At 44.6% G+C, this 144,179-nt stretch overlaps 1 protein-coding gene across 1 annotated transcript; it reads right to left on the bottom strand.

The window, feature by feature from the left end:
• Positions 1 to 22,874: 22,874 nt before the first annotated feature.
• On the bottom strand, positions 22,875 to 96,944 carry SLC29A3 (solute carrier family 29 member 3). Its single transcript, XM_040436383.1, has 6 exons — positions 96,761 to 96,944; positions 93,309 to 93,592; positions 84,035 to 84,117; positions 51,568 to 51,794; positions 38,506 to 38,668; positions 22,875 to 24,734 (listed from the first exon to the last, which is right to left on the bottom strand). Coding segments are annotated over exons 1-6 (1,389 nt in total). The 5' UTR covers positions 96,762 to 96,944; the 3' UTR covers positions 22,875 to 24,103.
• Positions 96,945 to 144,179: the final 47,235 nt, after the last annotated feature.

The following is a 144,179-nucleotide window of genomic DNA, read 5'->3' as shown; positions in this document are numbered from 1 at the left end:
TATTGCTCAACAGGTCCACAGTGAGTTACAGTTCTAGGAAAAAAGGGTGAGCTGAATAATGATGTCCTGATACATTCTCAGCAATACCACTGAATTAGGGTACTTTCACACTTACGGCAGTGGATTCCAGCAGGCAGTTCCGGCATCCGTCAAAACGCATGCAAACTGATGGCATTTGTCAGACGGATAAGGAATTATTTTCAGTTAATTTTTGGTGGAGACTTCCATTAGAAAAGATTTGTTAAACTCAATATTTTCCTTTAGAGTTTTTGGCTGTTTTCTTTCATTTCATCGGCTCTATGCCATTTTAAAATTATTACCGAATATTATCTTTCTGTGTCAACAAAAACGATTAAAGGTCATACTGTAAATAGGCTTGAGCGAATCGAGCTTCGGATCATAGATCCAAAGTCACAAAGCCCAGCTTACAGAAATATAAAATCCAGCTTTTATTGTTCCAAGACGTAAAATCCAAATAACTAAAAAAAAGTCTATGCATTTCGGGTCAGACAGCGACCCTTAATCATGATTATGGGTCGCTGTCTGACCCGAAACGCGTAGACTTTTTTGCTATTTGGATTTTACGTCTTGGAACAATAAAGGCTGGATTTTATATTTCTGTAAGCTGGGCATTGTGAACTTTTTTCTATTGGATCAGTGCTTTGTTCCTGGCACCACCCGTGCTCTCAGTTTGGATTCAGGTGAGCGCAGCCTTCTTCTTTCAGTCTTCAATAGATCCAAAGTCGATCCATTAAGACACTTTGGTTTTAATGTTGTTTGGAGACCTGGCTCCGTGCAGGCAAAATTTGTTTCAGTAGAGCGAAATTTCAGTATTTATTACTGCATCTTTAAAAACATTTAAAATTAGCAATCCAAAGTTGGGTTTGGTACAAAGGTACCAGCCCGTATCAAACCCGAATTGGGATTTCTAATTTTAAATGCTTTTAAAGATGGAGAAACGAATACCGGAACATGGAGTCAATACATTTTAATGCTATACGGACACAGATTTAAAATCGTAGTGTTTGACCGTCAGTTTACTGCTGTTGTGAGATGTTATCTAAAAGTTAATCCTCGTGATAGTAGAAGGTGTAGAATTGGGATGACAGTATGGCAGTCCATTTATTTTCTTGATAGGGCTAGATAGATGCTCACAGTAGAGCAATGACCCGATTAGTATAATGTGTAATGCTACAACATGTAATGAGCTACAACATCCACCACCACCTCACCATCTGCCATGATAGTCTTATGGAGAGAATGTCTACTGTGCTAAAGGTCCAAACAAAGAGGAAGTTAAAGAGTCGGGACAGGAAAGAAAATACATGGAGTGACTTTTCTTTTACATATAATATTCAAATACAGGTTGTTAATATGTGATAAAGTAGGATCATTAAAGGGAACCTGTCACCATGAAAATGCTAAATAATCTGCAGGCAGCATGTGATCTCACACATTGGAGGCATATTGCGAGAATATGCCACCAAACATAAGATAGGTGCGGGTCTCACCATCTCTACAATAGGCCACCCAAAGTGATCGAGGGCTCACTGCGAAAGCACAGCCACCCTCCATTCACTACTATAGGAGTGCTAGCTCAACTATTACCGGAACTCCCATACAGGTGAATAGAGAGGTGGCTGTGCTTGCATGGTGTGCTCTACATTCATTTCTATATGAGTTCCAGAAATAGCTGAGCGTGCTCGCTTGGCTCTTTTCGAAACTCTGATAGAAATGAATGGAGAGCACACTGTGCTCTCCTTCGTTTTGGGGGCCCTGTTATAGAAATAGGAATTTGGGTCCCAAAAGTGGTTTGACACTGGTGGCATATTGCGATCAAGAGGTGCAAGATGGACCAACCCCTTAAATCATAAAACAAAAACAATCTCTTCCCATTATCCCCTCTATCATGTCTTCCATCTGAATTTGCACATCCAGAAACTAGTTAAAGGTCATCAGAAAAAGTCTGTACACATTGTACTGTATACACGTCAACATATAATGGACTTTATACTTACCTCCAGGAGGTAGGTGTATGTGTGTCAAAGTCAACAATCAAGACAAGACTTCACCAGAGTGAATACAGAGGGTTCACCACAAGATGTAAACCATTGGTGAGCCTCAAAAACAGGAAGGCCAGATTAGAGTTTGCCAAACGACATCTAAAAAAAACCTTCACAGTTCTGGAACAACATCCTATGGACAGATGAGACCAAGATCAACTTGCACCAGAGTGATGGGAAGAGAAGAGTATGGAGAAGGAAAGGAACTGCTCATGATCCTAAGCATACCACCTCATCAGTGAAGCGTGGTGGTGGTAGTGTCATGGCGTGGGCATGTATGGCTGCCAATGGAACTGGTTCTCTTGTATTTATTGATGATGTGACTGCTGACAAAAGCAGCAGGATGAATTCTGAAGTGTTTCGGGCAATATTATCTGCTCATATTCAGAAATGCTTCAGAACTCATAGGACGGCACTTCAAAGTGCAGATGGACAATGACCCAAAGCATACTGCAAAAGCAACCAAAGAGTTTTTTAAGGGAAAGAAGTGGAATGTTATGCAATGGCCAAGTCAATCACATGACCTGAATCCGATTGAGCATGCATTTCACTTGCTGAAGACAAAACTGAAGGGAAATGCCCTAAGAACAAGCAGGAACTAAAGACAAACGGAAAATAAAAATGTGATAGCACTCTACATCCAGCATTCCTCCATGCTGGATGAGGCATTGGTGTACATTTTGGCCAAAGCGTAATAAGCCACTCACCACGTCAAGGTCGCCTCTAATGAGTGGTCCCTATTACTAGTTCCTACCTGTTCATGGGCCATGACAGCCACACAAAGTCCAGGGAACGCAGGTCAGCATACACGCCAAGCACACTCTGCTTTTAACCCCGTCCGGTGCCATTACAGCTTTCATCAGATCCAGGGATGCAAGTACCAACATGCATGCTGAGCCCACCATATACATCTCCTGGAGCCAAATGGCTACTGGTAGGTTCTATATAAGCAGACTCAGTTTTATATTGACTTTAAAACCAGCCTCCAGGACAGATTGACTGGTCAGGTGTGCATGACTCCAAGGAGAGATCGCCACGCCTCCAATATATACTACAAAGAAAAAATGTGGGGGATTGGGAACTAAAGACAGTTGCAGTAGAGGCCTGGCAGAGCATCACCAGGGATGAAACCCAGCGTCTGGTGATGTCTATGCGTTCCAGACTTCAGGATGTGATTGACTGCAAAGGAATTGTGTCGATGTCCTAATATTTATGGACCTGGCTGTATGTATATATATATATATATATAAACATATATATATATATATATATATATATATATATATATATACACACACATACATACATATACAGGGAGTGCAGAATTATTAGGCAAGTTGTATTTTTGAGGATTAATTTTATTATTGAACAACAACCATGTTCTCAATGAACCCAAAAAACTCATTAATATCAAAGCTGAATATTTTTGGAAGTAGTTTTTAGTTTGTTTTTAGTTTTAGTTATTTTAGGGGGATATCAGTGTGTGCAGGTGACTATTACTGTGCATAATTATTAGGCAACTTAACAAAAAACAAATATATACCCATTTCAATTATTTATTTTTACCAGTGAAACCAATATAACATCTCAACATTCACAAATATACATTTCTGACATTCAAAAACAAAACAAAAACAAATCAGTGACCAATATAGCCACCTTTCTTTGCAAGGACACTCAAAAGCCTGCCATCCATGGATTCTGTCAGTGTTTTGATCTGTTCACCATCAACATTGCGTGCAGCAGCAACCACAGCCTCCCAGACACTGTTCAGAGAGGTGTACTGTTTTCCCTCCTTGTAAATCTCACATTTAATGATGGACCACAGGTTCTCAATGGGGTTCAGATCAGGTGAACAAGGAGGCCATGTCATTAGATTTTCTTCTTTTATACCCTTTCTTGCCAGCCACGCTGTGGAGTACTTGGACGCGTGTGATGGAGAATTGTCCTGCATGAAAATCATGTTTTTCTTGAAGGGTGCAGACTTCTTCCTGTACCACTGCTTGAAGAAGGTGTCTTCCAGAAACTGGTAGTAGGACTGGGAGTTGAGCTTGACTCCATCCTCAACCCGAAAAGGCCCCACAAGCTCATCTTTGATGATACCAGCCCAAACCAGTACTCCACCTCCACCTTGCTGGCGTCTGAGTCGGACTGGAGCTCTCTGCCCTTTACCAATCCAGCCACGGGCCCATCCATCTGGCCCATCAAGACTCACTCTCATTTCATCAGTCCATAAAACCTTAGAAAAATCAGTCTTGAGATATTTCTTGGCCCAGTCTTGACGTTTCAGCTTGTGTGTCTTGTTCAGTGGTGGTCGTCTTTCAGCCTTTCTTACCTTGGCCATGTCTCTGAGTATTGCACACCTTGTGCTTTTGGGCACTCCAGTGATGTTGCAGCTCTGAAATATGGCCAAACTGGTGGCAAGTGGCATCTTGGCAGCTGCACGCTTGACTTTTCTCAGTTCATGGGCAGTTATTTTGCGCCTTGGTTTTTCCACACGCTTCTTGCGACCCTGTTGACTATTTTGAATGAAAAGCTTGATTGTTCGATGATCACGCTTCAGAAGCTTTGCAATTTTAAGAGTGCTGCATCCCTCTGCAAGATATCTCACTATTTTTGACTTTTCTGAGCCTGTCAAGTCCTTCTTTTCACCCATTTTGCCAAAGGAAAGGAAGTTGCCTAATAATTATGCACACCTAATATAGGGTGTTGATGTCATTAGACCACACCCCTTCTCATTACAGAGATGCACATCACCAAATATGCTTAATTGGTAGTAGGCTTTCGAGCCTATACAGCTTGGAGTAAGACAACATGCATAAAGAGGATGATGTGGTCAAAATACTCATTTGCCTAATAATTCTGCACGCAGTGTATACAGTGGGATGCAAAAGTTTGGGCAACCTTGTTAATCGTCATGATTTTCCTGTATAAATCGTTGGTTGTTACGATAAAAAATGTCAGTTAAATATATCATATAGGAGACACACACAGTGATATCTGAGAAGTGAAATGAAGTTTATTGGATTTACAGAAAGTGTGCTATAATTGTTTAAACAAAATTAGGCAGGTGCATAAATTTGGGCACTGTTGTCATTTTATTGATTCCAAAACCTTTAGAACTAATTATTAGAACTCAAATTGGCTTGGTAAGCTGAGTGACCCCTGACCTACATACACAGGTGAATCCAATCATGAGAAATAGTATTTAAGGGGGTCAATTGTAAGTTTCCCTCCTCTTTTTATTTTCTCTGAAGAGTAGCAACATGGGGGTCTCAAAACAACTCTCAAATGACCTGAAGACAAAGATTGTTCACCATAATGGTTTAGGGGAAGGATACAGAAAGCTGTCTCAGAGATTTCAGCTGTCTGTTTCCACAGTTAGGAACATATTGAGGAAATGGAAGACCACAGGCTCAGTTCAAGTTAAGGCTCGAAGTGGCAGACCTAGAAAAATCTCGGATAGACAGAAGCGACGAATGGTGAGAACAGTCAGTCAACCCACAGACCAGCACCAAAGACCTACAACATCATCTTGCTGCAGATGGAGTCACTGTGCATCGTTCAACCATTCGGCGCACTTTACACGAGGAGATGCTGTATGCGAGAGTGATGCAGAGGAAGCCTTTTCTCCGCCCACAGCACAAAAAGTGCCACTTGAGGTGGGCTAAAGCACATTTGGACAAGCCAGCTTCATTTTGGAATAAGGTGCTGTGGACTGATGAAACTAAAATTGAGTTATTTGGCCATAACAAGGGGCGTTATGCATGGAGGAAAAAGAACACAGCATTCCAAGAAAAACCCTTGCTACCTACAGTAAAATATGGTGGTGGTTCCATCATGCTGTGGGGCTGTGTGGCCAGTGTAGGGACTGGGAATCTTGTCAAAGTTGAGGGACGCATGGATTCCACTCAGTATCAGCAGATTCTGGAGACCAATGTCCAGGAATCATTGACAAAGCTGAAGCTGCGCCGGGGCTGGATCTTTCAACAAGACAACGACCCTAAACACTGCTCAAAATCCACTAAGGCATTTATGCAGAGGAACAAGTACAACGTTCTGGAATGGCCATCTCAGTCCCCAGACCTGAATATAATTGAAAATCTGTGGTGTGACTTAAAGAGGACCTTTCACCGATTCTTACCCTATGAACTAACTATACAGATATGTAGAGCGGCGCCCGGGGATCTCACTGCACTTACTATTATCCCCGGGCGCCGCTCCGTTCTCCCGCTATGCCCTCCGGTATCTCCGCTCACTAAGTTATAGTAGGCGGAGATACCAGTCCCTAAGTTATGGTAGGCGGAGTCTGCCCTAGCGCTGGCCAATCGCAGCGCAGAGCTCACAGCCTGGGAGGTTATTTTCTCCCAGGCTGTGAGCTCTGCAATGCGATTGGCCAGCGCTAGGGCAGACTCCGCCTACCATAACTTAGGGAACGGAGATACCGGAGGGCATAGCAGGAGAACGGAGCGGCGCCCGGGGATAATAGTAAGTGCAGCGAGATCCCCGGGCGCCGCTCCACATGTCTGTATACTTAGTTCATAGGGTAAGAATCGGTGAAAGGTCCTCTTTAAAGAGAGCTGTCCATGCTCGGAAGCCATCAAACCTGAATGAACTAAAATATGTTTTGTAAAGAGGAATGGTCCAAAATACCTTCAACCAGAATCCAGACTCTCATTGGAACCTACAGGAAGCGTTTAGAGGCTGTAATTTCTGCAAAAGGAGGATCTACTAAATATTGATTTAATTTATTTTTTGTGGTGCCCAAATTTATGCACCTGCCTAATTTTGTTTAAACAATTATAGCAAACTTTCTGTAAATCCAATAAACTTCATTTCACTTCTCAAATATCACTGTGTGTGTGTCTTCTATATGATATATTTAACTGACATTTTTTATCGTAACAACCAATGATTTATACAGGAAAATCATGACGTTTAACAAGGTTGCCCAAACTTTCGCATCCCACTGTATGTATATATATATATATATATATATATATATATACACACACACACACACATACATACACACACACACACACACACACACACACATCTATATATATGTCAATTTTAGTTTTGAACCCACGCACAAGCAGTCTGCGTGCGTGGGTCCTGCACCTTCTGAGCACCGGTCAGTATTGTCAATTACTGATAGTCTGCTGAGGTTTAGGTGCATTTTTTTTTTTTAAGCCTTTTTTTCAAAATTTTTATCTTATTCTTTCACTAATCTTTTTCTCTTTTCTTTCTTTCAATTTTTTTTCTTAAAGGGGTTATCCCACTTTGCATTTTTATACTTACCTGCTGCCACCGCGCGTTCACTTCCTGGATTCTGGCTGGGGGCGGGCTTCATCTTGATTGAAGTCTTCTCCCGGCCGGGCCGCGCACTGGACTGAACGCGCACGCCGCTGTGCATGCGCCATCGTGACTTATTTCTGGCCAGTATAGTACAGAGCCGGCGTGCGCGTTCGCAGCTCTGTACTATTCTGGCCGGGAACAAGTCACCGTCGCGCATGCGCGGCAGCGTGCGCGTTCAGGACAGCAAGTGGCCCGGCCGGGAGAAAAGAAGGAGTCTTCTGGGCAAGCGCGACCATCGGGATTTTGCAGAAGAGCGGTGGTCGTAACCAGGGGAGACCGAGTCACAACAATAAGGTAAGTGGGGATGAATTTTATCCTAATCGGTGGGAATTTGTTAATAAAGTATATTTACAAAAATTATCACTGTCAAATCATTAACAGATTTAACAGTGATCATTATGATGGGATAACCCCTTTAATCATAAATTTTATTTTGAATGTTTTCGAACCTACCACTCATCCATGGATTATTGTCATCCTTTATGCTCCCTGTAATATTTCCATATCTCTGATTTAGTCCACCTCGCTTTCATACCCACTTTCCAACAACCACTACATATTATTTTCTGTGAGACAACTGTTAGGTCAAAAGTGCCCTTTCTACCCTTTAAAATGTTCGTATAGGGGTGCACTTTCCAAAATGGGGTCACTTTTTGGGGGTTTTAATTCCTGGAGACCTCAGGAATTTTTAAACCTGCGACATGGCACCTAAAATTCATGTCTGTTTATTCAGGCCTGTAAAATCCATATTTAGCAGTTTGCCTCTAGAGCCCTGCAACGTGCCCATACAGCTGGCTACAAGCATATATGGGGTGTCTCCAGAATAGGGATAAAATGGGTAACACATACTGGGGTGCATTTTCTCCTCTTACCCCTTGTGAAAGTGAAAAATTGGGGTCTGGTTGTATTTTTTTATTTTCACAGCTGAGTGCTTTTAAATACTTTGACAAGTGTTTCTGCCTTCTGTGAGACACCAGTTTGCTGAAAAGTACCCTTTCCACCCCTTAAAATGTTCATACAGGGGTGCACTTTCCAAAATGTGGTCACTTTTTGGGGCTTTTAATTTCTGGAGACCTTAGAAATTTTATGATTGCAACATGGTAACAAAAATCCATGTCTGCCAATTCAGGCCTGCAAAATTCATATTTTGCAGTTTAAATTTAGATCCCTGCTGTGCACCCATACAGCAGGCTACAAGCACATGTGGGGTGTTGCCCTATTCAGGGGGAAATGCTTTGCAAAATGTGGGGTGCATTTTGTCCTGTTCCCCTTTGTGAAAGTGAAAAATGTGGGTGTAAAGCAACTTTTTCTGGAATTTTTTTTTTTCATTTTTCATTTTCACAGCCAAGGGTTTCCAAATTCTGTGAAAGGCCTGATGTGTAAAAGTGCTCACTACACACCTTGAAATATTCCTTGAGGGGTGTAGTTGCCATAATGGGGTCACTTTTTTGGGGTTTCTACTGTAGGGGTACATCAGGGTGTCTTTAATAGTGACATGGCGCCTGAAAATTATTCCAGTAAAATCTGCGCTCCAAAATCCATATGTTGCACCTTGCACCCTGTGCCCTGCCGTGTACCCATACAGCAGATCACGGCCACAAATGAGGAGTTTCTATAAACTGCGGAATCAGGGTAATAGATATTCACTTTTGTTTGGATGTCAACCCTTGTTGTTGTAATGACCGGCGTCACGCAAAGGGAGGGAAATGGGAAGGCCCTGTCCAAGGGCCCCTGACTCACCTTGCGGCTGGCACCTGACTGCCCTGACGTCCCTAGACGGGTTCCTCACCCGTACGCCGATCATGTGCCTAAACCCAGGCTTTCCCTAAGATGAGCCCTATGTAGTGAACGGGGCAGTGGGATCACTAGTCCGCACCACTAACACTAAGAGGAAAACCCCAAGGAAAGGACAGACAATACAGACAAACATATAATCCCAGGTGGGCGACAACAGCAGACCACCAAGGCCCAACAGGGATCCGGAGGGTAACGTTCTGGAACAACAACCAGGGAACACAGCTACACAGCTCCAGTGGGTCAGTATAGAAGTCCAGGCAGGAAGCTGTATATCTGGCAACCAGAGAAGTGAGAGATGGGAATATAAGGAGGTTGGGATTGCTGGACAAGAAACAGCTGAGGAGGAGAAGCTACGGATCCCTGAGTGAGCCAAAAAGGATTGCAAGGCAAACCCAGAAAGCTACCGTTAATAAACAGCACTGTCTTTAGACATAGAGCGCGCAGCCACCCGCTGCGACTTCCTGACCCCGGATATAACGGAGTCAGGCGTGGCTCTTGACACCCTCGTGACAGTTGTGTTACAGGCAAATATATATGAAAATGGAAAATCTGCCTAAAAAAGCAAAATTTAGTTTTTTCATCTACTTTTTATTTCATTCTTGTGAAACACCCAAAGGGTTAACAAAGTTTGTTAAATCAGTTTTGAATAACTTGAGTAGTGTAGTTTTTAAAATGGGATCATTTTTGTCAATTTATATCAACCCCTCAAAGTGACTTAACTGAATTGGTTCTTTAAAAAAATTGGCTTTGGAAAATTTCTGGAAAATCTAAAATTTGCATCTAAATTTCAAAGCCATCAGACATCATAAAAAAATAAAATGACATTTACAAAATGATGCCAACATAAAGTAGACATATGGAGAATGATGATTGATAACTATTTTATTAGGTATTACTATCTATCTATCTTAAATTGTAATCTGTCTTGAATTTTTCTGAATTCTCAGTAAATTTAGATGTTTTTCCCAAATAAAATAAAAAAATATTGACTCAAATTTATCACTTACATAAAGTACAATGTGTCACGAGAACACAATCTCAGAATAGGTTAGATAAGTAAAAGCATTCCAAAGTTATCACCACATAAAGTGACACAGGTCAGATTTGCAAAAATAGGCCAGGGCAGGAAGGTGAAAACAGGCCTAGGGTAGAAGGGGTTAAACCATCCTCCTGTGTGTCTGTGGCTACATCCACACAACATTTTATCCACTGATGCCTTTCTGAGAAACGGATGTTAAAAATGTTCCCCTTCAACTGTATGGGGGCTATTGGTCAGTGAAAATAGACAAAATGGAACATGTTCTATTTTTTGACGTTTGTTATTCACTGGCCATTAAAAAACTGCCATGTGAATAACCCTATAGACTATTATTATTCTTAAACCAGACATGTCAGTTTTTCACTGCTATGTGAGTGTGGCCTAAGATGCAAACCTCAATGCCTTCAAATGAGGTGTAGGTCCATAGCTGAGTCCTGACCACAGGTGTTGGCTCTTCTGTGCTGGGCCATACACTGATGTGGCTGCTGTTTTGTTTCCCCAATGTAAATGTATTGACACTCCTCACTGCACTGAACTGCATATACAATATTGTTCTTTTTGTGTCTTGGCATTTGGTGTTTTTATGTTAAATTGGAGAAAACAAGCTTAAATGGAGGTGGAGAGGTGTGACAGCTATTGTCTGTCACTTACAATGCTGTTCTAACAAATCTCCCAAGGCAGTTTAATCACACCTAATAACTTCAGTCATGCATTAACATCTTACTTCCATGACTGAAGTATGAATCACCAGTATTAAATGCCAGAGATTAAATTAGAAAGCTGGCAGTCAGATGACTAGCAAAAGATCTTATACAGAATATACAACAAGGTCAGCTGCTCAGATTACAAGACCATCAGGTAGTGTAAACTGGTACACTTAGGCAGAGTCCACACACCATATACTTTTTAAACCACGGATCCTGCCACAAACTTGTGTCAAAGTCCACGTTATGTGAGGATGTGCAGCAGATTTCAGCTTATGCATTGGAAAGGATGAAACCTGTGGTGAAAATCTGCAACACATCTGCAATAGGAATGAGTGAATCGACTTCGGATGAAACATCCAAAGTCGATTCGGATAATACTTCGTTCTAATACTGTATGGAGCAGGAGCCCCGTACAGTATTAGAATGTATGGGCTCCGATGAGCCAAAGTTACTGCTTCGCGAAGTCTTGTGAGACTTTGAGTAACAACTTCATAAATTAATTTGTACTGTAAAAAAACATTTCCCAAACTCGGGTTCGATTCCAATTTTTTTTTTTACAGTACAAATTAATTTACGAAGTTATTACGCAAAGTCTCATGAGAATTTGCGAAGCAATAACTTCAGCTCATCGGGGCCAATACATTCTAATACCGTACGGGGCTCCTGCTCCATACAGTATTAGGACAAAGTTATGCGAATCGACTTTGAATGTTTTATCCTAAGTCGATTCGCTCATCCCTAATCTAAAGAACTGACATGCTGCAGATTAAATAAAAAAAATTCAGCTATTTCTGGATTTTTTAAAGCCCAACAACCTTTACTATTGAGAAAAATTCTGCCGTGTGTGAATTTACCCTAACAGTCAAATCACCCCCTCAAAAAAAGAGGTGTAGTGACGCATCTCTGAGAAGGGGGTGCGAACAAGCAAAGGAATCTAAAAGAGAAGTCTTATTACAAACTGGAATCAAACAAAAAAGAAACGAGATATTGTAAAATTTACAGTTGGGGCCAATATAAGATTGACTCTGGTAATACATGTCACAGTGTTATCCCATGCATTATTGTGACAAAAGCCATTGAAATACATTGAAAAAGAGTTAACCTTTTTGTGCCCTTTTCTACTTAACGCCTTAACCATCAAGTTTAGCTCGGCTGCATCTGTATTACCTCCTTTAATTCAGGCCACATTGCAGTGACCAACATTTTACAGGAAAATTAAGACATCTTATGTACGACAATACCTTGAAGACATACCTACCTCCTCATCCGTCTATGAACTACAGACGAGAAAAGAATCTAAGAGATATTCTGGTGCACAGCCACTACCAAGGTATGGGTCCAGAAAAAGCCTTTGGGTCAAAAGGCCTAAGATTGGGTTGTCGCCCCTGTGGTGGCTGTACTGCCGGTCTCAAATTTACTAAAAAACACTTATTTTACAGATGGGAAATGAACAAAGAATATGAAATCACATATTCTATATCATGTGGTACGATAGGAGTAATATGCATAGTCAATTGTCCATGTAATCTACTCTAAGTAGACATGACAACCCGGGAACTAAAGAGACGTACCAGAGAGCATGTGTTAGGCATCATTGGGCTAAGGATGACAAAAACTTGACAGGATTGAAGATGATTACACGCCACTTTAAGACTCACCACAACTGTGACGGATCCCTACTAAAGATGAGGGGTATTGATAGGATTCTGGTTAACAACAGAGGGGAGAACTGAAGAAAATTGTTGGGACAGAGGGAGGCCAAATGCATCTTCAAACCCCATGCGGCCTTAATGAAGGTTTAAGTTTCTCACTGTTCCTATAATGTTTGGGCCCCATCTATTGAATAGCCTGTCCACAAAGTGTTCATGCGCCGTATCTTAGTTTATCATTAATGTATATTATTCTTTTAATCATACTCTCAATGTTTTGATTTTGTACTTACGATATGTGTTTGTTCATTTTTTCTTTCCTCTGTGGTCATGATTAGAAGATTCATCTTTGGTTTCAAGTTACAGATGGAATAGATTTCTCTCCTATAAGGAATCTTTGGACTTGCTTACCAATACCTTCCCCTTGTTTATTCTCTTGATTTGGGTTTTGCTTTTCCATGTTGACATATTTGAACAATTATATGTAGTGTCTGATGTTATGTGGTCTTCACTTACAAATATACGTTTATTCAATTTTCCTTGCTAGTGGAAAACCATTAATTGCATTATGGTGTACTATATGGTATAGCGGATTCGCCATCTTATGCAGATAGCACTTTGCCTTCCCCTGTCATATGCACTGGCACTTTAATATTTACATATTTTACATACATGTGTTTTTCACATATTGTATATGCTTATACATGCATATTTATGAATTAAGGTATATCATGTTTGCAGTGGATATAATGATAACACTTTGCACTTCACTTGGAGCTTGCACTTTTATTTGCACTGCACTTGCACTTTTCCCTTTTGACTTTGGTTTTGTATGCATTATAAGGACTTAAATGTATATCTAAATCCCTACAGGAACCTTTTCATTAGCACTGGATGTTATCTATACTTTCCGCTATGGTTTCTATGGCTACATATACAGATTTGCAAGGGATGTGCGCTCCAGGCTGAGACGCATGTTCGATGTGTCCCACTGAACACATGGTGTGTGCTACTACATCCTGTGTGCACTGAGGGAGGTGCAGTGCGGCATGCTTTCCACGGTGGTACACATGCCGAGGCGCTGCTAAAAAAATAAAATAAAGACTCATTCACGGCTGCCACATGAAAGCAGCAGGTATAGGTTAAGATCACAGGTGTTTAGTCCCATGTGTTTTTACACAGAGGATATGTTTTTACTGATCAAGTGGAAAAACCTGGTGGGTGTGTCTATTGGATTTGGGACGGCATGCGTTCCACTCTGGAAAGCACGCCAGGATAAACTTCCAGTGGCCATATTGGTTCCATATACTGGGCTTAGCCGGTGACACTGCTGTGATGTAAGTTTATCTACTTTATTCAGTAGGGTATATATAGCATGAGAGCACATGTATGTTTTATCCCGTGAGGAAGCGAGATACAAAACTGGACTGGAGTCAGAACTACATTGGTCGGTATAGATTGGTTACTATCTTTTCCACTGATACTGATGGTTTTGCCTATATGGGCAGTGTGACAGAACCATCTGTCTTTGGAATTGTATTGTATGTTATGTGAGGGTAGCCAGATAGCTATGCTATGGAGCCTGTTTGTTAAATTAAAGACTTTGGCTCCATGGCGATTCTATTGTATTCGTGTAGTCTGAGTGCCATTTACCTAATAATATGCACTCAGACCTGAGCTATCTGGGGATATGTTACATGTCTATGTTTACTGTAATGGTTGTGACATTGTATATTGAATAGCGATTTCTGTCCTGTTGTCCCCACGTGTATGGTGGCAAATTCCCTTTGTCCTGAGAGACAATTGAATTACTCCTCGGTTGTCTCCAGGGCAGAGAGGAGGAAACCAGGAGGCATTGTGGGGATGTATTGTCTCTGTGTGTCCTGAATTGCTGCTTATCTGTCCTGTGTCACAGTCTTCCATCTGGGGAATATCCACCAAATGGGGACCTGCATAAATACGGGCGGGTAGCCCTCAGTAAGGAGAGATTCTGATTTACCCTCAACACAGAGCTTGGTCTCGTTTTTTTTTTTTTTTTGGGGGGGGGGGGAGAGTTCTTCGAAACGGCAGTTTCACTCTCTCCTGCCGAGAGGATGGTAACAATTGATGGCAAGCGACAGGATGAGTCCCACCGCCCAGAAGGACAGCTACAAATGCAATATGAGGAACTAAAACGGATTACCCTTAAAAAAATATTACAACGCCGAGGACAGCCAGCAGGTAATCTCAAGAAAAGGGAGATTATTGCTCAACTAGTGGAAATGGATGCAGCGCAAGGAATGGAGAGAGCTAATGTACCCAGCATCCTGGACTTAACACCCGAGGAAATACAATTCAACCGGGCAGTCCAGATAAGGCTGGCACATTTTGGCCCCAACCCTACAGCAGACATTGTGGAACGTGTGCAAGCAGCAGTAGCGGCACACCAGGCACTCCAAGGAAGAGGAGCTGCAGCAGCGGAGGTGCCCAATAACAATATTGGAAGGAAGAAGGTACCCTTCATTTAAAATTATTATTGAAGCCAAGGGAGAGATTGATGGGTTCTTGGCTGATTTTGAAAGGCAGTGTGCCTTGCACAGGTTGCCCACGGACGAATGGGTCACCATCCTCTCTGGGAAACTATCCAGCCGGGCCAGTGAAGCCTTTCATGCCATCCCAGAAGAGGAAATTACTAGTTACCGGGCAGTGAAGGATGCCCTTTTGGCCAGGTATGCGGTGACCCCAGATGTATACCGGCGGAGGTTCAGGGAAACCCCCAAGCAAGCAGGTGACTCCTATGCGGAGTGGGCATGCCGGGTGCACCGCACAGCAGCCCACTGGATGGCAGGGTGCCAAGCCGTATCTGGGGAGGAGAGATTACAGGTGTTCTTGCTGGAACACTGCTTTGACAAGTGTCCTGTAGGAGTCAGAGAATGGGTCCGGGACCGCAAACCCGCAACCCTGCCAGAAGCTGCTCACCTGGCAGACGAGTATATGGATGCCCGTAAACTGGACAATACTATGTCTAGAGCCCCTGCCAGAATGGAGTACAGACCAGCAGCACCCACAGCCACTACCACCTACCAAGCTCCGGCGCACCACACTCCAGCTCTGCCTGCAGCAAATAATTATCCTCAGCAATCCTGGTTCAACTCCCGGCATTATTCGCAACCTATCCGGTGCTTTGGGTGTAAGCAGCTGGGGTACAAGAGACCAGAGTGCCCGCTGAACACCGCTAACCAGGCACAGTCGTGGAGAAGACCAGCCGGCAGAAACCAATGCAGCCCTCAGCCTGCTGCTCACTGTATTGAGCAGGAGGAATTTTGGGGCATCCTACACGAGGCAGACCCCATTCAAGCTGCCCACCAGGACAATCGACAGCAGCACCGACAAACAGTTAAGCTGAATGGGAGAGAAGTCAGCGGTTTGCGATACTGGTGCCACTAGGACTTTGCTCCAAAAGAACTTGGGTGTCCGAGCAGCAACACACCAGAGACACTGTGGCCGTAAGGGTAGCAGGGGGTACTGTGTTCCGCCTGCCTGTTGCCCGGGTACACTTGGATTGCGGAGTGGGGGCTAGACACGATGTGGGGGTCATGAAAGATTTACCCACTGATGTCCTCCTTGGGAATGACTTGGCCCCCCTTGTTTCTGGCTACGCTCCGATGGGTCCCACAGAAGTTAACCTTGTGACTACCCGTGCCCAGACTCGTGCTGCCGGAACTGGTCCACCTGCTGCTGAGACCCAGGTAAGACCTTCTTTCCCGACTTGTACCCTAGATCAGGCCCCCGTAGGTTGGGATACCCCAGAGGAGTTTGGGAGGGAGACCCGGGCGGATCCGACCCTTCAGAAATATAGAGCTAAGGCAGATGCTAGGTAGGAAGGAGTAGATGGGGAACGGTATGAGTAGGTGGGGGACAGGTTATATAGAACCCCTAAACCTTCCCAGAAAATTGTGGCTCCTCCGCAGAATCGCCAACTGGTTGTGGCTGCGAAATAACGCGTGGATAAATGCCACGTGGATAAATGCCACGCGTTATCCAGAGGCAGTAGCGCTGTCTAACATAGAGGCAGAGACGGTTGCTGATGCCCTGGTTAAGATTTTTACCAGAGTGGGGTTCCCTAAGGAGATTCTCTCCAACCAGGGGACCCAATTTACCGCTGTGCTCACCCAGCAGCTGTGGAAGGTGAACGGCATCAAACCGCTACTTAGCTCACCTTATCACCCACAGACTAACGGTCTCTGCGAGCGCTTTAACGGCACCCACAAGCAGATGCTAAGGACCTTTACTGACACTTGCAGACTGGGAGAGATTCCTGCCTCATCTGTTATTTTCGTACAGAGAGGTACCCCAGGCATCTACTGGGTTCTCTCCCTTTGACTTACTCTATGGGAGAAGGGTCCGTGGACCCCTCAATCTCATTAGAGGACACTGGGAGGGAGAGACAGAGCAGGAGGGAACCCCCATAGTGCCATTTGTCCTGGAACTCCAGGACCGCATGGAGAGACTATCTCTGATGGTAAGGGAGAATCTCCAGGCAGCCCAGGGGAGACAGAAGAGGTGGTACGATCGGGGTGCCCGGCAGCGTGTCTTCCAGGTTCGACAAAAAGTTTTGGTGCTCAAACCTGTGAAGACAGATAAGATGCAAGCATCTTGGTAGGGCCCGTATAAAGTGTTAGCTCAGGTATGTGATACTACCTACGTTATAGCCAGCTGTGCAGATGAAAGGATCCAGCAATCCTTTATGTGAACATGCTCAAGGAGTATCAGGAGAAATCGGAGGGTGTCGCTGCAGTGTGTGCCCCTGCTGCAGATGACCCAGAGAATTTACCCCTACCAGACTTGTTAGAAAAGGACCCCCAGACTGATCTTACTGCCCTAGTACAGCTAGGGGACCGGTTAAACCTCACAGAGAAGGTACAGGCCAGACAGCTTCTGTGGGAGAAGCAGGCAACGTTCTCCCAAGAACCCGGTTACACTACCCTAGCTGTACATAAGGTAGAGACCCCCGGACAGAACCCCTTACAACAGCCCCCCTACCGTATCCCTAAGCAGTCCAAGAAGGAATGCGGAAGGAGATACAGGAGATGACCCAGCTTGGGGTCATCAAACACTCCGATAGCCCTTGGGCCTCGCCTGTAGTCCTGGTGCCTAAGAAAGATGGTACTACCCGATTTTGTGTGGACTACAGGCGGCTCTACGAGCGGACAACCACTGACGCCTACCCGATGCCCCGGGTAGACGAATTATTAGACCGTATTGCAGGGGAAGTTATCTCACCACCATAGACCTGTCTAAGGGCTATTGGCAGATTCCCCTGGCCAAGGATGCTATCCCCAAGTCGAGCATTTGTCACCCCGTTTGGCCTGTACTAGTTTAAGGTCATGCCATTCGGGATGAAAAATGCCCCGGCTACCTTCCAGCGTATGGTGGATAGACTCCTCGATGGCTTCCAGAAATTTGCATGTGCATACCTGGACGACATTGCAATCTACAGTGAGTCCTGGGAGGAACACCTGGTCCATGTAGGGGTGGTGCTGGATAAAATTCGGGCCGCTGGCCTGACATTGAAGCCAGAGAATTGCCATCTAGGTATGGCAGAAGTGCAATACCTGGGTCACAGACTGGGGTGTGGGAACCAGAGCCAGCCAAGGTAGAGGCAGTGGCTAACTGGCTCACACCTACCACTAAGACTCAGGTGTTAGCCTTCTTGGGGACAGCAGGGTACTACCTAGCTTTGTCCCTGACTACAACGCTATCGCTAAGCCCCTGACTGACCTGACTAAAAATAATCTTCCTAAGCAGGTCCTGTGGTCTCCAGCGTGTAAAGCCGCGTTTCAGGCACTAAAGCAAGCTCTTGTGAATGCCCCTGTCTTGGCTGCCCCCGTCCCTAAAAAACGCTTTCTTGTTCATACAGATGCTTCCATGTATGGACTGGGGGCTGTGCTGAGCCAAGTCGGGGAGGATGGAGGGGAGCACCCTGTCGGATACCTCAGTAGAAAGTTACTACCTCGGGAAGTGAGCTATGCGGCGGTGGAGAAAGAATGCTTGGCCCTGGTCTGGGCACTAAAGAAGTTGAGTTCCTATTTGTACGGGCAGGAATTTTCCCTTGTAACTGACCACAACCCATTGGTCTGGCTTAACCGGGTCTCTGGGGACAATGGCAGGTTGCTACGCTGGAGCTTAGCCCTGCAACCATACAACTTTACCATCAGTTACAGACCCGGTAAGTACAACGGCAATGCCGATGGGTTGTCGCGACAAACAGACCTCACTCCGGCTTCTTAGTTCCGGTTATCCCCAAGTTGACCCGAAAAGGGTCAAGCCGGGTCTGCCGGAGTGTTCCACAATGAGGGAGCCATGTGCCAGAACCATCTGTCTTTGGAATTGTATTGTATGTTATGTGAGGGTACCCAGATAGCTATGTATTCGTGTAGTCTGAGTGCCATTTACCTAATAATATGCACTCAGACCTGAGCTATCTGGGGATATGTTACATGTCTATGTTTACTGCAATGGTTGTGACACTGTATATTTGAATAGGGATTTCTGTCCTGTTGTCCCCACATGTATGGTGGCGATTTCCCTTTGTCCTGAGAGATAATTGAATTAATCCTCGGTTGTCTCCAGGGCAGAGAGCAGGAAACCAGGATGCATTGTGGGGATGTATTGTGTCTGTGTGTCCTGAATTGCTGCTCATCTGTCCTGTGTCACAGTCTGCCATCTGGTCCCCCTAGGAGAGTGTCCACCAGATGGGGACCTGCATAAATACGGGCGGGTAGCCCTCAGTAAGGAGAGATTCTGATTTACCCTCAACACAAAGCTTGGTCTCGTTTTTTGAAGGGGGGGGGTTCTTCTAAACGGCGGTTTCACTCTCTCCTGCCGAGAGGATCGTAACAGGTAGTATAGTCGCTTGGCAGATAAAGCTGGGCCTTAATGTGTCATATAACGCTTATTGGGGTTACATGTATTGACTGAATATGGTAACACCATCAATAAAGTTCTTTATCTATTTATGGTACATGAATGCTGCTGCTACTGTTCTTTTAACATGATATTTATGTTACTAATAAAGCATTTATTGTTAAGTACTTGTAGTGCTGTGTGTATATTTTTTGGGGGTGGTAGATTCATTCTAATATACACAGCATTGACTCATATTGGAGCAATTTCTATATATTGGTGTGCCTAATAGTCATATGGTGAATGCATTTATGAACAGAACACCATTTGGCCTTTAAATATCAGGTGCCCTTAATTCAGTAATTCATGCAAACTATTCAGAAGAAAAGCCACCTTTACTAACTGAAAATCTGCAGTGTTAACTTCAATTCCAGATGTCCAAGTTTCTCTTAAGGTCACCAGAAGACTAGGTCATCCTTCTGCTGTGGCAGCAGTTCTAGTTAGTGATCTCTATGTTCTGTGCTTATCTAAACTGTTTTTGAACCGTTTTAATGCTGCCAGAGTGTCTGCTACATCTCACCGCAGCCTATTTCACAATTCAATTACCTTCTGTCTAAAGTAATACTTTATCTGACCCAACCAAGCTGAAGAGAACTTGCTACTCTTCAACAGACATTCCAGCAATGAGCAGTGAAATTAAATTCTGGAGTCCAGCATATTGATGCATCTGCTGTTCACCTTGGTCCGAATACAAAAAAAAGTCTTGCTCTATGTGGTGATTTTTAGGAACATTGGAGTTTTAGAATTGACTTACCTCCTGTGAACAGATCTGTGGAGACCAGTAAATATTTTTAGACCATCCACTATATGAAATGTAAGATCAGATAACATTTTTATTGTGGTTTATTGCAAAAGTGGACCATAACCACAAATACTATTTATACATCACATATCCAAATATGAGAGGACGGTGCACAGTGATACATTTTTCTTCTATCAGTCGTATAGATAGTGTTCAGAGATGAAAGTTGTCAGTAAAGGTTACACCAAACCACAATGCAACCCATGTATTACAACAAATATAAATATGGGCGAATACTTGCTGTAACAAGGCGATCACAATGTATATCAAAGCCCTACTATTACAGAAATGATGCAAATATAAGAATTAACTGATGATCCCCATAGATGGTACCAATAAAAAAAGTAGATCAGAGTCTCTAAAAAAATTTATCAAAAAAAAAAGTGGCCTTCTTGAAAAAAGCATGCACAATTAACCGCCATAGAAATATTCCTATTGTTTGGGGAGCCACATCTGGCCAGACACTTTCTGGTTGCTGCAAGGGAAATGTAACATCACATAACGGCAAATCAAATGGATGGCCAACCTTGTAATGCATGGATGGATTGGGTTTGTTGTCATTATTAAGTAGCTCACCATTCTGGGTCATAAAAGGAAGGGGATCACAAACAGGGTGCTCCATCTATGATGGACATTCAAATAGAGCGCTGCATTGTGCTATTCTTTTTTTAAAAGACTTTTATACTGATGACCTATACTCTGGATAGATTATCAGCTTCAGACCAGCGGGGGTCCAGGGTGTCTGATCCCTCCTGGTCATATACTGATAACCTATCCAGAGATCATCAGCTAACTGAGAAGCCACCATAGCGCAGCGGCCTTCTCTCAGAAAATACAAGTTCAGTTGCTCTGACTAATTTCAAGAAAGATTTTAAAAAATAAATTCAGTAATTTAAATAAAACATGATATATTGATAGAATGGTCAAATAAAATGTTTTTATAAGCTTCAAATATACAGTAACTAACTTCACTGTAACTCGAATTCAAAGATCTGTTTCCAACAGGTTTAAGAAAAACACCACATCTTATAGTATAGGGCTACTTTCACACTTGCGTTCGGGGTTCCGCTTGTGAGTTCCGTTTGAAGGCGCTCACAAGCGGCCCCGAACGGATCCGTACAGCCCCAATGCATTCTGAGTGGATGCGGATCCACTCAGAATGCATCAGTTTGGCACCGTTTGGCCTCCGTTCCGCTCAGCAGGCGGACACCCGAACGCAGCTTGCAGTGTTTTGGTGTCCGCCTGGCCGTGCGGAGTCAAACGGATCTGTCCTGACTTACAATGCAAGTCAATGGGGACGGATCCGTTTGACGTTGCCACAATATGGTGCAATTGCAAACGGATCCGTCCCCCATTGACTTTCTATGTAAAGTCAGATATACCATCAGATCGGAGTTTTCTCCAATCCGATGGTATATTTTAACTTGAAGCGTCCCCATCACCATGGGAACGCCTCTATGTTAGAATATACCATCGGATTTGAGTTAGATCGTGAAACTCAGATCCGACAGTATATTCTAACACAGAGGCGTTACCATGGTGATGGGGACGCTTCAAGTTAGAACTGCCAGGCAGCAGGGAGAAGACCCCCCCTCCCCTGTATTTAACTCATTGGTGGCCAGTGCGGCCGCCCCCCACTCCCCCCCTGTTCTTAACTCATTGGTGGCCAGTGCGGCCGGCCCCCCCTCCCCCTTTGTTTTTAACTCATTGGTGTTCAGTGCGGCCGGCCCCCCCTAATTAAAATGACCGACCCCCCATCATTGGTGGCAGCGGAGAGTTCCGATCGGAGTCCCAGTTTAATCGCTGGGGCTCCGATCGGTTACCATGGCAGCCAAGACGCTACTGCAGTCCTGGCTGCCATGGTTACTTAGCAATTTTAGAAGCATTATACTTACCTGCGATGTCTGTGACCGGCCGTGCGCTCCTCCTATTGGTAAGTGAAAGGTCTGTGCGGCGCATTGCTTATAGCACAGACCTTTCACTTACCAGTAGAAGGAGCGCCCGGCCGTTCACAGACATCGCAGGTAAGTATAATGCTTCTAAAATTGCTAAGTAACCATGGCAGCCAGGAATGCAGTAGCGTCCTGGTTGCCATGGTTACCAATCGGAGTCCCAGCGATTAAACTGGGACTCTGATCGGAACTCTCCGCTGCCACCAATGATGGGGGGGGATGTTGGTCATTTTAATTAGGGGGGCCAGCCGCACTGGCCACCAATGAGTTAAAAATAGGGGGGGGGGCAGCCGCACTGGCCACCAATAAGTTAAATACAGGGGAGGGTGGGAGGGAGGGGGGGCAGTCATGTACACAGTTCTTTTAGTATATTCTAACTTGAAGCGTCCCAATCACCATGGGAACACCTCTGTGTTAGAATATCTGAGTTTTCACGAAGTGAAAAATCAGATCTGAAAAAAAGTTATGCAGACGGATCCGTTCTGAACGGATGCAAGCGTTTGCATTATAGGAGCGGATCCTTCTGTACAGACACCAGACGCAGGTGTGAAAGTAGCCTTAGTGAGTAAAATCAATAATCAAGAATATATTGACTGGCCAGCATCAAACAACCCACAGTAGTAGTAAGGAAAATACTTATCTCTAATCCCCTGCTGCTCCATTGCTAAAGCTCTTTTGGCCCCTGATGGTCTATGTTTATATTCCTACAGCAATGGTGGCCATATGTCAACATGACCGCTGCTGCCAATCAGTGGACGGGTGTTGTAGATGCTAGCATCATCAGTGGGTCCAGAGATTGGCTGCAGCAGTCATGTGGGTGTACGGCACATTATCGATATAAGAAAATAAACAAAGATCAGCAGAGACCATCAGAGCATCAGCAGGATGAGCATGCATGCTGCAGCTCCATTTATTCTCTATGGTATACTGCCGGAGATAGCAAGTACAGCACTCAGCCATTTCCAGCAGTCCCACAGAGAATGACTGGAGCGTCAGGATGCATGCTTGACCATCAGCATGATGGAGTGGGGCCCCTGTTCTCTGGGTCAGTGGAGGTCCCAGCTGTCAGGCCCCCACTGAACAGTTAGTTACCCCCTATCCTGTGGATAACTTCAAATCTTGGCACAACCCTTTACAATTTGTTAAAGTCTAAGACAAACTTTTTAAATAAAAATTATATACATTTCAGAGGAAGTATAGCTATGTGTGAAAGAAATACAATAGTACCTTGCAAAAACTAAGTTTAAAGTAGATCTTTCATGAGATTATAGTACCCTGTTTAAAGATAGACTAGTATGGGGACAAGTTCAACTTCCTATTCTTATAGCAGCTATCAAATAATGCAGTGGACTCCTAGTTATGAGTCCTCTGTATTCATGAGGAGAGCTAACCGCCGTCTACCCCAGACTGGCTGCCTTCTATACTGTACATTAATACATAGCAGCCCATTAATCACTAGAAACAGTAACAAGAGGAGGCAGGGATAGGTGGAGGAAAGAGCTCCCCTAATTAATACAGTCAACTGTCTATAATTATGAGTCCACTGTATTCTGTGCTAGTTCCTTGAAGCCAAATTATACTATTTTTGAGCAATTTGGTCTAAGAGAATGGACCTAGCTCCATACTATGCTGCCCTGTCAAGGAACTTTGAGAACATTTTAGATAGTTTTGACTGGTGGAGGTCTCAGCACTCAGACCCCATTGATCAAAACCTTTGGACCCATTTCAAAATCTCTAGATAAAAACAACAGTCTCTAATAAAGTAATTCAATTCTTGTCCATTAAACATCAAATTAAGTGAACGAGTGAGGAGAAAGCAGATCCTATTGCTAACCCCAATCCTAGGAAGAAAGACATTACTATTGCAGTGCCCTCGCTTAAATCCTTGGGGACCACCTTAGGACCATACACCATGGAGAGTGTCCCCAAGTAACCATTGCTAAATCCCATTAGAGTGATAAAAATGACTGGATAGACATCACTCTGGAAGAATACTTGGTATATATGTTTTCTGGGCTGGTAATTACAGAACATAAAGAGGGGGATAAAAAAGGTTCGGAGGAAAACCAGCGTTGGAAGGATCTTGCTGTCGGGCCCTGGGCTCTGTATCCATGTGGTGATCTGCCGTCCACTCCAGTCAGCAAAGTTATATACCAGGAAACATGTCAAGGGAGTGAAATACTTATTGGTCCAGACACTACCTGAATGCTTCTCCACAGACTCAATGCCAGCAGAGATGGTCGGGAAAATGATGATACTAATAAAAAATGTGTAAAACAAGCAGGCGGCCAGCACTTTGACTTTCTTCAGAATAGGAAATATTGGAGGAGAGTTTGTCTTTGACAAAGTTATGACGGTCTCCTCGGCATCTTCAGCTTCAGAAAGGTCTGGTCCCTCTTCATTTCTATTCAAGTAATAGCTTCAAAGAAATACAAAAGAGATACTCATATACGAGGTGTACAGGCATAGCAGAAGCACGCATCTGTAAACAGTCTGCCAAAAAAATTCAACTGCCTATTTATTTTTATTTATCTGGGCAACACAAATAATAAGGGCAGGTAGTCTACAGAAAACATTGTATATATCATTGTTATGTAGATTGCTTTCATACCCATTATTTTTTGAGGGTGGGGAGAAGGTTCGGCTTGTAAAAAATGCCAAGAAACGTGCATCTTTACAAGCACTTTTTAGTCAAAGTTTTAACAATGTTTTCTTCAGAATTTTTTTTTCCTATAGAGAAGTAAAAATTCCCAAAAATAAAATGCCACAGAGCATGTTGAGATTTAAAAACAAAAAACATCATGGAAACTGTCTTAAAGGGAACCTGTCATCAACTTTATGCTGAACGTACTGAGGGCAGCATAAATTAGTGACAGAAATGCTGATTTCAAGGGTGTGTCACTCATGAGCTAAAAGTAAGTGGTTGCCAAGAACCAACATCACAATCATGGCAGACTGGGCCTGGAAAAGAGTCATGGCCACCTGAGAAGAGTCATGGTTATTCATGAATTCCTGCTCTCCTGCCCACCTGCTGATGATGATTGACAGGCTTCTACTTAGTTTTCTCCCTTTCTCTCTAGGAGAGAACTGCCAACCATCAGCAGATGGGTGAGTGCAGGAGATTATGTATAACCATGACTCTTCTCAGGTAGATTTGACTCTTTTCAAGGCCTGGGCTTCAATAATTATGATGCTGGTTCTCGGCAACCACTTACTTTTAGCTGATGAGTAACACACCGCTAAAATCAGCATTTCTGTCACTACTTTATACTGCCCTCAGTACAGTCAGCATAAAGTTGATGACAGGTTCCCTTTAAAATGATGATACAAAAAACACAGCACAGCAATGTTACATCTGGCTATGGCAATTTTTTGCTAAAAAAAAATAATGTGAAACCGCCCATAGGGTGCTACATGATCTGCCTGTATGGAAAAATAGTGATGGTCAGTTCGCAGTGTTCGCCAGCGAACACATGCTGGCTGCCATCTTTAGTAAGGTAGACTCACCCGTCCGGCGATGCACAGGTAAGCCCTTACCTGTTCCTGTGCCGGGAGCCGGTCTGAAATCAAATGCAGTCACCGGGGGCCTTCATCGGGCTGTTCTCGGAACTGCCTGCTCCTGGTGACTGCATTTGATTTCAGACCAGCTCCCGGCACAGGCACAGGCGTACCTGTGCATTGCCGGACGGGTGAGTCTACCTTACTAAAGATGGCAGCCCGCATGTGTTCGCTGGCGAACTCTGCGAACTGACCATCACTGATGGTAAAAGGTTATATGAAAGCATAACAATGTACCTTAGAAACATAAGACCCTAAATCTTAAAGGGGTTGTGCAGGCTGTATATATTGATGACATATCATCAGGATAGGTCATCAATATCTGATTGGCAGGGGTCCGAAACCCTTGCTTATCATCTGTTTGAAGAGGAGGTGATGGTTCATGTGAGTGTCGCCTTCCCTTCAGTACACTGCCCATCGTCTAGAAAGTGCAGTGTAATTAAAAGTACTCCTTTTCAAACAGCTGATTGGTGTGGGTGCTGGAAGTCGGACCCCTGCCGCTCAGATATTGATGACCCATCCTCAGGATTGGTCATCAATATAAAACCCCTGCCTAACCCCTTTAAAGAAGCATTCATACAAAAATGTTTATTCTCTGGCTTGTTCGGAACATGATGTTGTAATTATAATAAAGGCAATCTTCTTACATTTGTGAGTTATCCACTCCCTTCTGGTCCTCAGCTGTGTCTGTCATGATACAGCTGAGGACCAGAAATTAATTCACACATTCAGTCACCGGTAAGAAGAGTACCGACCAGGTCCACAAATAGTGGGCATTATATGAATGATTTTATGCTCAAACAGTGTGGTTTTTAAACAGACAGTGCCAGTCGATTTTCACACGTACACAGCCCATGGCTGTTAACCTCTTCCCACCCCATGATGTATATACATATACATCATTGGCGGGTGAAGTAAAGAATTAGCATAGCTGAGCCATCAGCAGCTCTAAATTACAGCTCACACACTACTTTTATGGCCGGGACTGGAGTTAACTTTGGAAAAAGGACGTATATACCCCAAAATGGTACCAGCAAAAACTACAGCTCTCCCAATAAAAAGTCTTTCCACATCTCTGTGGACGGAAACATAAAAAATGTGGCTCTTAGAATATGGCAAGACAAAAACTAATTGTTTTTAATTGTTTTTATTGTGCAAAAGCGGTTAAAGGGTTTCTATCACTTCGTATGACATAATTAGCTGTCAGACACTAGCGATCCGCTAGTGTCTGCTCTGGCCAACCATCCTAATATAGCAGCTTTTGGGGCAGCCGTTTTGCTAAAAAAAATAACTTTTATAAATATGCTAATGAGCCTCTAGGTGCTATGTGGGCGTCATTAGCACCTAGAGGCTCCGTCTACCTTCATACACAGCCACCGCCCAGCGCGTCCCTCCAGCCCGCCCATCTCCTGCTGAATGCGATCCTCCGTGTGACGCAGCGGACAAATTCTCGCGCATGCGCCGTGCGCGGCTGTATTCGGCGCATGCGCAGTGAATGTCTGACCGCTTCCCTGCTCAGACATCTCCACTGCGCCTGTTCCTTGGAGCACTATGACGTCATCGGCGCAGGCGCAGTGGAGATGTCTGAGCAGGGAAGCAGTCAGACATTCACTGCGCATGCGCCGAATACAGCCGCGCACGGCGCATGCGCGAGAATTCGTCCGCTGCGTCACACGGAGGATCGCATTCAGCAGGAGATGAGCGGGCTGGAGGGACGCGCTGGGCGGTGGCTGTGTATGAAGGTAGACGGAGCCTCTAGGTGCTAATGACGCCCACATAGCACCTAGAGGCTCATTAGCATATTTATAAAAGTTTTTTCTTTAGCAAAACGGCTGCCCCAAAAGCTGCTATATTAGGATGGTTTGCCAGAGCAGACACTAGCGGATCGCTAGTGTCTGACAGTTAATTATGTCATACGAAGTGATAGAAACCCTTTAAACAGAAAAATACAAATTTCCTGGAGTTGTTCCGATTGCCATCGGGAAGGAGTTTTTTCCCCTTAAAATGCAGAAAATTGGCTTCTATCCTCAAAGAGTTTTTTCTGCCTTCCTCTGGATTAACTTGCAGCATAACAGGCTGAACTGGATGGACAGATGTCTTTTTTTAGCCTTATAAACTTTGGGGCACATTTATTAAGACCGGCGTTTTAGACGGCGGTCTTATTGAAGCCCTAAGCTGGTGGAGGATCCGCTGAAGTTATGTAGAGGCGTCGGCCTCTTTATAACTTCGGCGGATCCTCTGCGAGTTCTATATGTAAGACAGCTTCTTAGCTGACTGACATTTAAACCCTTTTCTATGCCTAAAACAGATGTAGAAAGTGGTAATGAGACGAGCCTGCTGTCCGCTCCCTTTTGTAGGCCTGGAGTGAGCGGGGAGAAGTCACAGATTGTGGCGCAACTAGCGTATTTCAGCTTAATAAATTACCCCTATGTTACTATGTAAATTTATTACACGTAAATGTTCTGAACTAAAGAATAATGTTAACGCCTTATATGTGCCACATTGTAAACGGCACAAAATGTAAAACATTTGAACAGTTTTTCCATTCCCCAATGAAAAAGCCCAAAATTTTAATTGTCCAGGAATATCTAAGTTTGATCATCCTCCGGTCCGCGGCTCGTTTACTTCCTCCCAGGCATAGTCACCTGGTTTGCTGCAGCCAATGACTTAGCTTCAGCACTGACATGTCCACAGGAGAAACGTCACTGCTGAAGCCAGGAGCTGGTTGCAACACAGCACGTGACCGTGGCAGGGAGGAAGTAAACGATTCGAGGACTGGAAGTTAGGAGCAGGTAAATATAAAATTTTTCAAAAGAAGAGGCAGGCTACCTGCATAATTTAAAATTTAGGCATTTCCAGACAACCCCTTTAAGGAGTTACCAACAAATTTTAAAGGTGTGCCAATTTTTGGTAAAACTGTATGATAGTGCCATTTTAAATCACATGGCGCCTGCCATGTGTGAATTCAGCCTCATTATTGAGAATTGCATATACGAAGTCTATAATACATGATTAACAATTAGGAGGGCTCAGAAGATAATCATCATGCCACAACATACTGCAGCCAGACACCACGCGTGAACCTGGCCTAAAACTGCAAGCAACAATGAGCTTGAATTTCGTTGAATTTCACATTTTCAGAAGGGAAGCAGTACAATGCCACCTACTGACAACAAGCTGAACTGCAGTATACCCCATAATAATTTAATAGAATGACTCAAATAAGGGAGTTTCCTTTAATAAAAAAAATCTAGATGAGTGGGAATTTCATAATGTGAATATTTTCTTGAAATTCATCTAATTCCTGCATGCCTGAAAGACTGCCAAGCCGTTCCATGAAAAGTATACTATTGGGACTATACATTTTTACATGCAAAACGCACACCTCCTTCTTAATACTGGAGATGTGAGAGAAAGCAAGTAAAACAACACTAGTAGAAGATCTCCAGGAGATGGAAGGCAAGCTGCTCATAGGACCTATGTCATGGTTTTATTAGATAGGTTATAGCTGGTTAAAAAAAAATGACAGACCCACTAAAGGTCTGCAAAACAGATCTGTCATATTCATCATGGATCCTGTAAAAATACAGTCCATAGTGTGCGTGTTAATAGACCCTTACCAACACAAAAGAGAACCTGTTACCAGAACCATTAGGCTCTGTTCACATCAAATGGAAACCATGGTGCAGTTCCATACAATGGAGTCCGACCAGCCTTGTCATTTTGCCAGGAAAAAAAATAAAAATAGTACTATTCAACTGTGATGTAATCAGCAACGGAGGCCCGACAAGGATGTGAACTCCTAAGAAACTCGAAGAACATCCTTGCTGACACCTTGGAGGTCGAGATAATAGGTGAAATTGCACCTACTAGCTAAAGCGGTTACCTAACCAAGACAGCCCCTATAAAGTCATTGTAGTCGGGGGCCTCCTTCACTGAGCCAGTCAGGAGAGACTCTGCAAAGAATGGTTCTTGCTCAGGAAGCTCCTGAATTCAGCCGCTCAATCTTAAAGGGGATGTCCAACTTCATATAGGTTTTAAATACCCCCCCATGGGATGGACTGGGAGCTTAAAGTAGCCCTGGAAAAAAGCTTAAAAGTGGCCCCATGTTGTAATGGAACCAAATTGACAGAAGGTGGGACAATACAATCCTATAGGGCCAGCATAGGTAGGCAGGGACACGAGATGTAGGCATGGCCAGCAATACCGTAGTGCTGCACAAAATACTGTCACCATCGCCACAGTATTCCACTGTATGACTCATGAAGGTCACCTGTGGCAGTTGGTCAGGTGCATAAGTACCTGATGCTCCTACATTAATTAATGCTTAGAGCATCAGATTGCTATTTACCTGGCCAGCAGCCATGAGGAGGGCTTGGGCAGTCCCATGGGCGTAAGCCCACTAAGAAATTTCCATGTAGGATCTATGGCCAGTCCACCCCTGGGTCCACCTGTCTTCACTGTGCTTCGGTCCAAGCATGTAAACACCTAGAGTGGGCAGCAGAGATGTGTCCCCAAATGGCAAATCACTGCTGCCTCCTAGGACAGTCTATAGACAGTCTTTGACTGCAGCGCCACATATCACCCTATCCATACCGGAAGTTTACATGCAGGGACCGATGCATTGTTAAAACTGTTTTAGACCCAAGGAGCCGGAACTAAGTGATCAGAAGCAGGTAAGTATGCTTTCCTTGAGAGGTCCTAGTAGGGGGAGGGGTATTAAAAAAAAAAAAAACACATTTAAAAACTGGGAAATCTCTATGTATAATCATCAAATTGCAAATGTACAGTCAGGTCCATAAATATTGGGACATCAACGCAATTCTAACCTTTCTGGCTCTATACACCACCACAATGGATTTGAAATGAAACAAACTAGATGTGCTTTAACTGCAGACCGTCAGCTTTAATTTGAGGGTATTTACATCCAAATCAGGTGAACAGTGTAGGAATTAAGATAGTTTGCACATGTGCCTCCCACTTGTTAAGGGACCAAAAGTAATGGGACAATTGGCTTCTCAGCTGTTCCATGGCCAGGTGTGTGTTATTCCCTCATTATCCCAATTACAATGAGCAGATAATGCCTCATTTACACGTCAGTGTTTTGGTCAGTGATTTCCATCAGTGATTGTGAGCCAAAACGAGGATTGGAGCCTCCACAGACATGAGGAATAAGGGAAAGATCTGCTCCTGTTCTATGTTTAGAGCCGCACCCGGTTCTGGCTCACAATCACTGATGGAAATTACTGACCAAAACACTGACATGTGAATGAGGCATAAAATGTCCAGAGTTCATTTCAAGTGTGCTATTTGCATTTGGAATCTGTTGCTGTCAACTCTCAAGATGAGATCCAAAGAGCTGTCACTATCAGTGAAGCAAGCCATCATTAGGCTGAAAAAACAAAAAACAAACCCACCAGAGAGATAGCAAAAACATTAGGTGTGGCCAAAACAACTGTTTGGAATGCACCGGTGAGCTCAGCAACACCAAAAGACCCGGAAGACCACGGCAAACAACTGTGGTGGATGACCGAAGAATTATTTCCCTGGTGAAGAAAACACCCTTCACAACAGTTGGCCAGATCAAGAACACTCTCCAGGAGGTAGGTGTATGTGTGTCAAAGTCAACAATCAAGAGAAGACTTCACCAGAGTGAATACAGAGGGTTCACCACAAGATGTAAACCATTGGTGAGCCTCAAAAACAGGAAGGCCAGATTAGAGTTTGCCAAACGACATCTAAAAGAGCCTTCACAGTTCTGGAACAACATCCTATGGACAGATGGGACCAAGATCAACTTATACCAGAGTGATGGGAAGAGAAGAGTATGGAGAAGGAAAGGAACTGCTCATGATCCTAAGCATACCACCTCATCAGTGAAGCATGGTGGTGGTAGTGTGATGGCGTGGGCATGTATGGCTGCCAATAGAACTGGTTCTCTTGTATTTATTGATGATGTGACTGCTGACAAAAGCAGCAGGATGAATTCTGAACTGTTTCGGGCAATATTATCTGCTCATATTCATACAAATGCTTCAGAACTCATTGGACGGCGCTTCATAGTGCAGATGGACAATGACCCAAAGCATACTGCAAAAGCAACCAAAGAGATTTTTAAGGGAAAGAAGTGCAATGGCCAAGTCAATCACCTGACCTGAATCCGATTGAGCATGCATTCACTTGCTGAAGACAAAACTGAAGGGAAAATGCCCCAAGAACAAGCAGGAACTGAAGATAGTTGCAGTAGAGGCCTGGCAGAGCATCACCAGGGATGAAACCCAGCGTCTGGTGATGTCTATGCGTTCCAGACTTCAGGCTGTAATTGACTGCAAAGGATTTTCAACCAAGTATTAAAAAGTGAATGTTTTATTTATGATTATTATTCTGTCCCATTACTTTTGGTCACTTAACAAGTGGGAGGCACATATGCAAACTGTTGTAATTCTTACACCGTTCACCTGATTTGGATGTAAATACCCTCAAATTAAAGCTGACAGTCTGCAGTTAAAGCACATCATGTTCGTTCGATTTCAAATCCATTGTGTCGATCAGAGGTCGCGCTACATTTTTTCTGGAACAGTAAAAATACTCCTCTTACCATTTTTGAGGAGTATTTTCAGCCGATGAGGAGTACGAAAGTTACAGTAATTCAAATGGTTAATACGAAGGCCTACATAACATTAAGGGGTTGCTATTTATGCATGAAAACCATTACTAGTACTCTAGAACTGTCTTCCATGCATAAATGGCAAATTTAGACCATTATACATTTAGCTGAGGTCCCTGTTGCTCTGAGGGGGTCGGCACCACTGAGGTCCCTGTTGCTCTGAGGGTGTCGGCACCACTGAGGTCACTGTTGCAGTGATTTTATGAGGTTTAAAGGGTTTTTCCTAAGATAGATATTTATCACCTGTCGTTAAAAAAGGACCTCTCACCTCTCCTGATTTGTCTGTTTTGGTAACTACTTGCACCCCCACATGTAATAACAATCCTGGAGGATCTATTCTTATGACTTTATGTTGCACCATTCCTCTGTTTTCCTGCTATTAGTTATGAATGACTTGCTGGTAGTTTGCAGTGAAGGTCCAGATGGGGTGTCACCGCACAGCCTGATATTATTCAATCAGTGCTGTCAACTGGTAACATCCAGCTGGATCTTTATTGCAGACTACTAGCAATTAGTTCATAAGTTCTAGTAGGAATAATAGAGTAATGGTACAATATAGAGTCACAAGAATTGACTCCCCAGAATTGTTATTGCATGGGAAATGCAAGTCGTTACTAAAACAGACATGTCCCCTTCAAGTACATGATTGCTGGGGGTCCCACCTTGGTTACCATGTTCTAGTGTTCTCTGGGTCAAGTATGGATAGGTAAATAGTGTTGATCTTGGGACAATCCCTTTAATTTTTGCTGCTGTTTCTGTGCCGGAGGTTGCTTATCCCTGATCTAGAGGCTGTCATTTTGTGTTATGCTTGATCTTGCTATAAAGGGGAGTTTGTCTTCCATGACCCATTGCCCTATCTAATTCCACAAAAAAAGCCACCACCGCTGTGGTTATTGGATTATACAGTTTTACAGTGAAGTACTTCATGTGCTTGGCAGAGGGACTATGTCCTGGAGGCTGTAAATGGCCACATGCAGCACCGCATTACAGAAGAAATCCTTATAAGCATCTGATGGAACATGCTGCAAAGAATCCTTGATGGATTCATAAGAAAGCTGACAGGCGACAGAGGTCTACGGGTGACAGGTCTGTCGTTATGGAGGTCTCCTGTTGGCGTGTCCAGCGCTGGGACCCGCTGACTTCTATAAGCAGGAGTCTGAAGCGCTCAGCCACTTGTCCTCACTGCTGACTGCGGTAGTGAAGACGGTCTCCTAGACCTTCTATTGAGGCCGTCTTCACTACCGCGCTCAGCAGGGAGGAGCGCTCGGCTGAGCACTTCATACTCATCACTATAGGGTAAAAACAAGGCGCTCAGACCACCACTTACCCCGCCAGTAAGGATCACGCGCCTCCTTCCTCCCTCTTCAGAGCGGTGTGTCCTAAGCTCCGGCAGCCCGCTCAAACTGACCAATAACAAAGCTCCTTACTGTAAGGAGCCTTGTTATTGGTTGTCTCAGGCAGCAGCAGCATCGCTGCGCATCCTGCGCCGTTCACAGCATTCACTACACTTATGAATGGCAGGGAAAAGTCGAAGGCGTATCGGTACGCCTTAGACTTTTTCCAGGGAGTAAAATGGCCTGAACAGGAGTCTATGACGCTTGTACAGGCGTTATTGCGACCTCTGGTGTCGATGTCCCAATATTTATGGACCTGACTGTATATGTAATTCTAGAAGATATGATTGCTCAAGGACTTTTTACTAGCATCACAAGGTGGTCATGCATATCCAATATAAAGGAGGCTGCATTATTTTATCTGGGTCATGGTGTGATGACCACAAACATAACATCTTCTTTCTTTTTTGCTGAAGTTGTACTTCACTCGTGGCATGTAGTGCTGTGTATTGAGAAACAATCCTTAGTCATGTGCCTGACAAGACTCTTGTTCTTGTCTGAGAATTATACTTCTCTTTCATATGTCATAAGTCATCTAAGCCGAAACTCTCAAGTTTCGGTCTGTGGTTTTCTGTTATTTATGACTAAATCCAGAAATTCTAGCTACATGGCACAAAACAGTGAATGAAAGAAAATTCTGCATTGTATTTCTTTTATATTTGATCACACAAGGAAGAGTATGTGATGTACAACATATAACTTTAAAACACTGCTCACATACATCTCTTATGCTCGTGAAGTAGAGCTGTCTCCCACAATAGAATGGTACAGTCCATAGAGGTGTCCTGTAGAGTTCATGACGTCAGTCACATAACCTGAAAGTCATCTGAACCCTACTATTCAGTTGGCAGCAGTGTTATATGAAGTAGGACCTACACTGGGTGAGTTTATGGGGTGCTTCCATGGTATACTTTACCATATGTGTGTATGCACTGTGTCTAGCATGGCTACCTGTCTCTAGGTGATGTTGTCTTGTTATCTGTATTGTTAGGGTTTGGTTCTAAACACCAAAGCACACCATTGATCCAGAGAACGAGTGTCTGAGCCCTCTGTGCGAATGAAGTGACCACTGCACTCGTTGTGGTCCTACATGCACGCTACCACTCCATTCACTCAGGGAACTTGTGACTGTGAAAGTCCCCGCAGTCAGAAACACTCAGCAACCATACCTGTGCATAGGTGATGAATGTCATTTGTAGGCCAATCCCTTAGAATGTCATGTGCTGAGATGTGTCAGATACTTGAACACATCTCATGTGATAACCAAGATGCTAATGTAATGAGGCGATCATATAATGCTTTTCAGAGTCTAGTGACAGACATCATGCTTAGTCCTATTTAGTTACCCATGCTATACATGACTAAGGCATAGACTGAACAGCCCTGGCTTAGTCTCTCTCTGATGGGGTCCCAGCCCTCATCACTGGTCACAATTAGAGATGAGCGAACTTCTGTTTTAAGTTCGGCATCTAAAGTTCGGCTTCCGGTTAGCGGAGAATCCCGATATGGATTCCGAATTCCATTGTGGTCCGTGGTAGCGGAATCAATCATGGCCATTATTGATTCCGCTACCACGGAACACAACGGAATTCGGAATCCATATCGGGATCCTCCGCTAACCGGAAGCCGAACTTTAGACGCCGAACTTAAAACAGAAGTTCGCTCATCTCTAGTCACAATGTCTGCCGAAATGTGGTCTCCTAAACTCAATAGAAGTTTAAAATAAGCACAACAGGAGTCATGTTCCTATACCAGAAACTGGTGCAATCAAAAAAAGGTCTAAGCTTAAAATCACATATACCATACTGCTCTCTACTTGTTAGGCTACTTTCACATTAGCGTCTTCAATTCCGCTATTGAGATCAGTCATAGGATCTCAATACCGGAAGAAAACGCTTCAGTTTTGTCCCCATTCATTGTCAATAGGGACAAAACTGTACTAAACGAAACGGAGTGCACCAAAATGTATTCCGTACCGTTTGGTTGCGATCCCATCGCGGACAAAATAACGTTGCAAGCAGCGTTTTTCTGTCCGCGATGTGATCCGTCCTGACACACCAAGTCAAGGGGGACAGATCTCTGACAAAATAGAAAACTGATCCGTCCCCCATTGACTTTCAATGGTGTTCAGGACGGATTCGTCATGGCTATAGAAGACATAATACAACCAGATCCGTTCATGATGGATGCATGCGGTTGTATTATGGTTACAGAAGAGTTATGGATCTGCAAAAAACGCTAATGTGAAAGTAGCCTTAAATGCGCTAACTGCTCTTGACCTACTACAAGCACTGAACTGCCCTCTACCTGTGCTACATGTACTGTACTGCTCTCTGTGCTAAAATGTATTATACTGCTCTCTACCTGTGCTACATGTACTGTACTGCTCTCTGTGCTAAATGTATTATACTGCTCTCTACCTGTGCTACATGTACTGTACTGGTCTGTGCTAAATGTATTATACTGCTCTCTACCTGTGCTACATGTACTGTACTGGTCTGTGCTAAATGTATTATACTGATCTTTACCTGTGCTACATGTACTGTACTGCTCTCTACCAGTGCTAAATGTATTATACTGCTCTCTACCTGTGCTACATGTACTGTACTGCTCTGTGCTAAATGTATTATACTGCTTTCTACCTGTGCTACATGAACTGTACTGCTCTCTGTGCTAAATGTATTATACTGCTCTCTACCTGTGCCACATGTACTGTACTGCTCTCTGTGCTAAATATATTATACTGCTCTCTACCTGTGCTACATGTACTGTACTGCTCTGTGCTAAATGTATTATACTGCTCTCTACCTGTGCTACATGTACTGTACTGCTCTCTGTGCTAAATGTATTATACTGCTCTCTACCTGTGCTACATGTACTGTACTGCTCTGTGCTAAATGTATTATACTGCTCTCTACCTGTGCTACATGTACTGTACTGCTCTCTACCAGTGCTAAATGTATTATACTGCTCTCTACCTGTGCTACATGTACTGTACTGCTCTCTACCTGTGCTACATGTACTGTACTGCTCTCTGTGCTAAATGTATTATACTGCTCTCTACCTGTGCTACATGTACTGTACTGCTCTCTACCAGTGCTAAATGTATTATACTGCTCTCTACCTGTGCTACATGTAGTGTGCTGCTCTCTACCAGTGCTAAATGTATTATACTGCTCTCTACCTGTGCTACATGTACTGTACTGCTCTGTGCTAAATGTATTATACTGCTCTCTACCTGTGCTACATGTACTGTACTGCTCTCTGTGCTAAATGTATTATACTGCTCTCTACCTGTGCTACATGTACTGCACTGCTCTCTGTGCTAAATGTATTATACTGCTCTCTACCTGTGCTACATGTACTGTACTGCTCTGTGCTAAATGTATTATACTGCTCTCTACCTGTGCTACATGTACTGTACTGCTCTGTGCTAAATGTATTATACTGCTCTCTACCTGTGCTACATGTACTGTACTGCTCTCTGTGCTAAATGTATTATACTGCTCTCTACCTGTGCTACATGTACTGTACTGCTCTCTACCTGTGCTAAATGTATTATACTGCTCTCTACCTGTGCTACATGTACTGTACTGCTCTCTACCTGTGCTAAATGTATTACTCTCTACCAGTGCTAAATGTATTATATTGCTCTCTACCTGTGCTACATGTACTGTACTGCTCTCTACCTATGCTAAATGTCTTATACTGCTCTCTACCTGTGCTACATGTACTGTACTGCTCTCTGTGCTAAATGTATTATACTGCTCTCTACCTGTGCTACATGTACTGTACTGCTCTCTGTGCTAAATGTATTATACTGCTCTCTACCTGTGCTACATGTACTGTACTGCTCTGTGCTAAATGTATTATACTGCTCTCTACCTGTGCTACATGTACTGTACTGCTCTCTGTGCTAAATGTATTATACTGCTCTCTACCTGTGCTACATGTACTGTACTGCTCTGTGCTAAATGTATTATACTGCTCTCTACCTGTGCTACATGTACTGTACTGCTCTGTGCTAAATGTATTATACTGCTCTCTACCTGTGCTACATGTACTGTACTGCTCTCTACCAGTGCTAAATGTATTATACTGCTCTCTACCTGTGCTACATGTACTGTACTGCTCTCTACCTGTGCTACATGTACTGTACTGCTCTCTACCTGTGCTACATGTACTGTTCTGCTCTCTACCTGTGCTACATGTACTGTTCTGCAAACAGTAAAGACTAAAGAAACAGGACATGCTTTGCTATTACTACTTGTAGCTGGAAATGACACGGACATCAGAGTCTAAAACATAAGACTGTCCCCCAACATGTTTTGCTGACATCTACGGTACATCTTCTGCTACATGCTTTGTACTGCTATCTACCTGTTCTACATTTACTCAACTGCTACCTACTTCAGCTACATTTACTGTATGAAGTATAATCAGAGTAGCATCTGGAATCTAACCCTCAATTCTAATGCAGAAATGGTAAAAACGTGTTGAAACCTGAACCCTGCGTCATTGTTACCATTATATGCTTTACTAATATGGATGGCACAATACTGAAATCTTACCTGGAATACTGTATCCTGGGAAGGATCAGATACACAACAATGCATACAAGAAGGAAGAAATCAGCAGTAAGGAAATAAGCAAGAGCACTATCTGTAACATTGGATGCCAAGGACAGGTCCAGAATGGCGGCCAAAGCACTGATTGTTCCTCCCATCGCCTGACCTGAAAATAAAGAAATAAAGGTGAATGTCCTGTATGGTTCTTTTTATTGGTTATTTCATACAGTGATAGATATAAAACAACAGACTATGGTGAAGATGTAAACAGGGCATATTGGAATCCTCTGTATCCACAGGATGTAAGATGGCGGTGGTCACTTGACTTGGTTCCTAGCTTTCTTCACTACGACTCAGGCGCTGTATGGGAACTGGACACACCTGGCACATGCGCAGATATAGGCAGCAGAATCTCCTGTACGTGGGCATGTGCTGGATGCATCTAGTTACCATCCAGAATATGTAGCTTATGTGGAGGCAGAGGTCAACTGGCTGCCGCCATCTTGTATCCTATGGACACAGAGGATTCCAGCTTGCTGGGTTTACATCATTAATACCAGGGCAGCTGGGGGTCTTTACCTTCACAGTTAGGGTACAGTACAAAATCGCTTATGCTTGCGTGTATTGGAAACATTAAGGTTTACAGCCTTTTTATACATTTACGTATACATTGACCAACCCTTTTCAGCAGGACATACCCATTAGATTATTGTTGGCTGAACCTCTCCAGCAGAAGGATGTGGCAGATGGATTTCAACGTGCCCCCAAGTGTTGAGAACACATGCATGTTCTGCTGAACTGAGCTTGCATGTGTATGGAGTCACAAGCAATAGCCGTCAGCTGCCATGTATGGCTACATTCAAACATGGGTCAAAGACTCCGGCAGAGAACAAAATGTTGGCGTTCTCCGGATCTGGCATAGCCGGATAGTGGCGCGTGCCTGCCAGACCACATGGTCTATAATAAGATGCATCGGGAATCCAGCTGGACAAAAATTGCTGCAAGCAACGGTTCTTGTCTGGCTGAATCCCGTATATATACTGGGCAGCAACTGCATCCCATTATAGTCAACGGAGTCTGGCGGGCAAGCGGCACCATCCGTCTATGCCAGATCCACAGAATTATGGCAGGCTGTTCTCTGCTGAAACAAATTCCAGATTTCATTGATGCATGTGCAAAACTAGCCTGAGGTGTATGGCCAGCCTTGGCCTGTATATCTGGGGAGCTGCTTGCGTCACCAGAAACCTTTCTGTACTGTCCAGTCTGCAATGGGAAAACAGACATCACATCTCCAGCTGCCCCTCAAATGAAAATGAAGGCCTAAAATACATGGATTCTTTTTTGGCTAGACTTTTGTGAGACTGGTTATCTCCTGTGTTCACAAAAAGTCTGCATACTGACATATTGGACTAATAGAGCAAATCCCTCTTGAGTATAGACATTTAGTGGATGGCACAGGCAGTGTCAAGGGCCTGAAAAAATACGGTTATAAAAAAAGAAAGAAAAAAAAAAAGCTGGGCAAAAAAGTCAACATTTAAAAATTGAATAAGGCTCCTGAAGGTGAAATCCAATCAGATATAAAATCTATCCTAGGTCCAGCAGTCATGATATGGCCCTCTGCATCATGGCAGCTTAAGAAAAGTGAACATCTGAAACAAACATTTTTGGCATATTATGACATCTGAAGAATCCTATAGTGAACCGTTGATTTCTGTTGATCTATCTCAGAGCACAACCGGATAGAGAAGCTGACTTCTTATTATTCAGAAATCCTGCTCCAAATCATATGAACCTATGTATCACAGAGCTCTGCTTCTCCATCATATTCTGCTTTCAGGGTCAGCAGCAGAAATCACCTGCCAGGTTCACATTAACCCAAGGTAAAAGGGCTTCTCCATTTTTTTCTAATAAAGTTTAATCTACGTATAATAAAAAATATATATACGGTATACAATTTTTCCAACGTACTTTGCATTTCAGTTTTTCATCAATGCTCCCCAAAAGTGCCCCCATTAGTAGCAATGCCCTTCTTATTGTGCCCAATAATTATGTACCCACTGTACCCCCAATAGTAATAATGCCACCATAGTGTCCAGAGTAGAAATAAGGCCCCCTAAAGTGCCCTAGTAGTTATAATGCCCCCAGCATTTATAATGCCCCCTGTAGTAGCCCCAATAGTTGTAAAGCCCCCCATAGTGCCCACAGCATTTATAATGCCCCCTGTAGTGCCACCCAGAATTTATAATGTCCCCTGTAGTTATAATGCCCCCAGGTAGTGCCAGTATTTTTAATGACTCCCCCCATAGAGCCCATATGTATAATGCACTCCAGCCTGTACTGCCCTCCTTGTAGTGCCACAGCATGTAATGCCCCTTTATAGTGCTCCAGCCTGTAATGCCCCTTTATAGTGCTCTAGCCTGTACTGCCCTCCATGTAGTGCTCCAGCCTGTACTGCCCTCCTTGTAGTGCTCCAGCATGTAATGCCCCTTTATAGTGCTCTAGCATGTAATGCCCCTTTATAGTGCTCCAGCCTGTAATGCCCCTTTATAGTGCTCTAGCATGTAATGTTCCCATGTAGTGCTCCAGCCTGTACTGCCCTCCATGTAGTGCTCCAGCCTGTAATGCCCCTTTATAGTGCTCTAGCCTGTACTGCCCTCCATGTAGTGCTCCAGCCTGTACTGCCCTCCTTGTAGTGCTCCAGCATGTAATGCCCCTTTATAGTGCTCTAGCATGTAATGCCCCTTTATAGTGCTCCAGCCTGTAATGCCCCTTTATAGTGCTCTAGCATGTAATGTTCCCATGTAGTGCTCCAGCCTGTACTGCCCTCCATGTAGTGCTCCAGCCTGTACTGCCCTCCATGTAGTGCCACAGCCTGTAATGCCCCTTTATAGTGCTCCAGCCTGTAATGCCCCTTTATAGTGATCTAGCCTGTACTGCCCCTTTGTAGTGCTCTAGCATGTAATGTTCCCATGTAGTGCTCCAGCCTGTACTGCCCTCCATGTAGTGCTCCAGCCTGTACTGCCCTCCTTGTAGTGCTCCAGCCTGTAATGCCCTCCTTTTAGTGCTCTAGCATGTAATGTTCCCATGTAGTGCTCCAGTCTGTACTGCCCTCCTTGTAGTGCTCCAGCCTGTACTGCCCTCCTTGTAGTGCTCCAGCCTGTAATGCCCTCCTTTTAGTGCTCTAGCATGTAATGTTCCCATGTAGTGCTCCAGCCTGTACTGCCCTCCATGTAGTGCTCCAGCCTGTACTGCCCTCCTTGTAGTGCTCCAGCCTGTAATGCCCTCCTTTTAGTGCTCTAGCATGTAATGTTCCCATGTAGTGCTCCAGTCTGTACTGCCCTCCTTGTAGTGCTCCAGCCTGTAATGCCACCTGTAGGGCTATAGCCAGTAATTCTCCCGTAGTGCTCCAGACTTTAATGCCCCCCCCTATAATACTCCAGCCGGAGACAGGAGTCATAGACTCCCATGTCGCGCTGTTACTGTATCTTTCACCCACATAGAAGCAGGTTGGCCACTGCCTGGCAAGTTTTAACACATGCCATTTCTGTATATCTTCAGTTATGACTGTTACTAAAGTAGGTATCAAACATGTCTTGCAGAAAAAGGGCTACCACTAGATACATATGAATCATAGATATTTATATGAATGTCAACATAGAAGTGGCGCTGTTTTCCAGGGAATTTCTTTTTGTACTCATTAAAAATATATATATAAATATTCACGACATGGGGCAAATATGAAGCGTGCCAAAAATCGAAAGCAAATGCATTAAAAACGTCCCATTTCTTTCCTGAGGGAGACATTTACAAATAATAAATAACATAAGTGTCTGTTAACTTGACAAATGTTGAATGAAAAAGGAAGCACAGAACAAAACAACAGCATATAAAATCCTGCAGGGGACTCATCATTCACAGAAATGTATTACTAACTTATCAAACATGCAAATGAAGCAGATCTCAGAAAAAAAACCATTACAAAAGCACATAGATGACTGCAAGGACACACATGCCGACGGCTGATGCCACAGTGCCATCCCCAGATAGCTTTCTTTAAGACTACATGGATAACAGGTAATACCTAAACCTAAAGGCTTTATGTTTAAAGTGCAGATTCACCGCTGTAGGAACTTCATACAGTGCCTTGAAAAATTATTCATACCCTTAGAACTTTTCCACATTACAGACGCAAACTTAAATGTATTTTATTGGGATTTTATGTAACAGACCAGCACAAAGTAGGAAATATGTGTGAAGTGAAAAGAAAATGATACATGGTTATCAATTTTTTTAATAAATAAAAATCTGAAAAGCGTGGCGTGCATTTGTAGTCAGCCCCCTGTACTCTGATGCCCCTAAATAAAATCCAGTGTGACCACCTGTCTTCAGAAGTCACCTAACTATGAAGGCCTCACAGGTTTGTGAATATTAGTGATCAAACGGCATCATGAAAACCAAAGAACACACCAGACTGGTCAGGGATAAAGTTGTGGAGAAGTGTAAAGCAGGGTAAGGTTATAAAAAAGTATCCAAAACTCTGAACATCTCATGGATCACTGTTCAGTTCATTATCCAAAAATGGATGAGATCAAAGTTGAACTTTTTGGCCTAAATGCAAAACACCGAGTGTGGCAGAAAACTAACACTGCACATCACCCGCAACACCCACAACCACCATTTTTTGCAACAGGGCTAGGAAAGCTGGTCCGAGTTGATGGGAAGATGGATGGAGCTAGATACAGAGCAATCCTGGAGGAAAACCTGTTAAAGCCTACAAAAGACTTGAGACTGGGGCAGAGGTTCTACTTCCAGCTGGACAACGAATCTAAAACATACAGCCAGAGCTACAATGGAATGGTTAATATCAAAGCATATTCATGTGTTAGAATGGCCCAGTCAAAGTCCAGACCTAAATCCCATCGAGAATCTGTTGCAAGACTTGAAAATTGCTGTTCACAGACGCTCTCCATCCAGTCTGACTGAGCTTGAGCTATATTGCAAAGAAGAATGGGCAAAAATTTCAGCCTCTAGATGTGCGAAACTGGTAGAGACATACCCCAAAAGACTTGTAGCTGTAATTGTTGGAATAGGTGGTCAAACAAATTATTGACTTGGGGAAGGTGGGGGGCTGAATACAAATGCACGCCATACTCCTCTATGCAGTTTTACAATGTAGCTTTGTGTGGTCACCTGAAAGATATTTTATTGTATATAGGAATCCGGTATCCTGCAAGCCTCTGTGTACCTTCTCCCACGCCAGTACAGCTCTGCACCAGTACGATCTTTGCTGTGCTCGTGCTGTGTTTGTGGTAATCAGCGTGTCGGGTCTTCAATATTCGGGAAAAATCGGCGTCAGAGTCTTCCAACAAATGGGCTAGCAGTCCATACGGGGGTCTTGAGCCAAACGCGTTTCGGGGCTTACTATCGCCTCTTCCTCAGTGGTCTGAGGAAGGGGCGATAGTAAGCCCCAAAATGCGTTTGGCTCAAGACCCCCGTATGGACTGCTAGCCCATTTGTTGGAAGACTCTGATGCCGATTTTTCCCGAATATTGAAGAACCGACACGCTGATTACCACAAACACGGCACGAGCACAGCAAAGATCGTACAGGTGCAGAGCTGTACTGGCGTGGGAGAAGGTACACAGAGGCTCGCAGGATACCGGCTCTTATCTACAACGGAGCAGTGTCTAGAGCGACTGAAGGGATCGGCAGAGACATTAATTCCTATTTGCGGCATTGGCACACTGAACCGGAACAGCAGCTGAAGAAAAGCACTATCAGTAAAGAACTCAGCGGGACGCCGCTGAAACAGTAAGTATAGCGGGACGCCGCTTAAAACGCTCACATAAATCATTACTGCTCAAGACTGTTTATCCCTGTATCTTAGGGAAATCTAGGATCCACAAAGGACATTCAAAAGGATATAAGAGATACGTGGACTGATGGTACAATAGATTACAGAGCTTTTAACCTTTTATGCTTATACCTCAGATTTATTATGTGATATTTAGTATGTTTTATAGTATTTTAATATCTCCACATTTATTAAGTATGTATTAGATGATTTTTAGGAATAATATCCCCTTTATTATTGAAGTACGTTTATATATGCTATGTCTATCGATTTTATGTTATTTTATCAATATATGTCATTAATTGTATAAATAAAACATACGGTTTTCCATATAGCGAGAGTGCCCAGTATTTTCCTTATTGATTACAAACAGACTCGGTGTAGTCTGATCCTGCAGTCACACTCTCTTTCCATCTGGCCCCTACTTCTTACTAATTTATAGTAGAATAAAAAGAGGTAGCGGCAGATAGTCTCTATGACTGCAGAACCAGACTACACATCTAACAATTGTCTGAGATGGTAGACTTACTTCCCTTTCCATTCTAATTTCATAATACAGTATTATTCTTGAAACGGCTTCTAATCCCAACAATGTCTTATAAATTATACAATAAAGAAGTTAGTGTAGAGAACACAGCTTTTTCTTTCTGAGCATTTAGCCTTCAGTCACGGCATAAAACTGCATGAGCTTGATAAAGTGGTGCATTTCATCTAAACACCACAATTTACCAGTAAGCATTTTTTAAATCAAATCATTTAAAAAAAAAAAATTTAACACAAAAACAGAAACAACTCCATAGCATAATACCTCACCACCCCCTCGGGTACAATTCAGAATATAAGCAATAATACAGCAAATACAAAAGAAGCACGAGTATAAAGAGATGCATAAGTCAATAATATTACCCAGCATCAACATTAATGCATAATGGTTACACAGCACGAGGTAAATAAAAAAGAGAACTCACACTTTGCAGGATACAATACCCGTCAATACAAAGATCCTGTCAATAGAAGGTCCAGGGCATCTAACCAGGGCCCCATAGGCCTCTTTCACACGGGCGTTGCGGGAAAATGTGCAGGTGCGTTGTGGGAACACCCTCGAGTGCAAAACACTAATGTGTTTTGCACTCGCGTGAGAAAAATCACGCATGTTTGGTACCCAAACCCGAACTTCTTCACAGAAGTTCGGGCTTGGGATCGGTGTTCTGTAGATTGTATTATTTTCCCTTATAACAAGGTTATAAAGGGAAAATAATAGCATTCTGCATACAGAATGCAAAGTAAAATAGTGCTGGAGGGGTTAAAAAAAATAAAATAAAAATTTAACTCACCTTAGTCCACTTGATAGCGCAGCCGGCATCTCCTTCTGTATTCTTTCTTTAGGACCTGGGTAAAGGACCTTTGATGACGTCACTCCGGTCATCACATGATCCATCACCATGGTAAAAGATCATGTGACGTACCATGTGATGACCGGAGTGATGTCATCAAAGGTCCTGTAACTGTATTTAATGCTCACCACAGGTCCTATTCAACAAAGGAGACACAAGGAGATGCCGGACCGCGAGCAAGTGGATTAAGGTGAGTTACATTTTTTTTTTTTTTAAATTAACCCCTCCAGCGCTATTTTACTTTGCATTCTGTATTCAGAATGCTATTATTTTCCCTTATAACCATGTTATAAGGGAAAATAATAATGATCGGGTCTCCATCCCGATCGTCTCCTAGCAACCGTGCGTGAAAATCGCACCGCATCCGCACTTGCTTGCGGATGCTTGCGATTTTCACGCAACCCCATTCACTTCTATGGGGCCTAGAATATAGAGCATGCTGCGATTTTCACGCAACACATAAGTGATGCGTGAAAATCACTGCTCATCTGAACAGCCCCATAGAAATGAATGGGTCGGCATTTAGTGCGGGTGCAATGCATTCAACTCACGCATCGCATCCGCGCGGAATACTCGCCCGTGTGAAAGGGGCCATACTCTTTCAGATTTCCCTATCGCATTCCTCCTTAGCTATACTATAATCCTTATCTTAATCTAATAATACTGTTTTTATCCTATTAATATAAATCAGGCATGGTAGGTGAAAATGGCTGGATCCAATGCCTGGCAATCAGCTATATGGAGAGTATTCCAAAAGAAATATCCCTCTCTACCAGATTTTCATCCAGGAGGCCAAGTACACAAACTTGAAGCTGCAGGAATATGAACTATATGAATAGTGACAGAGCCTCTTTAACCACCTCAGCCCCCTTAGCTTAAAACACCCTTAATGACCAGGCCACTTTTTACACTTCTGCACTACACTACTTTGACCGTTTATTGCTCGGTCATGCAACTTACCACCCAAATGAATTTTACCTCCTTTTCTTCTCACTAATAGAGCTTTCATTTGGTGGTATTTCATTGCTGCTGACATTTTTACTTTTTTTGTTATTAATCGAAATTTAACGATTTTTTTGCAAAAAAATGAAATTTTTCACTTTCAGTTGTAAAATTTTGGAAAAAAAACGACATCCATATATAAATTTTGCTCTAAATTTATTGTTCTACATGTCTTTGATAAAAAAAAAATGTTTGGGTAAAAAAAAAAAATGGTTTGGGTAAAAGTTATAGCGTTTACAAACTATGGTACAAAAATGTGAATTTCCGCTTTTTGAAGCAGCTCTGACTTTCTGAGCACCTGTCATGTTTCCTGAGGTTCTACAATGCCCAGACAGTACAAACACCCCACAAATGACCCCATTTCAGAAAGTAGACACCCTAAGGAATTCGCTGATGGGCATAGTGAGTTCATAGAACTTTTTATTTTTTCTTACAAAGTCTCATATTCCACTAACTTGTGACAAAAAATAGAAACTTCTATGAACTCACTATGCCCATCAGCGAATACCTTGGGGTGTCTTATTTCCAAAATGGGGTCACTTGTGGGGTAGTTATACTGCCCTGGCATTCTAGGGGCCCAAAGTTGTGGTAAGTAGTTTGAAATCAAAATCTGTAAAAAATGGCCGGTGAAATCCGAAAGGTGCTCTTTGGAATGTGGGCCCCTTTGCCCACCTAGGCTGCAAAAAAGTGTCACACATGTGGTATCTCCGTACTCAGGAGATGTTGGGCAATGTGTTTTGGGGTATCATTTTACATATACCCATGCTGGGTGAGAGAAATATCTTGGCAAAAGACAACTTTTCCAATTTTTTTATACAAAGTTGGCATTTGACCTAGATATTTATCTCACCCAGCATGGGTATATGTAAAATGACACCCCAAAACACATTGCCCAACTTCTCCTGAGTACGGGGATACCAGATGTGTGACACTTTTTTGCAGCCTAGGTGGGCAAAGGGGCCACATTCCAAAGAGCACCTTTCGGATTTCACCAGCCATTTTTTACAGATTTTGATTTCAAACCACTTCTCACGCATTCGGCCCCTAAAATGCCAGGGCAGTATAACTACCCCACAAGTGACCCCATTTTGGAAAGAAGACACCCCAAGGTATTTCGTGATGGGCATAGTGAGTTCATGGAAGTTTTTATTTTTTGTCACAAGTTAGTGGAATATGAGACTTTGTAAGAAAAAATAAATAAAAATAAATCATCATTTTCCGCTAACTTGTGACAAAAAATAAAAAATTCTAGAAACTCGCCATGCCCCTCACGGAATACCTTGGGGTGTCTTCTTTCCAAAATGGGGTCACTTGTGGAGTAGTTATACTACCCTGGCATTCTAGGGGCCCTAATGTGTGGTAAGTAGGTAAATGACCTGTGAAATCCGAAAGGTGCTCTTTGGAATGTGGGCCCCTTTGCCCACTTAGGCTGCAAAAAAGTGTCACACATGTGGTATCGCCGTATTCAGGAGAAGTTGGGCAATGTGTTTTGGGGTGTCTTTTTACATATACTCATGCTGGGTGAGAGAAATATCTCGGCAAAAGACAACTTTTCCCATTTTTTATACAAAGTTGGCATTTGACCAAGATATTTATCTCACCCAGCATGGGTATATGTAAAATGACACCCCAAAACACATTGCCCAACTTCTCCTGACTACGGCGATACCAGATGTGTGACACTTTTTTGCAGCCTAGATGCGCAAAGGGGCCCACATTCCTTTTATGAGGGCATTTTTAGACATTTGGATCCCAGACTTCTTCTCACACTTTAGGGCGCCTAGAATGGCAGGGCAGTATAAATACCCCACATGTGACCCCATTTTGGAAAGAAGACACCCCAAGGTATTCAATGAGGGGCATGACGAGTTCATAGAAATTTTTTTTTTTTGGCACAAGTTAGCGGAAATTGATATATATTTTTTCTCTCACAAAGTCTCCCTTTCCGCTAACTTGGGACAAAAATTTCAATCTTTCATGGACTCAATATACCCCTCACGGAATACCTTGGGGTGTCTTCTTTCCAAAATGGGGTCACATGTGGGGTATTTATACTGCCCTGGCATTCTAGGGGCCCTAAAGCGTGAGAAGAAGTCTGGAATATAAATGTCTAAAAAATTTTACGCATTTGGATTCCGTGAGGGGTATGGTGAGTTCATGTGAGATTTTATTTTTTGACACAAGTTAGTGGAATATGAGACTTTGTAAGAAAAAAAAATAATATTTCTGCTAACTTGGGCCAAAAAAATGTCTGAATGGAGCCTTACAGGGGGGTGATCAATGACAGGGGGGTGATCAATGACAGGGGGGTGATCAGGGAATCTATATGGGGTGATCACCCCCCTGTCATTGATCACCCCCCTATAAGGCTCCATTCAGATGTCCGTATGTGTTTTGCGGATCCGATCCAGGTATCGGTGGATCCGTAAAAATCATACGGACATCTGAATGCAGCCTTACAGGGGGGTGATCAATGACAGGGGGGTGATCAATGACAGGGGGGTCTATATGGGGTGATCACCCCCTGTCATTGATCACCCCCCTGTAAGGCTGCATTCAGATGTCCGTATGCGTTTTGCGGATCCGATCCATGTATCAGTGGATCCGTAAAAATCATACGGACATCTGAATGCAGCCTTACAGGGGGGTGATCAATGACAGGGGGGTGATCAGGGAGTCTATATGGGGTGATCACCCCCGTCATTGATCACCCCCCTGTAAGGCTGCATTCAGATGTCCGTATGCGTTTTGCGGATCCGATCCATGCATCAGTGGATCCGTAAAAATCATACGGACGTCTGAATGGAGCCTTACAGGGGGGTGATCAATGACAGGGGGGTGATCAGGGAGTCTATATGGGGTGATCAGGGGTGAATAAGGGGTTAAAAAGTGACGGGGGGGGGGGGTGTAGTGTAGTGTGGTGCTTGGTGCTACATATTGCTGAGCAACCTGTGTCCTCTGGTGGTCGATCCAAACAAAAGGGACCACCAGAGGACCAGGTAGCAGGTATATTAGACGCCGTTATCAAAACAGCGTCTAATATACCTGTTAGGGGTTAAAAAAAAAATCGCATCTCCAGCCTGCCAGCGAACGATCGCCGCTGGCAGGCTGGAGATCCACTCTCTTATCTTCCGATCCTGTGTGCGCGCGTTCACAGGAAATCTCGCGTCTCGCAAGATGACGCACGGATGCGTCCAGGAGGAATGAATCAACCACCTTCCGGACGCATCCGTGCGTTAGGCGGTCGGGAGGTGGTTAAACCAGACATACTGCCTGTTAGGGCTCATCACGCTGATTAAAAAGATACCTTTGTTTTGTCTGTATGCTAGCTGCAGAGATATGAGTGTTTTTCATATGCAAATGAGCAAGTTGGAGCACCAGGGGGCGAGTCTGAATCCTTGGAGCATTGCTTTTGTAACACTCCCCGTGCTCTTCACACTTCCCCTCCTCTTGATTGACAGGGCTAGACATCAGCATGACAAGGGCAGAGCTGTGTCCTAGAGCTGTAGCCTAGTATGTACATGCCACATACACTACTTACTGTAGCCTGCCATAAAGAGAAGCGTGGATTTCTATGCTTACAAGGTTAATATACATATTACTGCTTTATTCGAAGGCACAATATATGATTATAAAGACACCAGTAATATGTATTACCTTTCTAAGTATAGGAAAACCACAGACCTCAATATGATAAGCCTGTAGCCAGGAGGTAAGTGGCCAGCCTTGCATGTAGAAATCCCAAGTTTGAATCTTGGAGAGACTTTGAGATTTTTTTTCTTCTGATATTTTTTTGTCTCCCTCATTTAACACATAAAAGGCTATAGCATTAATGCAGTGAGACTAGTGTTTTTTTTATGATTAGAAAGCTAATACATATTGCTGGTTTCTAAAAATCCTCTCTTCTCATTATGGAAGGCTATAGCACGTAGTGTACATGATATGTACATGCTAGGACACAGCTCTGTCCTCACCATGCTGATATCTAACCCTGTCAATCAAGGGGAGGGGGAGTGTGAAGAGCACAGGGGGTGTTACAAAAGCAGTGCTCCAAGGATTTAGCCCCATCTCCTGGTGCTCCAACTTGCTCATTTACATATGAATAAAACACAGATATCCCTGCAGCTGTTTAGCATACAGACAAAAGAAAGGTATAGTTTTAATCAGCCTGATGAGGCAGTCGAAATTTTTCCGGAGTTAGCCAAAACGCTTGAGAGTCTTCAGAAGGGTTTGATTATATGGCGATTTTGGGCGCTACACCAGAGTCTCGAAAAATCCAACACTGCTGGATTTTGTGCAATTCTGTGGTCACTCTGCAGCCCCATTCATTTCTATGGCTGCCCTTCTACACTGCAATAATTGGGAGCCATGTAGCCAAACCCTAAGAGACGTGTGCAATCATGTGTAGGCCATAGAAAACACACTATATTCCAGGAGCTGCATGCAGAGCAATATAATAGAAGAGCTCCGACAACTAAAGGTCACAGGAAGCAGCAGTCTGTCAGTGCTGAATGTGCAGGATTCTCTAGGCTTCTTTACAACTTTTGCTGCTTCCTCACAATAATTATTTGCTGAATTACCAAAAAGTGCACAAAGGGCAAAACTATGAGACATTAACGACATTGTGAAAAGGCTGGGTATTATGCAGACATGCATCTAGATGATAAATTATCCATCTTGTGTTGTATCCATCCATGTTTTTTATATTTTTTTTTGGTGTTTTGGAAATATATATAATTTTTATTTTTTACTGTTACTGACAGAAGACGTATTTGATTCTCTGCATACAGTATCAATACATCAAAATGCAGTTACCTGATATTAAGGACTGGGAGTGCTTAATCGGGAAGCGGCCAGTTACACCAAATACGCTGGCTGTCAGGATGTTTGATGCTCCGCTTAGAATGGCTACACATATCAAAGTCAGAGCAAAGAATTCCTGAGTCCAGAAGGAGGTGTCTACTTTCACCAGCACTGTGATGAATATAAAGATGAGTAGCATGACGACTAATGATGACAGTACTCTGGCCTGGGCCGAAATCCTAGAGAGAAAAAAGAGAAAGACGTTTTTAGTGAGATAGATCTTCCAAGTCTATATATACAGTAAAGCTGGCCAGAGGGGCACAGGTCCTACCCACACTGACCTCAAAAGCATACAGGAACCACCTTTTCTATGAGAGCAAGGAGCAATTAGGAATATCACACATAGATGTGTCTATGCAAAACATACACCAGACGTAACATTAAAACCCCTGACAGGTGAAGTATATAACATGGTTTATCTTGTGCGAGTGGTACCTTTTCAAGAGGTTCTATCACAAAAAATATTCTACATTTTCTAAGCCAGCACCCTAGTCTCAATATTTTTGTGATTGCATGTAATTAAAGATTTAGCATAGCCACCGAGTTATTCAATAAAATGTATCTGTATAGCGCCACCTGCTGTTTGTTCTTTCCCTTATTTCTTGTCCACCTCACTGAGGTAGTAGCACGTGCTCGGTTTCAAACCTCAACTGTCACCAGCCATAACTTTTGTTAGAAGCAGTGGCAGCTAGATGGAAAGAGCTACAGCAGAAAGGACAAACCCCAAGAGCTGCCAGCCTGAAATACATCTAGTACAGCAACTGCAGCAATGATTGAGGAGATCTCTGGTTCCATGCGAGGTACAGGGCTGGTTCTAGCTTTGTTAGGGCTCTTTCACACTTGCGTTGTTGTCTTCCGGCATAGAGTTCCGTCGTCGGGGCTCTATGCCGGAAGAATCCTGATCAGGATTATCCTAATGCATTCTGAATGGAGAGAAATCCGTTCAGGATGCATCAGGATGTCTTCAGTTCCGGAACGGAACGTTTTTTGGCCGGAGAAAATACCGCAGCATGCTGCGCTTTTTGCTCCGGCCAAAAATCCGGAACACTTGCCGCAAGGCCGGATCCGGAATTAATGCCCATTGAAAGGCATTGATCCGGATCCGGCCTTAAGCTAAACGTCGTTTCGGCGCATTGCCGGAGCCGACATTTAGCTTTTTCAGAGTGGTTACCATGGCTGCCGGGACGCTAAAGTCCTGGCAGCCATGGTAAAGTGTAGTGGGGAGCGGGGAGCAGTGTACTTACCGTCCGTGCGGCTCCCCGGGCGCTCCAGAGTGACGTCAGGGCGCCCCAAGCGCATGGATCATGTGATCACATGTGATCACGTCATCCATGCGCATGGGGCGCTCTGACGTCATTCTGGAGCGCCCCGGGAGCCGCACGGACTGTAAGTATACCGCTCCCCCGCTCCCCGCTCCTACTATGGCAACCAGGACTTTAATAGCGTCCTGGGTGCCATAGTAACACTGAACGCATTTGGAAGACGGTTCCGTCTTCAAATGCTTTCAGTACACTTGCGTTTTTCCGGATCCGGAGTGTAATTCCGGCAAGTGGAGTACACGCCGGATCCGGACAACGCAAGTGTGAAAGAGGCCTTAGGACACGTTTTTCTTTTCCGGCATAGAGTTCCGTACTAGGGGCTCTATACCGGAAAAGAACTCATCAGGTATATCCCCATGCATTCTGAATAGAGAGCAATCCGTTCAGGATGCATCAGGATGTCTTCAGTTCAGACTTTTTGACTGATCAGGCAAAAGATAAAACCGCAGCATGCTACGGTTTAATTACCGGCAAAAAAAACTGAAGACTTGCCTGAATGCCGCATTTTTTTTTTTCAGAGGAATGTATTAATGCCCGATCCGTCCTTCCGGTGTGTGCATGCGCAGACCGAAAAAAAGGTGAAAAAAATAAATGCCGAATCAGTTTTTTCTGGATGACACCGGAATGACGGATCCGGCATTTCAATGCATTTTTCTGACTGATCAGGCATTTTTAAGACTGATCAGGATCCTGATACGTTATGCCAGATCACTCAGCCGCAAGTGTGAAAGTAGCCTAAGGCTACTTTCACACTCGCGTTTGGTGTGGATCTGTCATGGATCTGCACAGACGGATCCGTTCAGATAATACAAACGTCGGCATCCATTCAGAACGGATCTGTTTGTATTATCTTTAACATAGCCAATACGGATCCGTCTTGAACACCATTGAAAGTCAATGGAGGACGGATCCGTTTTCTGTTGTGCCAGATTGCGTCAGTGAAAACGGATCCGTCCCCATTGACTTACATTGTGTGTCAGAACGTTTGGCTCAGTTTTGTCAGACGGACACCAAAACGCTGCAGGCAGCATTTTAGTGTCCGTCTCCAAAGCGGAATGGAGACTGAACTAATGCAAACTGATGCATTCTGAGCAGATCCTTTTCCATTCAGAATGCATTAAAATGCAAACTGATCCGTTTTGGACCGCTTGTGAGAGCCCTGAACAGATGTCACAAATGGAAAGCCAAAACGCCAGTGTGAAAGTAAACTTACAGATTGTCATTTACTACATGATGTCTGCTTTAGAGTTGTTGCGATACCAAATTTTTGATTCGGTTTCGATACCATGAAAAAGTATTGCGATACTCGATACCATTCGATACCACGCGAAAAAAAATAAACAAAAAAAGCCACGTGCATTCCTCATTTTTAAAAATGGCGAATCGCGCAGTTTTTATTTTATTTTTTCTGTTCCGGCATTCACCACCTAGATTTTTTTTTTATATTTTAATAGTTTGGACTTTTCTGACGTGGCGATGTAATATGTTTATTTATATATTTTATATGTGAAATTGGGAAAAGGGGGGTGATTTATACTTCATATTTTAGTGGGTTTTTTTTTTTCACTTTTTATTTAATAACTATTTCCCCCCTTAGGGGCTAGAACCTGGGATCTTTCATCCCTTTTCCTATTCACCCTGATAGATCTCTATCAGGGTGAATAAGACTCCACACTGTCCCTGCTGCTCTGTGCTTTGTGCACACAGCATCAGGGATGTTACCATGGCAACCAGGGCTTCTGTAGCGTCCTGGCTGCCATGGTAACCGATCGGAGCCCCAGGCTTACACAGCTGGGGCTCCGATCAGAAGCTGCCACTGCACCACCAATGAGGGGGAGTGGAGAGGTCCCTGTGGCCACTGCCACCAATGATTTTAATACTGGAGGGTTGAGAGGGGCCGGCGCACTGTGCCACCAATGATTTTAATGGGATGGGGGGATTGAGGGGGGGGGCACACTGCACCACCAATGATTTTACCCCTTTATACAGGAGGCGGGTACTAGCAGATCACTGCCGCTGATCGCAGCTCCCTGTCAGGGGCAGGGTGCCGGCAATGCGATTCTGCTGCCGGCACCCGCCTCCTGTATGTGTTAAAGACTGACTACTGTATATAAGTCCAGACTTTCACTATTAGGCCACACAGAGCGGCGCCCAGCGATGTCTCAGCACTCACCATTTAGTCCTGGGCGCCGCTCCGTTCGCCCGCAGTGCCCCATTACTGTCTCCTCTCCTGCTCCACATGCTGCTGAGCTGATTACTATCGGAGCGATGGGAGGAGACATCAGCTTCACTAGTGGGCGTTCCTTCTCCCTGGCTGTAGCGATGTCCAATCGCAGCGCAGGGAAAAGGAACGCCCACTAGTGAAGCTGATGTCTCCTCCCATCGCTCCGATAGTAATCCTATCATTGGTGGCGCAGTGCGCCCGCCCCTCCTCCACCCCCTCTCTTCTCATTGCCGCCCCTCCTCCGCCCCTCTCTTCTCATTGCCGCCCCTCCTCCGCCCCTCTCTTCTCATTGGTGGCAGCGGCAGCAGCACAGGGGGAGGGAGGACAGCTTCCTTCTCCCCGTGCTGCTGAGAGAGAACATGAGCGCGCCGATAGCAGCGCGCTCATGTTCAGAGATACTAGACTGCGCAGCAGCGCAGCCCAGTATCGAAAAAACGGAAATCCCGGTATCGTATCGATACCGGGACAAAAGTATCGATTGGGTATCGAAATTTCGATACCCGCAACAACCCTAGTCTGCTTTTCTTATTTTTACATCAATCATTGCAAGTGAGACCGTTCTTGAAGCTTAAAACCCCTATATAACAAATGGAAACATACAACATCCACCAATTATAAAAAGAAAATACCATCTTTAATGCTTTAATATTAAAGCATTAAAGGGAACCTGTCACCTGGATTTAGTGCATAGAGCTGAGGACATGGGTTGCTAGATGGCCACTAGCACATCCGCAATACCCAGTCCCCATAGCTCTGTGTGCTTTTATTGTGTAAAAAAAAACAATTTGATACATATGCAAATTAACCTCAGATGAGTCCTGTCCCTGACTCATCTCACATACAGGACTCATCTCAGGTTAATTTGCATATGTATCAAATCGGGTTTTTTACACAATAAAAGCACACAGAGCTATGGGGACTGGGTATTGTGGATGTGCTAGTGGCCATCTAGCAACCCATGTTCTCAGCTCTATGCCCAAAATCCCGGTGACAGGTTCCCTTTAAGTAAAAGTAAAATGATTTACACAAGAAGTAGGTCATAGGGTAATATTTAGTGATACAAAAACGCTACCGCTATAGTGCCCAGTGCATTAATAATTTCCTAACCAGGGTGCTGCCATCCTGGGGTTGGTATTAGTGACTGTTGCAGACTACCTTTGATATGTACTGTATTACTGTAACATTTTCCCACAGTGACCTGATGCATGCTAATAAGGCCTCATGCACGGGACCATATTTTTCATCCAGGTGCTATCTGCATTTTCTGAGAACAGTACCACAGCCCATTAATGGCACACAGATCCATGTGGCTAGCCGTTCCACAAATTCTAGAACATGTCCTATGCTTGCCTGTATTGTATTGGAGAGGAATAGCCCTATCTATTGGGGGGAGTGAGAAAAATATGGAATGCACATAGAAGGTATCCAAATTTTGTGTTTTTTGTGGACCGAAATACAGACATGCCTGTGCGCTTGAAGCCTTAGCTTCAGACTGGTTAATTATTATGTTCAATGGATACTGTTTTATGAGTTTTGTAGTACATCCTGATTGCGTGTTATTATGTGTCAGCATTATAAACTAGTATGGAGACTGGATAATACAGTATCTTTACTACCTTATTTTGCAACCTTCTGATACTGGCATCTTTATACTATGACTTGTTTACCCATAACATATTTTTGATTATCTGTCATGTGTAGCTGGTTCGGAGTTTTCGTTTTCTTAATCTCCAAACATTACTCTACGACCTATTACTTTGTACTTAATGCTTGAATATTGATATATAGATTATATATATATATATATATATATATATATAAAACAAGAAGGAACACCGCAGCACATCCGTAGGTGAAAAATAGTGGATCTTTATTCACCCTTGCGACGTTTCAGTCCACTTGCTGGGACTATTATCAAGCAATGCGTCATACAGCAGTGTGGGTATTTATTAAAATAAACTTTTGAATAAACTCAAAAGCGAGATTCAGGAAACAAAAAGAGGGAAATGGCATCGGGATACAATGGACTATACGACAGGTCACATATACAATTGGACTGACGGCAATCGACAAAGCTTTAATCCAAGTCAAAAGAAAGGGAAGAAACGTGACGAATCAAATATCAACAATCCCGCCACTTTTTTAGGACCTCAATCTACCAGCACAAGAAAACCACAAGAAGGGGCGGTCGGCATAGAAACCGATACCGTAAAGACAAGAAGTCAGAAAACTCTGCGAAAGACCAACATTTGACCGAACGGACAGTGGTAAATATTTATTCTCATTTGTTGACTTCGACACAATTACAACTGCTTGAAAAAGGTCTTAATTTTTGTCCAGCTAGTGCTATAAATTGGTACGAACTGGAAGCTGATCTATTATATTTCTTTAGATTAATCAAACTGAAGATACATTTTCAGGATGTACAGTGTACTACTAGTGTGTCTATGCATGAATTATGTTTGTCTAATTGGGGATTACGTGTGAAAAAAGATTTTTCTCCACAAATATCTTCTAAAGCTTTTGAGGTATTTTCAGATGCAGTCTTGAAAGATATACAGGAGCTTAAACACTCGGGCCTTCTTGATCACATTCAGCGTCCAAATGTGACCAAGCAGGATCTAGAGGCACTTGATCAGTTAATCCATGACCACTCTCTCACCATCAAGCCCGCTGACAAGGGCGGTGCGATAGTGGTCATGGATACCTCTATGTACTTAGCTGAAGCTACCCGCCAGTTATCTGACACTGCTGTATATACAAAACTCCAAAGGGACCCCAAATTTGACATACAGCGAGAATTGAAATCACTTGTTGGCAGACACACACAAATGGGCCTCATAGATGATCAACTTAGTGAGTTCCTATTAATAGAGCATCCGGTTACCCCATTACTTTATTTATTACCGAAAATCCATAAAAACCTCCAGTGCCCGCCCGGTAGACCAATTGTTTCCGGCCGTGGCTCTTTACTGAGTAATGCTTCTATCTTTTTGGATAGAGTTCTACAGACCTATGTGGTCAATTCTAAATCCTACTTGAAAGACACAACTGATTTTCTGATTAAGTTGGCAGATGTGATGATGCCGGAGGATGCCATTTTGGCCTCCTTCGACATCGTCAGTCTGTACACTTCGATACAGCATGACTTGGGTATGACCGTGGTGAAATCTGCCTTGGAAAATTCTGACTATACTATAGAGGCACAAACTTTTTTTCTGACTCTGCTACAAATGATTTTATATAATAATTATTTTCTCTTCGGAGATGATTATTATATGCAAATTAGGGGGACGGCCATGGGGACGAATGTGGCCCCCACGTACGCCAACATGGTCGTCTCCTATTTGGAGGAGAAATACGTCTATGTGCCCCACCACTTCAGCCATGTGCTGAGGTGGTGGAGATACATAGACGATATTTTTGTCATCTGGACGGGTTCAGCAAATGAGCTACAATTGTTTCACAATTTTTTAAACAGTTTGATCCCCGATATTCAATTCACGCTGGAGTATTCTGAAAATACAATACATTTTTTGGATGTCAGTGTTCGACGCACGGGTAATGTGTTGAGCACTGAGGTCTTTACTAAATCTACCGACCGCAACACCGTCCTAAGGTTTGACAGTGCTCACCCTCGGACGATGGTGCGGTCATTACCATATAGTCAGTTTACTAGAGCAAAAAGAATTGTTAGTGATCCCTCCTCATTAGACAAAACCTTAGACAGCATGACACAATGCTTCAAACAAAGGCACTACCCGACCAACATACTACAACAACAACTAAATCGTATTAATCAAAAAGAAAGAAGGGAATTGCTTCAGGGTACTAAAAGGGACCAAGTCCATAAAATACCTTTTGTATCCACTTTTAGTGAAGCAAGCCCTTATATAAGCAAGATTGTCAACAAACACTGGCCGATTCTAAGCACAGAACATAGAAATATTTCAGAATTTTCCACTCGACCAATTATGTCTTATAAGAGAGCTTGCAACCTAAAAGATAAGCTTCTAAAAAATGACATAGGCCCACAAAAAAGCACACGCCAATTACTTCTGGCTCCTAAAAAAACTGGTAGCTATCCGTGCCTTCACTGTGTAAACTGTAAATACATGGTGAAGGGGCGTGACTTCACTCATCCCCGTACAGGGGTTATTTATCCCATCAAATTTTATTTGACCTGTGATTCAAGCTTTATAATATATGTTCTGTGGTGCCCATGCAAGTTATTGTATGTGGGCGAAACCACTTGTGATTTCAAGTCCCGTTTTAATCAACACCGTTTCTCAATACGTAAGAAACGAAAGGATCTGCCTGTCTCGCATCACTTTGCGGACATGGGCCATGCTGAAGGTGACCTAAAATTTATGATCCTTGATCATGTCCCATTACCGCGAACTGGCGGAAACCGCATAAAAATGTTAAAAAAGCGGGAATCCGAATGGATTTTTAAACTACAAACGGTTAAACCCGGGGGTTTGAATGTTGAATATAAACCATGGCTATTCATATGATCTCCAACTGTCTAGTCCTTATCGACCCATATTGAAAAATTTGTCCTTTTTTATTAATACATTTGGATAATGTATTTTTTTTTTTTTATCACTTACAGGACCCATGGATGACAGGGTTCGCTCAACAGGAGGGTGGATACTCTAGAAAATGCACGACTTATCCCGTGAAAGCCACATATTTGTTAGATTGTGTCTTTGTTTCTGTTTTCCTTAAATATACGCCAGCAAGCGCTACTTTATGGCTGTATAGGATGTTTTTCACCTGATAGGGTTATTACATAATGAGAGTTATGGGAGGATAACGGCTGTAGCTGCTCTCCACCATTTCTTTTCATAATTTTCGGACGACAGTGCATCGCAAGATAGCACGTCATCCGATAGTTTACCCGGGGTGTTACATCCGGATCTTATAGCCTATACTGTTTACAAATATTGAATGAATATGCTTACGTTGGCATTAGATGTTTTACTACAATAGACTGCTATGCGGCCTGTCAGGTGACGCCTCCGTATGGGATCATGTGATGTCTCGGTTCGAGATCATGTGATTGCTCTAGGGATGACCTCACAGACATGCGCAAACACAGTTTTACTCTTTTACAAGGGATCACGTGATTATCCCTGGAATGACATCACGGACATGCGCAGCTTTAGTTCCGGGACGCCGTATCCATGCGGTGATGCCGCAACATTGTATCCGCCAGCCATTGAGCCCACCTGATTCCATGTTGGTCCTGCCTACACTTGTACTTTCACAGGTGATGAATATAACATATGTTGATTATCACTTATGAATTTTATTATGTTTTTGATAGATCACAACATTGGATTTACTCTATATGAATATCTGGATTGACTACACGGCTCTCCAGACACTATGTGTTTTTCTCATTTATGTATGAGACGCTCCACTGTATATTTTTTCACATATGTTGTTAAATACCACTTATGTATATTAATTGATTTGTTTGCATAAATACCCACACTGCTGTATGACGCATTGCTTGATAATAGTCCCAGCAAGTGGACTGAAACGTCGCAAGGGTGAATAAAGATCCACTATTTTTCACCTACGGATGTGCTGCGGTGTCCCTTCTTGTTTTATACTATACACCTTGGTAAGGTGTTCACACCGCTGGCACCCATCTTTTTGTTACAAGGAGTGCTGCCCTGATCCTACACAGTATATATATATATATATATATATATATATATATATATATATATATACATACATACATACATACACACACACACACGCATGCACAGTATATCACAAAAGTGAGTACACCCCCTCACATTTTTGTAAATATTTTATTATATCTTTACATGGTAGAACACTGAAGATATGACATTTTGATACAATGTAAAGCAGTCAGTGTACAGCTTGTATAACAGTGTCAATTTGATGTGGCCTCAAAATAACTAACACAGACATTAATGTCTAAACCGGTGGCAACAAAAGTGAATGAAAATTGCCAAATTGTATCCAAAGTGTCAATATTTTGTGTGGCCGCCATTATTTTCCTTAACTGCCTCTTGGGCACTAGAGTTTCACAGGTTGCCACTGGAATCCTCTTCCACCAGCTCCATGATGTCATCATAGAGGAGAGGAAGTTAGAGACCTTGCACTCCTCCACCTTCCGTTTGAGGATGCCCCACAGATGTTCAATAGGGTTTAGGTCTGGAGACATGCAAGGCCAGTCCAACACCCCAACTTTCTTTAGCAAGGCAGTGGTGGTCTTGGAGGTGTGTTTGGGGTCGTTATCACGTTGGAATACTGCCCTGCGGCCCAATAAATGTTGTCACTCATGCAGCCCCAAACCATGACATTCCCACCACCATGCATGACTGTAGGCAAGACACACTTGGTAACACTTCACCTGGTTGCCGCCACACATGCTTGACATCTGAACCAAATAAGTTTATCTTGGTCTCGTCAGACCACAGGACATGGTTCCAGTAATCCATGTCCTTAGTCTGCTTGTCTTCATCATCAAGCTTTCTTGTGCATCATCTTTAGAAGAGGCTTCCTTCTGGAAAGACAGCCATGCAGGTGTGATGTATGGTCTGAGCACTGACAGGCTAACCCCCCCCCCCCCCCCCCCTCCTACCGCTTTAACCTCTGCAATGCTGGCAGCACTCACGCGTCTTTTTTGAAAAGACAACCTGTGGATATGACGCTGAGCACGTGCACTCAACTTCTTTGGTCGACTATGGCGAGGCCTGTTCTGAGTGGAACCTGTCTTGTTAAACCGCTCTATGGTCCTGGCCACCGTGCTGAAGCTCAGTTTCAGGGTGTTGGCAATCTTCTTAGACCCTAGCTCATCTTTATGTAGAGCAACAATTCATTTTTTTTTCAGATCCTTAGAAAGTTCTTTGCCATGAGGTGCCATGTTGAACTTCCAGTGACTAGTATGAAAGAGTGTGAGAGAGTGATAACACTAAATTTAAAGGGGTTGTCTCACTTCAGCAAGTGGCGTTTAACATGTAGAGGATGTTAACCACCTCCCGTCCGCCCATTGAATATAAACGTCCGGGAGGTGGTTATCCATCTCCTAATGGACATTTAAAACGTCCTTTCAGAGATCGCAGCTGCACGCTAGTCAGCGACAGCAGAGCAACCCTTAGAGAAGGCAGGGACAGTGCCCAGGTGTCCCTGCCTTCTAGATCGCTGTATACACAGCGCTTGCCGAGCGCTATGCACTTCCTGTTCCGGCCCGGTGGTCATGTGATCGCCGGGAGCGGAGAGTGCAGGAGCTGTGTGAGGTCTTTCAGAGACCTCGATCAGCCCTGCACTGAGGCTGTACAGCGCAGTATTATGCTGTACAGCCTCTCTGGGGGATGCATTTCTTCTGTAACTTGGGGCTACAATGTCAGCCCCAGTTACAGGAGAAATCAACAGTGAAAAAAAAAGTGAAGTAAATGTCCCCCAGAGGTCTTGTATGACCTTATGGGGGACGCAAAGTGTAAAAAAAAAATTTAATTAAAAATAAAGTGTAAAAAAAAAAAAAAAGTCAAAAAATGCAATTTTTGTCACCTTACATCACCCAGTGATCAAAAAGGCGTATGTCCCATAAAATGGTACCAATAAAACAGTCACCTCATCCCACAAAAAATGAGCCCCTACATAACAAAATCCCTCAAAAAATAAAAAAAACTATAGCTCTCAGAACAAGGAGACACTAAAACATAATTTTTTGGGTTTAAAAAATGCTATTATTGTGTTAAAGTGAAATAAATTTTAAAAAGTATACATATTAGGTATCACTGCGTCCGTAACGACCTGCTCTATAAAAATGTCACTTGACCGAACCCCTCAGGTGAACGCTGCAAAAATAAATAAAAACTGTGCTAAAACAACCAATTTTTTTGTCACCTTGCCCCATAAAGTGTTATAATGAATGATCCAAAAATCATATGTACCCAAAAATAGTACCAATAAAACTGGCACCTTATCCCCTAGTTTCCAAAATGGGGTCACTTCTTGGGAGTTTCTACTGTAAGGTTGCATCAGGGGGGCTTCAATTGGGACATGGCATCTAAAAACCTCCTTTTCTTCTGCGCCCTGCCGTGTGCCCATACAGCAGTTTATGACCACATGTGGGGGGGGGGGTGTTTCTGTAAACTGCAGAATCTGGGAAATAAATATTGAGTTTTGTTTGGCTGTTAACCATCGATGTGTTAAAGAAAAAATTGGATTAAAATGGAAAATCTGCCAAAAAAGTGACATTTTTAAATTTGATCTCCATTTTCCTTTAATTCTTGTGGAACACCTAAAGGGTTAACAAAGTTTGTAAAATCGGTTTTAAGTAACTAAAGGGGTGTAGTTTCTACAATGGGGTCATTTATGGGGGTATCCACTATGTAGGCCCCGCAAAGTGACTTCAGACCTCAACTGGTCCTTAAAAAGTGGGTTTTGCCAATTTTCTTAAAAATTTTAAGAAGAATTGCTTCTAAACTTCTAAGCCTTCTAACATCCCCAAAAAATAAAATCACATTTCCAAAATGATGCCAACATAAAGTAGACATATAGGGAATGTTAAGTAATAAATATTTTATGAGGTTTCACTCTCTGTTTTAAAAGCAAAGAAATTGAAATTTATTTTTGGGGTAAATTTGGGATTTTTTCATAAATAAAGGTGAAATATATTGACTCAAATTTATGACTAGCATGAAGTACAATGTGTCACGAGAAAACAATCTCAGAATGACTTGGATAAGTAAAAGCGTTCCAAAGTTATTACCACATAAAGTGAGATATGTCAGATTTGCTAAATTAGGCCTGGTCAGGAAGGGGGCAAATGGCCCAGATGTGAAATGGTTAATACAAGCCACTTACTAATGTATTGTTATTATCCATATTGCTGGCTGGATTATAATATTTTTTTTTTACATTATACACTGCTTGATTACGACCACCTTGCAATCCATCTGCAGTGGCCATGCTTGCACACTATAGGAAAAAGCAGTAGCCTATGTGTAAGCACGACCACCACTAATGGATTACAGGGTGGTCGTAACTATGGAAATGAGCATTGTATAAAGTGATGAAAAAATGAATCCAGCCAGCAAAGGAAGCAATATGGAGAATCACAATACATTTGTGACAGTGTGGAGTGGGGGGAAACTCCACACCGTACACCGAAAGGAAAACGGAAATAGAAACTAGGCCAGGACACCGGGGACAGGGAGCAGGTTATCTCCTAATGCCACCCTGATCCTAACCGTATGAGCGGACTCAGATGGTAGGAGGGCTCATACACAGCAACCTCGGAACCTGAGTCGCCCTGATGATCCCTGAAATTAAGGTCAGGAACTAGAGACGACATGTTCCTCCACAACACGCACGAACAGGAGTCTCCACAGGCCTAGCAGCAAAGATAGGGGATGACAGTGAACAGCAACTGGATCAGCAGGCAAGAACCCAGTGATACAACAACACACAGGAACAACAAGCACTTACCTGCCCGCAGCAACAGGGTGGAACACCAACACCAATAACTACCTGGACCCCCAATGTGGACAGGATGCATGGCGGCACCAAGCAGAGCTGCTCACTGACTTGTAGTTCCCCCTCCGGGGAACCCAGGAACCCTCTCACCGAAGGCACAGACAGACACAGGAAATGTCTAGCAACCATGCTGGACTACAACCACCAAACAGACCAGACATGGAACACCAAACTAGAAATAACACCCCCTGAACATAAACCACACCAAACAAAACAACAGGTGAGGATGGGTAAAGAACATAGAAAAAAGGGGAAGAAATAGGAAAGACGCTGATTTCTAACTAGGTGGCCCTCACACTTTGACAGATGGAATATCCAGACAGGAGCAAAGCTCTATTACCAACCAAGGCAGGAACACCACTGTCCTCAGGCTAACAGCACCAGAATAAGTAGAGCCATGAGAACACACCTAGATCCTCACCTTAAGGCCTATTGCACACGACCGTATGGCTTTTTCAGTGTTTTGCGATCCGTTTTTCACGGATCCGTTGTTCCGTTTTTTGTTTCCGTTGTGTTTCCGTTTCTGTTCCGTTTTTCCGTTCCGTTTTTCCGTATGGCATATACAGTATACAGTAATTACATAGATAAAATTGGGCTGGGCATAACATTTTCAATAGATGGTTCAGCAAAAAACGGAACGGAAACGGAAGACATACGGATGCATTTCCGTATGTGTTCCGTTTTTTTGCGGACCCATTGACTTGAATGGAGCCACGGACTGTGATTTGCGGGCAATAATAGGACATGTTCTATGTTAAAACGGAACGGAAAAATGTAAATACGGAAACGGAATGCATACGGAGCACATTCCGTTTTTTTTGCGGACCCATTGAAATGAATGGTTCCGTATATGGACCGTATACGGAACGCAAAAAACGTCCAGTAAACGGGGAAAAAAAACGTCCGTGTGCAATAGGCCTAATCCCACACACACCAGACTGGGAAGGAACAAAGATAAAGAGAGCAGTGCACAAACATGCAGAACAACACGTTGCCCAGGCAACTGCATGCACGGCAGCCGTGTCACGCGAACTACAACAACCGACACACCGCCGTGACACATGCAGAACAACACGTTGCCCCAGACAACTGCATGCACGGCAGATGTGTCACGGCAACCTACACCGGAACCGAGACACAGCCGTGACAACATTACCAAGTGCCTTGTATTAAAGGGAACCTGTCACCGGGATTTTGTGTACAGAGCTGAGGACATGGGTTGCTAGATTGCCGCTAGCACATCTGCCATACCCAGTCCCCATAGCTCTGTGTGCTTTTATTGTGTAAAAAAAAACTATTTGATACATATGCAAATTAACCTGAGATGAGTCCTGTCCCTGACTCATCTCAGGGACAGGATTCATCTCAGGTTAATTTGCATATGTATCAAATAGTTTTGGTTTTTTTTTTACACAAAAAAAAAAAAAAATCTACCAACCCATGTCCTTTGCACTATACACAAAATCCCGGTGACGGGTTCCCTTTAACTTTCTCTACATGATAAATGCCACTTTAGACAACCCCTTTAACACACCTGCTTCCCATTCACACCCGAGACCTTGTAACCCTAATGAGTCACATGACATTGGGGATAAAAAAAAAATGGCTAATTGGACACAATTTGGCCATTTTCATTTAGGGATTTACTCACTTTTGTTGACAGTGGTTTAGGCATTAATGTCTGTGTTGAGTTATTTTGTGGCAACAACAAATTGACACTGTTATACAAGCTGTACACTGACTGCTTTACATTCATTTTAAAATGTCTTACCACCCAAGTGTCCGGTCTCAAACACATGAACTATATTGCTCCAGAAATTATGTTTGCTTCCTACTTATATATTGACTAATGACTTTACAGCTAGGACAATTACCCATCAAAGGGTATGTCATTGAGGTAATATAGTTATCAGAATTCACAGATTATCCCTCATAAAACATAGCCTTTATTAGGATTTATATTATTAAAACCCCCCAAGGAAAACAACCCAAAATAAAATGTAGACACTGTTATCACGGTCAGATGTAGTTTAGTTAATCGTCTTGTAGGTAGGGTGAAGAGACGATTAACTAAACTACATCTGACCGTGATAACAGGGTTTAAATTTTATTTTGGGTTGTTTTCCTTGGGGGGGGGGGGGGGGTTAATAATATAAATCCTAATAAAGGTTATGTTTTATGAGGGATAATCTGTGAATTCTACTTATATATTGGTAAACATTATTTGCACTACATTCTCTATTTTGTAGGCATCAGAGCTGAAATCTTCCTTCTACCCTTGCTGGTTTAGTATCAGTACAGAAAATGTGCTTTGCATCCTGGAGAATCATATTTAGAGCAGGCATTGTACAGTAATCTGTCAGTGTGAGGTCATGTTCTAGCCTCTGCTCCTCTGACAGGATAGCATAGCATTATAATGATTTATAATGCTGAGTGATACTGAAGGTCCTGAAATCTACTGTATTTAGGCTACTTTCACACTAGCGTTCGGGTGTCCGCTCGTGCGCACCGTTTGAAGGGGCTCACGAGCGGCCCCGAACGCATCCGTCTGGCCCCAATGCATTCTCAGTGGAGGCGGATCCACTGAGAATGCATCCGCCTGCCAGCGTTCAGCCTCCGCTCCGCTCAGTGAGCGGACACCTGAACGCTGCTTGCAGCGTTCGGGTGTCCGCCTGGCCGTGCGGAGGCGAGCGGATCCGTCCACACTTACAATGTAAGTCAATGGGGACGGATCCGCTTGAAGATGACACCATATGGCTCAATCTTCAAGCGGATCCGTTCCCCATTGACTTACAATGTAAAGTCTGAACGGATCCGCTCAGACAACTTTCACACTTAGAAAATTTTCTAAGTTTTAATGCAGACGCATCCGTTCTGAACGGATGCGAACGTCTGCATTATCGGAGCGGATCCGTCTGATGAAACATCAGACGGATCCGCTCCGAACGCTAGTGTGAAAGTAGCCTTACACTGACAGAATTATGTCAGTGTAATTCAGTACATTTCAAGACTCTCAGTGTCACACAGCACTATAAATCATTAAAATGCTGTGTGATCCTGTCAGAGATGCGGAGGCCAGAAAGGGACCTCTCACTGACACGCAGCTCGCTCGTATGCGTCTGGACTTAGGGTAAGGTATGTTCACATGTTTAGGATTTGCAAATGTGCAGCTTGATGTGCTGGAGATCTGCAAGAAGATTAGCTCCACTCAATGGGGTTAAAGGGGTTTTCCCAACTCAGACAATGGGGGCATATCGCTAGCATATGCCCTTATTGTCTGATAGGTGCGGGTCACAGCAGAGAACGGAGCGGGAAAATTAACGGAGGGCACACTGCGCATTCACAGCCGCCCTCCATTCATTTCTGGCTCAGCTATTGCCGTCTGCCCCATAGAAATTAATAGGAGTATGGCCTGCGCATGCGCCGTGTGCTCCTATTCACTTCTATAGGAGCAGCGCTTGGTGGTGGACGGACCCCGGGAAATCCGGGGTCCTCCAGCCACAGCGCACCCCGCTTCATTCTCGTTGTAGGTGCGGGTCCCAGCAGTGGGACCCGCACCTATCAGACAATGGGGGCATATCCTAGGGATATGCACCTATTGTCTGAGATGGGAAGACCCCTTTAAACTGCAGCTTTTTTCCTGAGAATCTGTGGGAATAAGTAACATGGTTCTCATTCTCACAATTTATTATAACACAGCACAGACAAAAATCAGAACAGAAATTTTCTGTTGCATGTAAACAGGATTGTGGAAACCCAGTTAACATGCATGGGCTGAGGACTAGCATTGGACTTGATGTAGATGATGCCAAAATACATGTGAAACCAGACAAGTGTGAATGGACCCTTAGTGATCAAGTGTGCCAACAGTTTTCAACAAAAAGCAGCATAATGTTTAGTGCAGCTCTGGAGTATAATACTGGCTGTAAATCAAGATCCGTACACAGGATTAATATATTTTAGGCTCCATTCACACGTATGTGGTGTGTTGCGGATCCGCAACACACCCGGCCGGCACCCCCTACAGAAATGCCTATTCTGCAGACAAGAATAGGACATGTTCTATCTTTTGCGGAGCTGCGGACCGGAAGATCGGGGCCGCGCTCTGCAAATACGGATGCGGACAGCACACTGTGTGCTGTCCGCATCCATTCCATCCCCATAGAGAATGAATGGGTCCGCACCCGTTCCGCAAAATTGCGGAACGGATGCAGACCCATTTGCGGACGTGTGAATGGAGCCTTACAAAGAAACGGTAGTTTGGTTTATGTGGTGGTATAGAATGCTAAATAATTTGTAGATATGAGAGTAGGGGAAACCCCTCTGACATTTGTGTGACTGGCCATAAAATCATTAATGCCTCTTCCCCAAAACCAGAACACGAAGTGTGTCTAAAGAAAACCAGGAGAGCAGAACAACTTTATGGTACCATTTGAGATGTCTTCAGAGCCCTAGTCCTGGTGGAGCCATTCAAAAGGTCAGGAAGAGAATACTATGACCAGCACTAGAGGTCACATATCAAAAACCAAACAGATGAAGATTCATCAACAAAATACTGGACCTAATTTATAACATGGTCGTCTGCTGTTCAGGATTCGAATTAGGACATCCACCGGCATCGCAATAAGGGCTCTGCAAGAGGGGGTAATTAAAGAACACACCCCGTACTGTCTCTAACCCCTCATTGTTTGACATGCACGTGTACAGAACATTATGACGGGTTGGATGAAAGTTGTATGATGTTGCTATGATGCCCACAGGAAAATGTATCTTAGTGGACAGATTCTGAGCCAAGCACTGACCTCATAAAACTTGGTCGTAAAAGGGAATTAGAATACACGCAAGCCTCAATCCTGATGGCACGGGCAGGGAGGCTAGTGGTGGCAGCTGCAGGCCTTCTAAAGGTGTATGTGTCACTGTAGCAAGTTGTCATTTTTGAAGGGGACGACTTTCCTGCTACCTCCAGGCAACTGGATTTCAACCATCTCATAAAGTTGCATTTCTTTTATCCCTTTTTTCCTGTTATGTTTTGCATTGTATTTCTATGTCTTTGTATTTTTACCTTGTTAAAACTTCACTTCTTGTGTTCTAAACGATTTCACAACCTCAGAAGAAATATTTATATATATATATATATATATATATTGGTGTAGTAACCCTGTGAATGCTAGAGAGGGTAATTGGGAGTTACCTAGTTTAAGGAGTCTTGTATGCTTAAAGGGCTTCTGTCAGCAGATTTGTACCTATGACACTGGCTGACCTGTTACATGTCCACTTGGCAGCTGAAGGCATCTGTGTTGGTCCCATGTTCATATGTGCCCGCATTGCGGAGAAAAATGAAGTCTGGGTGACACTTTAAGCTCACATCCCGAGTCTAATGTGATTCTCCCAGTTTACATCAATGAAGCCGTTCACACAATGGCTTTTTCAGCAGAATTTTGTCTCAGGCAGCTATAAGGTCACCGCTCCGCGATCCTCAGTGCTGCCTCCCATTGAGATGCATGAGAAGCAGAAAGAATGTGGCCGCCAGCGGGTTTTCAGCTAAATTTCAGCGTGGCTGTCCGCTACAAAATTCCGCTGAAAAAGCCGTTGTCGGAGCTGTCAGGAGGATGCATTCTTACAGCCGAGACCTGCCATTCACTGAAGAGTTAAATGGTATTGTAATTTTCATACCATTCCTGTGAGTCAGTGTGCTCCTCGCCACAAAGTGACACTTCCATCATTTTAATGACAGCCAATTATAGCTAGTAAATAAATAGGATTTTATATGGTGTTTATATTCCTGGCCGCCCGATTTGCTGCTTTGCCACAATGACATTGTTACTAAGTGTTATTTTTACGCCCCCTCCTCCCACTTCTAGATTCGATACCTATTTAAGGAGGTTTATTCCTGATGTTAATAACCTCAGCTCTGGGAATGCAGATCCAGGGGTAAGCGCACTGCCCTGTCTACACCAGTGGGAGATAATGAGCTGTCTGGGAGCCAGCCGGAAAGGATGGGGTACTTACCAAAAAGGCAACATAGGAGAATAAACCATAGAAAGAAAACTAAACTAAACTTTTCTTCTACTTTATAATATTCAGATAAACATCTCACTTATTTTCTACACCTGCAGCTGAAATGCATCACGGGCAAAGCACCAGCAATACAGCAGCACAGAAGTCACTAAGACCCTCTATCAGGATGCATCTCCAACAAACGCTCTCCTCGGGTTCATTTTCGTACTTGTTTGGGTAAATGTAAATTCCACTGCCATTTTCTTTCCTCCCATGTTATCTTTGAAGAGTATGCCAAGGTAAGACTGAAAAATAGCAGAAATCCCTGACTTGTTTTTACAAATGAAGATCTCTTGCTATAGATTTTTTGAATTTCTAGGGTGCAACATCTATACCCTACCCTAAACAATTTGGAAATGGATAAACCCATCATTCATAGTTGTCTACCACTTCATCCCTTCCTGACACCATTCTGAACATGAATCACTAACCACAACTCTCTGGACACGGTCCTTCAACTGGTTTTCAATCCAATTACAGACTATACTTTGCAAGCCTATAGACCTTACTTTACCTATTAACTCCTTAAGGACACAGCCTTATTTCACCTTAAAGAGGACCTTTCACTAGAATAAAACATCTAAACTAAGTATACAGACATGGAGAGCGGCGCCCAGGGATCTCCCTGCACTTACTGTTATCCCCGGGCGCCGCTCCGTTCTCCCGGTATAGCCTCCGGTATCTTCATAGTTAGGCTCCACCCAGGGAAACCTGCCGGCGTCTCATTCTCCCATGCTGTAGCGATGGCCAATCGCAGCGCTCAGCTCATAGCCTGAGAGGCTTTTTTTTCTCTCAAGCTATGAGCTGAGCGCTGCTCTCCTGTATATAGTCCTTTAAGAATCCTTCAAACATTTTTCCCACAACAGAAGTTAAGCTGACTGGTCTAAAATTACTTGGGGAAGACCTAGAGCTCTTTTTGAATATGGGCACCACATTTTCCTAGCGACAACCATTTTGCACTGTACCAGTCACTTGAGAATCTCTAAAAAATTATGAACAAGGACACAAACAATAACTGAACCGAGTGTAATCTATCTGGACCTGGAGCATTGGTCACATTAACCTTATTTAACCTCTTAAGGATACAGGGCGTACAGGTATGCCCGTATGTCCTGGTACTTAAGGACACAGGGCGTACCTGTACGCCCTGTGTATTTCCGATCACCGCCACGCGGTGATCGGAACAAGGTGCCTGCTCAAATCATTGAGCAGGCACCTTGGCTAAATGCGAGGGGGGGTCCTGTGGTTTGTGTCTTTTCATGTTGCGGGCGGCGGCGAGCAGTTGTGGCATCGGGTCCCCGTGGGGCTGTAGGGGGGACCCGAAGGCATGGAAGGCAGCGCAATGCCTTCCTTAGGCATCTGCGCCGCCTTCCGGTGACGAGCCTGTGAGATCCAGCCCCCTGGATCTCACAGACCGGAAGCTGTATGAGTAATACACACAGTATTACTCATACAGCCAATGCATTCCAATACAGAAGTATTGGAATGCATTGTAAAAGGGATTAGACCCCCAAAAGTTGAAGTCCCAAAGTGGGACAAAAAATTTAGAAAAAATAAAGTTGAAAAAATAAAGTTGAAAAAATAAAGTTTCCCCCCACCCACAAATTAAAAGTTTCAAGTAAAAATAAACAAAATTGTCATTTTCCCCAAATAAAGTAAAAAAAAAAAAAATTGGTAAAAAAAAAGTAGACATATTAGGTATCGCCGCGTCCGTATCGACCGGCTGTAAAAAAAATATGACAAGACCTAACCCCTCAGGTGAACACCGTAAAAAAAAAAAAATTTTTTTTTAACCACCTCAGCCCCCAGTGCTTAAACACCCTGAAAGACCAGGCCACTTTTTACACTTCTGACCTACACTACTTTCACCGTTTATTGCTCGGTCATGCAACTTACCACCCAAATGAATTTTACCTCCTTTTCTTCTCACTAATAGAGCTTTCATTTGGTGGTATTTCATTGCTGCTGACATTTTTACTTTTTTTGTTATTAATCGAAATTTAACGATTTTTTTGCAAAAAAATGACATTTTTCACTTTCAGTTGTAAAATTTTGCAAAAAAAACGACATCCATATATAAATTTTGCTCTAAATTTATTGTTCTACATGTCTTTGATAAAAAAAAAATGTTTGGGTAAAAAAAAAATGGTTTGGGTAAAAGTTATAGCGTTTACAAACTATGGTACAAAAATGTGAATTTCCGCTTTTTGAAGCAGCTCTGACTTTCTGAGCACCTGTCATGTTTCCTGAGGTTCTACAATGCCCAGACAGTACAAACACCCCACAAATGACCCCATTTCGGAAAGTACACACCCTAAGGTATTCGCTGATGGGCATAGTGAGTTCATAGAACTTTTTATTTTTTGTCACAAGTTAGCGGAAAATGATGATTTTTTTTTTTTTTTTTTTTTTTCTTACAAAGTCTCATATTCCACTAACTTGTGACAAAAAATAAAAACTTCCATGAACTCACTATGCCCATCACGAAATACCTTGGGGTCTCTTCTTTCCAAAATGGGGTCACTTGTGGGGTAGTTATACTGCCCTGGCATTCTAGGGGCCCAAATGTGTGGTAAGGAGTTTGAAATCAAATTCTGTAAAAAATGACGAGTGAAATCCGAAAGGTGCTCTTTGGAATGTGGGCCCCTTTGCCCACCTAGGCTGCAAAAAAGTGTCACACATCTGGTATCTCCGTATTCAGTAGAAGTTGGGGAATGTGTTTTGGGGTGTCATTTTACATATACCCATGCTGGGTGAGATAAATATCTTGGTCAAATGCCAACTTTGTATAAAAAAAATGGGAAAAGTTGTCTTTTGCCAAGATATTTCTCTCACCCAGCATGGGTATATGTAAAAAGACACCCCAAAACACATTCCCCAACTTCTCCTGAATACGGAGATACCAGATGTGTGACACTTTTTTGCAGCCTAGGTGGGCAAAGGGGCCCATATTCCAAAGAGCACCTTTCGGATTTCACTCGTCATTTTTTACAGAATTTGATTTCAAACTCCTTACCACACATTTGGGCCCCTAGAATGCCAGGGCACTATAACTACCCCACAAGTGACCCCATTTTGGAAAGAAGAGACCCCAAGGTATTCGCTGATGGGCATAGTGAGTTCATGGAAGTTTTTATTTTTTGTCACAAGTTAGTGGAATATGAGACTTTGTATGAAAAAAAAAAAAATAATAATAAATCATCATTTTCCACTAACTTGTGACAAAAAATAAAAAATTCTAGGAACTCGCCATGCCCCTCACGGAATACCTTGGGGTGTCTTCTTTCCAAAATGGGGTCACTTGTGGGGTAGTTATACTGCCCTGGCATTTTCCAGGGGCCCTAATGTGTGGTAAGTAGGTAAATGACCAGTGAAATCCAAAAGGTGCTCTTTGGAATATGGGCCCCTTTGCCCACCTAGGCTGCAAAAAAGTGCCACACATGTGGTATCTCCGTACTCAGGAGAAGTTGGGGAATGTGTTTTGGGGTGTCTTTTTACATATACCCATGCTGGGTGAGAGAAATATCTTGGCAAAAGACAACTTTTCCCATTTTTTTATACAAAGTTGGCATTTGACCAAGATATTTATCTCACCCAGCATGGGTATATGTAAAATGACACCCCAAAACACATTCTCCACCTTCTCCTGAGTACGGAGATACCAGATGTGTGACACTTTTTTGCAGCCTAGGTGGGCAAAGGGGCCCATATTCCAAAGAGCACCTTTCGGATTTCACTCGTCATTTTTTACAGAATTTGATTTCAAACTCCTTACCACACATTTGGGCCCCTAAAATACCAGGGCATTATACCTACCCCACAAGTGACCCCATTTTGGAAAGAATAGACCCCAAGGTATTCGCTGATGGGCATAGTGAGTTCATGGAAGTTTTTATTTTTTGTCACAAGTTAGTGGAATATGAGACTTTGTATGAAAAAAAAAAAAAAAATCATCATTTTCCACTAACTTGTGACAAAAAATAAAAAATTCTAGGAACTCGCCATGCCCCTCACGGAATACCTTGGGGTGTCTTCTTTCCAAAATGGGGTCACTTGTGGGGTAGTTATACTGCCCTGGCATTTTCCAGGGGCCCTAATGTGTGGTAAGTAGGTAAATGACCAGTGAAATCCAAAAGGTGCTCTTTGGAATATGGGCCCCTTTGCCCACCCAGGGTGCTGCAAAAAAGTGTCACACATGTGGTATCTCCGTACTCGGGAGAAGTTGGGGAATGTGTTTTGGGGTGTCTTTTTACATATACCCATGCTGGGTGAGAGAAATATCTTGGCAAAAGACAACTTTTCCCATTTTTTTATACAAAGTTGGCATTTGACCAAGATATTTATCTCACCCAGCATGGGTATATGTAAAATGACACCCCAAAACACATTCCCCAACTTCTCCTGAGTACGGCGATACCAGATGTGTGACACTTTTTTGCAGCCTAGATGCGCAAAGGGGCCCAAATTCCTTTTAGGAGGGCATTTTTAGACATTTGGATACCAGACTTCTTCTCACGCTTTGGGGCCCCTAGAATGCCAGGGCAGTATAAATACCCCACATGTGACCCCATTTTGGAAAGAAGACACCCCAAGGTATTCAATGAGGGGCATGGCGAGTTCATAGAAATTTTTTTTTTTTGGCACAAGTTAGCGGAAATTGATATTTTTTATTTTTTTCTCACAAAGTCTCCCGTTCCGCTAACTTGGGACAAAAATTTCAATCTTTCATGGACTCAATATGCCCCTCACGGAATACCTGGGGGTGTCTTCTTTCCGAAATGGGGTCACATGTGGGGTATTTATACTGCCCTGGCATTCTAGGGGCCCTAAAGCGTGAGAAGAAGTCTGGAATATAAATGTCTAAAAAATTTTACGCATTTGGATTCCGTGAGGGGTATGGTGAGTTCATGTGAGATTTAATTTTTTGTCACAAGTTAGTGGAATATGAGACTTTGTAAGAAAAAATAATAATAATTCCGCTAACTTGGGCCAAAAAAATGTCTGAATGGAGCCTTACAGGGGGGTGATCAATGACAGGGGGGTGATCAATGACAGGGGGGTTGATCAATGACAGGGGGTTGATCAATGACAGGGGGGTGATCAATGACAGGGGGGTGATCAATGACAGGGGGGTGATCAATGACAGGGGGGGTGATCAATGACAGGGGTGGTGATCAATGACAGGGGTGGTGATCAATGACAGGGGTGGTGATCAATGACAGGGGTGGTGATCAATGACAGGGGTGGTGATCAATGACAGGGGGGGTGATCAATGACAGGGGGGGTGATCAATGACAGGGGGGGTGATCAATGACAGGGGTGGTGATCAATGACAGGGGGGTGATCAATGACAGGGGGGTGATCAATGACAGGGGGGTGATCAATGACAGGGGGGTGATCAGGGAGTCTATATGGGGTGATAACCACAGTCATTGATCACGCCCGTGTAAGGCTTCATTCAGACGTCCGTATGCGTTTTGCGGATCCGATCCATCTATCAGTGGATCCGTAAAAATCATGCGGACGTCTGAATGGAGCTTTACAGGGGGGTGATCAATGACAGGGGGGTAATCAATGACAGGGGGGTGATCAGGGAGTCTATATGGGGTGATCACCACAGTCATTGATCATGCCCCTGTAAGGCTTCATTCAGACGTCCGGATGCGTTTTGCGGATCCGATCCATCTATCAGTGGATCCGTAAAAATCATGCGGACGTCTGAATGGAGCTTTACAGGGGGGTAATCAATGACAGGGGGGTGATCAGGGAGTCTATATGGGGTGATAACCACAGTCATTGATCATGCCCCTGTAAGGCTTCATTCAGACGTCCGGATGCGTTTTGCGGATCCGATCCATCTATCAGTGGATCCGTAAAAATCATGCGGACGTCTGAATGGAGCTTTACAGGGGGGTAATCAATGACAGGGGGGTGATCAATGACAGGGGGGTGATCAGGGAGTCTATATGGGGTGATAACCACAGTCATTGATCATGCCCCTGTAAGGCTTCATTCAGACGTCCGGATGCGTTTTGCGGATCCGATCCATCTATCAGTGGATCCGTAAAAATCATGCGGACGTCTGAATGGAGCTTTACAGGGGGGTAATCAATGACAGGGGGGTGATTAATGACAGGGGGGTGATCAGGGAGTCTATATGGGGTGATAACCACAGTCATTGATCATGCCCCTGTAAGGCTTCATTCAGACGTCCGGATGCGTTTTGCGGATCCGATCCATCTATCAGTGGATCCGTAAAAATCATGCGGACATCTGAATGGAGCTTTACAGGGGGGTGATCAGGGAGTCTATATGGGGTGATCACCACAGTCATTGATCATGCCCCTGTAAGGCTTCATTCAGACGTCCGGATGCGTTTTGCGGATCCGATCCATCTATCAGTGGATCCGTAAAAATCATGCGGACGTCTGAATGGAGCTTTACAGGGGGGTAATCAATGACAGGGGGGTGATCAATGACAGGGGGGTGATCAGGGAGTCTATATGGGGTGATAACCACAGTCATTGATCATGCCCCTGTAAGGCTTCATTCAGACGTCCGGATGCGTTTTGCGGATCCGATCCATCTATCAGTGGATCCGTAAAAATCATGCGGACATCTGAATGGAGCTTTACAGGGGGTTGATCAATGACAGGGGGGTAATCAATGACAGGGGGGTGATCAGGGAGTCTATATGGGGTGATCAGGGAGTCTATATGGGGTGATCAGGGGCTAATAAGGGGTTAATAAGTGACGGGGGGGGGGGGGTGTAGTGTAGTGTAGTGGTGCTTGGTGCTACTTTACTGAGCTACCTGTGTCCTCTGGTGGTCGATCCAAACAAAGGGGACCACCAGAGGACCAGGTAGCAGGTATATTAGACGCTGTTATCAAAACAGCGTCTAATATACCTGTTAGGGGTTAAAAAAAACACATCTCCAGCCTGCCAGCGAACGATCGCCGCTGGCAGGCTGGAGATCAACTCTCTTACCTTCCGTTCCTGTGAGCGCGCGCGCCTGTGTGCGCGCGTTCACAGGAAATCTCGCGTCTCGCGAGATGACGCGTATATGCGTCCACTCGGAATGAATCAACCACCTCCAGGACGCGTCTGTGCGTACAGCGGTCCGGAGGTGGTTAAACGGCACAAAAAGTGTAATGGCAAGCGATCAAAAAGTCCCCCAAAATAGTGCCAATCAAACAGTCATCTCATCCCGCAAAAAATGAGACCCTACCTAAGATAATCGCCCAAAAACTGAAAAAACTATGGCTCTCAGACTATGGAGACACTAAAACATGATATTTTTTTTGTTTCAAAAATGATATTATTGTGTAAAACATACATAAAAAAAAAAAAAAGTATACATATTAGGTATCGCCGCGTCCGTAATAACCTGCTCTATAAAAATATCACATGACCTAACCCCTCAGACGAACCCCGTAAAAAAAAAAAAAAAAAAAAAAAAGTGTAAAAAAAACATTTTTTGCCACCTTACATCACAAAAAGTGTAATAGCAAGCGATCAAAAGGTAATACACACCCCAAAATAGTGCCAATCAAACTGTCATCTTATCCCGCAAAAATCATACCCTACCTAAGATAATCGCCCCAAAAACTGAAAAAACTATGGCTCTCAGACTATGGAGACACTAAAACATGATATTTTTTTTGTTTCAAAAATGAAATCATTGTGTAAAACTTACATAAATAAAGAAATTGTATACAGGTATCGCCGCGTCCGTGACAACCTGCTCTACAAAAATACCACAAACGGTGCCAAAACAGCTATTTCTTGTTACCTTGCCTCACAAAAAGTGTAATATAGAGCAACCAAAAATCATATGTACCCTAAACTAGTATCAACAAAACTTCCACCCTATCCCGTAGTTTCTAAAATGGGGTCACTTTTTTGGAGTTTCTACTCTAGGTGTGCATTACGGGGGCTTCAAATGGGACATGGTGTAAAATAAGAAAAAACAGTCCAGCAAAATCTGCCTTCCAAAAACCATATGGCATTCCTTTCCTTCTGCCCCCTGCCGTGTGCCCGTACAGCAGTTTACGACCACATATGGGGTGTTTCTGTAAACTACAGAATCAGGGCCACAAATATTGAGTTTTGTTTGGCTGTTAACCCTTGCTTTGTAACTGGAAAAAAAATATTAAAATGGAAAATCTGCCAAAAATGTGAAATTTTTAAATTGTATCTCTATTTTCCATTAATTCTTGTGGAACACCTAAAGGGTTAACAACGTTTGTAAAATCTGTTTTGAATACCTTGAGGGGTGTAGTTTCTAGAATGGGGTCATTTTTGGGTGGTTTCTATAAAGTAAGCCTCACAAAGTTACTTCAGACCTGAACTGGCCCTTAAAAATTTGGTCTTTGAAAATTTAGAAATTTCAAGATTTACTTCTAAACTTCTAAGCCTTGTAATGTCCCCCAAAAATAAAATGTAATTCCCTAAATGATCCAAACATGAAGTAGACATATGGGGAATGTGAAGTAATAACTATTTTTGTAGGTATTACTATGTATTATAGAAGTAGAGAAATTGAAACTTGGAAATTTGCTAATTTTTCAAAATTTTTTGCAAATTTGGTATTTTTTTATTAATAAAAATGATTTTTTTTTTTACTTTATTTTACCAGTGTCATGAAGTACAATATGTGTCGAAAAAACAATCTCAGAAGGGCCTGGATAAGTCAAAGCGTTTTAAAGTTATCACCACTTAAAGGGAACCTGTCACCGGGATTTTGGGTATAGAGCTGAGGACATGGGTTGCTAGATGGCCACTAGCACATCCGCAATATCCAGTCCCCATAGCTCTGTGATTTGATACATATGCAAATTAAGATAAAAGAGCCATATCTTACTTGTTTGACCAGAGAAGAGTCATATTTTCAAGCTCTGACTCATCTCAGGTTAATTTGCATATGTATCAAATCGGTTTTTATACACAATAAAAGCACACAGAGCTATGGGGACTGGGTATTGCGGATGTGCTAGTGACCATCTAGCAACCCATGTCCTCAGCTCTATACCCAAAATCCAGGTGACAGGTTCCCTTTAAAGTGACACTGGTCAGATTTGCAAAAAATGGCCTGGTCCTTAAGGTGAAAATGAGCCCGGTCCGTAAGGGGTTAAAGAGGACCTTTCACGGGTCCTGACATGACAATAGAAGTACCTGGCATTGTAGGGCATTACTAGATGATGTCATGGCTGTAATTTTTTTTCAGCTTGGCTTCTCTGTTGCCCAGCTGGGCCCCTATTCTGGTTTCACATCCTGTATGCTAATAGACAGCATTGGTACAGGGAGGAGGAGACACCAGCTTTTCTCAGGAGACGTCTCCTTCTCACTGGCTGAGAAAAACTGGTGTCTCCTCTTCCCTGTACCAATGCTGTCTATTAGCAAACAGGACGTGAAACCAGAATAGGGTGCACAGCGAGGCAACAGAGCAGCCGAGCGAGAAAAAAAATGACAGCCATGGCATCATCTAGTAATGCCCTAGAGTGCCAGATAATCATATTGTAATGTCAGGACCGATGAAAGGTCCTCTTTAACTTAGCTTGGACCATATCGACAATTAGCCTAAGTACTGTATATTACTTGCTGTGTATTATCTGCCCTGGCAACACTGATATCAGCTTGTTTCTCTTCTTTCGTATATACAGAGTTAAAAAATAAAAATAAACATTTAGTAACTCTGCCTTTTCCTTGTCTTCAGTGAACATCCCCTCCATGACCATTATTTAGGTGACCTACCTGCTCTGACCTTAGTTTTTTAGCATTTATATATTACTAGCAGAAGGACCCAGCTTCGCACGGGTATATTTCATCTAAATTTATTTTAATGTTTCTGTGTGTTGTTAAAAGATAGACAGTATCCCCCATAACAGTGACCTCTACAGCACCCCGCCCCTTTAACAGTGAACTCCACAGTTCCCCACCCCTTAACACTGAGCCCATCCCCTTTATTTTGTCCTTCACAGCAGCCTACTCCCTTGACAGTGACCTCCTCAGGGGCCGGCCCCCTTGACAGTGACCTCCACAGTACCCCGCTGCCTTAACAGTGACCTCACAGCAGTTGCCCCTTTAATAGTGGCCCCTGCCCCCTTAACAATGACCTCCACAGTGTATGCCACTTTAACAGTAACCTCCACAGCGCCATGCCCCTTTTAACAGTAACATCCACAGTGCCCGCCTCATTAACAGTGACCTCCACAGCACCAGCCCCCTTTAACAGTGACCTCCACAGCGCCCTGCCCCTTTAATGCTAGGGGTACACGACAACATGTGTCGCGCAACATTTTGTCTCAAAACTTTTATAATGATAGGCTATGGTATCACACTGCGACAAGACAGTCGCAAAAAATCCATCCAAGCAGCGTAGTTGTGCCCTATGTGCCGTGCGACTTATTGTCGTCCTGTAGCCCTAGCCTAAAGCGGACCGACAGCAGTGAAGAAAAATGGCTGGGTTGTTATGGAAACCTGGAGTAAAAAACTGTATGGCAGTTGGGATTTGAAGAGAAAGACTTGCAGGCTTGTATTGGCTAATGCAGGTCATTTTTGGGGTCATTATCTCAGGAACGGTACGTCCTAGAGAGCTGAGACCTTCTCGGACACCTGATGTACCTGTGTGCCAGAATTTGTGATTGACAATGCGACAGTCCGGATTCCTTTAGCGGACATACACACATACACTCAGCTTTATATATTAGATATATAAATTAATAAGAATTTGGGGGATTTGTTTTGCTCTCTCTGGGCAGCTACCATTCATTTTGCAGATTTTATCTTTTTTTAAGGCTACTTTCACATCTGCGCTTTCCCTTTCCGCTATTGAGATCCGTCGTAGGATCTCAGTAGCGGGGGAAAACGCTTCAGTTTTGTCCCCATTCATTGTTAATAGGGAGAAAACTGTACAAAACGGAACGGAGTGCAGCAGAGTGCATACCGTTCCGTTTGGTTGCGTTCCCACGCCGGACACAAAACCACTGCAAGCAGCGTCATGGGATACTGATCAAGAAGGATCTGGCACGAAACACAATGTAGGTCAATGGTGCTGGATCCCTTTTTTCGGACACAAAAAACCCTGCAGATAATATGACTGGATCCGTTCATAACGGAAGCAGCCAGATGTATTATAATGATGGAAGCGTTTTTGCTGATCCCCTGCCAGATCCAGCAAAATGCACATATGAAAGTAGCCTAATCTCTTTAGTATCAAGTTCAACCAAAGGATGGAAGAGGATGTGAATGGAAGGATGGGAGTGGGAACCAGAATACTACACCATCACATAAGCATTAACTCTATGTAGTCCTAAGAATTCATCTAATCCTTTTTTTGAGACCGCCAACTGTTCCTGCTGTGACCACGTCCTGAGGAAGTCCATTCCACAGATTCACAGTTCTTGCAGTAAAGAAGCCTGGTCACCTCAGGAGACTGAACCTTTCCTTCTCCAGCCGGAGGCAGTGGCCCCTTGTCTTTTGAGGGCATTTTACATGGAACAGTTTTTCACCGTATATTTTGTATGGCCCATTTATATATTTGTATAAGTTAATCATGTCCCCCCTTAGACCGGTCTTCTTTTAAATCTTTCCTCATAACCAAGACCCTCCATGCCCCTTATCAGTTTAGTCGCTCTCCTTTGTACTTTTTCCACCTCCAGGGCATCCTTTCTATGGACTGGCGCCCATAACTGGACTGGATATTCCAGATCAGGCCGCACCAAAGCTTTGTAAAGTGGTCATTTTACATGCCTATGCCGAGAGTCCATGCCTCTTTAAATATGTGCACTCCTCCTTGTGAATCGATGACCGCATTCTGGAGATAGTCCCACTTCTGGGGGCCGCACCTATCAGACTTCTATTCAATAGTTGTCTTTGATAGGGAAACACCTTGCATAACATGGAGATTTGATTATTATGACATATTATAGGCAGAAAAGTAGAGAAAATCAAAACTATGTATATTGCTGAAAATAGAACAGCTGCACAGAAGCCCTTCTGCCTCAAGCAATTGCATGTAGGGGTGGGCGATATGGCCTAAAATCTATATTGCGATATAATTTTAAGCATGTGCGATATATATTGCGATATATTGTTTTCTATATTGGGGGGGGGGTTTAAACTTTTTTTTTTTTTTACTTTTTATTTAATAACTATTAGCCTCCTTAAGGGCTAGAACCCTTGTCATATTCACCCTAATAGAGCTCTATTATGGTGAATAGGACTTTAAACTCTCCCTGCTGCCCTGTGCTTTGTGCACACAACAGCAGGGAGCTGACCATGGCAGCCAGCCTCTCATGTGCCCCCCCAGCCTCAGATGTGCCCCCCTCTAGCCTCTGATCCGCCCCCTCTGGTAACTCAAACCCACCCCCCTCCCTCCCTCCCCAGTATTAATCATTGGTGGCAGTGGCCACAGGGTCCCCCTCCCCCCCATCATTGGTGGCAGTGGCCACAGGGTCCCCCTCCCCCCCATCATTGGTGGCAGTGGGCAGTTCCGATCGGAGTTCCAGCAGTGTAATGCTGGGGCTCCGATCGGTTACCATGGCAGCCAGGACGCTACTGAAGTCCTGGCTGTGATGGTATGTTAGTGAGCAGCATTATACTCACGTGCGCCGTGGCCGCCGGGTGCTCCTTCTCATAGGTCTGTGCGGCGCATTGCTAATGCTATAAGCATTAGCAATCCGCCGCACAGACAGAAGAAGGAGCGACCGGCGGCCACGGCGCACGTGAGTATAATGCTGCTCACTAACATACCATCACAGCCAGGACTTCAGTAGCGTGACTCCTGGCTGCCATGGTAACCGATCGGAGCCCCAGCATTACACTGCTGGGACTCCGATCGGAACTGCCACTAATGATGGGGGGGGGGGACCCTGTGGGATATGGCTGGCACATTCATTGGTGGTGCAGTGGCCACAGTCCCTCCCCTCCTCCTCCTACTCTGTCCTCATTGGTGTTCAGCGGCAGCCGCACACAGTGGGGAGGGAGGGACTCCCTCCTTCTCCCTCCACTGTGCCGGCCGGCTCATCAGGAGAAAATGGTGCGCGCAGAGAGCGCGATCATATCGCGGTCCGGCGATATGGCGAAAATCCATATCGTGGCCCAAATTTATATCGCATATCGCCTATACCGCCCACCCCTAATTGCATGGTCACATTCTTAGCACAGGTAAAAGACAGTAAAATAGAACATTTTGAGTTTTGCCTTCTAGTCATTGTTCTGCTTAAAATGTATGGGAAAACCAAAACAAAGTAGTAAAATGGTGGATCCTGATCGCTCAGAAGTTACCTGTTTACAAGGTAGAAATTCAGAATAAGGCATGGCACTGACGGCACCGATGAGGCAATGGAAAAGTAACTTTCAAAGTAGTCCTGCAAGAAAAAAACGTCAGGAAAAGTGGTGTTAGGTATGGAGGTGTTACTATGCTGAAGCCAGTAATTCTGTATATCTGTCCCATGTAACAGAGGCAGAAATACCATACATTAAGAAATACGTCTACAACAAAGGCTTCAGGGACTTGCCTTCTTTCTCCATTCTAGAATGTTGCCTGTCCTGGTTGAGGTTAGGGACACACCTCTAAAAGGCAACGGTCACACTGAAAATCCAGTCCAAATTAGGCGGACTGGAGGAGATTCATGGGTTTACGAGTCCAGTACAAGTTCCTATTCATTCACGGACATCCTTCCCTGTATCAGTGTGCACACATAGATGTCAACCACCAAGTAGGACCGCCCACTGGACTCCCAAGCTAGGAAGGAGTACTAAATTCTTATCCACAAAACTATATATCAATCTGTTCGTCTCCTTCTGCACTATAACATGGTGCCACCTGACTGGACTGCTTCTCGTTGAGGCGGGCTATTGACACAGTGGTAACAGTTACAGTGCCTTAAAATAGTGTTCATACCCCATGAACTCTCCACCTTTTATCATGCGACACCCACAAACTTAAATGTATTTTATTGGGATTTTAGGAGTTAAACGTCTCTTGGTTGCTCTTATAGCTGATAAATATTATTACAGCTTTCAATTCAAAAGGTGAACAAAAACTTGAGAAGCCATATGCCGCAGGCCTAGGAGCTGCTGTCTCCGCTGCTTTAAAAAAAAAAAAGCCATTAAAGCTACTCACCAGAAAACAGCTTTAAAATGCGCCAGCTTTATCCCGGTGACGGACCCTGGACGATATATCTGGCATATTTTTTGACTGGCTACTCTGACTTTACACCACCTATTAGTTTACTCCAAAACAATGTGCCAAGATTTGGGTTCATTTTTTGACGTACGGTGTTGCATTTAAGCCATGCGACCTTTCCAGAAAAGCTATGGTGGTCATTTATTCAGACTGGCATTTTAGACACCAGTCTTAATACCCTTTTAGCTGGCGGTGGACGTGCCGAAGTTATGTAGAGGTGTCAGCCTCTACATAACTTTGGCGTATCCACCGTGTGTCTTAATCTACACCAGCTCCCTTGCTGGCGAAGATTTAGACCATTTTCTACGCCTAAAACAGGCTTCGAAAATGATAAATGAGACGGGCCTGCCGGCTCGCCCACTTCCACCCTTTTTCAGACCTGGCATGAGTGTGGGAAAAGTCGCCTTTACGCCGCAATCTGCAACAGATATCGCTTTCTAAATGACCACTTATGTCTCCTTTCTATTACGCCACGCCACTCTCCCTCCTTTCTATTAAGCGACACCACATTGTTGGATAAGGAGGAAAAAGTGTCTAAAATTCTTAATAAATCTGCTGCCAGGCATGTATGCCAGTTTTCCCAGCACATTTTCAATAGTAAATCTCCCCCAATATAAAACATTCCATCAATGCCATCTCCCAATAAAATATTGGATCATTAGTTAGACTGGTGGTCTCCAGCCCAGGACCCTTTTCCATTTGCCTCAGTGGAAAGCCTTCTATAAATAACATCTCCAGCTCTGCAGGGTTCAAAGGGTTTTCCAGGATTATTTAACTGATAACCTATCCTCTGGATAGATCATCAGTATCTGATTGGTGATGGTCCAACACTCAGGACCCCCGCCGATCAGCTGACAAGGCACCGGCGCTTGCAGTAGTGCCACGGCCTTCTTGCAGCGTGGCCTAGGCCATGTGACAACACCTTCATCAGTCACATGCCCTAGGCGCACTTCAGAGGATAGGTCATCAGTTAAAAGCTCCCGAAATACCCTTATCAGTGTGGCCATGTATTTATTTCCTAGGTAAGCAGATCGATCACAGTTGACTGTTACAGAATCCCCCACTTCTAGACAATATACTCTACATTCACTGTATTATATGCTTATGCAGCTTGATCTTTTACGGCAGAATGCTCTGTCCCCGCGGTGGAGTACAGGGCTGCTCTTGGAGAAAATACAAATGGTCCTGGTTTTGCTCTACTGGAGCATCCGCGTCACTTCACTAAGTTCAGCTGAAAGAGTCATGGGAAATAAGACCTACTTCTCAAGGTCACCTCTAAGCAAAGTGTACATCTATATACAAGACATATCACTGATCAAAGAAACTAACGCAAATAGTTTTCAGAAGAAGTCAATATTCAGAAATCTCTCCAATAATATAAACTAAACAGTAGGGTCCTCCACACATGAAGTCTTTTGTTAATAGAATTTGGTGCAGGTGGATGCTGCTGGATACCGCAGTGGGCGTGCTCGCGGTTTAGCTCCATTTAATAGGGCTAAACCGCAAAGGGGTCCTCAGCACTCACACTGCAAAACCAGAGGTGCTTCTATCGCCAAGTATACAGCAGATTTTTCCCTTGTAAAATCCGCTGTCTGAATGGGGCCTAAAGTGATATTTACAGCAGCCTGTATTCTGTCTAGGCAAAGCATGCACATGCTGTGAAGTGGTGACTTGCCTCCCTAACCCATCAATTCACTTCACACTTTTGAAAAACCACCTACCTGTGCCTGTTGACAAACATGTAAAGAATTTAAAAAAATATATTTTCCATGAATTTAGGCCGGGGCTACACAGTGGCCAGGGCACACACTTGTCGGCCAGCTGCCTGAGCTACACACAGGTCCGGGTGCCCAATGTCCCCCTGGCACAGCCGGCAGCGCTTCCTGGGCTCTCCCCGCAGACAGGGCCAGCAGTAAGTGTGCCTGCAGTGCACAGCGAGTGGGTCCGTCAGGAAGCCGCCACAGCCCGGGCACCGCAGCACACACTGCGCTTCCTCTCGCACCACGACCGAGCCCCGGTACTGCCACAACAGACACTCCAGCAGAGGCTCCAGGGAGGCCATGGAGCGGTGAGTGGGAGGCTTCACTTGCGCTCCGTGGTCACGTGATTTAAACGAATCTTCGATGCAGGGAAAGTGCATCAAGGTTTTTTTTTACTCGATTACATCGAGTAATCGTTGCAGCCCTAATGGTCACAAGACGCAAGGGTATCCGGTCTCTGCCACAGCCAGTGATGGGCTTTGGTGATATCAAACCAGTTGTTTAAAGTGAGGGAGCCCAGAGGAGCATCGCAGGCCAGGAGAAGGAGCGGGGAATCAGCACCGGGAACGTCCGGACAAGGGTGGGGCTTACCAAAATACCCCCATTCTTGCGCAACCTCTTTAAGGGTATGTTATTTTAACATATATTTTAATGGTATGTTCACGCAGCATTTCTTAAAGACGTTTTCTATGCAGAAATACATGTTACCAAAACGCTTAAAGGGGTTTTCTGGTTACATAAAAAAATAAAAATAAACACGGGCATGTCAGATGATCGAGTTCTGAGGGCATTTTGAGTCCTTCAGCGTAATTGTGATGTGTGACCCGTGTTTACATCCTGGTGTAAGACTCACAGGAGTGTCTGTAGCATCAGGTCTCTGCCTCTCCTTCCCCTCCCAACAAAAACATCACAGAACCAAGCCTGCTTGAAAAATCCTGCCCTAAGACCGAGCATCACATCTGCAAGGCAGGGTCCAGGAGAATACGCAGAACACCACCCTAAGGGTCCATTCACACGTCTGCAAAATCGGTCTGCATCCGTTCTGCAATTTTGCGGAACAGGTGCGGACCCACCTGTCCACATCCGCATTTGTGGATCCGCACAAAAATAGAACATATCCTATTCTTGTCCGCAATTGCGGACAAGAAAAAGGCATTTTCTATGAGAGAGCCGGCGATGTGCGGTCCGCAAAATGAGGAACACACATTGTCGTGTCCGTGTTTTGCGGATCCATAAAACACATATGGACGTGTGAATGGACCCTTAGAGGCAAGGTAATTGATTATGTGAGGACAGGGCAGAGCCATACCACGCCTCAGATGTCCACGTGATGTCCTCAGGATTGGGAACCAACACAGTGGAAAATGTCACGTGACACTAGTGGAGTTCAGGAAAACGGGGAATTAAAGATAAACAATCACTATTAGTAACTGATAACTTGTTGTTTACTGTCATTAGATGCTGGAAATTGCAAAACCGGACTACCTTTTTATTAATTTACTTTACTCATTTATATATAACTCACATTACTTACTCACGGTGCTCAGTATCTAAATTCCCTATCAGTATGTCTTTGAAGACACAGTTCCTGGAGGAAACCCATGCATACACGGGGAGAACATACAAACTCCATGTAGATGCTGTCCTTGGTGAGATATGAACTTAGAACCTCAGCAGAATAAGGTGCTAACCACTGAGCCACCATGTTCTATATTGACGATCCAGCCTCAGGACAGGTCATCAATATCAGATTGGGTGCAGCACAACCCGAGTGCTCAGGCCTCTTCCTAGGCCAGTGACGTCACCATACATCGGTCATGTGGCCTAGGCGCAGATGCAATACTAAGAACAGCTGCTGTCAAGAGCTCCGGCCTCTTCAAACAGCTGATTGGCGGGTGTGCTAGAAGTCAGACCCCCACCAATCTGATATCCCGAGTATAGGTCATCAATATCGATTCCCGGGTACCCCCTTTATTTAAAATGGAATGTCTCAGTGTGCGGAGCTAAAATCCACCTCATAGAAAAGACACTGAACGTGTCAATTCTTGGGGCAGTTTCCTTGTAGACACGTTAGTGGCGGGTCTGACTGTATGGGGCTGAATCTGCAGGCATGAAATCCGCACAGGGTGTATTGGCTGTAGATTTTACAGTAACAGCCTATCGGATGAGATTTAAATAAATCTGACCCAAATGCAGCATAAACTGATCTGCCGTGCGGATTACCCAGACTGAAGAACCATTTGTTTCCTTAATCGCTACAACTGGATGATTTTCTAAGCAGCTCCTTGTGACAAGTGCCGAGCAAATCAGCAAATCACCTGATTTAAAGAGGACCTTTCATGGTTTTGTATTAATTGAGATAAATACCTTTACTTGGGGGGTAACCCCCGTTGATGCTGCCACCCTGTCTGATTTTTTTAAAATATCGCTCCTGTGCCCCCCCTCCCCCAGAGTTTTTGCACACGGTATGCTAATACTGAGCATCGGTACAGAGAGGAGGAGACGCCAGGGATTCTCAATGGGCGTCTCCTTCTACCTGGCTGTGACGCTCTCTGCTATGATTGGATCATGGCACAGCCAGGGAGAAGGAGACGCCCATTGAGAATCCCTGGAGTCTCCTCCTCCCTGTACCTATGCTCAGTATTAGCATACCGTGTGCGAAAACTGTGTGGGGGGGGGGGGGGCACAGGAGCGATATTTTAAAAAATCAGGCAGGGTGGCAGCATCAGCAAAGGTTTTTTATCCCCGCAGGCAAAGGTTTTTATCTCAATACAAAACCATGAAAGGTCCTCTTTAACAAATAAGAGATTCGGTAAAATGGCATAAGACTGCGGAGGTCATGCTGGAGCTAACAAAGAATCAAATTACATTGTGACTGGAGTCATGTGTCTGACTTGCCTGAATAGATCAAGTGTTACACTGTGCATTCATCGAAGGGTTAATGCGCTGACACTTTTTATTACCCATAATGCACGACCACGTAATACGCGGTCTCTGGATCCTCCAGCCATTTGCGCTGTATTCAGCATAAGTGGTCAGTCAGATGTAATCACTTTGAAACGCGTCAGGGATAATGTAATGCTTAAAAAAAAAAAATGGCAGGTAATGTGTTCATATCCGTTATCAAATGCTTGAATAAGAATCTTCATCGGTAGGATCGCTCTACGAGACCCCAGCCAAACACACTGCAAGGGCTTAGGCATACAGGTTTGCGGTCAGCAAATCGCAGATACCGGCCTAGTGCATGCTGACATTTTTTTTACTCCTGAAGAAATGTACTATCCTTGTCCGCAAAACGGACAAGAATTGGACGCATTCTATTTTTTTGCAGGGCCGCAGAACGGACTTACGGGTGTGTACATCATTTGTTTCCCTACTGAGATGGATGGGTCCCCATCCGACCTGCAAAAAAAACGCAGATCGATGCGGACAAAAACGTGAGCATGAGCCGTAACACACAGTCTGCTGTAAATGCTGCCGTCAGTCCGCAGTGTAGTGGACTGTGGTGTGCCACAGTGTTTAGAGCAGAGGGTTTGTTTCTATGTACAACTGGATAGACATAAGATAGGACTCATTTCAATGGCCATAATAAAGCTACATTTTAGTAGTCTGATGTCTTCTGCTAACAGCACCGTATGGATGGATCAAACCCCTTTATACAGGCTGACAGCGTTACCACTGATCGGAAATGAGGAACGTTCATTACCCATCACTGCCCATTCTTTAGATGCATTTACATGCAGTAATGATCACTTCTGTAGGAGGATGAATGATCGTTACTATAGTCATTTATCCCCATACAGTTGCACTGTCAGCAGCACATTCCTGTTCACACAGAGCAATGTGCTGCCGAAAAACAAGAATTTGAAAGATGTAATCACCTAATGGTCATACAAACATCATTTCCAATATTTGGACCCGTGTAAAAGGACCGTAAAGACGTATTTAGACACGCCAAGCAGCAGCAGATTGTCGGGAAGAAAGTGTTCCTTCCCGATAGGGATCGACCGATATTGATTTTTTAGGGCCGATACCGATAATTTGTGAACTTTTAGGCCGATAGCCGATAATTTATACCGATATTCTGGGAATTTTCATTTTTGAGAAAAAAAATTCCTACACAAATCTGCTGAAAATTTATGTTTATTGTTAACGTGTATTTTTATTTATTTTTTTGTAAATCTTTTTCATTTATACTTAATATTTTTGTGTGTTTTTTTTTTTTTTTTACTAACTTTTAGCCCCCTTAGGGACTAGAACCCTTGTCCTATTCCCCGATAGATCTCTATCAGGGTGAATAGGATCTCACACTGTCCCTGCTGCTCTGTGCTTTGTGCACACAGCAGCAGGGAGCTTAACATGGCAGCCAGGGCTTCAGTAGTGTCCTGGCTGCCATGGTAACCGATCGGAGCCCCAGGATTACACAGCTGGGGCTCCGATCGGAGGAGCAGGGGAGAGGGGATCCTGTGGCCACTGCCACCAATGATTAATACTGGGTGGGGGGGGGGCGCACTGCGCCACCAATGTTTTTACTATTGGGATGGGGGTGGGGGGCGCACTGCGCCACCAATGATTAATACTGGGGGGCTTGGGGGGTGGGGGGCGCACTGCGCCACCAATGTTTTTACTATTGGGATGGGGGTGGGGGGCGCACTGCGTCACCAATGATTAATACTGGGAGGCTTGGGGGGTGGGGGGCGCACTGCGCCACCAATGTTTTTACTATTGGGATGGGGGTGGGGGGCGCACTGCGCCACCAATGATTAATACTGGGGGGGCTGGCGCACTGCGCCACCAATGAAGATAAGTCTCTCAATCATTCATATACAGGAGGCGGGAGCTGGCTGCAGAATCACATAGCCGGCTCCCGACCTCTATGAGCGGTGGCAGCGATCCGCGGCACCTAAGGGGTTAACTGCTGCAGATCGCAGCTACAGTTCATAGAGGTCGGGAGCCGGCTATGTGATTCTGCAGCCAGCTCCCGCCTCCTGTATATGAATTAATGAAAGACTTATCTTCATTGGTGAACCGGTGGCCACAGCCCCTCCCCTCCTCTTGTCTTCTCTCCTCTCATTGGCGGCAGCAGCAGCACAGGGGGAGGGAAACACTGCTTCCTTCTCCCCTGTGCTGCGGAGGGAACACGGAGAGCGCTGAGAGCAGCGCGTTCTGTGTTCCCAATACGTTATCGGTATATCGGCAAAATAGATGCCGATACCGATAACGGTCAAAATCCTCAATATCAGCCGATAATATCGGTAAAACCGATAATCGGTCGATCCCTACTTCCCGACAGTTGGCTGCTCGTTCGGTGGGGGTGAAGTGCTGCAGTTACAGGCAGCGATCTCCTCCACAGTATGAGCACAAGGGATGGCTTCTGCGATCCCTTGTGATAATTTAGGCGCCTGCATGAATGACAGTTTCACGCGATTAATGGGCGTCTCGCTTGTTCATCGGGTGATCAGAGGCACCTTTAGACGGACAGACTGTCGGGAACAAGCGTTCGCACAAACGTTTGTTTCCAATAATCTGCTTGTGTAAATCCCCCTTAAAGGCTATGTACACCTTTGGGGGCAATTTTTTTTATTATTGCACTGTAATCATTTTAAGTTTAAAATAATCTTTTAAAATCTGTCTTTACAGAAAAAAAGGACCCCATATTTTTAATACAGAGCTGACATGCTCTATTAGAAGCACCTTTTGGATTTTCTGTCTTTTCCGTCAGACGGACTCCTTATCTCTGCTCTCTGACCTTATAAACAAACACTCATTATAGCTCAGTTCTTATCTTACTGATAAGAATGTGGCTTAAATAAGTGTTTATGACCTCAGTAGTTTAGAAATAGGAGTTATTAGATGACCGGCACAAAGTGAAAGTACCAGTCACACAGCTAGAAAAACAGTTAAAGGGGTTTGTCCGGTTTCAGAGGTAAACCCAGGCAGCCCCCCTGACTTGAGGATTGGAGCAGTTCATGCTCCGATGCTATCCTTTGCCCTGCGCTAAATCGCGCAGAGCAAAGGCATTTTCAAGAGTTCCGGTGACGAACTGGGCTCTCCATGGGACTGCCAGGAAGCCCGGTGATGTCATTGGGACTGATGGGCAGTGTGTTATTGTAAACAAAAGAGCCCTTGCCTTGCGCGATCTAGGGAGGCCGCCGGGGTGAAAATGGAGGTATGTCCGGGTTCAGCTCTGAACCCGGACAACCCCTTTAACACTTTGTGACAGAACAGCTCAATATATTTAATAAAGGCCAATTGAAAAAATGATTTTTATCCAAAAATGAGTCACATGCAGTCATAAAAGAAAATTGCCTCCGAAGGTGTACATAGCCCTTTCAGGTGATAGATAGAACAATGGAGTAGCTGCTTACTGATGATGTCATTTGAGGGGACCCAGGAGTACCACGGTGAACGCTCAATATAAGTGGTTCTGGAACCTCTTCTTATACACTTGGTTCCATATTTTGGACTTACACCCTGTATTATAGCACATAGCTCCATTCACATTTCTGCTGGCTGCTACTGGAACCAGTCATCAGCTTGTCCACAATATAATAAAATGCAATGTTAAATTACCCCGCATGTCACATCAGAAATACTAAATGATACTCACGCCCAATTCCGAAACATGAGGTGCCTCTATGATCGGGATATCTGAACAGTTCCTGAGCTTGTAGATCCAATAGTGTTTTGCTGTACAAATAAAATTCCAGGGGAGTGAGGAACCTACTCCCAGTATAAAAAATATCATGTACGTCCCATTATAGTGGTCCACCGGCTTACGAGCATAGTCATTTTCTATTTGGTGCTCTCCTAGGAGACTTTCCTTTTCATCTGAATGACTGGTGTCCAGCGGCCCATAGAGAGAGTTTGTGCTGCTTGACGCGTCCTCTGACACTGTAAAAAAGTATTTTTACGATAAATATCTATTCAAACACCAAAACCAACCATCAGGTAAGAAGAACACCTCCACTAAACCCCTCCATTAATAAGGGGTTTGTCATTCTATTGATTCATGGACATGGGACCACCTTTCTCCTGATCAGTCTGAAGTCCAGGTCTAGTCCTGCTCACTATGTTAGGCTTCACCCTAGCACTAGACATCTCTGGCAGGCTGGTGTGGTCGGGAGAAGCCCGCCGTATATGTCTGGATCCGGCATTACCGGAAGCTGCCCATCGGCTCCATTAGGGCTGTTTCACATGAGCGGATGCCGTGCGTGACATCCGCTGCGTGAATGAGAGCCAAGACCCGCTGCGGACAGAAGAAGCACAGAGCATTAACATGACTGATAATGCTCCGTGCCTCTCTATGATCTCTTTACTACGAAATCACAGTGAGATAAAGTTGTCACCGTGATTTTGTAGTAAAGAGATCACAGAGAGGCACGGAGCATTATCAGTCATGTTAATACTCTGTCTCTGTTGTCCGCAGCGGGTCTTGGCTCTCATTCACGCAGCGGATGTCACGCACAGCATCCGCTCGTGTGAAACAGCCCTTAGGCTAGTTTCATTGTAGCCTTTACAGATCCGGCAGGCTGTTCCCGACTGGAAGAGCCTGCTGGATCTGTAACCGCTAGCATCACTGCCGGAATGCCATCCAGCCCTATCCATTATAGTGTAACGGCCGATTCTCAGCATTCTATGCCGGAACAGCCTGCGCCAGCAGTGTGAGAGTAGCCTAACTATAATCGGGACCAATGGAGATCCAGCTGCAACCCAGCAAATATGCCGAGAACTGGCTGGACTAAAACCGCGCAGCAATGCCGGATCCAGACCTCTCAGGCAGGCTGCTCCCCGCCATAAGAGCCTGCCGGAGATGTCTAGTGCTAGCGTTAAACTTAGACTACTTTCACACTAGCATTTTCAATTCCACTATTGAGATCCGTCATAGGATCTCAATAGCGGGGGAAAACGCTTCCGTTTTGTCCCCATTTATTGTCAATGGGGACAAAACTGAACTGAACGAAACAGAGTGCACCAGAATGGAAGCAGTGTTTTTCTGTCCGCCATATGGTGCGGAGCAAGATGGATCCGTCCTGACACACAATGTAAGTCAATGGGAACGGATCCGTTTTCTCTGACACAACAGAAAATGGCTCCGTCCCCCATTGACTTTCAATGGTGTTTATGACAGAGATCCGTCATGGCTATATTAGACATAATACAACCGGATCCGTTCATGACGGATGCATGCGGTTGTATTATGGTAACGGAAGAGTTTTTGCAGATCCTTGACGGATCCGCAAAAAACGGTAGTGTGAAAGTAGCCTTACACATATCAGTCCTGGCATTCAGGCTGATAGACATCTACACTAACACATTGTAACAAGCTCATCTGCTCTGGGAACCTTTGAATCCCTACCTGTGGACAGGGGATACATTTGTGAGACCCTTTAAAGGGAACCTGTCAGGTCGCTTTATCATGCCAGCCCACCATTATGCAAAAACAGATGACTTCACAGTCTTTCCAAAAACGCCTGACTGTTCTTCAAAATGCTAAATGCTCTATGTCAGGGATGCTCAACCTGCGGCCCTCCAGCTGTTGTAAAACTACAACTCCCAGCATGCCCTGCTGTAGGACGATAGCTGTAGGCTGTCCGAGCATGCTGGGAGTTGTAGTTTTGCAACAGCTGGAGGGCCGCAGGTTGAGCATCCCTGCTCTATGTTAATAAAATGAAGGTGTTCCCCCTGTTCAGAAGAGTCATGCTACCCAATGTCCAACCCTACCCTTTATTCCTGAATGATATCCCCCAAACCCCCGTAATCACCATCATGTGCCATTGCCTAGTGTCACCCAGGCATACCCAGTAATGTAGAATAAGTCTACTAGGTTTTTACTGGTCGCTGTCCAGGTCCTGAGACCCCTCTTAAACTAAGGGTCAGAAGCACTCAGTTACGCTCTGATCAGTGTTGATCCGATATAAAAACCCGCATGCGGGTCACGTTACGCAGCAGTGTGGATGAGATTACAGGAGCAGAACAACAAAAACTGAACTAAAAAAAAACATAACAAACCAAAGCAGCTGAAGAGACCCCCAGTGACTACGAGTCAGTTTGGTTTCCGTGCAGGTGCCCTTCATGCAGGACCTTTTTATCAGCAGTTTTTTTTTTTTGCTGAATCTGCGATGGGTGCCCTAAGACAGTTCATGTTTAGGGACCTTTTTATACCTGCCCCTATACCATATACTAGTGTGTTACCCCACCAGCCAGTGTAAGGGTACCACCACACGGTGCAGTTGTGGGATGCTCGGGACGTGGCGGTGCTGCGGTCGAGTGCAGGGTGGCCATTTATGACACAGCTGCCTCTTATTTAACTAATGAAGACCGCACTGTACAGTCAGTCTGCATTGGTAATGGCAGCCTGGTATTGAACGTGCTGTGTGGCATTTAAAGGGGTTGGCTCGCCTCACTAGGATATGCCCCCAATGTCTGATAGATGCAGGTCCCAGAGGTGGGACCTGCACCTATCTTTAGGTGAAGTGAAGGAGAGCACACCGCGCATGCGCAATCGCTCCCTACATTCATTTCAATGGGAGTGCCAAAAATAGGCATTTCCGTCAGCCCCACAGAGGTAAATGTAGTTGTTCTCGCTCAGCTATTTTCAGCACTCCCATGGGAATTAATGGAGGGTAGCCATGCACGCACCGTCCGCTCGCCTTCACATTGCAAGAGATAGGATCCAGTCCCAGAGGTGGGGGGCATATCCTGGTGAACCCCTTTAACAATGCAGTCTTCATTAGTTAACTAAGAGTCAACTACGGTCTTATTGGCCACACGGTACTCGACCGCGCTCCGAACACCCCGCGACAGCGCCGTGTGGCCATACCCTAAGAAATAATCACTTGGAAAAGCGGAGGTGGTCCAAAAAGTAAGGAAGAAAGCATCTCATACCACCTTCCCTCAGGAATCCACTGCTCCATAGATGTGCTCAGTAACAAGAACTACAAAATGGGCAGAGTCCCCCTGGGCATCACCATGGGGCACACAAGCCTCTGAGAAAGTGACAGTAGATGGGGCACGCAGACCTCTCACAGCGGCGAGGCAGGGGTTAAGCCCGGTACTTACTGGTTAAGAGGACTCATACACCCGGGGACCGGCTATGCTCTGGCTGCTGCTCGTCTACCTACCGGCCTCCCATAACCTACTTCTTCCTGTTTTCCTGCGGGCGGGGCGGGGAGAGGCGGCTGGTGCGGCCCCGCTCATCGGCAGTCACATGACGCGCAGGAAGCCGCGATGTCACAGGCGGAGGGCGACATTCCCTGCTGCCACCTGTGTGGCCCCAGTGACTTCATAGAGACACGCGAGCGCCCACGTAGGGTCATGGTCAAAGCTCACAGTGAATGTTGTGAATTCGTTCACAAGGCGGATTTCTCAGAGACAAATGGCATCAGTCATGTCCAGCGTGGTCACCTCTCCCCACAAAAATGCCGCCAAGTTAAGCCCGTGTTGAGTATCTGTGGCTCCCAGTAGCCATACCGCCCAACTTCTGAGGGACACTGTGTGCGGGGAAGCCATGAGGGCAAATTGGATCTTCACGAGGCCACGCCTCTAACTCCGCCCAAAACATAACTAAACACCTAATCCCACCCAGTCCCCTAAATGCCCCCACATATTATTATATTATTCCCCTTTATGCCATCGCACAGTATTTATGTCCACATTCTGCCCCCTTCACAGATTATGCCCAGATATGTGCCCCCTCACAGTAGGTATGCCCAGGTATATTCCCCCTTGCAGTAGTTATGTCCAGATATGTGCCCCCTCACAGTAGTTATGCCCAGATATGTGCCCCTCACAGTATTTATGCCCAGATATGTGCCCCCTTACGTAGTTATGACAGATATATGCCTCCTCACAGTAGCAATGCCCAGATATGTGCCCCCTCACAGCAGCTATGACCAGATTGTGCCCCCTCACAGTAGTTATGCCCAGATATGTGCCCTCTCACAGTAGTTATGCCCAGATATGTGCCCCCTTACAGTAGTTATGACAGATATATGCCCCCTCACAGTAGCGATGCCCAGATATGTGCCCCCTCACAGCAGCTATGCCCAGATATGTGCCCCCTCACAGTAGTTATGCCCAGATATGTGCCCCCTCACAGTAGTTATGACAGATATGTTCCCCTTCACAGTAGCGATGCCCAGATATGTGCCCCCTCACAGCAGCTATGACTAGATTGTGCCCTCTCACAGTAGTTATGCCCAGATATGTGCCCCCTTACAGTAGTTATGCCCATATATGTGCCCCCTCACAGTAGTTATGACCAGATATGTGCCCCCTCACAGTAGTTATAACCAGATATGTGCCCCCTCACAGTCTTATGCTCAGATATGTTCCTTCTCACTGTAGTTATGCCCAGATATCTGCCCCCTCAAAGCGATGCCCAGGTATGTGCCCCCTTACAGTAGTTATGTCCAGATATGTGCCCCCTTACAGTAGCGATGCCAAGATATGTGCCCCCTCATAGTAGTTATGTCCATATATTTGCCCCCTCACAGTAGTTATGTGTCACGGACGTTCCCGCGACAGGTGGCAGGAGATCAGTGAGACTGGCAACACGTTGTTTGATCTGACATGTTTTCTGTTTGGATCAAATGACGTCTGTATAGTTTCTGGTGCTTGCACTCCTTCTTTCCCCAGGTGTGGCTATTGTGGTAATTTAACTTTCTCTATTTATTGTTGTTTCTCCCACTATGCTATGCAGTTTATAGCTTCAGTTTGAGTTGTGGATAGCTGGTGTGTGGATCTCAGCTGAGTGTCACGGAAGGTGTACAGGAAACAAGACAATGCAAAAGAATCTATGACTCACTGGATCCAAAACTAAGGAACAAAAGGGAGACCCCTGCATGAGACCTGGCACTCTCCCTGACTGCTCAGCCTATGCGAACACCCCAAAGGTGGATGATCGCATATCCCCGTACCTCGACTATATAATACCTGAACACCCTACAATAGTGAGGGGACACGACCACCGGCTCCCTACACTAGACACGGAGGGAGTCAGGGTCATCTGGGATCCAGCAAACAGAAAATCACAAATGAATGTACAGCACTTATCTTGTAGAAGACTGGGAAATAGGAACAGCATGCACACACACTCCAGGAAGTTGTATAAGCCGCACACTAATGCATTATGGGGAGGAATTTAAAGGGATGCAATCAGTCCAACTACATGACAGTTGAGAGAGACTAACGAGATGAGGAACTGAAAACCAAAACAAAGAAAACTCAAGGAGGAGGTTCTGAAAGGCTTCTGTCAGAGCTTCTCAGCTGTCTGGTTGTGACACTGAGTCCCTGGTGCTGCCATAGCTATTTGAAGTTAAGTGTTTTCTTTCCCTTTTGTATTTTTTTTTTTTTTTTTTGTGTGTTGCATTTCCCTGTCATTTGTATTAAGGCCTGAGGGAGACTCCTGTTCGTCCTTCCTTCTGGAGGAACAGGTTGTCTCAGTCCTGACATTAGTACCAGGGTCCTATAGGGTGAGTTAGGACACTAGGTATTCCTGTGTATGAAATCACCTACCTCTGGGGTCTGTTCATACCGGTAGTCAGGACTTTGATTAGGGTTTTACTAGGAGGTGTCCATCTCCTTTTCCTAGTTTCCAGGCCTCATTCCCTCACCCCTTTCCCTTTTATGTTCGGTGTGATTTTTCCCTCCCACACCCGAATGTGACATTGTGCCCCGTCACAGCAGCAATGCCCAGGTATGTGCCCCCTTACAGCAGCGGGGTGGAAGGAAAAGGCTGTGGTAATGAACGCTACACAATGGAAGCGCTCATTAGTTACAGTCCAGGAAAATAACTCGTAATTAATATTGCCGGTAGAAAAAATTACCGGCAACCCTATTTGTAAGCCTACATGCACACAAATGTTTGTGTCTTGCGGTCTGCAAACTGCGGATCCGCGGAAAAAAAAAAAGATGATGTCCGTATGGCATCCTTTTTTTTGCGGATCCATTGTAACAATGCCTATCCTTGTCTGTAAAACGGACAAGAATAGGGTATGTTCTATTTTTTTTTGCGGGGCTAGGGAACGGAGCGCTGTCTGCATCTTTTGCAGCCCCATTGAAGTGCATGGGTCTGCACCCTAGCCGCAAAAAATGCGGCTTGGATGCGGAACCACATCATGTTCGTGTGCACGTAGGCTAATTCAGTGAATGGATCTGCTGAGCACACTAAAGCTAGCCATAGACAATCTGCTGACAATGATGTCTCTGCTGCCCAAACACCTTTTCTGGCTATAAAATTACAGCTACATCTTCACGAGAACTTATTTTTTGTCCACATCCAATCCGCATTTTTTGCTGGTCAGAGGCGGACCCATTCACTTCAATGGGCCGTAAAAGATGCGTACAGCGCTCCTCGTGCAATCCATATCTGTGTGTCCATTGCATCCACAAAAAAAGACGAGGATAGAACAGTTCTATTGTGGGCTGGACGTCCCATTCCACGAATTGCGAAACGCACAAAGCCAGTATCCGTGTTTTGCGGATCCGCAATTTGCGGGCTGCAAAACAGGCTGCAGTCATGTGCATGATCCTTAATCTATGATATACATGCATGCCTGGCTAGGCGAAGCATGCATGTGTTCTCAATGTGGGGAGAGGAAGAAGCAGTTGCCAGACACTTCTAGTAGTAGGCTTATCTCTTGTGGAATCAAAGGATTGGGCATGTTGAAATTCAGCATTCCCAATCCTTCTCCCCCCACACACACATATATCTTTCCGTTGGTGGAGAGTATGAACGCTCTCACATACATGAAATAGTCGGTCAATGTTGTTGGATTCAGCTGATTTTCCTCCAGTTTGTACGGACACCTTAACCCCTTAAGGCTTAAAGGGGTTATCCGAGTTATGGGGAAAAAAATTAAAACCTCATAAAATTCATCAGGACATACATATACATTGGTTAAGCTTGATTTCTTAAGAGAGAAACCCATACTTACACCTTTTCATGGTTCTGTTATTGCTGTGTTTACATGCTGAGGGGGCGTATAACAACAATGCCTGAGCTCTGCCTCATGAATATTTGTGGGCGTGAACAACCTGACCTTCCCCTCACCCTGCTCTGCACAACCTAAGTTTGCATTTTAAAAAATAGTCACATGATCATCTCTTAGCTCACACAGGCAGATCTTCCTGTCACATTGCAGATACAGTTACGGCTCAGATACAGCTACGGCTCTATCTATAAGATGGACATATAGCTGTATCTAAGCTATTGCTGTATCTAAGCTATCACTGATTCTAAGCTACAGCTGTATCTAAGCTACCGCTGTATCTAAGGTACCGCTGTATCTAAGCTACCGCTGATTCTAAGCTACCGCTGTATCTAAGCTATTGCTGTATCTAAGCTACCTCTGTATCTATGCTATCGCTGTATCTAAGCTACAGCTATATCTAAGCTACAGCTGTATCTAAGCTACAGCTGTATCTAAGCTATCGCTGATTCTTAGCTACCGCTGATTCTAAGCTACCGCTGATTCTAAGCTATTGCTGTATCTAAGCTACCTCTGTATCTAAGCTACCTCTGTATCTAAGCTATCGCTGTATCTAAGCTATTACTGTATCTAAACTATAGATTAGATAAAGATATATCTTGGATGCAGATATAGCTACAGTCGTGGCCAAAAGTTTTGAGAATTACATAAATATTGGAAATTGGAAAAGTTGCTGCTTAAGTTTTTATAATAGCAATTTGCATATACTCCAGAATGTTATGAAGAGTGATCAGATGAATTGCATAGTCCTTCTTTGCCATGAAAATTAACTTAATCCCAAAAAAACCTTTCCACTGCATTTCATTGCTGTCATTAAAGGACCTGCTGAGATCATTTCAGTAATCGTCTTGTTAACTCAGGTGAGAATGTTGACGAGCACAAGGCTGGAGATCATTATGTCAGGCTGATTGGGTTAAAATGGCAGACTTGACCTGTTAAAAGGAGGGTGATGCTTGAAATCATTGTTCTTCCATTGTTAACCATGGTGACCTGCAAATAAACGCGTGCAGCCATCATTGCGTTGCATAAAAATGGCTTCACAGGCAAGGATATTGTGGCTACTAAGATTGCACCTCAATCAACAATTTATAGGATCATCAAGAACTTCAAGGAAAGAGGTTCAATTCTTGTTAAGAAGGCTTCAGGGCGTCCAAGAAAGTCCAGCAAGCGCCAGGATCGTCTCCTAAAGAGGATTCAGCTGCGGGATCGGAGTGCCACCAGTGCAGAGCTTGCTCAGGAATGGCAGCAGGCAGGTGTGAGCGCATCTGCACGCACAGTGAGGCGAAGACTTTTGGAAGATGGCCTGGTGTCAAGAAGGGCAGCAAAGAAGCCACTTCTCTCCAAAAAAAACCCATCAGGGACAGATTGATCTTCTGCAGAAAGTATGGTGAATGGACTGCTGAGGACTGGGGCAAAGTCATATTCTCCGATGAAGCCTCTTTCCGATTGTTTGGGGCATCTGGAAAAAGGCTTGTCTGGAGAAGAAAAGGTGAGCGCTACCATCAGTCCTGTGTCATGCCAACAGTAAAGCATCCTGAGACCATTCATGTGTGGGGTTGCTTCTCATCCAAGGCAGTGGGCTCACTCACAATTTTGCCCAAAAACACAGCCATGAATAAAGAATGGTACCAAAACACCCTCCAACAGCAACTTCTTCCAACAATCCAACAACAGTTTGGTGAAGAACAATGCATTTTCCAGCACGATGGAGCACCGTGCCATAAGGCAAAAGTGATAACTAAGTGGCTCGGGGACCAAAACATTGACATTTTGGGTCCATGGCCTGGAAACTCCCCAGATCTTAATCCCATTGAGAACTTGTGGTCAATCCTCAAGAGGCGGGTGGACAAACAAAAACCCACTAATTCTGACAAACTCCAAGAAGTGATTATGAAAGAATGGGTTGCTATCAGTCAGGAATTGGTCCAGAAGTTGATTGAGAGCATGCCCAGTCGAATTGCAGAGGTCCTGAAAAAGAAGGGCCAACACTGCAAATACTGACTCTTTGCATAAATGTCATGTAATTGTCGATAAAAGCCTTTGAAACGTATGAAGTGCGTGTAATTATATTTCACTACATCACAGAAACAACTGAAACAAAGATCTAAAAGCAGTTTAGCAGCAAACTTTGTGAAAACTAATATTTGTGTCATTCTCAAAACTTTTGGCCACGACTGTATAGCTATATCTAAGCTATATGATGGACAATTATTTTCTTTTTTCCCCAGGGGGGGTATTAACAGTATAATGGGGACTTGTTGAGGGGGCCAGGGCTGTAATAACAATCCCCAGAAGCGGGAGGGGAACGTGTAAACTGGCCCAAGTGAGGGAAGGAGCCAGACACATCCCCTGCTGCTGGTGCTGCTGCTGGAGAAAATCTATCACCTCGGCTCTGGTAAGTATCGCACATGAGCGATCGCTTACCATCACCGAGGCAGTGTGAGGAGAGGGAGAGAGGGGCGGGCACCAGAGGCTCTGACGTCTCGTTTACAGAGCCGGGCCACTCCCTCAAGCAGGGAGACGGCTGTAAACGAGACGTCAGTGCCTGAGAAGGGTTGATGATGTCGGGGGTCACATGACCCAAATGTGAACTGGCTAAACAGAGCAAAAGAGCTAATGTAAGTGATTTACAAAATAGTTTAATATAATACTATAAGAGTTATTAGCATAAATGTATTTAACTCGGATAACCCCTTTAAGGGTTTTTTAGCTAGGGGATCTGAGGTGGTTAAAGGGAACCTGTCACCGGGATTTTGTGTATAGAGCTGAGGACATGGGTTGCTAGATGGCCGCTAGCACATCCGTAATATCCAGTCCCCATAGCTCTGTGTGCTTTTATTGTGTAAAAAAAACGATTTGATACATATGCAAATTTACATAGCTCTGACTCATCTCAGGTTCATTTGCATATGGATCAAATCGGGTTTTTACACAATAAAAGCACACAGAGCTATGGGGACTGGGTATTGTGGATGTGCTAGTGGCCATCTAGCAACCCATGTCCTCAGCTCTATACCCAAAATCCCGGTGACAGGTTCCCTTTAACCAGCAGCCTTTTTAGATCACCTGTCCTTCTTGGCTGATGTACCCGTTATATCACCTGATACTTAAGCTGAGCAATTGAATGCTTCTCAGTATGAAAGTGGTGTGGAATCGGCAATAGAATATTCTTCTTACGTATAGTGGATTTATGCTTGCTAATGCGGTCTCTTACCATCTGCATTGTTTCCCCTATGTATAAGAGTCCACACGGACATTTTATTAAATAAACCACATTCTGGGTGTCGCATGTGTAGTAACCTTTGATCTTGTATGATTTCCCTGTGTGTGGGAGATATAAATATTGGCCCTTCTGCACATTACTACACTGCATACAATGCAAACAGGGAAATGTTCCACTTCTTTGACATCTTAGGGTTTGTTGTATTCCTTCCTTCTTCATACTGCCAATATCCGCACGTACTAGCTGACCCTTTAAGTTAGAACTACGCTTATTACAAATGAGTGGTGGGTTCCTGAATTCTTCCACCATTTGATATGATTTACCCAATAGGTGCCAGTGTTTCCGTACCATGTTATCAAAATGGCGATTGTAGGGGTGATATTTATGTACAAGTGCTATCCGATTTATTCTTTCTATTTCTCACATAGGGAACCAATTGATCTCTCATGTTGTTCTGAACCTCTGATAACACTTTCTCCGGGTAACCCCTTTGTAGAAACCTAGTTTTCATTTCGCCCATTCTCACATTCTGTGTGACTGGATCCAAAACTATCCTTTTAATCCTCATAAATTGTGATTTGGGGATGGCTTTTCTCAAAGTAAAAAAAGTGTAAAAAATACGTTTTTACACTTTGATAGTGTAAAACACTATTTCTATCAGTTTCTTTCCTATATAGATCCGTACTTAGATGGCCCCCATTTTGCTTGCTCACCAGAAATGTACCGAATCCTGATCATAAGTAATCGTGAATTTCAGTTCACTCCATACATCATTTAAATGTTCAAAGAACGACAAGAGGGGCGCGAGTGGCCCCGCCCACACACAAAACACATCAACAATAAACCTTTTCCAAACTATTGCAAACTTCTGAAAGATCTTGTTCGTGTAAACATGATGCTCCTCAAATGACATGAAAATATTTGCGTAGGACGGGGGCCACATTTGCGCCCATCGCCGTACCCCGTCGCTGCAAAAAGAACTGATCGCCAAACAAAGTAATTATCATACAAAGCCAACCTTCATAAATCAACGAAAAATTGCTGCTGTTCAACAGAGTAGTTTCTTGACTGTAACATAGATGTCACCGCCTCCATGCCTTTCCCATGTTCAATAGATGTGTACAAACTAACCACATCTATCGTTACAAGACAGCAATCCTCTGGAACATTGCCCAATTCCCTGATTACTCGTAGAAATTGTGAAGTATCAAGCAAAAAGGAGGTGGTACCCCTCACCAATGGTGTCAGTGCTTTTTCCAAAACAATCGCTAGAGGTGACAACACTGAATCGACCGACGACACAATCGGTCATCCAGGGGGATCTATCAAGGTCTTGTGTACCTTTGGTAAAATATAAAGCACCGGCGTCACTGGTGAGGGATTAATCAAAAAATCACACAACTTTTCATCAATAACCCCACACGATGTCTATAACTCATCACCACATCCATAATTTTCGTTTTTTTCTGGAATACCGGGTTGTAATCCAGCACCTTGTAAGTGGCAGTGTCCGAAAGTTGGCGGTTGACCTCACGTACATATTTCTCTTTGTCCATTATGACAATGGAACCGCATTTATCAAAGATGTAGCAGTCATCAAAGCATGTATAGCTTGTCTCTCTTCAGTAGTAACATTTTGTTTAACATGTAAATCACTTCTCCTAAGCCATCTCCAGTGTCTGTTGTGTCTCCATAGTCACCAAATGTACAAAGGTTTCTGAAAGGATCTGGACCTCTAGAACCACCTTGGTTTGACCCTACTGACGTCAGGAGAGTATTCCTCAGCAGCAAAGGAATGACACGCACATAGGTATCACTGAGAAACACTCTAATTTTATTGTCCTACAGTTCAGCCTTTTATTAGGCAGAGAGTATAATTTACATAGTAACAGCATTAACCAATCATATGTAGGCACATATAGGCCGGTAAACATTAAGCCAGAATGACCTTGTAAAGCATGACTGTTTTCACGAAAATTTTGGAATTTCAAGAAACTGTCCAAGGACAGGGAAACGAAACCTAAATTACAGTGGGGGAACTTGAAACAGTGCATGGAAAAAATGCTATCACAATACATATTGTTAGAACAGACAAAATGGAGTCACATTTCTCTTCAATCCCCTCTTAGAACCAAATTTCTCATATAATATGGTTCTTATTAGGGATCGACCGATATTGATTTTTTAGGGCCGATACCGATACCGATAATTTGTGAACTTTCAGGCCGATAGCCGATAATTTATACCGATATTCTGGGAATTTTCATTTTTGAGAAAAAAAAAAATTCATACACAAATCTGCTGAAAATTAATATGTTTATTGTTAATGTGTATTTTGGTTTATTGTTAATGTGTAAATTTTTTTTACTAACTTTTAGCCCCCTTAGGGACTAGAACCCTTGTCCTATTCCCCCTGATAGATCTCTATCAGGGTGAATAGGAGCTCACACTGTCCCTGCTGCTCTGTGCTTTGTGCACACAGCAGCATGGAGCTTATCATGGCAGCCAGGGCTTCAATAGCGTCCTGGCTGCCATGGTAACCGATCGGAGCCCCAGGCTTACACTGCTGGGGCTCCGATCGGAGGAGCAGGGGAGAGGGGATCCTGTGGCCACTGCCACCAATGAGTAATACTGGGTGGGGGGGAGGGGCGCACTGCACCACCAATGTTTTTACTATTGGCCGGGATTGGGGTGGGGGGCGCACTGCGCCACCAATGATTAATACTGGGGGGCTCGGGGGGGGCGCACTGCGCCACCAATGAAGAGGAGTCTTTCATTCATTCATATACAGGAGGCGGGAGCTGGCTGCAGAATCACATAGCCGGCTCCCGACCTCTATGAGCGGTGGCTGCGATCCGCGGCACCTGAGGAGTTAACTACCGCGGACCGCAGCTGCCGTTCATAGAGGTCGGGAGCCGGCTATGTGATTCTGCAGCCAGCTCCCGCCTCCTGTATATGAATGAATGAAAGGCTTATCTTCATTGGTGGCGCAGCGGCCACAGCCCCTCCCCTCCTCTTGTCTCCTCTCCTGCTATTGGCGGCAGCAGCAGCATCACAGGGGGGAGGAGACACTGCTTCCTTCTCCCCTGTGCTGCGGAGGGAACACAGAACGCGCTGAGAGCAGCGCGTTCTGTGTTCCCCATACGTTATCGGTATATCGGCAAAATAGATGCCGATACCGATAACGTTCAAAATCCTCAATATCGGCCGATAATATCGGCCAAACCGATAATCGGTCGATCCCTAGTTCTTATTCTTGCCCTTTTCTCTGTAAACAGCTAAATATTTTTTATAGCTTTCAGGGGAATGATCTTTAGTGTCAGATATCAGGGTCTCATAGAATGACATGTTGGAAACACCTTTCATTATCAATTTCCTGACGCACGGTACAATGCATATTGTGACGGCGGCTATTATAACTATGATTACTAAAATAATGATACCTAACTGTACAAGTGCCTGTTTCCAATTAGAGAACCAGCCAAAATACTGATCCAGGGGTTATTAATACCTGAGTTCTTCTTGAGCTCGATGGATAAGTCCTCGAGTTTCTGTATCTCCAGTGTGACCTTACCATTAGGGCCGGTGTTGTTGGGTATGAAAGTGCAGCACGATGCAGGGTCTGTCAATACCTTACAAACACCTCCTTTCTCTGCCAGTATCATGTCTAATACCATGCGATTCTTAAATGTCATGATGGAATCTGCCTGTAGCTGTTCTGCCACTCTTTGCATGGCGTCTCTAGTATAATTTATAAATCTCTGATTATAGTAAATATAATTGATCCAATCTACATTTTTATTAGCTGTAATGATTGGAAAGATCGATTTCAAAGCCACCAGCAACTTGATCTCTTGCCTTGAATTCATTTGGGACCCCTCTTGGGACGCCTATTGCGTCTATATACACACGAGGGTCCAAACTACCCATGGGGAGTGATCTTTTGGTCCTTGTCACTCTCCCTACACTAGGGGTCTCTTGTTCACTAAATATGTGTATATTCATTATGGCTTTAGCAAGAGCACATTCACCTTTCCAGGAACCCTCTAGTCTAGATCTTATCTTTCCATCCCCACAGATCCAATATACATCTCCAATCGAGTATACTTGATTCTGTGTGAGGGAGGTATCTGTTTCTCTGTAAGTTGCACAGTATCCTTCAGTGAAATTACCCAGGGATCTTCCTTGATTTCCCCCTCTGTGGCAGGTATAGTTACCAGGATAGATGTGTATACCTTCCCCAGGGCGAGGAGTTTTTGTGAGGAGTGGGTATTTTTGCTTCCATTCTTCACACTGGGAATAATTGCTGGTTACATTTGAAAATAGCTGTAGAAAACATTCCTCCACATTCAGTGGGAGGTTGAGAGGTACTGTCCCCAAGTGAGGTTTAGCTGTCCCACATATATAACAGTTACTCCTATTCACTGAGGCAGCACTATACTACATCCATTCAAGCCATAAATTAGTATCAGAAAACCTAGTTTCTGCTGCAAGAGCCTCCTCATATGTTGGGTCAGATATTGCTCTCATATTGTTAAAAGTTAAGATACGGGGTTTGAGGGGGTTTGTTTGTTTTTTAGGGTATGTCCATTCTGGGGTTTGGTACATGTCTCTTATCTTAAATAGTCGGGTGACCATTGAAGTCTCCGCCCCCCACATGTGGTGAAAGTACCATCCCAGCACATAATCTCCTTCATCACCTTTGTTGGGGATTTTCTATGTTTATGACTACTTTCATTTCAGACACTACCTTAGGACATCTCCGCTCTGCAGGATATGCGCTAATATCTATATGACAATCTCCTCCGTTGGCAATTGTAATTCTATTAATCAAGGATTTACCATTTTTATCCTTTCTATTAAGGGCATTCCGTGGTTTGTACCCCCAGTCTTTACCCGTATTCCATCCTACTGACCCCCAGTATGTGCATCGATTGCCCCAATATGAATCAGTCACACAGATATAGGCCTGTCCATTCTTATAATGGTTACCGCATCTCGTGGCAGGGCTGCACTTCATCAGGCTGCATAAACAGAAGGAGTAAGTTGCAATGTGCATATTAGAGGAATTGTATCAAAAGGTGGTAATGCCATCCTTCTGAGTTATGGCCACTTCTCCTTTACCACCCAGAAAAGTCAATGAGATCGCTGACAGGAGTATTATGATGGTCTTGGATCATCTCCCAGAATTGGGGAAGGGCATCCTGGTGGAGGTCAGAGCTATCTGCTCCCGTTAGTACCTCGTTCTGCTCCCCTTCAAGGTCAGGGCTGTCTGCCCCCGTTAGCACCTCCTTTTGGGATGTCTTTGTGACCAACTTTAATCTGGTGGCGTGTATCCAGGTGGGTGTTTCTTCTGTAAAGACAGCTGTGCGGGTCACTGCTACCACAGTGGTGGGTGGTCCGTAGGTGAAGTCCCCTGGAGCTTTTCCTTTCTTCAGAGTCTTTACCAGCATGGTGTCTCCCGCCTGAAATGGGTGCATGGGTTCCTGTGTAAGAGAAGGAGACTTACAAGCAACTTTTTTCTTCAGTTTCACTTAGGACCTTTATTAGTTTGGTAACATACTCTTCTCTGATGAGATCCATATCCCCTTCCTGCACTACCGGTGGGTGCTTGGCCCAAGGGGTGGGGAATGGCCTACCCATGAGTATCTCATCTAGTTTCTTATTAGGTGTCATCCAGCGAGCACTATTGGTAATACTTCTTTCCATTTTTCAAATGTGCCACCTGTTGCATTTCTCAATTTATCTGTTATTGTCCTGTTCATGCGTTCCACAATGTCTGAGCTTTGTGGGTGGTATGGGATATGGAATTTCCATTCCATCTCCAAAATTTTAGCAAGTTCCTTATTTACCCTTGAGGTGAAGGCCGGCCCCTAGTCAGATTCAATCACCAGTGGGCAGCCCCATCTTGGAATGATGTTCTGTGTGAGTATCCTTGCTACTGTTTTTGCATCTTCTGATTTTGTAGGGTAGACCTCTGGCCATCTTGAAAACATGTCAACTATGACCAAGGTGTATTCCTGTTTCCCTTTCTGCCTAGGTATATGTGTAAAATCTATCAGCAAATGTGTGAAAGGAGTGGTGGGGTAGTCAAGATGTTGGTGTGGAACATTGACATTGTTGTTTGGATTGTTCCTCAAACATGTGATGCATCTTCTTACATAGTCTGAAACTAACTCTTTGATGCCCATAATATAAAAGTTTTGTGTTAGCAGCATGTATGTTGTTTGAATGCTGTTGTGTCCTACTCCATAAAAATGTGCAATGAACAGAGGAGCGCTGTGTTGTGGTATGCATGGTTTCCCCTCTTTGCAGATTAATCCAGTCTTAGGATTCTTCTGCAGAATTGGATAACACCAACCAGCCATTTCATCTTCAGTGGCTGAGGACTGGAGGTCCACTAGCATCTGGGTTAGTTCTAGTGAAGGGGTACCAGTCTTGTCATTTGCAGTGTTGCTGGAGCCAACAATGCCGCTTTCTTAGCTTCTGCGTCTGCCAAGGCATTGCCCTGGGAAACGCGGTCCTTTTCCTCCAGTATGTGCTCTACAATGAACAATTGCAAGTTGTGAGGGTAACCTGATGGCTTCCAGAAGTTGTGTGAGATGTGCTTACCGTCAGCTGCAACAAATCCTCTTCTCTGCCAGATAACACCGTGGTCCCAGACCACGCCATGAGCATACCTGCTGTCAGTGTAAATGGTAACTGGCTTATCTTCGTGTAATATGCATGCTCTGGTGAGTGCAATCAATTCAGCAGCTTTTGCAGACTGATAAGTGATTGGTCTCACTTCGAGGACAGTCAGGTAATATGACTACTGCTTACCCTGCGTGGTAAGAATTGTCATTTGGTCTGCTGCAAGATCCATCTACATAAACTTCAGGTGCATCCTCGATTGGTATGGATGACAAATCGGAGCAGGGTGAGGTCTCATGTTGTATGGCATGTATGCAATCATGTATTTCATCTAGCTGATCCTCAGGTCCCTTGAGTCCGAGCAGTGCATTGAGTATGGTTGCTGGACCTGAGGTGTGTGCGGCATACTTGATCTGTAGGGAGGGGTTGCTGAGGAGCAGGATCTTATACCCAGACAACCTTTGGGCTGACGTGCTGTGTGTGTATGCCTTTAAGAAGTCCTACAACATCATGTGTGGTGTACAGGATTGTATCATGTCCCATTGTCAGTGGCGTTCCGAGTTCAACCATCATTGCACAGGCTGCAAGAGATCTAAGACATGCTGGCATTCCTTGGACAGAAGCCGGCATTACCTTTGAGAAAAATGCACAAGGACGCAACTTGCCTCTGTGATACTGGGTCAGCACACCCGCCATGGTTTTACAATTTTGTCGAGCATATACAGTACAGACCAAAAGTTTGGACACACCTTCTCATTCAAAGAGTTTTCTTTATTTTCATGACTATGAAGGCATCAAAACTATGAATTAACACATGTGGAATTATATACATAACAAACAAGTGTGAAACAACTGAAAATATGTCATATTCTAGGTTCTTAAAAGTAGTCACCTTTTGCTTTGATTACTGCTTTGCACACTCTTGGCATTCTCTTGATGAGCTTCAAGAGGTAGTCCTCTGAAATGGTCTTCCAACAGTCTTGAAGGAGTTCCCAGAGATGCTTAGCACTTGTTGGCGCTTTTGCCTTCACTCTGCGGTCCAGCTCACTCCAAACCATCTCGATTGGGTTCAGGTCCGGTGACTGTGGAGGCCAGGTCATCTGGCGCAGCACCCCATCACTCTCCTTCATGGTCAAATAGCCCTTACTTTCAAAGTTTTCCCAATTTTTTGGCTGACTGACTGACCTTCATTTCTTAAAGTAATGATGGCCACTCGTTTTTCTTTACTTAGCTGCTTTTTTCTTGCCATAATACAAATTCTAACAGTCTATTCAGTAGAACTATCAGCTGTGTATCCACCTGACTTCTCCTCAACACAACTGATGGTCCCAACCCCATTTATAAGGCAAGAAATCCCACTTATTAAATCTGACAGGGCACACCTGTGAAGTGAAAACCATTTCAGGGGACTACCTCTTGAAGCTCATCAAGAGAATGCCAAGAGTGTGCAAAGCAGTATTCAAAGCAAAAGGTGGCTACTTTGAAGAACCTAGAATATGACATATTTTCAGTTGTTTCACACTTGTTTGCTATGAATATAATTCCACATGTGTTAATTCATAGTTTTGATGCCTTCAGTGTGAATCTACAATTTTCATAGTCATGAAAATAAAGAAAACTCTTTGAATGAGAAGGTGTGTCCAAACTTTTGATCTGTACTGTACGTGGAATGTGAGGTTGTAGTCAGGGAGGCCCAAACCTGGACTTGTCATTAAAGCACATTTCAAGTAATCAAATGCATTCAACATTTCCTTTGACCATTTAATCAAATCTGGCTGTTCGCTCAGTGTAACGGATCACCTGGCACCCCGACTGAGTACCTCCGTTGACAGTTGCTCCTAGCGTTTTCCTGAGGTTTCCAAGCACTCTGGCAGACACCACAATCACCGAACCGAAGAAGCAGATAAATCCTCTTCAAGCATATGAATGCTGTAGACAGTTGAATAGGAAACCATACGAATAGGTTTTCACTCCTAGCAGTCAAACTGGGACAGCATGCAATAAATCCTCCCCCAAGAATGAGACGACACTTCACCTTGAGGGTTAAAACAGGAACTGAACTTTATTTAGACACGGCACACTACTTTAAACTCCCCAACAGCCTAATTTACATACAATAGGGCACCTAGAGGACTCTGGTACAAGGAAGGGTGGGGGCCAGACAATAGCACGAGCTGATGGGAGATGGAGGAGGGACAGAGCAGCTGGTTTAAACTGGTGTCCCTGCGACAACACATTGCTGGAGAAACAATGGGACAGGAAAAATGGGGAGGAGAAGAGGCACAGAAAAGCAATGCCTCCAATACAGTAAACATCACAGTAAGGGCTCATTCAGACGGCCGTATGCTGTCCGCAAAAATACTGAATGCTATCCGTTTTTTTGCGGATCCGCAAAAAAACGGATCTGCAAAAAAACGGATAGCATTCAGTATTTTTGTGGACCCATAGACTTCAATGGGGCCATGTCCTGTTTTTCACGGACAAGTATAGGACATGTTTCATTTTTTTTGCGGATCTGCAAAAAAACGGATAGCATTCAGTATTTTTGCGGACAGCATACGGCCGTCTGAATGAGCCCTAAGAGCAAGATATATACAGTTTACAATACACAGCAATACGATCCAACCAAACCCACAATAACATACATAATATTAAAGACAGCCCGAATGCAATCTGCTACACAGTCTTAAAGGGCATTGTTCCTAAAAGTCATAATATGTCCACGGATGGCCATTAAATGGCCAGTAGCAGCAATATAAAAGACCACATGCCCAAATATTGCATTCAAACGTACCAATTTATCAGGGGCCATAGTCAGCAGGTAGGAGGCGGGCAGCCAGGCTTCTCCAATGCCCAGTGGCGAGGCGGGTTCCGCCATATTTCTCCCCTTTCCCATTGAGACTATCCAGACCTCCAGGCGGTCTGGGGCTCTGATAGTCAGCCAGCCTTTCTCAAAGGGTGTAGTTGTCCCTATGGCCCCCTACCGCTTGTGCCCAGTTGTAGATCCATGGCTTGGGGGGAAGGTAACCAGGGTGCCCTCTCCCCTGGTTGAACAAAGCTGTTGCTGGGGGGAAGGGGTAACAGGCTCCTCTCTCTGCGACACCCTCCCTTGTTGTAGGGGAAAACAGACTGCCTCTCCTTCCAATACATTGTCCTGTTGTTGTGGACCAGGACAGACTGTCCATATCTCCAGTGGTGCAGGTACAGAGACTACGGTCCCATCTGCACTTTTGTGGGGCTTACTGTCTCCCCTTGGTGTGCTAGGCAAACCGCTGGGGCTACTTGGGGAACAGCGGCCAGCGGTGTTCTGCACTGATGCCAGCACTTCTGCTGGGAGGGGGCCAGAGGGGGCTAACGACTCCTCTACTGACCCCAGTACCTGGTTTGGAGTTGGCTGTGGAGGGGAGGGTTTGCTTACCTCCTCCTCCTGGTACTGCTGCTGTTGGGGAGAGAGACCGGCTGTCTCCCCTCCCTGTAAAGCACACTGCCGCTGTGGAGTGAGACCAGCTGTCTCCACTCCCTGTAGTTCACACTGCCGCTGTGGAGTGAGACCAGCTGTCTCCACTCCCTGTAGTTCACACTGCTGCTGGGGAGTGAAACCGGCTGTCTCCCTTCCCTGTAGCTCACACTGCCGCTGTGGAGTGAGACCGGCTGTCTCTACTCCCTGTAGTTCACACTGCTGCTGGGGAGTGAGACCGGCTGTCTCCCCTCCCTGTAAAGCACTCTGCCACTGGGAAGGAAGGACGACACACTTCTCTCCCTGTATTACCCCCATCTGGAGTTGGAGATCTGGGTCTGCTGCCCAGTATCTCTGTAGGGCCAGTAGAGAGATCTCGGTCCCATCTCCACCTGCCATCTGTGGGTCTTCCCAGGACCAGTCGATAAGGTCCCTCATTTCTGGGGCTGGTTGGGGAGTAGGAGGTACCGAATGCAGGTCTCCTGATGACGGGCTTAGTTGTTGGGGAGGGGGAACGAAACTCCACGCTCCCAATGGTGTACAGTCCATAAGCCCCATCTGGTTGGAGACAGGCGGTGTCACTTGATCATATAAGTCCGCATAATTCTGTTCGATCTCCCACTGCTCTGGTGGTACTTGCAGGGTATAGGGTGACTGACTGGAGCTGACCAGGTGCTGGTAATCCTGCTCCAGTTCCCATTCCTGGACAGCCAGTTCAATCAGGTCTGGCCTTAGGTCTTCGGCCATAGGAAGATCCAGCACGGCCTCTCTGTAGTCAAATATGTCCCAAAGCCGTGACTCTGCCGCACTCCCAAATTCCGGTTCTGCAAAGGCCCCCCCTAATAAGCCAGGGCCATTATAATCCTTGCCCTCAGGTTTGTCAAATTTGGCCATTCCGGGAACCCGCTGAACCGCGTTCCAACGTAGCGCTTGGTATGCATCATCGAGACCCAGTTCCCTCCATGCCAGTGAATTAAGTTGCCTCACCAATTCCTCCTGGGCCTGTTCTCCCAGCATAGGTATCGTAGGGCCACTCTGGCTTGTAACCGCTACTCCTTGCTGGGAAGACGCTCACCTCGCCAACGCTGGACACCTTCTAGGGTTTCTTCCCACGTCTCTTGTCGGGCGCTCTCTCTGCAGCCCAACCTGGTTGCCTCTCCTATTGGCTTGACCAGTGGTGCCAAGAGGTTCTATAACCTCCGGTTACATTCCTTTTCTACCTCGAGCGTTGTCCAGGGACTCGCTGGTTCTATGCTGCTCCATAATAATTCCTGTGTCTCCAGGGTGTTGTTCCTCTCACACCAGGACGCCATCCCACTGCTTGCCACCAATGTAACGGATCACCTGGCACCCCGACTGAGTACCTCCATTGACAGTTGCTCCTAGCGTTTTCCTGAGGTTTCCAAGCACTCTGGCAGACACCACAATCACCGAACCGAAGAAGCAGATAAATCCTCTTCAAGCATATGAATGCTGTAGACAGTTGAATAGGAAACCATACGAATAGGTTTTCACTCCTAGCAGTCAAACTGGGACAGCATGCAATAAATCCTCCCCCAAGAATGAGACGACACTTCACCTTGAGGGTTAAAACAGGAACTGAACTTTATTTAGACACGGCACACTACTTTAAACTCCCCAACAGCCTAATTTACATACAATAGGGCACCTAGAGGACTCTGGTACAAGGAAGGGTGGGGGCCAGACAATAGCACGAGCTGATGGGAGATGGAGGAGGGACAGAGCAGATGGTTTAAACTGGTGTCCCTGCGACAACACATTGCTGGAGAAACAATAGGACAGGAAAAAGGGGGAGGAGAAGAGGCACAGAAAAGCAATGCCTCCAATACAGTAAACATCACAGTAAGAGCAAGATATATACAGTTTACAATACACAGCAATACGATCCAACCAAACCCACAATAACATACATAATATTAAAGACAGCCCGAATGCAATCTGCTACACAGTCTTAAAGGGCATTGTTCCTAAAAGTCATAATATGTCCACGGATGGCCATTAAAGGGCCAGTAGCAGCAATATAAAAGACCACATGCCCAAATATTGCATTCAAACGTACCAATTTATCAGGGGCCATAGTCAGCAGGTAGGAGGCGGGCAGCCAGGCCTCGCCAATGCCCAGTGGCGAGGCGGGTTCCGCCACACTCAGTGTGGCTTGCCTCAGAACATTGTCATAGTAGGAGCAATCAGGAATCCATTGTCTGCAGTAGTTTATCATACCAAGGAAAGATAGCATCTCTTTCTTGGTGTGCGGGGTGACCAGGCCTGCAACAGACTGGACTCTTTCTGTGCTGATTCTCCTTTCTCCCTTTTTGAGGACAAAGCCCAAGTACTCAACTTGCTTCTTACACCATTGCAATCCCTCCAAAGTACTCAACTTGCTTCTTACACCATTGCAAATCATCCACGTATTGCAAGAGCACAGAACCTTGGGGGGGGGGGGTGCCATGCTGTACACTACAGGTGAATCAGCATATCCCTGGGGCATCCTGCACCAGGTGAGTTGACGGCCCTCAAAGGAAAAAGGCAAAAAGGAGCCTAGTCTGCTTGTTAACCGGGATAGAGAAGAAGGCATTCTTCATATCTATCACGCTGAAACAGACAGCATTTGCAAGGATGCTTGAAAGCAACTGTCATGAACTGATCCCCTATTGTCATGAAGGGGAATGTCTCATCACGGACATTACTCCTCAAACGTTGTGCGAGGGGAGGACTTCCAAAACTATCACTCTGTGAGGGACCCTCTTCTCCCTCAGCTCCCAAATCTTCCCCCTGCACTGAGACAGAAGTGGGTGACTCTGTTGGTGGGCTTGTTGCAGCTGCGACCCTAGGTGGACTATATGGGGGTTGCACCTGCTGTTGTGGTATCAGTAGTGCGGGTGGGGCAGTGGGTTGTTGCTGCAGGCTTGTATGAGCTGCAGCTGCTAATTCTTCTGTAAAACTAGGGTAGATCATCTGTATATTACAACTTTTCTTACCCACTAAACTGTCTGTATTGTTACAGGGGACACTAGGAACTTGGTATGGAGGAGGTCTGTCTAAAACTTGACTTTCTACCTTTTCTTAGGTCTGCCTCAAGATCATGTTTCTTCGATTCATCAGGCATTCTTTTAGATGGTTTAGTTTTCTTTGTACTCCTATCATACCAATGGAGCGCTATTTCTAGCCACTTTTCCCCTCCCTTCTGCATATATGTTGTATCCCACTCAGGATCTGGTTCAAAGTGCGGCCAGGCGACCTTGTCCCCTAGGCACAACCCTTTGATCCCTTGATCATATCCATGTGATAAGGACCATTGTCCCCGTCACATGGAAAAGGATTACAGGCTTCCATTAATTCTGTCCAGCCCGCCAAATTATCTATCCATGGATTTATGAGATAGTTATTTGTGGGGCTAACCCTAGTGTTACAAAACTGTTATTTACCCTGTTAGTCTGAATGGATGAAGCACATGGTGAGAACAATGGATAGCGGCCATTTTAACTCACAGACACTGTTTGGACTTTTCTACACGGTGCCATCTCGTCGGTATTTGGTGCACAAAGACATCGGGCAGTAGTTTTAAACTATACAGCAGGGGACACATTATACAGTAATTATTTTTTATATAGCCTGTATATGTTCTGCGGAATCTTCATTAAACTGTATCTTCCAAACTACTGAACGGATCTGGGTGAATTTTGGATATGTGGTTCACCCAGATCCCCCGGTTCCGAGGATATACTTGTTATGGGGTTATTGCATGTTTTGGGGTTCCTGTGATATGTTTTATAAAACTGTATTTCTCTGCTTGTGATAATTATATTCGCCATTGTATTCAGTAATCTTATCACAGGCAAAGAGGAGGATTTTGTGTGGGAGTGTCTGTGTTTATTGTACGGATTGATTGGTTGTATTTCAAACCCCTGTGGGCAGTACTATGTTTGTGGATTGTAAATAAAAGAGGCTGTATGCCCCAGGACAGTCAGTCCTAGCTTGACCTCCAAATCGCAGCCTCGCCTCGTTTTGTGGGGGAAAGATTATCCTAGCTGTAAAATAGCTAGTGGGATTGTTCTACATTTACAGGATCCTTCTGGATATCGAGACGAAGCGGCTCCTCTCTCTCTCCCTAAACAGAGATCCAGACTATCCAAGCGGTCCAGCTTCCAGCTAGCCTGGGAGTAACCGTAACACCTAGTAACATATTTTTTACATGTTTCTCCTACATTAGGGGGAGGGAAATCTAGTTTTGAACCTTGTCCACCCATAACAGGACACAATATAATGACACCCCATCACCCTGCCTCGCCTCGCACTGGGTGCTCTCAGTCTCTAGTCTCTCTCTGTCAGCCAGTCTACTACTAACTGAGTTGAGCCTCCCTTCACTAGTGCGACCTCCACCCAGCCAGTCAGAGCGCGCCGCCCACACGAGCCGAGGCAGCCAATCTAGTTGGCAACTTAATCAAAAAATAATAATATATATATATATATATATATATATATATGCAGTTTTTCCCAGTTTTTTTATTTTTAACAGATTATTAGATATAATCAAATTCTCTGTGACCACATTATATATTTATATTATATGTCTCTTTAGACCCCCACTGAGGAAGGTCGTACCAGACCGAAACGTCTGGGAATTATGTCTCATGTGGCTATATACTAATGATTTACCAATGATTTACTCTGGATGTATACAAATGATAATCTTCAAAAAGAATAAAATGTAAAAAAAATTGATTGCACGAAAATTTTGGAGTGCCGTGGATTAACTTTATACTTGTTCAACCACTCTCACCGGCACCCACACTGGATTCAAGGTGTGCAGAGTACATATCTTTTCACTCAGTTACAACCTCTTACTCAAGTACCCAATGTCCAACAATACCTTTTTTTTAGATTTGGAAACTTCATCGAATATTATCTCACAGATAGAATTATCAAGCGATTTCCTACAAATTCCAGCACAGGAGTGGAATACAAGGAATCTTTCCCGTGATCTACGTCGACTAACAGAGTACCACAAATGTGGTCGTATCCCGAGGGGCCTACGATCACACCTTAGACCAACACTCTTCAAAGAGGATAACGATTTTTGCGACCGATTTGAACAGATCCTGAATAAATGTTCACTGGATTTAATACTACTCACAATTGAAAAGTCACACCAAACAATCACGAAACTGACAAAACAAATCCAAACAACTGAACGACAATTACTGACCACATTACCAACAGAAGAGTGGACAACCATAAAAGACAAGACCACCAAACAAAAGGCAGACTTCAGAAAACGTACGGAAGAAACCAAAAGAGTCAAATTCATAAGGGACGCCGAGGACTACAGGCTCAACCAAGTCTACAGGTGGCGGGACTCAAACTTCGTCGCACCAAGGGGCTATCAACAACATTACTACTCCCAAGGAGCCAGCACATCAGGCTCAGAAAGTGACAGACCATCTAGTTTTTGAGGCCGGTACAGACCAGGTAGAGGAAGACACGTCGGGGCAGGAGAAACAGAAGGACGCACGGATGCAGACCCGCTCCCAGGTATAATAGACAATTTAGTTATTAACATTTCCTCTGTGACACTCTCCCCAGCCCAGACAACAGTACTCCAAAAGGGCCTAACATTCTGTCCTTCCAGTCCATTAAACACTTTCCTCCTTGAACAAGAGATGCAGAGATTTTATAGAAGTATTAGACTAAAAGCTCACTTCTCTAACACCGACAATAACATCAATAGTAACTCCTCCCCTCATAACCCCCTGGCATTACAATCACTAGGACTTAGACTAAAGAGTACATATATGCCACCGAGGTCCTATCATCCCGTTGAGACCTATATTGCATTCACGCAAAAATCAGTTCAAGAAGTCCTTGAAATGCATCAACATGGTCAATTCCGCTACACTAAAAATCTCTCCCCTGAAGAAATGGTAGCAATCAATTCCCTTCAGACACATAAGGAAATAATTTACAAACCGGCAGACAAAGGTGGAGCCATTGTGGTAATGGATAAATCCATGTACCTCAATGAAGTGATGTCACAACTATCTGACCAACGGATGTATGAGCCAATACGATCAAATCCCACATCGGCCATTGCACTCAAGATCTGTAGAGTACTTGACCATTACCAATCAATTGATATAATTGATGACAATACAGTCACCTTTCTAACCAAGCAACATCCCATTATTACAGTTTTCTACATACTTCCTAAAATTTACAGAACCCACCAGGACGACCGATTGTAGCATCTACTGATTCCTTTTTATCGCTATTATCTATTTTTCTAGACCGTATACTAACACCACTCATTAGAACCTCACACTCATTCATTCTAGATACCAATGATTTTATTACCAAACTTCGGGATGTCACAGTGACATCAGATACCTTACTCGTAACCATGGACGTTAATAGTCTCTATACCTCTATCTCACATGAGAAAGGTATTGAAGCAGCCAAAACACTTTTAATATCACATTCCAAATTGTCTGTACTGGAACAGGAATTTTGCATACAGCTCCTGTCACTTGTTCTCCAGGCGAACTACTTCTTATTTGGTGACCAATATTACGTCCAGAAACGCGGGACCGCGATGGGGGCCAACATGGCACCGCCCTACGCTAATTCCTATATGACTGACTTTGAAATTAAATATGTATACAGTACACCCACCCATTATACCGACACCATGCGAAAGTTTGGCTTCGATTCATAGATGACATTTTCCTTATATGGGAAGGGCCAAAATCTCTCTTAGAATCCTTCTACAATGATCTTAACGGTACATATCCCAAATTAGGCTTCACTATACATATTGACAATAAAGAAGTCAGTTTTCTTGACACATTGGTACAAAAAGATACCAGAGGCCTGCTTCAATTCGATCTGTACACCAAACCAACCGATAGAAATAGCCTACTGCATTACTCTAGCTGTCATCCTAATACCACCAAAAGAGCAATTGCACAATCGCAAATCACTAGAGTAGAACGTATCGTCTCAGACCCTGTGACACGTACAATGAGAATTTCTGAAATGAGTGAAAAATTTACAACTGACAAAACAGAACACAAAACAGCCGAAGATAAACGACCGAAGATAAACGCTCCTCGCATTCCCTGCATAACCACATACCACCCTCTTATGCCCAAAATACATAGTGTAGTGCGACAAAACTGGTCCATCCTACAACGTGCCTACCTATCAGTGAAGGAATTTGCAAATCCTCCACGCACTTGCTATAAACGAGGTCCCAACATAAAAGACTAACTTATCCGTGCGGACTTTGGAGGGATCCAAAAAGTCCCTAAACAACGTTTTCTGACAAACCCCAAATGTGGAACCTTTCCATGCCTACATTGCGCCCAATGCTCCAACATCATGAAAGGTGATTTTATAACACACCCACGCACGGGCAAACTGTTTCATATTAAGGATTTCTTTACATGCAATTCATCTTTTGTTGCTTACTTGATCAAATGTCCGTGTGGCTTAGCTTACGTCGGTGAAACAACACAACATATCCGCGATCGAATTTGTAAACACAAATCGACTATACGGACGAAACAGCTTCTTCTACCGTTACCAGCACACTTTGAGAAATGCAAACATCAAAACTTAAAAATTATCGAACAGGTTTTTCAACCAAGATGTGGGGGCAACAGGATTTCCCAATTACAACAACGAGAATCATATTGGATCCATAAATTGGACACATTGGAACTGAGAGGTTTAAATAGAGAATGTGATTTCCATATATTATCTTGATTATAATTTGCCCTCTCTCTCTGTTTTTAGGCTCGTTGATGGGGACTAGGCAAACATGGGTGAGAATTCCCCTCCCACTCTTTCCATCCCCCCCCCACTCTTTACAGATCAATACATTTAATCAATACAGATGGAAGCGCTCATTGCTGGAGCGCTCACGTCCACATACTGCAGCGGGGCACGGGAGCACATAGTTCCCTGCCGCGCTGCCGATCACCGCCATAGGCTTCAGGCCTTGTAGGCCTGAGGCCTATGCAGTAGTGAAATCCCGATGCAGGCGTGCGTGATGACAAGCACAGGTGAGTATTTAGCTTTTGTTATTTATTTTTATTTTTTTATGCCAACTTTGGCGGACATGTAGGGGCAAATAATTATGGGAGGGATTACTATGTGGGGGCAAATAACTATATGGGGCAATGTAGGGGGCAGTATGGGGAAACTACTGTGTGGGGGAAATTACTGTATGGGGGGGGGGAAATTACTATGGGAGGATTACTATGGGGGGTAGTGTAAGGGAAATTACTATATGGAGGCAGGGTAGGGGGGCGTTATTATTGGGCACTGTAGGGGCAATTCTATTATTTCTGGGGACACTATACAGGGATTATTACCTGGAGCACAATATAGAGTGTTATTATTATTACTGGGGCACTCTAGGGGACATTACAACTGCTGTAGACACTATAGGGACACTTAGGGTAATTTATCAAACTGGTGTAAAGTAGAACTGGCTTAGTTGCCCATAGCAGCCAATCGGATTCCACCTTTCATTTTTGACAGCTCTTTTGGAAATCCAGTTCTACATTACACCAGTTTGATAAATGATTCCAATTATGTCTACTGGGGTCACTATATTATTATTTTTTTAGCAGTATAGTACCTGGGACATTGCGGGGCACAGTATTGGGGGTGGCAGCAAGATGACCCTGTGGGGACACCAGGATGGGGAGGTTGATGGAAAAACTGAGAAATCTAACGTGTCTGTGTTAAAATCTCTGTAGAGACGAGATGCGGCTGAAAGTATTTGTCATGGTGGTCTAACAGAGAAGAAGAGGAAAGATAAGGTCTACATGACAGGAGATGTCCCTGGATGTAAGAGGTATGGGGGGGGGGGGTTGCCAGAGAAAGGACCCGCCCCAGGTGCCAAACACGCTAGGCATGCGACTGGTTGGCAATTTTCACGACGTTGAGGAAGAACTTCTGATCATTAAGTAATTTGGCATTAAAGCAGTGTATTTGATTACATTTCACATGCATGTCAGAACAATCGCTTTATATGCAGATAGTGTTTAAAAAAAATGTGCCATTGTGAAAATCCCTAATGATGCGTTTTTTTGTTTTTTTTTCTCACATGCACATTGAACATCCATTGTATTGCACCCCTCAATCAGTATTTGGTGGAAGAAGGTATATAGCAATAGCACCCCTCGATCAGTATTTAGAGGAAGAAGGTATATGGCACCCATCAATCAGTATTTGGTGGAAAAAGGTGTATTGCACCTGTCACGGTCATATTGTTGTTTGGCCGTGATGCGGTTTCCGGGGGCAACGTGTTGTTGGTTTTCACGTGCAGTTCCCCTTTAAGGTGTGTCTCCCTGCGGTTTGGTGAGCGAGGGGTTAATCTTCTAGCTAGTGGGGATTTAGGTGTGTCCTGGGTGTGGCCACTAGCTTGACTTTCTGTGCCTTCCTGGCTTGGGGCAGTGGTACTCCAGCCTTGTTTGGTGTTGGAGCTCTGCTCCTTTCCTGGGTGATTCTGCCCAGTCCTTGTGGGCCTCCTTGTTGGACATAAATTGTCTTCCTTTTGTATGCTCCTTATACCCTACCTCACTTGTTGTATGTTAGGTGTGGGTTTATCTTCAGGGTGTGTTGTACGTCTTGATTGTTGTTACAGGTCTGGGCTGTTGGTGTTTGTCTCTGCATGTATGAAAGACATTTTCCATGTGTGTTGTGTCCTCCGGTAGGGGGTTGGTTTCCTGGAGGGGTGAACCACCAGCCTGTATACAGCGCTGCCTGGGGCTGCCATGCACCTTGCGGCATGGGGGTCCTGGCAGAGTCTGGTGTGCTGGATATCTGTGTGAGTTGCTTGTACGGCGTCCTGTTTGGTGTTAGGGCTCCTGTACGTATGCACGGGTTCCAGTCGTGGAGTCTTTGGCAGGTAAGTGTGTTGTCTTGTGTTCTTACCTGCCGATCCTCTTGCTGTGTAGGGTCTCTCCTTTTCCCTGCTATTAGGTCTTTAGAGACTCCTGTTCTTCCGTGTCTTGGATAAACAAGACGTCTCTCCCCTGCTCCTATCTGAGGGATTATCAGGGCGACTCAAGGTCCCAGGTTTCCAGGGTATGAGCCGTCCTACCATCGGGGTCCACTCATTCGGTGAGGAGTTAGGGAGAGGATTAGGGACGCTATAGGAGGTGACCTGCTTCCCTTTTCCTGGCTTCTTGGCCTAGCAGCTATCCCTGTTATCCTCACTCCTCAACCGTGACAGCACCCCTCAAACAGTATTTAGTGGAAGAAGGTATATGGCAATAGCACCCCTCAATCAGTATTTAGTGAAAGAAGGTATATGGCACCCCTCAATCAGTATTTGGCGGAAACAGGTGTATTGCGCCCCTCAATCAGTATTTGGCAGAAACAGGAATATGGCACTCCTCAATCAGTATTTGGCGGAAACTGGTATATAGCACCCTTCAATCATGATTTTGTGGAAGAAGGTATATCGCAGCCCTCAACCTGTTTTTTTTTTTTTTTTGGGGCAACAGGTATATCACCCTCGTTGCAATTAGTTATCGTAGCAGAACTGCACACAACTGCTGCACAATACAAATACATTATAATATAATTTCTATGTTAGAAAGTATATTATAAGTATATCACACCCCTCTGTATGTCAAACCTATCGATAGCCCACCTATACCAGTCCTTAAAAGGACTTTTGTAGCCCTATTAGCTAGCGTTTGGTGTCCCTAACAGTCTGTCCCTGCTCCACACAGCAACCTCTCCCTACACTGGCAAAAAATAGAATGTAAAATGGCTAAAATCGGTAGGGGGTGTGTCCATGTGCTGAAACGTCTCAATTGGCTGTCCTGTCCCATCTGATGGATGTGTAATGGGTCAAAGTTTGGCGCTATGCAAAAAAATATGGCGCGTGCGAATATCGCCATATGTTCGCATGTTCGGCGAATTGCGAACGAGCAAAGTTCGCAACAAAATGACCGCCGGGTAAACCACAAGGCCATCTCTACCAACCAGTAATAACCAGTTGCAACTGGTTACAGAATTCGTTGAAGGGCACGTTTAGATGTGGCAAATGTATTGCCTTCACAAGTTGTCACGAGGGTATCAAGAGCCACGTCTGACTCCGTTATACCCGGGGTCAGGAGGTCGCAGCGGGTGGCTGCGCGCTCTATATCTAAAGATCACGTTGTTTCTTAGTGATTGTTTTCTGTGTTTGCCTTGCTATCCTTTTTGTCTCAATCAGGGATCCGTAGCTTCTCCTCGTCAGCTGTTTCTTGTCTGCCACTCCCAACCTCCTTATATTCTCCCCTCACACTTCTCTAGTTGCCAGTTATAGAGCTTCCTGCCTGGACATCTATACTGACCCACTGGAGTTGTGTATCCTGGTTGTCGTTCCAGAGTGCTACCCTCCGGATCCCTGTTGGGCTTCTTGTTGTCTCCTGTTGTCGCCCACCTGGGATTATATGTTGAGTTTGTATTGTCTGTCCTTCCCTTGGTGTTTTCCTTTAGAGCTAGTGGTGCGGACTAGTGTTCCCACCGCCCTGTTCACCAGTGGCGTAACTAGAGTGTTATGGGCCCCAGTGCAAACTTTGGATCGGGCCCCCCCCCCCCCTTTTTACAAAGAAGCGGCAGATTTTCTTACGAAGGGCTCTTTCCCTTGTGGTTAGTCCGCTGCGTGAATGAGGGCCAAGCTCCATTCCGGACAGCAGAGACACGGAGCAGTAACATGATTGATAATGCTCCGTGCCTCTCTGTGACCTTTTTACTACAAAATCACAGTGAGATAAAGTTGTCACTGTGAGTTTGTAGCAAAACGATCATAGAGAGGCACAGAGCATTATCAATTATGTTACTGCTACGTGTCTCTGCTGTCCGGAGCGGGGCTTGGCACTCTTTCACACAGCGGATTAGCCACACGGGATCCGCTTGTGTTAAAGAGCCCTAAGCCCAATGCATGGCTACACTAACCCAGTCCTAATAAAATCTGGTCCTACCTCATCCAGGGTGTCGCTGGCTTCGGCGTGATATCCACTGGATCCAGAACAAGGTCCCTGTGGTGATAGAGAAAAAAATGAATAATCACATAAGGAAGGGATGGTGACTGCCCCTATGAAATCACCAGCAGGGGGCGCTGTGCTGGCCTGGTAGACTGAGCTATGCCAATGTATAGCAGGGTAATTTAGGACATTTCCCCTAAGTGCTACCACACAGTACTAATGCCCACATTGTGGCCCCTCACAGTACCAATGCCCACCTTGTGGCCTTTCACAGTAATTAAGCCCACCTTTGTTCCTGTCACAGTAGTTATGCCCAGATATGTGCCCCCTAACAGTAGATATGCCAAATATGTGCCCCCTAACAGGAGTTATGCCAAATATGTGCCCCCTCACGGTATTTATGCCAGATATGTGCCCCCTTCACAGTAGTTATGCCCAGATATGTGCCCCCTTCACAGTGGATATGCCCAGATATGTGCCCCTCACAGTGGATATGCCCAGATATGTGCCCCTCACAGTGGATATAGCAAGATATGTGCCCCTCACAGTAGTTATGGCCAGATATGTTCCCCCTCACAGTAGTTATGACCAGATATGTGCCCACTCACAGTAGTTATGCCAGATTATTTGCCCCTCACAGTAATGACCAGATACGTGCCCCCCTACAGTGGTTATGCTAGATTATGTGCCCCTCACATTAGATATGCCCACATATGTACCCCTCACAGTGGTTATGCCAGATTATGTGCCCCCCCTCACAGTAGTTGATATATGTGCCCCCTCATAGTAATGCCTTTATATGTGCCCCCCTCACAGTAGTTATGACAGATTAGGTGCCCCCTCAGTAGAGATGCACACTTTTGTGCCCCCCCTTCCCCTTTGCCCCCAGTCTGCAAAAAAAAAAAAAAACATACTTACCCTCTTCCCTGATGTTTCACTGCCACACTCACATCGCGCTGCTGGCTGTACTGAAGGCAGTTTCCCGGGCCTTCAGAGCTCCTCCCACAGCCAGCAGCGCGATGTGCGGCAAGCAGAGGGAGCGCTAGAGCTCCTGCTTCACTGATGATCTGGAGACAGCCCGGCAGTGACAAGAACTGCCGGGCCGAGTGTATATGAGTGAGTGCGCGCGTCCCCCCTCTTCCTCCTCCCCCTCTCTGCGCAAACCTCCCCCACCTTGCCTCATAATATTAAACGTGTAATGGAGCGCCCTGACGGGGCTGGCATTGTCACTGTACTTCATGCCGGGCCCCGTCACAGCTCTTCATTACATGTTAGTACAGCGGGCCCCCTCCCCCCGCCGGGCCCGGTCGCAGTCGCACCCCCTGCGACCGCGATCGTTACGCCCCTGCTGTTCACTATCTAGGGCTCAGCTTAGGGAAAGCCAGGGCTTTAGGCACGTGATCGGCGTACGGGTGAGGAACCCGTCTAGGGACGTCAGGGCAGCCAGGTGCCAGCCGCTAGGTGAGTCAGGGGTCACCACCTTCCCTCTCACTTGGGCAGGGCCTTCCTTGTTCCCTCCCTCTGTGTCACGTATGTGATAGTCACGCCGACCGGGATATTATAACTGGCCACTAGAGAAGTGTGAGGGGAGAATATAAGGAGGTTGGGAGTGGCAGACAAGAAACAGCTGAGGAGGAGAAGCTACGGATCCCTGATTGAGACAAAAAGGATAGCAAGGCAAACACAGAAAACAATCACTAAGAAACAACGTGATCTTTAGATATAGAGCGCGCAGCCACCCGCTGCGACCTCCTGACCCCGGGTATAACTGAGTCAGACGTGGCTCTTGATACCCTCGTGACACAAGTACATCTATGGGCTGGTCCTACGAGATTAGAACATTCATCAACTGTAGGACCATGGGGCTGGTATACCTTGGAACCTGTTCATGTGGTGTGCAGTATGTAGGAAAAACCCTGAGTTCAGGCGTCGCATAGGTGAACACCTTGGATATATAGGCAAAGAGGCTGATACCCCATTTGCATGACATATGACGGAATGTCATATGGATGATACAGCTGGCATGAGCTTCCAGGGTATTGAAGTGATCAGACCATTGCCAAGAGGTGGGGACATGGACTAGCGTTTGCTTCAAAAAGAGGCCCAATGGACCTTTCGCCTCAGAACAGTTCGACCTAAAGGTCTAAATGATCACATCTCCTACAGTTGTTTTCTATAATATTTGATGCGTAAGGAGCCTAAAGGGAACCTGTCATGTGGATATTTGATTATAATCTAACTAATTATATACAATCATTAACTACTAAAAAGTGCCTTAGATGTATTCACTTACTGGTGTGACAGATGGTTACCTCATAATATACACACAAAGATGCCACATGCTAATGAGCTGATTTGAGTCCAGCGTGATGTCATTGAGTCCAGCGTATATTTAATTCAGAGCTATAGCCACTCCCCTGCCCACCTGCTGCTGATTCATATGGAAAATAACTGTCAATCAGCAGCAGGTGGGCGGGGAGAGTCAGGAGCTCATGAATATTCAGGACTCATCATTATCAGCTGGAGCTTTTCAATACAAGATGTTGGCAGATTGATTGGGTCAATTAAAGAAAGTGACCCAGCATTTTGCTAAGAGAATCAGTCACTTATTTATGTTGCCCTTAGTTAGGACACCATAAAACTGGTGACAGGTTCCCTTTAAGTGCTCTGATATACCTCTGATGGGATTGTCATCATTTGAGTAACCCAGTTGTCCCCAATAGAACTTCAATTGAGTAATATTCTTGGCACCTTTACAGTGTCTACTACCAGTGATCAGGGCACCAATTAGGACATCAGAGATTCTAGGGCAGTGATAATACAATAGGATTGTGGCAAAGAACAGTGTGGTGGGGCCACGGTCCGGCATTGCATTTACTTACAGTATTTATTACATTTTGCACCAATTGGGGCATGGAATGTGAGGTCCCTGTCACCTTATTGTAGTAACATCCAGGTCATGAATTAATATGGATGGATGATGGTAGTCGAGTGACTATTGGCACTTAAAGGGAACCTGTCACCTGGATTTTGTGTATAGAGCTGAGGACATGGGTTCCTAGATGGCCGCTAGCACATCCGCAATACCCAGTCCCCATAGCTCTGTGTGCTTTTATTGTGTAAAAAAAAACAATTTGATACATATGCAAATTAACCTGAGATGAGTCAGAGCTTGAAAATATGACTCTTCTCTGGTCACACAAGTAAGATATGACTCGTTTATGTTAATTTGCATAAAAGGCGGGAAGTACAAAAATGCATAATACTTATTGAATTCGTCTGCAAATGAAATTAAATGTGTAATTTATATGTTTAGGGTAACACAATGAACATTTAGAAATGCTCAGTGAGGGTAGCATAGTAGAGGTGACAGGTTCCCTTTAAGTAATGGGAGCAGTGGCGTAGCTATCAGGGAAGCAGCTGCTTCGGGGCCCGAGCTCAGAAGGGGCTCGGGAGCAGTCACTGTACTTCGTCACCCCGGGCCCCTGTCAGAGCAGCTGACTTCTCCTGCACCAGGTCCAGAGTCCTGCACTTGCACCTTTGTCACTGACCTGACATCAGTGACATTGCTCCGCCTCTCCCCCTCCTTAGTTCTGATGATGGACAGTGACCAGCATCAGGACGGTCCGATGTGGGAGGAGCTAGAATAGCCCCGCCCCCTTTCCTACCCGCGATTCCTGCAGCCTGAACCTTCCCTGCCCAGCATGCTGAACATCAGTTGCATTGCCACAACTGCACCAGTGATGTGAGTGGCAGGGGAACTGCGGTTATATTCAGCTTTCCCAGACTGCACATGTGACCTGCAGTACAGTAGGAAAGCTAGGTGAATTATATCATGAAATGTCATCCAGCTTCCCTGCTATCCTGCATGGCACAAGTGCAGAGGCATTAGAGTATGGGGGAGAGGCACAGTAGGAAAGCTGGGTGTCTATATATGTGTATTGTATATGTGTGTGTCCATGTATGTGGTGACTGTGTGCATGAATGCATCCATGTACACTCACCTAAAGAATTATTAGGAACACCTGTTCTATTTCTCATTAATGCAATTACCTAGTCAACCAATCACATGGCAGTTGCTTCAATGCATTTAGGGGTGTGGTCCTGGTCAAGACAATCTCCTGAACTCCAAGCTGAATGTCAGAATGGGAAAGAAAGGTGATTTAAGCAATTTTGAGCGTGGCATGGTTGTTGGTGCCAGACGGGCCGGTCTGAGTATTTCACAATCTGCTCAGTTACTGGGATTTTCACGCACAACCATTTCTAGGGTTTACAAAGAATGGTGTGAAAAGGGAAAAACATCCAGTATGCGGCAGTTCTATGGGCAAAAATGCCTTGTGGATGCTAGAGGTCAGAGGAGAATGGGCCGACTGATTCAAGCTGATAGAAGAGCAACGTTGACTGAAATAACCACACGTTACAACCGAGGTATGCAGCAAAGTATTTGTGAAGCCACAACACGCATAACCTTGAGGCGGATGGGCTACAACAGCAGAAGACCCCACCGGGTACCACTCATCTCCACTACAAATAGGAAAAAGAGGCTACAATTTGCACGAGCTCACCAAAATTGGACTGTTGAAGACTGGAAAAATGTTGCCTGGTCTGATGAGTCTCGATTTCTGTTGAGACATTCAAATGGTAGAGTCCGAATTTGGCGTAAACAGAATGAGAACATGTATCCATCCTCTGATGGCTACTTCCAGCAGGATAATGCACCATGTCACAAAGCTCGAATCATTTCAAATTTCAAATTGGTTTCATGACAATGAGTTCACTGTACTAAAATGGCCCCCACAGTCACCAGATCTCAACCCAATAGAGCATCTTTGGGATGTGGTGGAACGGGAGCTTCGTGCCCTGGATGTGCATCCCTCAAATCTCCATCAACTGCAAGATGCTATCCTATCAATATGGGCCAACATTTCTAAAGAATGCTATCAGCACCTTGTTGAATCAATGCCACGTAGAATTAAGGCAGTTCTGAAGGCAAAAGGGGTCCAACACCGTATTAGTATGGTGTTCCTAATAATTCTTTAGGTGAGTGTATATGGAGAGTGTGTGTATGAGTGCGCCCATGTATATGGTGAGCGCATGTATGAGTGTGTCTAGTGTATATGAGTGCATCTATGTATATGGTGAGCGCTTGTATGATTGCGTCCATGTATGTGGAGAGTGCGTGCATGTACGTGGCGAGTGCGTGTATGACTACGTCCATATACATGGAGAGTGCGTGTATGACTGCGTCCATCTACGTGGAGAGTGCGTGTATGACTGCGTCCATGGCTGCAGTATGAAAGGTACAGAGGCCAAAATACTTGTGGATATGTAGAGGTAAATCAGACATGTCTATTACAATTGCAGCGCAGGTTTTAAAGGGGTTGAGTTGAATATAAACTCCGTCAGCAACTGTAAATGTTAAAAAACAATAAGTTGTGCTAAAAATGACAGGCAAATAAATAAATACAGTAAATAAAAAGTCACAAAATAGCCATATGAGAGGGGTTTGCACAGGAGGAGGCGGTTTGTGAATAAGCGTGTGTGGGGGGCCCCGTACATAAATTTGCTGTGGGGCCCAGTCAGTTCTAGCTACGCCTCTGAATGGGAGTATTCGTCTGTTGGCTTATGGTGGTTGTAATTTTTGCCACTTCACGCCATCCCCATCTCCCATTCCATCCCTGGATGTACACATTGGAGGAGTACATTCACCCACCATGGTGTTGATATCCATATTTACTGTTAGCTGCAGTCACAGTGGTGAAGTGACAGGCAGCCAATAACACGTTTATCATTGTGTGATGGGGGGCCATAATGAATTTATTATGCCCCGCTCCTAGTTTGTGTCACCCTGATGCTGTTTCCGCAGTATTGGGGGCCGCATTTTGCATTCTGCAGCTCTCAATCTGCGCTTAGTGACATTCTCTGACCAACAGAATTGCACCATTACAGTCTGGCATTTGGATTATTTCCTGCTGTTTGATCATCTGACAAGTAAATATATCCGCCAAATATGATCCCTGTAATAGGAAGGTTTGTTTACCTGTCACGGCTGGTCTTCATGTACTGCAGCTGACGTCAGCCCGGGGGAGTGTCCCAGTTAGAGCGCTCCTACCTCCCGAGTTGGGTCAGCTGATTGGCCTGGTCGAGTGCTATGGGCGGAGCCGCATGGTTAAATCATCGTGGTTCCGGCTGCCGCTTCACGGCCGCACAAGTGCCAGGAGCACTGCCATTTTATGTTTGTCTGTCCGTAGGAATTTATGTGACACTGGCAGTAACAGTATAAAGTCTCATGATGAGGTGGTCTAACCAGAAATGCGTTGAGCCAGCGTTTAACTGCAGCCAGTATTAAAGGGGTTGTCCGGGTTCAGAGCTGAACCCGGACATACCCTTATTTTCACCCAGGCAGCCCTTCTGAGGCTAGCATCGATGCGCTCCCTTGCTCTGCGCTAAATCTCTCAGGGTACGGGTTCTTTTGTTTTCAATAACACACTGCCGGGCAGAAACTTTTTACTGGCTAGGGCAGCGCTAAATCCCGCCCATCAGTGCCGGTGACGTCACCGGGGTTCCTGGCAGCCCCATGGAGAGCCCCGGTACGTCACCGGATCTCCAAAAAAGGCCTTTGCCCTGCGCGATTTAGCGCAGGGCAAAGGAGAGTATCGGAGCATGAACTGCTCCGATGCTCTTGTCATGGGGGCTGCCGGGGGGAAAATGGAGGTATATCCGGGTTCAGCTCTGAACCCGGACAACTCCTTTAACAGAGGACAGGAATATGTATTAGGCAGCGACACCTAGATTTTAAGTCGGTGGTGAGGGACGTTGATAATGATACTAGGGTTTTTGTAGGATAGTAGGCTGCTAGTGATTTACACTGAGGGTAAGAACAGTGTCTATCAACAGGAATCCATACAGCCTATATCCCAACCCCATTCCCTCACTTAGGACCTAACTCATATAGGAGCGACAGTGTTGATACATTGTTATAGGTACCCAGCGAGATGAGCAGAGTGCCTCATAGGCTGCTCCTAGTACTAAACGTGGTATGTTACCACTGGACTCTGAGGTCGAGTGGAGGGGTGGACCATAGGCTCAAAGACACAACCAGAGTATTACAAACCAAAAGTTTTTTTTATTGTTAACGTGACGTGACTAGTACTAACCGCACATAGGAGCAATAGTGTGACTACATTCATACATGTACCCAGCAAGATGAGCAAAGAGTACCATAACTGCTCCTAAGTATGGTATTGTTTTGGTTATAGATGATTAGAAGTGTGGTCTCCTTGATTTTAACCCCTTCAGGACCCTGCCATTTTTCACCTTAAGGACCAGGCCATTTTTTTGGAAATCTGACATGTCACTTTATGTGGTAATAACTTTAAAACACTCTTACTTATCCAAGCCATTCTGAGTTTGTTTTCTCGTCACATATTGTACTTTATGACAGTGGTAAACCTGAGTAAAAAATTTATTTTTATTTATAAAAAATGAAAAATTTACCCCAAAAAATTGAAAAATTAGCAAATTTCCAAATTTCAATTTCTCTACTTTTATAATGGATAGTAATACGTCCAAAATAGTTATTACTTTACATTGCCCATATGTCTACTTCATGCTTGGATCATTTTGTGAATGCCATTTTATTTTTTGGGGATGTTAGAAGGCTTAGCAGTTTAGAAGCGAACCTTGAAATTTTTCAGAAAATTTCAGGTCTGAAGTCACTTTGTGAGGATTACATAATATAAACCACCCAAAAATGACCCCATTTTAGAAACTACACCCTCAAGGTATTCAAAACTGATTTCACAAACTTTGTTAACCCTTTAGGTGTTCCACAAGAATTAAATGAAAATAGTTACAAAGCAAGGGCTAACAGCCAAACAAAACTCAATATTTATGGCGCTGATTCTGTAGTATACAGAAACACCCCATATGTGGTCGTAAACTGCTGTACGGGCACACGGCATTGCACAGGAACGGAATGCCATATGGGTTTTGGGAGGCAGATTTTGCTGGACTGGTTTTTTGACCCCATGTCCCATTTGAAGCCCCCCTGATGCACCCCTAGAGTAGAAACTCCAAAAAAGTGACCCCATTTTGGAAACAACTGGATAAGGTGGCAGTTTTGTTGGTACTATTTTAGGTTACATATGATTTTTGGTTGCTCTATATTACACTTTTTGTGAGGCAAGGTAACAACATAAAATAGCTGTTTTGGCCCTTTTTATTTTTTATTTACAACGTTCATCTGACAGGTTAGATCATGTGGTATTTTTATAGAGCAGGTTGTTACGGACACAATACCATAAAGCATTTAAAAAAAAATATATATTTTTTTAGTGTCTCCACATTCTGAAAGCCATATTATTTTTTATTTTTTTGGGCGACTGTCTTGTGTAGGGGCTCATTTTTTCCAGGATGAGATGATGGTTTGATTGGTACTATTTTATGGTGTATATGACTTTTTGATCGCTTGCTATTACACTTTTTGTGATGTAAGGTGACAAAAAATGTCTTTTTTAACACTTTTTTTTTTTTTTCAGTGTTTACCTGAGGGGTTTGTGATACTTTTATAGAGCAGGTTCTTACGAACGCGGAGATATATATATATATATATATATATATATATATATAAGCGATGAAAAGAAGGGCAGCACTCCAATAGATAAAAAATGAAAACTTTATTTACCCATAAGGCTGTAGCGACGTTTCGGCTCTTACACAGGAGCCTTCCTCAAGCGCCCCTTCATCCATTTTTATCTGTGACGGTGCTGCCATCTTCTTTTTTCTTTTTTTTATATATATATATATATATATATATATATATATAATTTTTTTTTCTTTTTTTTTATGTAAGTTTTACACAAGAATATCATTTTTGAAACAAAAAAAAAAAGATGTTTTAGTGTCCCCATATTCTGAGAGCCATAGATTTTTTAGTTTTTGGGCGATTTGTCTTAGGGTATAATTTTTTGCAGGATCAAGTGACGGTTAGATTGGTACTATTTTGGGGGCCATACACCTTTTTGATCGCTTGGTGTTGCACTTTTAGTGATGTAAGGTGACAAAAAACGTTTTTATTTTTTTGACAGTGTTCATTTGAGGGGTTAGGTCATGTGATATTTTTACAGACTTGGTTTATTTATTTATATTTTTTTGTCATACAAGACCTCTGGGGGACATTTACTTCACTTTTTTCTTTTTCTTTTCACTGTTGATTTCTCCTGTAACTGGGGCTGACATAGTAGCTCAAGTTACAGGAGAAATGCACCCCCCAGAGAGGCTGTACAACGCAATACAGCGCTGTACTGCCTCAGTGCAGGGCTGATCGAGGTCTGTGGATGACCTTACACAGCTCCTGCACTCTCCGGTCCCGGCGATCACATGACCGCCGGGCTGGAACAGGAAGCGCATAGCTCAGTGAGCGCTGTGTATGCAGCGATCCAGAAGGCAGGGACACCTGGGCACTCACTGTCCCTGCCTTCTCTAAGGGTTGCCCTGCTGTCACTGACAGCGGGCAACCCGATCTGCAGCTGCACGATTAGCATGCAGCTGCAGTTTCTGAACGGACGTTCTGGAACGTCCATTCAGAAATAGAGAACCACCTCCCGGACGTTTATATCCTATGGGCGGAAGGGAGGTGGTTAAGTCAAGGACATCTGCGCTGTACATGTACGGCGCGGGTCCTCTACGGATTAAGTAAAGAAAGAGAATTAAATTTGTTGTTTTCATTTTAGCGTCACTACAATAACTGTGAATCGCAGTTATACACATCCGCATATTTACTATCATATCGTGCAGGATGTTTTTTATATTTTTTTCTGTGATTTTTTTGTTTTTGTCTTTGAAGGAGTGGCACCTTCAGGTGTGAATGCACTTCTATCCTGGGAGTAACATTCATGTGCACTTTTGCCCCACCTATGTAATAGGGTGATACATATAGCTGTGTGTGCTCCTCCTCTCATTGGTTGCTTGGTGCACACAGAGTTAACTAGGAGTAGCACACTGTATGTGCAGGTTCTGCTCTCCTGAATATAGTTAGGTCCATATATATTTGGACACTGACACAAATTTTGTTTTGTTTTTTACCTGTTTACTAAAACACATTCAAGTTATAGTTATATAATTAACATAAAGTCCAGACTTTTAGCTTTCATTTGAGGGTATCCACATAAAAATTGGATGAAGAGTTTAGGAGTTTCAGCTCCTTTACATGTGGCACCCTGTTTTTAAAGGGACCAAAAGGCTGTTTTATATGCAGGTGTGGGATATTCCTTCATTATTTAATTCTCAATTAAGCACATAAAAGGCCTGGAGTTAGTTTGAGGTGTGGTGCTTGCATTTGGAAGAATTTTCTGAGAAGTAAACATGCGGTCAAAGGAGCTCTTGATGCAAGTGAAACAAGCCATCCTTCATCTGCGAAAACAGAAAGAACCCATCCGAGAAATTGCTACACTATTAGGAGTGGCAAAATCTACAGTTTTGTACATCCTGAGAGAGAAAGCACTGGTGACCTCAACAATGCAAAAAGACCAGGACGCCCACGGAAGACAACAGTGGTGGATGATCGCATAATAATTACCATGGTGAAGAGAAACTCCTTCACAACAGCCAACCAAGTAAACAACACTCTCCAGGATATAGGTGTATCAATATCCAAATCTGACATAAAGACTGCATGACAGTAAATACAGAGCGTTCACTGCACGGTGTAAGCCACTCATAAGCTTCAAGAATAAGAAGGCTAGATTGGACTTTGCTAAAAAAAACATATTAAAAAACCAGCACACTTCTGTAAGAACATTCTTTGGACAGATGAAACTAAGATCAACCTCTACCAGGATGATGGAAAGAAATAAGTATGGTGAAAGCATGGTACAACTCATGATCCAAAGCATATGTACCACATAATCTGTAAAACACGGCGGAGGCAGTGTGAAGACTTGGGAATGCATGGCTGCCAGTGGCACAGGGTCCCTAGTGTTTATTGATGATGTGACACAGGACAGAAGCAGACAGATGAATTCTGGAGTTTTCAGAGACATACTGTGTGCTTGAATCCAGCCAATTGCAGCCAAACTTATTGGTCGGCGTTTCGTAATACAGGTGGACAATGACCCAAAACATAAAGCCAAAGCAACCCAGGAGTTTATTAAAGCAAAGAAGTGGAATATTCTTGAATGGCCAAGTCAGTCACCTGATCTGTATGTCACTTGTTAAAGACTAAACTTCAGACAGGCCCACAAACAAACAGCAAATGAAAACTGCTGCAGTAAAGGCCTAGCAGAGCATTAAAATGGAGGAAACACAGTATCTGGTGATGTCCATGAGTTCAAGACTTCAGGCAGTCATTGCCAACAAAGGGTTTTGAACCAAGTATTAGAAATTAACATTTTATTTACAATTATTTAATTTGTCCAATTACTTTTGAGCCTCTGAAATGAAGGGATTGAGTTTAAAAAATGTTTTAGTTCCTCACATTTTTATGCAATCATTTTGTTCAACCCACTGAATTAAAGCTGAAAGTCTGAACTTCAACTGCATCTGAATAGTTTTGTTCAAAATCCATTGTGGTGATGTACAGAACAATATATGGACCTAACTGTAGATGCCCAACATAGGTAGGTTTAGAATAGGACCTGCCTGATTGAGACCACCTTGGTTGGTGGGCACAGATGTGTTTTGATCAAAATATATTGTCTAAGAGTCTCAGATTTTATCAATAGAGTGAGGTCTTAGTCCATATATTTGCACTTTATAAATGTAGCCATACACATCCACAAATTTACTATCATATTGTGCAGGATGTTTTTTATCTTTTTTTCCATGATTTTTCTGTATAACTTAACCCAAAATCATGGACAGCCAACATTTTTTACGGCCACATTGGAAAACCATAATGAATGATGAAGCTTATAAGTAATACATATCTATAGCTCCATATAGAACTTATTACCAGCATTTACTGTGATGATAATAAATATATCTAAGTACCACAAGCCTCAAAAAAAATCGCAGACACATTTTTTTTTTTTTTTCACGGACAGAGGAAAAAAGTCACTTTTTGTACGGACTATCCAGAAATGTCTAAACTGTTGGCAGACCAGCACACAGATCACCACCTCTACGTCTCCCCCAGCACACAGGTCCCCACTAGAGATGAGTGAATCGAAGTGGAATTCGACCCGAATTTCAGGAAGAGGAAGTAAGAAACCCGGGAACAAGGGAGCACTTGTAATGCCATGCAGACAGCCAGTCAGCAGCTAGCCAGCCCCTGTGATGTCACAGCCCTATAAAAAGTCTCCTCCTGCCCGTTCTTCCCCGTTTTACAGTGAACTTAGTGCAGGGAGAGACATTACAGGCACTAGGAACAGTGTCGCAGTGACAGGCCATAGCTGCCAGTGTCATCCAGCGGTCGTGTTTTGACCAGCAATTCAGCTGTCCTTGACTTGGTTCTCTACCTCATCTCAAGTGACATCAGACACCCCCAGCAAGGAGTCGTGGGTTCCTCTGACACCATGCTTAGTTGGCATGGCCTGGGAACAAGCTCTGTGCCCCATGGGTGTAGGAACACCCAAAAATCTGGGGGGGACAGCATTTTTGCTCGCCGGGTATATTCTTATTCACTAAACTGCGAGTTGTTTATATCGTTCAATTTTAAGTGTGTGTGTGAAAAATACAAAAAAACAAAACAAAAAAATATGCAAAATGACCAGTTCTTTGTTTATCAGGTCACAGAAATTAACCAAACGTTTGGCATATATTTCAGTTATTCCTGGTACTTTCTCTGGCACCCCCCCTTCCCCCCGCCGAAACAATAATCTCCCCTTATATATAATTTACTTACAGTTCTGAAGACTCAGGGGTGCTGGCTGGCTTGGCCGGGCAGAAGGAGTGTGGGAGACTGTGAGGCCTTTTTCTCCAAGCTGCTCCGGATCAGTGCTCTGGGCAGCTGGGCTCCGGGCTGGAAGTGGGCACAATAAGAAAAAAATATTTTTCATTACACCTCAGGTCAGACCATCAATCAGACCCCCAATGTTAATCAGACCTCAGCTAACAGCCCCAATAAGATCCCCAATGTTAATAAGACCTCAGATCACACCTCAGCTCAGACCCCAATATGAATGACCCCCAATCAGACTTCAGATAAGAGCCCCATGCCTCATAGCAGCCCCCCCGGCGCCTCTCATCAGCCAGTAATAACAGCCCCCCCAATCATGTGCCAGTAATAACAGACCCCCCAATCATGTGCCGGTAATAACAGACCCCCCCAAATCATGTGCCAGTAATAACAGACCCCCCAAATCATGTGCCAGCAATACCAGGGCCCCCCCAAATCATGTGCCAGTAATAACAGACCCCCCAAATCCTGTGCCAGTAATAACAGACCCCCCCCAAATCATGTGCCAGTAATAACAGACCCCCCAAATCATGTGCCAGTAATAACAGACCCCCCCAAATCATGTGCCAGTAATAACAGACCCCCCCTAAATCATGTGCCAGTAATAACAGACCCCCCCCAATCATGTGCCAGTAATAAAAGACCCCCCCAAATCATGTGCCAGTAATAAAAGACCCCCCAATCATGTGCCAGTAATAATAGACCCCCCAATCATGTGCCAGTAATAACAGACCCCCCCAAATCATGTGCCAGTAATAACAGACCCCCCCCAAATCATGTGCCAGTAATAACAGACCCCCCCAAATCATGTGCCAGTAATAACAGACCCCCCCAAATCATGTGCCAGTAATAACAGACCCCCCAAATCATGTGCCAGTACTAACAGACCCCCCAATCATGTGCCAGTAATAACAGACCCCCCCAATCATGTGCCAGTAATAACAGACCCCCAAATCATGTGCCAGTAATAACAGACCCCCCCAAATCATGTGCCAGTAATAACAGACCCCCAATCATGTGCCAGTAATACCAGACCCCCCAATCATGTGCCAGTAATACCAGACCCCCCCCCCCCCCATTATGTGCCAGTAAAATAAAATAAGTATTGTAGATAGTTAAAAAAAAATAATTAACACTTATACTTACCTCTTTGGAGCGATGCGATGCAGGCCTCTTCCGGTCTGTGTCCCGACTCCAGCGCTGTACGGCTCAGGCGGCGCAATGACGTCATCGTGCCACCTACGCCGGCCTCTGATAGGCAGCCTAGTAGTGCCGGCAGCCTATCAGAGGAACAGGAAAGGGACACACCTCCCTGCCCTGCTCCTCCGCACAGCCTTCTGTTTGTATCGCTGTCCTGAGGACGGCGATACAAACAGAAACAGATCACTATGGAGATGAGCGCTTCGCTTCCACAATGGAAGCACCCATCTCAGTGCCTGCCCCGCCGCCGCCGCACAGTGCCTGCCCCACCGCCGCCGCACACACTGCCGCTGGCCTGGGGGGATTTGACCAAACCTGTCCCCCCCCGCATTATTTCCTGGGGGCGATCCATCCCCCCGCTTCCTACGCCCATGCTGTGCCCCCACCTGTCCTGAACCTGCCTCTTTCGTTTTCTGTTCCTTCCGCTCAGGAAGTATTGTATGCTGTCGACTCGGCTCCGCTTTTCAGCGAGGACGAGCTTCCGGAGGACAGTCAGCAGCTACTGCCCAGCCAAGGTGAGGCAGCGGCTGAGCCAGCAGGGTGGTAGCGTGGCTGTGAGTCAGCAGGGTAGCAGCACTGTGAGATCTGGAGCCAAACATGCACGGGGTAGATCATCTGCTACACAGGAGCCTACCTTTCTGGAAGGAACTAGCGGTGCATGGTTTTACGGAAGCAGCGATAGCAGGCAGTCAGCACAGAGTGGTGGGGGGAAAATGCCCTACTCGGCGGTGTGGGAATTTTTCATCAAGCCGCAGGAGGACGTGGCCATTTGTAGAATCTGTGGACAGAAGGTGAACCGTGGCCAGGTTGCCAATGTTGGCACCACGGCCCTGCGTCAACACATGCAGCGTCACCATAAAGCACGGCCCTGCGTCAACACATGCAGCGTCACCATAAAGTGGCCTGAGAAAACTGTGTTGCTAATGTAGTGGTATAGCCTGACGCAGCAACCACTGCATCACCCAGTGACCAGCACCCCTTCTCTAGCATTCAAGGCTCCACCGCTGCAGCAGAAGGGAGCTGTGTTTCCTTCCCATCATCTACTGGTCCTGATGCTCCTGCTCCTAATCAATCGTTTTGTCAGCAATCAATCACCGAGGTGATTGCAAAAAGACAACGGTATGCGTGCACTCATCCAATGGCGCAGAAGCTGAACGTGCTCCTGGCTAAGTTACTGGTACTACAGTCCCTCCCTTTCCATGTTGTGGACTCTGCACCTTTCAGAGAACTGATGGCTTGTGCCGAGCAAAGGTGGAGAGTCCCAAGCCATCATTACTTCTCTAAAAAATCTGTCCTTTATAGCCCACTAGTTAAATGTGGTTCCTGCCCAGCCACACCAGCAATATGGCCAGGTGACGGCACTGCCATCTCCACGTTAGCTGTGAGTCTTGCGCCAATGTCCTCCTCTGCCTCCTTGTCCTCAGCCTCCTTTGCCGGCACAATTTGGAGTGCTACTCCAGCATACCACCTGTGCAGAGCACGGAGGTTTTATGCTGTTCTGCACCTGGTTTTCATGGGCGAACTGAGTGTCACAACGGGGAGTGTGGCAAACCCCCCACCGTGCGGTGTCAGAGGGTAAAGGGGGATCAGCCTGGCCAAAAGGAGAAATAAGGGAGCAGGTCACCTCCTACAGCGTCCCTAATTCTGGCCCTGACTCCTAACCGTATGAGCCAACCCAGATGGTAGGAGGGCTCATACTCCGGAACCTCAGGGCCCTACTAACCCTCAGGAAATCCCTGGACTAGGAGCAGGGTAAAGACTACCTGTTCCTCCCCAACACGGACGAACAGGAGTCTCCACTGGCCAAGCTGCAAGGAGAGGGGAACACATACAGCTATAGAGATGGCAGGTAAGCGAGACTAGTAACACACTTACCTGCCACAGACATACTGACTGGAACCCGTGCACAAGTGCTGGTGTCCACACCAACATTAAAAGGACACAGCACACACCACAACCACACAGGAACCCAGGACAACCATAGCTGCAATAAACGTGAGACATCATAAAAACATCTATGACCACAAGGGTGGCCCTCACTGGACAGATGAAATATGAAGACTAGGAGGATAGCTCCAGCATACACCATGGCTGGAGTACCCCTCAGCTTCAGGCATCCAGCAGAGGCTAAATAGCCCAAGCAGCCACACCTACAAACACATAAACCCAGTGTTCACAAAACACTAGGAAGGGAGTTAACCCTTCCAACACCAGACAGAGGAAGGAAGCCACTTAAAGGGGAAGTGCACACACAAGCAAAGAAAGCTACACGTTGCCGCATGCAACAATATGCGTGGCAACCATGTCACAGCAATCACCCAGAAGGCCGAGACACTGCTACCGCATGCACACACAGCAACACGTTGCCCCGGGCAACCGCAAGTGTAGCAACAGTGTCACAGCACACACCATAGGCCGTGACACTGAGTAATGCTGGGGAGGAACTGCTCCGCATCCTTCAAGAGGAAATTGAACTCTGGCTCTCTCCTCACCTACTTAAAATATGTACCATGGTCACTGACAACAGGAAGAGCATGGGCAGGAGAAGCACCTGCTCCATCAGCAGCAACTTAAGTCTGGAGTCTCTAATGAGCACTTTTCGTCACCCGCCTACTCAAGAAAACACCCACCAGCAGCAGCAAGACATGTAGCAGATCCTGCCACCCCACATCCAAGATCCCCTGGACTACTGGGCAGCCAAACTTGATATGCGGCCGCAACTGGCTGAGTTTGCCCTGGACAAGCTTTCCTGCCTCACCAGTAGTGTGGCAGGGGGCATAGAACTCTCCTTTCCACCCAAAATGTGGAGAGACTGACCTTTGTGAAGATGAAACAGGAGTGGATCAACCAGGATTTCCACACGCCAGTGCCTGATGCATTAGACTAAATCATTCTGGGTGCCACACCCAAACTTTGTGAAAAGAGACCCGTTTCTTCTGGCTACCTGCTTCAGCCACTATTCTGATGCTGCCACCCTCCTGATGCCACACACCTGCTGCCTCATTCTCCTACTGCCACCCACCATCTTGTGCTGTTACTGCCACTGCTGTTGACCCTCATCGTCCCCACTCTGTGACTGGGACACAGTGTTGACTCCTCATGTGGTTTCCACCTCACCACCCTGTAACTGGGCCACTGTGTTAACTCCTCATGCAGTTGCCATCCTCCCCACTCTATGACGGGGCCACTATTGTCCCTGTTTGGCCTTGTTGACATCACTATTTATTTTACCCTTCTTCTGATATGTCAGAAGGACAGACAAATACAACAGATCCTGTCGTTCGAGCATCCGTAATGCCTGAATCACAAGGACCCTATTTTGCATCAGATTATGCCCATGATTTGGAAGCCAAAAGCAGGAGTGGGTACAAAACACATGCAAATATTCCAATCACATGTCATCTCTGTTTTGGATCCACTCCTGTTTTTTTTTTGGTCTTAGCAATACTGATGGATTACTGACCAAATGCTGAACATGTGAAGGCGGATGCTCCAAAGACAGGATGCATTTTTTGGGGATGGTTCTTATGATGGACCAGAAGAAGGGCAGTCAACACAAACTAACTGCTGACACCCTCTCCACTCTGTCATGGGGACACTACTTGTATCAGCGTGTAACAGGTTCTGTAGACCTTTATGTGGAATCAGCTGACGACTGTGTAAAATGGGTGCGCTCTTTCACTCTATAGCAGAATCTTGGGCCAATGCACGGTTCTTTATACCTAGCTCTAAAATTGACTTGTAAGGCTGGGTTCACACATGTTATTTGGTCAGTTTTGGCCCCGTAACTGACTAAGTGAAGTGTGAACTGATTCTAAGAGTGATGCCTGTCTTCTGTCTGTCATACAGACGCAAAGTATCTATTTCACTACCAGAGAGGACTACCTATGCATGTTTCTGCAATACAGTGTTCTGCGTGAATATACAGGCTCTCTGCAGCTGACAAATAGCTGATTTTTTAACGCGATTCATCATTAATAAATTTCGATTGAATTGAATTTTTGAAATATTCGCTCATCTCTACTTCTGAGCTTTGAAGTTAAGGAGGCGGTCCTATCTGTA

Source organism: Bufo bufo, chromosome 6, assembly GCF_905171765.1.
Source record: "Bufo bufo chromosome 6, aBufBuf1.1, whole genome shotgun sequence".
NCBI lineage: Eukaryota > Metazoa > Chordata > Amphibia > Anura > Bufonidae > Bufo > Bufo bufo.
The sequence above is the reverse complement of the archived record's forward strand: the minus strand, read 5'-3'. Positions and strand labels throughout refer to the sequence as shown.

Bases quoted from the DNA above. Each gene is read 5' to 3' on its own strand.
- SLC29A3 (XM_040436383.1), bottom strand. The intron at 84,118-93,308 runs GTGAGTATCATT...TTTTTCTTGCAG, and splicing joins CTCATGTTTCGGAATTGGGC to GACTACTTTGAAAGTTACTT. The intron at 38,669-51,567 runs GTAACTGCATTT...CTTTATTTTCAG, and splicing joins CTCCCAGTCCTTAATATCAG to GTCAGGCGATGGGAGGAACA.